The following is a 112462-nucleotide window of genomic DNA, read 5'->3' as shown; positions in this document are numbered from 1 at the left end:
GTGTCAGGATGGGGGGTCGGTGACGGAGGAGCAGGTGGGGGGTGGCCGGGGCGTGTCACGATGGGGGGTCGGTGATGGAGGAGCGGGTGGGGGGGTGGCCGGGGCGTGTCAGGATGGGGGGTCGGTGACGGAGGAGCAGGTGGGGGGTGGCCGGGGCGTGTCAGGATGGGGGGGTCGGTGACGGAGGAGCGGGTGGGGGGGTGGCCGGGGCGTGTCAGGATGGGGGGTCGGTGACGGAGGAGCGGGTGGCCGGGGCGTGTCAGGATGGGGGGTCGGTGACGGAGGAGCGGGTGGGGGGTGGCCGGGGCGTGTCAGGATGGGGGGTCGGTGACGGAGGAGCGGGTGGGGGGGTGGCCGGGGCGTGTCACGATGGGGGGTCGGTGACGGAGGAGCGGGTGGGGGGGTGGCCGGGGCGTGTCAGGATGGGGGGTCGGTGACGGAGGAGCGGGTGGGGGGTGGCCGGGGCGTGTCAGGAGCGGGGGGGTCGGTGACGGAGGAGCGGGTGGGGGGTGGCCGGGGCGTGTCAGGAGCGGGGGGGTCGGTGACGGAGGAGCGGGTGGGGGGTGGCCGGGGCGTGTCAGGAGCGGGGGGGTCGGTGACGGAGGAGCGGGTGGGGGGTGGCCGGGGCGTGTCAGGAGCGGGGGGGTCGGTGACGGAGGAGCGGGTGGGGGGGGTGGCCGGGGCGTGTCAGTGACCGTGTGGGGTCGGTGACTGAGAGCTGATGGGGGTGTCAGTGACCAGGGGGTGTCTGTGGCAGAGGGGGTGGGGTGCCGTTGACGCGGGAACGGTCTGTGACGTGGAGGTGTCGATCGCTGCGGCGACGAACGAGGCGGAGTCGAGGACAGCGCGCGCTGGCGCCCCGCGTTCCGCATGGTCCCGGCCGCGCTGGCCGCTTTGCCCCTCCCCCGGGCGGAGACAGGCGGAGGTCGCGACCATAGGCTGGGCCCGCCTGTCGGCCCTAGTGAGCGCGAGCGGGCGTGCGTTGCGCGCCTGCGCGGGGGGCAGTCGGGCTGGAGCCGGCGGCTGTGGCCATGAGCCGGAGCGGGGCTGCAGTGGCCGGAGGCGTGGCCAAGCGTGGCCGGCGCGCCAGCCCTCCCGATGGGTTCTGCACCCCCGAGAAGCGGGTCTCCGCCTGGGGGGCTATGGCCCCGGAGGGGCCCCACCCGCGGCACTGGGGCACCGAGCAGGTCTGCGACTTCCTCTGCCGCAACGGCTTTAGCGAGCCCGGCCTGCTGCGCCGCTTCCGAGGTACCGCCCGGGGCGGCTGGACCCTGCGGGGGGGGCCGCTCTGCCAGCTCTGCCCGGCCCGGGCTCGGCTGGTGTAGCGGGCGGGGGGCGCCGGGCGAGCTCAGCTCGCCGCCCGCCCGGCTGGGCAGGGTGCTGCGCTGGGCGGAGCTCGCTGCGGCTCGGTGTCTCCGCCTGAGCCCTCGATTGGAAACCAGGCAGCGTCGGCCGCGCCCCGTTCCCACCCAGGCACGGTTTGGCTCAGTGCGTTACCAGTGGGTGTCTGGCCCTCTCTGTCTTGTTACTTTTGACTGTGCTGGAGCCACAGGGAAACCCCCCAGAGAAAACAACCCATACCAGATCGTAGCTGGCGCCAGGCCTTCTTTGCATATTGCTATAACCCACCATACGTATATGTAGGGCTTGATGTTAGCCAGGGTTGGGCACGCTGATGCAGCTATTGGGCTCCGTTAGTTTCTGTGTGATTTAAACCTACGTTTAGAAGTTGTCTGGGGCAAGTCTGTAGTACAAGATTAAGTCCACCTAACTGATATCAATGTCCAGCCATCACAATAATGACAGGTTTCTGCGTGGTAGCCCTATTAGTCTGTATCAGCAAAAAGAACGAGGAGTACTTGTGGCACCTTAGAGACTAACAAATTTATTTGGGCATAAGCTTTTGTGGGTGAAAACCCACTTCATCAGATGCATGGAGTGGAAAATACAGTAGGAAGATATATACAGAGAACATGAAAAGATGGGAGTTGCTGTACCAATCCTAATGAGACAAATCAATTAAAGTGGGATATTATCAGCGGGAGGAAAAATCACTTTTGTTGTGGTAATGAGGATGGCTCATTTCAAACAGTTGACAAGAAGGTGTGAGTAATAAAATGACTTTTGCATGCCCACACTATGCTTCTTGTATTGCCAGTGTGTGTCTTCACCAGGAGTGCTTGCACCAATTTAACAGTCACCATAGGGCATTGTGGGAAGGCTTCTGAAAGGCAGCAACAGTGGATTGCAGCAACACAGTGTCTACACTGACCCTGACCTAACTACATCCACCTAAGTGCTCTCCCTCTTGCAGAGGTGGAGTTATTAAGTCAGCATAGTGGGTGAGTTAACATTGGTGAGAGCTACATTTTAGTGTAGACATAGGTGCCGAGTTCTGCTGGTGGGTGCTCGACTCCCCGCTGCCCCTGCTCCTGCCCCTTCCCGGTCCTGCCCTGCCCCCATTCCAACCCCTTCCCCAAAGTCCCCACCCCAACTCCTCCCTCTCCCTGCCCCTATTCAACACCTTTCCCAAATCCCTGCACCCGTGTTCCTGTTCCTCCCACATCCCTCCCGCAGCTTGTTACACTGCAAAACACCTGTTTTGCAGCAGCAAGCAGTGGGAGTAGAGTATCTGCATTTTCTTTCTAAATTGAGGCTCTCTTCACTAGAAATGCTGCAGCCGCAAAGCTGTAGCCCTTAAGTGTAGACACTTACTACAGCAAGAGTCACTGTAGTTAATCTCACTCCTTAAGAAGTGGTGGCTCGGTCGATGGAAGAATTCGTTACACCAGGATTTAAATCAGTTTAACTACATCACTTGGATGTGGATTTTTCTCTCTCAACGATGTAGCTGAGTTGATCTAAATTCCTAGTGTAGACCTGGTCTGAGGCAATGTCTGCACTAGGAAGTTGTACCACTTTAACTTCACTGTTATAGTTAAAGTTGTACTCCCTTCCCCCCGCTTGTCCCCCCTCCGCCCCCGGTCTTGGTACAGATATATCAATGGTAAAGTATTTTATTCCAATATAGTTGTTCCGGTACAGGAAGATGAATAAGTTATACCACTATAACAGTGTCCACACTAAGGACTTGTCTACCCTGGCAATTTTTGTCGCCAAAAACTGCCTTTGGCAACAAAACAGCAAGAGCGTACGCACTACAATGGGACTTTTGTCACAAAAGACACCCAGTTTTGGCAACAAAAAACATCCATCCCTACGAGAGACTTTTGTCTTTTCCCCTCCCTTTATCATTGACAAAGAGCCAGTGTGGACACTGCTGATTGTTTTGGGGACAGAACTGTCTTCCACCAAAAAAGAAAAAGAGTACTTGTGGCATCTTAGAGACTAACAAATTTATTAGAGCATAAGCTTTCGTGAGCTACAGCTCACTTCATCAGATCCTACAATACCTGCCCTGATTGCTCAGTGTTTTGATCTCTGCTGCCCTGCAGGCATGTGCCCCTCTCCTTTCAAAGCTAGGGGAAGTATCTGTGTGCCGCTCTGTTTGGGGAGGAAATCATAGGAATGCTCCTGTTCCGCCCTGCACTAGGAACACAGCAGCAGGACGACTGCTGCTGCAGGGGCAGGGGGACAGACTGCTGTGCTGCTTTGCCATTCCTCAGCATAGAGAGCTCACAGAGCTACTCATGCTGCTGCTCTCCGCAGCTGAGGGGGCTGTGGGAGAACTTGGAGAGAATCCCAAGATGTGCAGCGATCAGATCTTCCTTCCCACAACACTGCACTGTGGGATACATACCCGTGGTGGATTGCTTACCCTGTCGATGATGGTGTCCCCAATGTGGACATGGTCTGTTGACAGAGGGCGTAAGAGTGAACACCCTTTGGTGATTTTTGTTTTGTCGACTTTTGGGTGTCGATATAGGTTTTGTCAACAAAACTTGATAGTGTAGAAAAGCCCTAAAGGTTGTTCCAGTATTAATCGATAAAAAAATCACACACCCCCCAACTGATGTCATTATACTGGTACAAACTCAGGGTGCAGACTAGGCCTAACCCTTGATGTTTGTGCTGATTTCACCTTCACTGCTTGTTGCTCTGATCACATCAACCTCTTTGAATCCCTTACCAAAAGCTTGTCTCTTTTGCTAACAGAATTTGGTCCCATAAAAAATATTACCTCGCCCATCTTGTCTCTCTGACAGCCTGGAACCAACACAGCTATATCAACATGCAAACACAATACTCTTCCATTATGTTAAAGTCAAGCTTCTTGTCCTAACTTTCAAGGCCCTTCATAGCTTTATTCTTACTGTTCTGTTTTAGGGTTTTATATGGTGATCCTTAAACATAGTGTTGAAGAGTTTATCTAATCTTGTAATAATTAAGCCTCTCATTGTATTGATCTCCACTTTTCCCAGCCTGGACCATCTACAGTAACTCCCCACTTAACGTCCTCTCGCTTAATATTGTTTCAATCTTACGTCCCTGCTCCATTACGGAACATGCTCCTTTAAAGTTGTGCAATGCTCCGCTATAACGTAGTTTGGCCTCCTGCTTTGTCCACGGCTGGCAGCCCCCCTACGCGCTCGCCCTCCCACCTGCCAGTGGACCCCGTGGATCAGCGCCTTCCCCCTTGCTCCCTCCGCCTCCTGAATTTAGGCTTTGTCTACAGTTGAGGGCCAAATGTTTTGCTAAGTGAATTTTTAAAATAAAGTAACAAAAGGGTGAAAAGGATATTGTGTGCTGCATTATAAATGGGGAACTTTTAGAAAATCTCTAATAATGATGTTAGAAAATACTTTACAAATCTTACAATTTTGACCTTATCTGGAGTTTTGATTTGACCAAGGCTGGACACTATTATTGTCACTTAAATGCATATGAATATGATTTTTTCCCCCTCAAGAACTTAGAGCTTTAGTAAAATTGAAGTGGAGGCACTTGAGTTTCAAATGTCAAGATCTGAAATCTCATCCTACATGTAGTTCATAAATGAGATCTGGATATTTTAGGAGGATCCTATTATAAAGTGGATTATTTAACTAAATTAAAATAAATGTTAGACAGCAGTGCTTAAATACTTCCATTGTAAAGTATTCCAGAAGCTTAAATACTTACATGAAAGCCTAGAAGTAACAGTTGTTCCTTTAACTCCTCAGAAAATCAAATCACCGGGGCAGTGCTGCCTTACCTCACTAAATCTGAACTTAAAGACCTAGGAGTTGGGTAAGAACAACTTTTACTGATGTAGTAACATGAGCTAAGTGAACTTTTGAGACCATTTCCTGTCTGAGAAATTTTGGTCATTTAATAACTCTGGGATCTTTATTTCTCATCATTGGCTTTGTTTAACTGTCCTAATTTTTGTTTATGCCTTAAAAAAACCCGATGGCGGTGGTATAAAGAGATCTGTTGGTGTTGATCTTCACTGAAACTAACCAAGGTTTAATACTACATCTTGGGGAAGAAAAGTCATCAGGTGATTCATTGCAAATGTCCTTTGATTCCTGTGGTGTGATATTTCAGTATCTTGTCTTGGTTAGCTCACCTCTTATTTGCTATTGTGTAATTTCAGGTATTCATGTCAAGGCTGACAGCTTGTTAGAAATGAAACACCTTGATATGCTTGGAGTGATGTGTAAAAGTGTGTACATTTTGTAAAATACTTCTTGATTTAAAAATAGGGGTTGTAATTATTTGAAAAGAGATATATAAGCCAATTGTTAAACAGAGCTAAAAACTGATTGAGGATGTCATTTTATGTGCAGCTGGCTTTGTTCTGTGACTGTTGGGTTATTTGGGGGTAATATTGTGCCCTGTGGCAGAATGTATAACTATCACAATTATTATAAAAGAGATGTGAAAAACATTTGCAAGAAGAACAGGTTAAAGATGACAAGGAGATAACTGGAACAGAATTTGTTATTAGTTTGTAGTTGTATGTATATTATCAACTGTTATGGATGCTGGTATATTCCATGTGTATGGCTCAGTGGAGCGGGTGCAAACTTTAGGAGGCATGTTTAAATGGGGTGGCTAGTGGACAGTGTTGATTAAACAAATGAGAATTTAACACTAGATTAAATACAAAACTGACTAAAGTTGTTTGTGCATCTGAACACCTTGATATACACTGATGCTACTTTGCATTAATATAACACCTTTGTAATTCCAGGATCTCAAAGCACTTTACAACTTGAGAGTTTTAGTTATATGATCACACATTTTTTTTTCCACAGGATCCCTGCTCATTCAGTGAACAGGCAGGATCTGTTCTTGGGATGAATCAGGTTTGTACAGTAAAGGAGGCTGTTGTCTGTAAGACTCCTATTTCATTTCTCACTGAAGTTGGAAGGTGTGTAATGAATGAAGCTGAGAATTACAGCAGTGAGATGATCTCATAGTTAGTCAGTTGAATGCTTCCCTGGAGAATGGGATTCTATCTGCCTCTGCCACAGAGTTCCTGTGTGGTGCTGGGCAAGTGACTTAGACCAGACTGTTCACAGGTGCTCAGTAACTTCACACAGCACCTCATCTTCTGGTGCCTGATTTGAGACCCTTGGGTCCAATTTGTAGAAGTGCTGAGCACTCATACCTGAAACTGCATTCATTGGGAGTTAGGTGTTGAACACACTAATTCCTAGTTCTCTGAAAAATCAGGTCTTGGGTATGTCAAATTGCACACCCAAAATTAGTGGACAGTTTTGACCTTAATCTCTGTGCCCCATCTATAAAATGAGGGATAATACCAACTCTTCACCTTAGCAGAGTGTTGTGAAAATCAATGAATATTTGTGCAGGTCTCAGATACTATGGTGATTTAAGCACCGGAGAAAAGTCCATGAGGAAATTAATAATTCTATCTTCAGAGTAAGATTTGAATAGTGTGCAGTAAATATAGCCTGGAGCCATGCACTAAATAACAAGGAGAAAACCCAGGAAATGAGGAAGGTCTTCAGAAAATGAATGTACAGAGTGACCACCTGTAAAAGAGGTCTTGATTAGCATCACAAAGGAACTCTGTGGCAAAGGCAGGGATAGAATCCAGGTCTCCAGGGTAGCATGTAACTGCCTTACCAGTGAACACCCTCCATTCTTTGCATGGAATGAGGTAGGAGTCCTGTGGAAAAAGTAGTGTGTGACCATGTGATTATAATGGTACTGTAGTTCAAGAAAGGTGAATTAGGTTGCATTAGCACCCTAATTCTGGCATTTCCGAACTTGAGTGCCTGACTTGAAATTTAACACTGTGTTTCTCACAAGTTTTTTGTGTAAAAATACATGACAAAAACCTGGGTAAACTTTACTGTGTAGACAAGTCCTTTATCTCATATGGGAACGGGAATAGGCTGTACCAATATAAGCCACTTTGCACTGGTATAACTGCCTCAACAGTATGGCTTGTAATGGTATAAGTATTTCCGTGCAACAGATCACATTCTTAAACAGATAGTTATACCTGTACAAAACCTGTGTGTAGACCAGTCTCCAATTCAGTGTCGAGGAGAAATGAATCCTATATTAGGTCATTTTATAAGAAGTCCTTTCCTGCTCGGGCACATTGTTCTTATGCTTCTACTTTGTGACTCATGTTTTCTTTTGTTATCAGAAACAAGTCTTAGTAAAAGGACTTAAAAGCAGATTTAAATTCTATTTTCACCTTGGCTTTTGGTGATTAGCCACATCATCACCTTATTTATAATAATTGGTAAAAAAAAAAAAAAAAAAAAAAAAAAACTACATTACTGTAGTTAAGGTTGGCTGGTGATAGCTTGTGCCCTCCCAAAATGTCAAATTCAGCAAAAGTCAAACTTGAGAAAATCAAGAAATACGTTCCCATGCAGCCGTAACTCTGCATCCCCTTGGTTGGCAACACACAGTGGTAATTAGGTGCATGCCCTCCAGCTGCATTTACTGTTTCAGGGGTAGCTGTATTGAATGGTGGAGGAAAGCTTTTTTTCTGTTTGCTTTACGTTATAAACTCTCTGGTCTTTAGCCCCAGATACTCTACATGGCTGATGTCCGGTCTCAGATTTAGTGTGTTTCAGCTGCTATGACTAGTACAGACACGGTTCAGATGTTTCAAGATGATTCAACAAAACAAGGGAAGACTAATTTTGACATTTCTCAGGGTTTTTTTTTTTTTTTTTTCAAAGACAAAACAAGCAAATGGTGGGGTGTGTGTGTGGGGGGGGAGAAATAAACCACATTCTCCTTCCTCAGTTCACTTTGACATCCCTGATGCTATCATATTTCTTCCCTTCTGTTCCCTATCTCTCCTCTTCAGTGGCTTCCTGCAGCTGGATTAACACATTCTTTAGACTCTCTCATTGTCATAGAACCTTCTGATGCCAATATTCCATTCCCTTTCTAGGGAATCTCCTTCCCTGGAGGTTTTCCAAAAGAGGCTGGATAGCCATCTGTTTTGGATGGTTTAGACCCAACAAATCCAGCATCTTGGCTCTTGCAAGTTCCTTGTAACCCTATGATTCTAAAGGGACATGCAGCTTGTTAAATGGTGGTAAGAGTGGGAAAGCATCTTTCCATGTGTACTTCATTGCACAAGGACCAATTAATATATCAGTGTGAGGCTAAAATTGAAAACTGCCCCCATCTTCAGTTTCCACAGGCATGCAGAAGAAATGGGTAACTAAAGACACTGAGCCAATCACTTCACTGAACTCTTCTTCCAGCTCTGCTCACCCTGTTGTGCCCATGCTGTACTTTGGGAAGGGTGCAAGTTACTAGTTCTGCATGCTTTTTCTGTAGTACAGCAGAAGTACAGCTGCCTTTCATTGATATTTACAAGAAAATCAAATTCAGAAACCAGCTTTCATTTGTAGTCTTGGGCTGTCTCTGCTGACCAGGAAGTATTTCTAGGATATTTGAATGTGGGTCAGGTCAGATCAGCAGCTTGATTTGGAAGGAGGGAGCCTATAATTTTTTAAAAATGTGATTATTTTTAAATTCACTTGAGATGCAGGTTGTCCTTGCTTAGACTGCTTGCAGGAGAGGCTAGCCTATACTGCATGTATACTGTGAGAAGGGGAAATTCCTGTTCACACTGTAGCATAAAATCCAGTTACAACAGTGTAAGAACAGCCATGTCTGAACATAGTCCTCATGCTCAGCTCTGCCAGAACTTTGTTAGTGAGTTGTTGTTTTGAACATGTTTTTATCTAACACATTTTTTTTTGCGCTTACTGTGGACAGGGCTTGTGAATAGTTATATTTAACTATTGTAGGGTATAGAATGAACCCACAGAATTGCCGTGTGGTTCTCCGCCAGCTGGCTTACATGTTCAGTATTTTTGAATAAATGGAGGAAAAATGTTTGTAAAGGAATGCCAAAGGGTATCCTGCCCCACCCTTTGTCTCCTCTTCAGCACAAGGTCCTCTGAGACAGAATATTGGACCTGAAGGTTCTATAACAACTGGCAAATCTCAGTTGATAAAATAATAGGTTTTGATCATCCCTATCAAGGAGCCATTAATTTGTTGACATCGTAACTTTATCTCTGTGTCTGATTTTATGTTCCGAAGTAGATGTCTGGCACTTCTGACTTTGCTCACTGAACTAGAATATTAATTTCTGTATCAGGTGACTGAGCCTGATGGGAATCATTGGAGCTGGATGGGGATTGTTAGGTAGATATTTTAGTCCTCCCTGTGCATTGTGATGGGATCCTGAACTATCCCTGACAAGAATAAAGTCTCAGCTTTGGGTATTTCTTGTGGTAACTCCACTACTTTCCTTGGTACGCTTGGTGACATGAGACAAGCTTTCTTAAATATTATTTAACAGTTGTGGGCTTAAACCTAAAGCAAAGAAAAGTTATCTTAGGTCTCATTTACAAATCAGATTCTTTAGTTCCTGTCCTCTTTATAGCTGCCCTTTCTGTTGATAGTTAGTTATCATGTGTCTTGTCACTGCTATTTTCTGCAGATTAACTATGCCCAATTCAGCTTTTTCTCATATAGGCTTATTTTTCCAGTCAATTTTATTGTTCCCTGAATTTTCATGTCATTTTTGACATGCATCAAACTGAACATACTACACCTCGAGCCACTCCTGGATACAGCATGTTAATTGTTGCCTGTTTCACTCAGGATAGTCTGAGTTTATACAGTGCGTTTTAAAAGATAGTGTTGGATAACTCCTTTGCATTCTGTTGTCCTGTATAACCCCCGAGGTCCTTCTCAATGACACTATTGTCTAAGCAGAATTACTCTCTCTAAGATGGTGTCAGTGTACTTTTTTGCATTGTTCAAAACTCTTCTTTAATCCATTATTATAGCTTTGCTATAGTTAGATTAAGACTAACTTTCTCTTTAAAGCTTGATCCTTCTAAGGGCTTGTCTACACTTAAGACACTACAGCAGCACAGTTGCACCAGTGTAGTGCTTCAGTGTAGACACTGCCTGTGCTAACGGGAAGGGTTCTGAAGGTAGTCTCTTCACTGAAGAGCTACAGCAGTGCAGCTGCAGTGCTGAAGGGTTTTAAGTGTAGACAAGCCCGCAGATTTCCTTGCAACTTGGTGCCTCTCCTAGGGGCACGGAATTCTGTTTTAGCGGTTCAGATTTAGGGCCATTCACCACGGGGCTCCTCAGATACAGCACCTGAAAAAAAACAACCCAGCTTTTCTTAAAGTTGAGAGATTCCAGAAACCTTTCTTTGGTCACAAGTAGAGATCAGACTAGTGCTGAGATCATTATACCAGGTTTCTAGCAGTTGTAGGTTACTCATGTCATGACATTGCCCTTGTTTTTCCTTTTATCTTTACCCCAAGGCTTTCAACAGGTCTGCCTCTCACTATCTCCACCTCAGTGCAAGTGTATACATCTCTGATGTATAAGGCAACACCTCCTCCCCTTTTCCCTGCATGTCCTTCCTGAACAAGCTGTACTCTTCTATACCAATATTCCAGTCAAGTGAATTATTCCCCCCATAAGTTTCTGTGATGGCACTTATGTTATAATTTTGAGTATTCACTAATATTTCTAGTTCGTTTATTCCCCATACTTTTTGTATCAGTATACAGACATCTTAGATGTTCATTAGATTTCCCTTCTATTCCTTTTGACTCTTCTTTGCCCCTGCTATGATTGCCCATATTCCGCCGCGCCCTCCCCTCCGCCCCCCGCAGATTCCATCCTTCACCTACGTGTCCACGTTCTGGACTTCCCTGTGGGCTTTTATCTGCTATCCTATATCAAACCTACTTTAAAGCCCACCTCACTAGGTTAGCCAGTCTGTATCTGAAGATTCTCTTCCCCTTCCTTGGTAGGTGGAACCCCATGTGTTCTCAGCAATTCTTCTTCCTGGAACGGCATCCCATTGTCGAGGGAGCTGAAGCCCTGTGCAGCTCATGAGAAAGTTTGTTATAAATTTGTAGTGCCCTTTTAAATACCAGCATTATCTTAGTTAAGGTTTGGGCTAAGCAATAGAAATAAAAGAAATATGGTTAACTGGGTACCAGGTGCACTAAATAATTTATTATATAAGTTTGCTTAGAAATAAATGCTTAGTTCAGTGGCTAGGGAAAAATATAGCAAACTGAGAAAAGGAAAAAAACCTTGAAGAGAGCAGAGTGTAGCCCTAAACTGCCTCATCCGTCTTTTGGTTATTGGACCTTAGCCAATGACATCACTTGTGTGTTATAGTGTATAAAAAGCAAGGTTTTCTAGGGGTTTCTTTGTCAAAGTTTTCCTTACCCATCTGGAGTTACACAATGATGGGAATGTACTTCCCAGGCCTGACCCTGTTGTAGGTATGTTGGACAATGCTTATATTGTTGCTAGGATATAGAATAAAATAGTGTATATTCTTAAATTGATATTTTGGTTGTAACCATCACCAAGTGACCAATGAACGAATAAAGAAGTACTGGTGTGGAAACTACTGATAAACATTAATAAACTTATGAAAATTATTTCAACAGGGATAAATGGGAATTGGTGACAGGGAAAGGAAGAAGGGTTGCAGGGCTTGGGTAAGAATAAAGGAGATAGGAACTGGGGGAGAAGGAGGGAACAAGACTGAAAGGGTCAGAGAATGCGAGGGGTAGCAGAAGAAGATGGGGACTTAGGGATAGCGGGACCTGTCAGCGGTGAATTCTTCCCTTCCCTGTATTTGCTGCGGTCTTGGGAAGCCCTACACTCTGTTCAGGGGTCTGAGTCAATCTCCCTTCTTGCTGTGTGTTCTGGAATTTGGGGGACCCTGCTTCTCTTGGGGTGTCTGAGCTCCTTCCCCTGCTCCTCCATAGGAGCTGGGATCTGTGGTGGGGGAACTAAAGGTAATGCACATTTAAAAACATGAATTCCAGAAAATGAATAGTTAGGATACATCTCACCCCTGTGTGGGGAAAGAGGGGCTTGCCAGAGTGCGGGGGAAGGACCCAGTTTGGAGGAGGTGCTGGCTGTGTGGACCTGAGACATGGCTGTGGAAGCCTGGCTGAACCAGGGGAAGGAGTCCCGGCTGGAGCTAGGTAGCAGGAATGAAGGGCCCAGCTTGAGCTACATAAGTAAGGAAGAGTGCGGCCCTCCAGTAAGCTGTTGCCTGTGATGTGTATAAAGCAGCATAGGGCAGGAGACAGCAAGGAGCAGCTTCTTACAAACTAATGGTTTGATGGGAAGGGGTGGGAGAGCTTAAATGTTGGAGTGGGGGGGCCTACATCACTGGTTCTCAACCCAGGGTATGTGCACCCCTGGGGGTACTCAGAGGTGTTCCAGGGGATACATCAACTCATCTAGAGATTTGCCTAATTTTACAACAGGCTACAGAAAAAGCACTAGCAAAGTCAGTACAAACTAAAATTTCATATAGACAGTGACTTGTTTATACTGCTCTGTACACTGAAATGTAAGTACAATATTTATATTCCAGTCAATTGATTTTATAATTATATGGCAAAAATAAGTAAGCAGTTTTTCAGTAATAGTGTTCTGTGACACTTTTGTATTTTACGTCTGATTTTGTAAGCAAGTTGTTTTTAAGTGAGGTGTAGCTTGGGGGTTTGCAAGACAAATCAGACTCCTGAAAGGGGCATAGTAGTCTGGTGAGAGATTTTTGCAGGAGTGGGTGGGCGAGACTCTGTGGCCTGCGTTGTACAGGAGGTCAGACTAGATGATCATCATGGTCCCTTCTGACCTTAATATCTATGAAACAGGAAAGGTTGAGAGCCACTGGCCTACGTGTTGTGGGGCAGAGGTGGAGAGTAAGAGAAACACCAGTTATCTCTCATGTGTAAAGTTAATGTGACAACTATTGTTAGGGCCCTACCAAATTCATGGCCGCGAAAAATGAGTCACTGACTGTGAAATGTGGTTCCTCGTGAAGTCTGGTGTGTTGTGTGCTTTTACCCTATACCATACAGATTTCATAGGGGAGACCTCAAACTGGGGGCCTTGACCCAAAAGGGAGTTTCAGAGGGGTGGCAATGTTATTTTAGGGGGGTTGCAGTGTTGCCACCCTTATTTCTGTGCTGCCTTCAGAGCTGGGTGGCTAGAGAGCAGCGGCTGTTGGCCGGGCACCCAGCTCTGAAGGCAGCGCTCCGTAAACAGCAGTGCAGAAGTAAGGGTGGCAATACCATACCAGGTCATCCTTACTTCTGTGCTTCCACTGGCAGTGGCTCTGCCTTCGGAGCTGGGCTCCCAGCCAGCAGCCGCTGCTCTCCGGCTGCCCACAGAAGGCAGTGCCGCAGCCAGCAGCAACGCAGAAGTAAGGTTAGCAGTACCGCAATCCCCCCCCCTTACAATAACCTTGTGACTCCCCCTCCCCCCAACTGCTTTTTGGATCAGGACCCCTACAATTACAACACCCTGGAATTTTAGATTTAATTAGCTGAAATAATGAAATTTACGATTTTTAAAATCCTATGATCATGAAATTGACCAATATGGATGTGAATTTGGTAGGGCCCTAACTATGTTATATGGACCATGGATTAGATTTCTCTCACCAGCCCTGTGAGAAACTACACTTTGGAAACATTTCAAAGTATGACCATTATCACCATTCCTCTGCATCAAAAGCATAGAGGAGTGGGGACGAGCACTGAGGAATCACATCACAACTGTGGCCTAGTCAGACTGGAACTATTCCTAGCTCTGTCACTGGCCAGCTGGGTGACCTTGGGCAAGCCATTTTGGCTCTGTGCCTCAGTTTCCCAGGTGTAAAATGAGGATAATGATGTAAAGTTATTTGAGATCTACTGATGGAAATCACTATATAAAAGCTAGGTCTTTTGATTATTGCCTGGCCACAGTAGCATATTGGCTGCAAACCTACATGAGGCCTACAACTGTCTAAATGACCATTAACTCCTTCCAACAAACATTTTTCTTTTTTTTTTTTTAAAAAAGAAAGCCCCTAGGAAATCAAATGGCAAAAAAATTGGTTAATGCAGAGGTAAGGTTATCTGGTGAAGACTTGTGCACTTCCAAAACATAAAATTCAGCAAAACTTAGACTTCTGAAAACCAGGAAATATAGTTAATGTGTAAACACTTGGGCAACCTTAATTCTAACCTCTTTGAGTGATGCTCCAAAACAGCCATCATACATGTACTTTCACTCTGTCTTTTCACTGTAATGGACAGGCATCAACTACTCTTGCCTTATGCTCAAACACTGAGCCTCTTTCCCCAACAGAATACCACACTTCTAAAATTTAATAGCTCCTTCGTACCGTTTTAGAACCCCTTCACTCGAGCAGTATCCTGGGCGCAAAACCGATACTTTCCCTCCCCTATCGCTAAATCCACAGACTGCTCTTCTATCCCACCTCGTGACTGACAATACCCATGGCAAGAAGACCCCAGTGCCCTGCTACTGATACAATCTACACAATTCTGTATTGAAAAGAAGCAGACTGAACCCCAAGGTACATATGGAACTCTTTCCTTTGGTAAGACAAATGAGAGGGACTCAGACCCAGATCTCATATCACAATCACAGTTCTTCCAAGCTGCTGCAACTAATTCCTCCACCATTCAGTACAGCTACACCAAACACGGTGAATGCAGTTGGAACGCATGCAGATAATTGCCAGTTCCAAGGGGTCAGATTAAAGTTGCTTGGGTATTTACCTTAACACTATTTCCTGGTTTTTCAGAAATCTGAGGTTTTGCTGACCTCCATATTCTGGAGCTATTACCAGGCAACCTTAACTCTGCATTAACAGTTTTTTTTCCAATTCAAATTGTACTGTATGTGTGATGTCGATTGGATTGTCCTCCACTGGGCACATCTGTTTGTATCTGCCATAGTATAGCTGTTCATCACGTACACAGGTAAAGTTTGAATGGCAATTATTTTTTCTTCGGTTCTGGATCCTTCTCTAGGTTAGAGGTTTTTCTCTTCGGCTTCACCCACCCTGACCTTAGCTTTGTTAAAAATGTATATTTTGAGATTGAATACTGACTCATTAGAAATAAAATGAATGTAGATTGCTGCGAGAATTGTCTCCTGTACTATGTCCTGTTGCTACTCCCGCTCTGGGATGTGTTCCCTGTGGGTAGGGGCAGAAGAACTTGTTTAGGCCATGTCAATAATGCAAACTTTGGTTGATGCAACTTTCAGTGGCACAAGCCCCCACAGTTAACATGTAGCTCAGGCACGTGCGTGCTTGGCCACTTACATCAGCACTTTGCATCAACAAGCACTCCTGGTAAGTATGCAAAGTGCAGTGCATCATGGATAGATATTCCAGTGTACTATGCACCACCTGTCGGTGCAGTGCCTTTTGAGAGATTGTCACAATATGTTGTGGAGTAGAAATGAGTCACTGTGGGAGCTAGGGGTCAAGTTCTCATCATGCAACTATCTAATACATAATGCCATCCCTATTCTCATAGCTTTCATTTTTTTAAAAAAATCCCACAAACCTGTGTGGTGCTTGTCACTTGTCTGTGGCAGAAACATGGAGCTCACACAGCTCTGCACTGTTGTCACGAACATTGCAAACACAAAATGCATGATCCTCTGATGTTTTCAGAACCACAGGAAGTACCCCAACAACAGACATGACAATTTCTTAAGCACATGTTGTTAAGGGCCACAGTGAAGAACAATTCCCATTGTTTGCATTCGCAGAGGAGCTACAAATGGTGGACCACCACTTTTGGGCCTGAGAAATGAGTACTGACTGGTGGATTGCATTGTAATGCATGTTTGGGATGACGAGTGGTGGTTGCAGAACTTTCAAATATGAAAGGTCATGTTGCTGAATCTGTGTACAGAACTTGCGCCAGCCCTCCAGTCCATGGCACCAGAATGAGAGCTGCATTGCCTGCTGAGAATCAAGTGGTATAATGCTGAATTGCCATAGGTCAATGGGAAATCATTTTGGTATCGGAAAATCCACAGTGGGGGCTGTTTCATGCAAGTGTATAGTGTACTAATCATCTGCTATGCAGGACTCTGACTCTCAGCAATATGCAGGACATCGTAGATAGATCTGCCGCTATGGGGCTTCTGTACTGTGATAGGGTGATAGATGGCGCACATATCTGTATTCAGTCCCCAGCCCGTCTTGCCACAAAGTCCATCAATAGGAAAAGGGCTGCTTTTCAATGGTTATGCAAGTGCTAATGGATCACTGGGGGAGCTTCACTGTTACCAGTGGGGGCTGGTCAAGGAAGATGAATGATGCTCGGGTTTTTAAGAACAGAGGACTGTTCAGAAAGCTGCAAGCAGAGACAGACAGGTTTTTCCTGCAAATGGTAATCTGCCAATGTTGAAATGCCGATCGTGATCTGGCTCATGAAGCCATACACTGGCCACCTCAACAGTACTAAGAAAGGATTTCGCTACCAGCTCAGCAGGTTCAGAATGAGTGTTTACTCACAATTAGATTTCAGTGAGAAAAATATCCCAATGGCTATAGCTGCTTGTGTCTTGCATAATATTTGAGAGGCAAAGGGTGAAAAGTTGCTCTCATGGTGGAGGTGGAGCGGCTGTTTGGGAAAAACTTCCAACACCAGTTGTGGAAAAGAATGTCTTTTAGACATCCACCACTGTTAAATTCAACATGCAGTTCAGACTCTGCACTGGTACCAGCATGGCCCCAAAGGGATCAGACATCTACTCTGACCAGGGAAGCACCACTGGTTCATCCTGCACTCTCTAGAGCAGTCTGAGACTTACATCTTCCCAGAAGACATCTTTGCTTTCCTTTGTCTTCAATCTCATTTCAAGTCTGACTTTAGAGAGAGACATTGTTACATCAGAAAAAGATATCACCTTGAGGACATGAGTCTACTCTCCTCTTCCATCTGCAAACCTGAGTACCCATCCATTGATACCAGTGGTTCAGCTGGTTGACCAAGAACCAACCTTCTCATATGGTAAATTGGAGGACTCAGATGAGACTTCAACCCTACATTGGGAACTGAGTCTGGACGGAAGCTTGAGGTTCTGTTCTCCACCCAGATATGATTCTCTAAGGGATGAGTGTTCCCAATGTCATGGGTTACACCCCAACCAGTTGACCCATTGGACTGGCATTACTGGGGTCCTGGGACCCTTACTCTTGGCACCCCGGTTCCATCTGTGCACCTTATCTACCCTCTCCTAGCCAACACCAACCACCTCTCTTGGACTGTGAGGAAGTGGAGCTGGATCCAGTGGTTAAGACAGATCTAGCAGCTATTTTATTGTCTTCCTTGAATGAGAGGGTCACCCCATCTTTGTCTCCACCTGACTATCACGGGTAATATGAGGCGCTCTTGCAAACAGTGATGTCCAAGCTCCTGATCCAGCTCGAAGAGGTTCAAGAATCTCAACTTGAACCGTTGTAGTTCATTGCAATCCTTGGGTTCTGGTCAACAAGGCTATTATAGACCCAGTTATGGGTAATACGGAACATTCCCGCCTCCTGCAGTCCCACCCCAAAAAAGGCTGAGAAGTGCTATTTTGATCCACCTGTAGGAGTAGAGTTTTTGTTCACACCCAACACCTAACTCGGTGGTGGTGCAAGCAGCTACTGAGAGATGCAGGCTGCAACACCCCAAACAGCACCTTTGGACAAGGTGCTAAATGCCTCGACCTCATAGGGAGAAAAGTTTTCTCCATGACAAGCTCCAATTCAGAATTGCTAACCACTAGATCCTATTCACATAATTGGTGAAATAGTATTTTGCTACGTTGTTGGACTTCAAAGACCCATTCTCTCAGGAGAATAGAGCCCAATTCCGGAACTTAACTGATAAGGGTAGAATAATTTAATAAGAAGACAAAGATCCCAAGCGTTATTCTGGATAACTGTGAAAAAACTTTTGGGAAACTGGCAGATCACTACATCTCTGCTGTCACTTTAGATTTACGAACTTTGACTCACCCTTTAATGTATTTTACCTGCTTTAATCTCTCAATAACTCATTACTTTTCTTAGCTAATAAATATTTAGTTAGTTTTTACTAGAGAATTGGCTGCCAGCATTGTCTTTGGTTTGAGATCAAGAGTACCAAATGATCTGGGGTAAGTGACCCTTTGGGATTGGGAGTAACCTAATGTAATGTGATTTTTGGTTTTAATAACCATTTATCACAAAGTTCAATTTGTCTGGGTGGCAAGATAGGCTGGGGGGTCTAAGGGGACTGTCTGTGACTCCATGATAAGACTGGTACAGTGATCCAGGAGTTCACATTTGTTACTGGCATGGTGAAATCTAATGATAGAATATACCAGCTGTTTGGGATGTCTCCCCTTGTTTTCTGACAGTGTGCCCTGAGATAGGCACTCACAGTTGTGAGCCACTCCAGGCAACGTGACAGTGCATATGAACTGTTGAGGTTCTCTTGGGCTCCCAGCCCATCTCTAAGGGCTCATTCAGCTGCCCTGGACTGGATTTATAAGAATCTGACAGGCTTAGAACTGATGCCAGGATCAGAAGCTCTCATGGAATGGGCGGGTACTATACCCATCTCAGTTCTGTTGATTTTGAAATTCATGGATCTGAAGACTTCTTTGCTACATAGCCTCTGTAGGAGATATGGTGTCACAAGTTCCATCTGATGCTCCAATAAGGACCGCCTATAGTCTACAATCTCTCTAACCCTTGAATGCAAAGACAACAGGATACCTGGAATCCTTCAGAGAATTAAAAGGGTGCATTGCAGAGAAGATACAAAGTCTGTATGTCCTATTTCAGATTTAGAGCTTGATATGACAGGCTATGAGAACCACTTTGATATTCCTTGAATCAGACATCATTAACATGCTGATGGATCTGTGCCTCTGATCTCTCATAGGAGGAAATTTTGTTAGCATATTATTGGACTCTGGGTTACCCACCTTCAGTTATAATTAGTTTGTGGTTCTAAGCCAGGAAGGAGACTTTCCGGGTTTAATTCTGGCTCCACTATGAAAGACAAAGTGTCTGGGGTTGGTAGTGTCTTTGGTAGGCCCTTTTATGTGTAGTAGAAACACAGAGCGGCACTCATCCTTCGCTTTATTAAGCCTTCCTTGGAACCAAGGACCACATGAGTTCAGTGGAGCATTTGGCCCAGCATCTCATAAGGTCTCGGTACACATACTTCTGATTTCTCTCATCTTGGTAGGAACAGTTGCTCCTAATGATTGAGACAGCATCATCTACACTTAATGGTGTATGAGGTTTGCTTCCTGGCCTCAATGTGAATGAGATTTGCTACCTATCATATAATCTGGACAGTGAGGTTCATTGTATTTGGCTCTGGGTTCTAGAGATGGAACCGTTTCTAATTTTCAGAGGTGTAGGAGTCCCCTTCTGTGCCTTAGTCATGTATGTCTCTTTACACATACCTGTGGAGTCAAAGCGGCCTCTCTCAATAAAACTAAACTGTACCTTACCCCTTGGTCTTTCTATGGCAGCAGGTGTTCCATTAAATTCCTAGCTGTCATAATTATTCTCTGAATGGTTGGGTGTCTCTTCGTGTGTAGACATGAACCTCAATAGAGTGTCCACATGGTTCTTCCCTAATAATTTGCATAAATGGCTACTTTCCTACTATTTAGAAGACGTGAGGCCTCTTTGGTCTCGGTCCCTTCTCCTGGGGTTGGGTAGTAATTTTTGTTCTCGGAAGTGGGTCGCAGTGCAATGAAGTTTGAGAACCTCTGCTCTAGTCAGTTGTATCCAGGAAATTTCCTGTTCATACAGTTCAGTGTCATCATTGGATGTCTCCAATATCTCATCTACCAAGGAAAGATGATGTATTGATAGCATATTTGAAGAGAGTTTTTCACTCAATAGTATAAGTGCAAGGGATCCATTTTATATTCTCTTGTTCTACAAGTGGGGTAAATATCCTTGGGAAAAGGTTTGAGGCACTCTGCTTGTGTATGGTTCTGATCTAAAGACGAGCAAGTTGTAACATCAATATTGCACTCCTTTCCTACACCAAGAGCAGGAACTTGTTACGAGGTTTTTTGAATATTGGTCCAACTGGTACCAAGTTGATGTCATTTGCTATGATTTGAGATGGGCAATTCTGTCATCAGTATCATGGTGTTTGCTATTAATATCTATAAAGTCTTGCTTTCCAAACAGCTGGGTCTACTGCCTGTGAGATAAGGCAGGAGTCTTCACCCAGGTTCATTGTTTCTCTGGTCAACTCCTTGACTCTAGATTGCTTGGTTTCTTGATTGTTATGCTGAAGTCTAACAGAAAAACAAGAGTTTGTGATCAGTCAAACCTGCTGTGTCTTGAAAGAGATCTCTCACCTGGGCAGTGGACCTGTTAAAGTCCTCGGCTGTTGTTTTAGACTGTTTAAATGAAGATGCCATTCTTGATAGTTACTGAGATAGCTTAGCCATTAGGCATGTATCTCCTTCAAGTTGCATTTTTACTGAACAAGTGGTCCTGCTCACATCTCTGTCCCAACAGTCTAAAGTGTCTGAGATTTCCATATCTTTTAGACCTCTAGAATGTCTGTCTGTTCCTGGGCCTCCTTTACGTTCAGGAAGAACAGGTATCATACTTTTTTGCATATTCAGAGCTTCTCTACAGGTTTCCCCCATCACTTGGAGAAATGGAGCTTAACCGAGGAGCCAGTCCATCAAGGTCCAAAGGTTGTCCATTTATCACACTATGTCAATCACAGTTACTATGACCTGACAGGGTTTTATATTCCTGGAATTGTCAGTCCTCATCTAGGACAAAGGCAACATTCATGTCATGTTGTCTTCATCACATCCTGTTGTATGACTGATACTGCAGATATGTGTGTGTTTTGGCAAAAATTTTCCTTCATTAAGATTTCTTTTGGGAGAGCAAGATCAGTCACTTCTATTCACTCTTGACCTGGCATCCAGAGCTGATTTTTCTTTGATAGTTTTGCTGTGCTTTTTATCTAAAACTCTTCAGCCCACCTTCCTGTGGGTTGTACTACTTGTTAAATTCACACAAGTGGGAATATACACAGGCCACTTGGAGACATGAAGGTTGCATACTCTGTAAACACAGTTTTTTGAGATGAGCCTCTGCCTTTTCACAGTCCCTGCCCACCTTCCCTACTTCTTCAGAATTCCCGAATTAGTGGAAGGAACTGGCTGGTGGTTGGGGCCACTCCCCCTGTTGTACACTCAGAACCTTTCAGTATGTGAGGGAGCAGGAGGGGGTGAGTGGGCCCCCGATGGTGACTGCTTTTGAGAAGGTTCTGGAAGCTCATGGCATTGGCACCGTGATCCCAGAAGTGAATGTGAAGAGGCTCATCTCGAAGAACTCTGTTTATAGGTAAGTAACCTTCATTTTCCTTGCGTTTATGGTTTTGAGTTGTAGAACAAGTGGCTTTAGCAACCTTCACTGTTTGCAAACAATTTTTTTATGGGTATACATGTGATTTTTTTTTCCCCTTGCCTATCTTAACCTCAGTGAGGTGCTAGGTTTTATAAATGAATGTTTTTAAAACTGTTTAAATTCCTTTCCTGAAAGCCATAATAGAAGTGTATATTGCTATTTCGTATTACTACAGCAAATGAGGTAAAAAAACATGAATTTATAGAAACAGCTTCATAAATGGTTAAATTAGTGTTATTTTGCTTTTCACTTTATAATAATTTTCAGATCTTCTTGATATTTCCAGGCCCTTGGACTTGAGAGTGAAATTGCTTGTTTGCCTGCAAAAATTAGAAAAAAATCATGGTGATATAATGAAGGTAAGTATAATGTCATGTTGATCTGGAATCAGGATCCTAACTCTCAGGATTTTATTCCTACTTTGAAAATGAGACTCGGGTTTTTTTCCCCCTCCCTCCAGTGTCATGTAAGTAACTCTTTTAAGTGTATTTACATAAAGAATCTAAGGTAAATGTGGTGTTGGAATAATGATATTTAAGTGATATAAAAGTAGGAAAAGGAAGATAAAAATAGCAGCTCTGCCTAACGTTTCTGGGCATGTTTCTGTAGTTGCAATGGGGTTGTGCAGCTCTGTCCTTTCCAGTAGGTGAAATAGCTTCTTGCATCTGCAGGTCCCCATTTAATATTATCATAGAAGGCACATCTAGAGAAAGAGCATTAATATTGAAAAGGTGGTTGTACAGAGCTATTGAAATTAGATAGTAATAATTTTTGTTGCCTCAGTCTGCTTTACTTAAATATTCATAGTTAAGTCTTTACTGTGTGCTTTGGCAGAATGAATGCCCAGATGTATAAAGTATTTAAATTTGTATCTTTTGTAGTTCATTATCCAAATTTTTTCTAAAATGTATAATTTTACTTAAAGGTGACCTACAAGAAACTTAACAAGTTGGAGTTGCCTTTTTTTGTTGCTTTGTGTTGTAGAAAGGAAGCCTGGATAATTTTTCCCTGCTTATTGTCCTTCCTAACCCTCTGAACTCTGTGTTTCTAAAAGCGAGCAATGCCAAGTCTGCTCTTTCCTGGCGTTGCTGGTGGACTCTTGTCTCAGAAATGTATTGTGGGCTCTTACTTTAATTGACGCAGTAGGTACATTGACTCTACAATAAATACATCCTTTTTCCCATGTGTTAGGAATTCGAGTTAAATAGGAGTCAACAAGGTTGTAAGCTGGCTGGCTGGAAATCCCTTATGCTCTCAGTTATTTAGCTGTAACTCTTTTAATGTCATAACTTCACTATTCTCCAGTACTATGGCATTTTCCAGGATAGACAAGAACTGAATTTTAAAGTTTAAAAAAAAAATTGACAACTTTTCAAACTTCCTTTATCATAGAAAGTCAAGCCTTTTCCCTTTTGTAGGTCATATTTTTAAACCTTAGTTTCAATGGTGTTTGAAATTTTCCAGGTTTTTAATGATCCTATTCATGGCCATATTGAAATACATCCTCTCCTCGTTCGAATCATTGACACACCTCAGTTTCAACGCCTGCGATATATAAAACAGCTGGGAGGCACTTACTATGTTTTCCCAGGAGCATCGCACAACCGCTTTGAACATTCCTTGGGGTAAGGCAATATTCTCATGCATACAAATCTTCTCCTCCATTTTGATTTCTCTGCCAAGGTTATCTTCCTTTCCACCAGTCTGGAGTGTCTGTAGGGCTGGGCTGGTGTATTGTGTCTAGTTGAAACTTAAAACTAGCATTTTAGACAATGAGGATACCACTGTCTGAATTGTTACTTAAGGTTTGTTTCCAGAGGTGGGCAACAAAAATTACAAAAGGCTTTGAGAAACTTCTGTCTGAGAGTGAAAAGATGGTGGTACTTCTCAGTTTAGAGATGAGAGGATTTGATAGTGGTAATAATTAATAGTGTAGAGAAGGTAAATCATGCATTAATCCTTCCCTTTTTTCATAACAAGAATAAGGGGTCATTCAATGAGATTGAATGACAAATGTAAAGTTGATAAAAAGAAATATTCTTATATAATGTATAATTAACCTATGAAACCCATTGCCGCAATATATAATTAGGGCCAAGAGGCCAGAAGAATTAAAAAATGGTTAGGTATTCTTGTGGATAATGAGAACATCTACAGTTGCATAAAATAGGATTCAAAATAAGGGATATAAACTCGTGCTCCAGGGCGTAAGCCAATCAATAACTGATTATGTTAGGAAGGAACTTCCATAATCAGGTTATTGCCTAGTTGTCCACAGTGATTTTTTTTTTTTTTTTTGCATCCTCTGAGACATCTGGTTACGGGCCACCGTCATGGTGCTGCATTGGATGGACTAGTGTAGACCATTCCAATGTCTCTGGAGGTTGGAGAAGTTGAAGGAAATAAGGACAGATCCAAGCTTGTGCAGGGATGTGGAAAATGAGGATAAGGACTTTGACTATGTGATAGGTGAAGGAAGTCATTGAAAGGGTTTGTGTTGGAGTTACAAGAGGAAGATGACTTTGGTAGAGGCAATTTTGACTGACTAGAGTGGGAAGAGGGGAGAATACTGTAATCAAAGTGTATTCTTATGAGGTTGGGATGGAATTCTTGAGGAGAGGACTCCTTGGATGTGAAATCTGTTGCTTGTTTCCTTCAAATATATACTTTTTCCCGATGGTGTAGGTTTTAAAAAAGGAAGTAGCTAGCTTCCATAACTGGACTGAAGTTTAGGTTTTGAGCATCTGTTGCTGCTCTCTACTGCACTAGAGCTATGGTTTGCAATAGCCAAGGCAGAATTGAATTGGCAATTTCTCTTGTTTGTTTACTAAACCTCAAATTATTAACTTTCTCATATTTTCTGCCTGGAACAGGGTAGGCTATCTGGCAGGATGTCTGGTCCAGGCATTACACGAAAGACAGCCAGAGTTGGAAATAAACCAGCGAGATATTCTCTGTGTTCAGATTGCTGGACTTTGTCACGATTTGGGTAAGCAGCTCTTTAGAACAGTTGTTTGGTAGCTTAAAAGGTTGCTGGATGTGACGGAATGCACCCATGTATTCACCCCCCTACATGCTATTGTAATAATCTTCGTACAAGGTATGTGGGTATGATTTAAAAACTCATAATTTGCTTCTCAGTATTGTCCTGATAAAATGTGTGGCAATGCGGTATGTAAAGTTATAAGATTCACCTGTATGATGTTATTAAGACATGTTCCAAACCCCACATCCCTCCCCAAGCAGAAGTTGGCAAATAGGTCTGTCCTAAACAAAGGAATGTGTGCTTGCCTTAATTTGCATTTAAGCAGTAAACAGAGACTCCAAGTAGGAAGGGAAAACAAAGAAAGCTTAAACAGGTGAAAAAAAAGAGCAGGGAACATCATTCCACATCAACATTTTGTCTCTTGGTTCTCAGCTGGAAATGTTTTTCAAGAGTTAGTAGCCAGAACACTGCAGTTTTCCTGACACTTCTTGGAAAGTGTGCTAGGATCTTCGATTTCCACTTGGACAGAAGGGAGAGAGGATGAAGATGGACAGAAGGACCTTTAGTTTAATCTTCTCTCTGAAGAACAGTCCCTGTAAAGTTGCTGTGTCCATTTTTACTCCAATGTCTGCGTTGGTATAGTGTACTTACTGCATTTGAATCTTCTTCTCCCATTCTGTGAAGAGCAGTACAATGAAATGAGAGAATACAAATTCACACAGTTCCTACTTATGTTTTTGCTGACAAACATGTTTCAAATTAAGCCTGTACCCTCTTTATTTTTAAGGTCATGGACCATTTTCACACATGTTTGATGGAAGATTTATTCCACTTGCTCGCCCAGGGCTGAAATGGAAGGTAAGTATTTTACACCGGGAACAATATGCAAGCGAAATATGCCACTTAAATATTTTTTTAAAGGAAAAGGTAATTTACCTTTAAATATATGGGTAGCCAATACTGCCTGCTTTTGTGAGCAGACAGTGGTGTTCTAATCTGAGTGACAAGCATATTTACCATGATTAAATGTCAAAAAAGGTTTCTCTCTTCCAATCATGGTGATACCCTTGTTCTTTTTATTCTGTCTCATAATATCCAAGCTACGGAGGAGCAGAGGGAATTTTCCTTTTCTTTGCACATACTCCTGGCCATTCTTTCTTCTTGTGAGCCTGGGGCAAGAGGGACTGAGAGGAACATTGGGGGTAGACATTTGTCACCAGCTGTCTCCCTGAGCTGTGTGTAGGAAAGCTCAGAGACCCTGCTGTTCATGCACATACACCCTGACTCTTGCACAACAGGGGATGAGGAAAGTAAAATAAAACAAATCGTGAAAACTTGGTTAAATGTCTTTTTGTTTAAATTGACCAGTTCCAAGTTGGCATAGTCCCTTAATGTATATGGGTAGCTTTGCCCACAACCCAGATTTTATAGGCATAAAACATTAACTGTAGACAGAGTAATGAAAGCAGAAATTGAATTTAAAAATGCTAAAAAGGCAACAGGATGTTCAAAATTTAGGTTTCAATTTTAAAAAATGGACAGGTTTTCTAGTTATGTTTGGAATTTTTTTTAAATGTAACAAAAATGTTTCCCTATATTCTCTGCAATCCTCTTTGTGCTAATATGTGAGAAGTGGAAAGAAAACTTGTTGTGAAGAATATTTTAACCTAACAGAAAATGAAGTTGGTCAATATCAAAGTTAGCTTTCTCAGTAGTGTAACTTTCCCAGCAGTGAACCTCCTGGATATTAAAACACATGCTTAACCAGCCCAATAGTCAAAATTCTACACACATGCACTGTGGACAAGTTAACATTAGTATGAGAAGCTTAACTTTTTGCATTTCCTGAGGACTGCCTGGTCCAATGGCTAGAACAGGTCCTTGATGTTAGTCTGTTCCCAGCTCAGACATTATTTGACTTTGGCTTAGTCTGATAGCAGCTTGTGTGTTTTGATAAAGTAACATCATATACTTTCTGCAGCATGAAACTGCTTCTGTTCAGATGTTTGAACACCTGATTACTTCCAATGGGCTAGAAAAAGTCATGGAAGATTATGGTTTTGTCCTGAAAGAAGATATGGACTTCATCAAGGAACAAATAGGAGGACCACTAGATACAACCCCATGTCGAGGTTTGGTGAGTCAGTTCGCCTCTTCTTTGGAAGTTATTTTAAATAATTCGCTCTTCAATGTAAGCGAAATAAAAATATCATTTTTGGTGCTATTCTCTTTTTAAGCTCTAGCTGTGTAGTTTCTGGGACACTTTCAGGCACTTAAGTTAGGAGGTCAGTGTGAAAAGTTGTTAAACTTTACTTTGAGATGCTTGGATGGAACATGTTCAAACTGCAGAGTGCGTCGTTGTTTGTGGGTTGTTAGCACTTGGTGGATTCATTGATATGCTAAGCACTCAGACCTTCAAGAAGTACAATCCCTGCTCCAAGAAGCTCAAGAACTAAGGCCAGGTTGAAAAGTAGACAGCTACAGGGAAAGGAAATGAGGCAGTTTTTGTATACAAGTCAACTTGTTCATGGCAAACAACTTTGTTGAATTGGGTCTTTAATGGGAACTTACATGTGGACAAGGTAGGGGCCTTGATGAGCTTGGAGTTATATCACGCATAGGGAGCCACGAGGAGGTGATTCAGCAAGAGGCTGACGAACAGGTGAACAAGGCTGGAAGTACTGGAGCAGAGGACGCTTTACCAGAGCAAGGGGCAGAATTGTGTACAATCTTGAAGGGGTGACCAAATGGAAACTTGATAAAATGGTGATTGGGAAGCCAGTGGAGGGATTCAAAGAAGGGAGTGATGTGATTGAATTAGGCAAGGAAGGAGAGTTTACAATTATTAATCTTCATAAGCAAAACAGCCAAATCTTATCCTGTTATGCAGATGAAGAAACAGAAGTACAGATGTTCAGTGACCTGCCCAAAGTTATACATTCAGTCATTGGCAGAGCTGAAACTAGAAACCCTACCAGCATGCTTCTCTGACCAGACTGTTCCTTTAAAGGGAAGCTGTTCTGGTAGGGGAGATTCCAATTACTGCAGCAAATTACATAGGCTTACGCAAAAACCATACATAATAAATGGAAAGCCTCTATCTTGACAGCTTGATACAAAATAGAATTCAAAGATTCATCTTTGTTTTGACAAACATTGGTGTTTACAGATAATTATTTGTATTACAGTAATTCTTAGAGGCCATCATCAAAATCAGGATCCCCTTGGTACTAGGCAGTATACAGACACTGTTGCCTGCCCCACAGAGCTTGTGTTCTAAATAGAAAAGACAGACTGATAAATAGACAGACAACATAAAAGCAAAACATTTGTTAATTGCATTTCCTTTTTTCAGGATCTTTTTATGGAATTTTAAAGTTGCCATGAAGGCTAGTATTTGGTTAACCTCAGAAGAAACACTAATACACATGGAACATGCATTTTACAATAACTGACATTCTCTGATTTTTTTCCAGTGCTTGGTAATTGCTAACTTCTTGAGTGCATCTGGCCCTAGACTGAAAGGTGCAAATTTTCCAAAATTGTCATCCCTGGCATTTGAATAGTAGAGAGAATCTCTCTCCCCTTCTTCTTATGGTTGGCGGCTTGTGCCAGAGCTTGGAGGAGCCAGCAGGGACACAAACTGTCATCACCATAAACTTCTGTTGAGTGGCTTAAAGCTGCAGATTTTCCTTAATTCTGGTATAACTTGCAAATTAAGCACTCTTGTACCCATTTAATCATTTTAGGGGAGTTTGCTGCATAAACACCAACTCTAGATACTGATGTCACAAGCTCGGTTTCTGAAATTTAGTCTTATTTCTTTTTGTCATATTTTCTTTATTAAATCAGTAGTTTTGATGTATTTATCCATACTGTCATGTGCAAAATCAAAATGTATTCCTGACGTCTATAAACACATTCTGAAATTGCTGCTGACCATGAGTTAACCTATTCTGAATAAGCTGTTCTGGTTTTCCAGTGGCCATACCGTGGTCGACCAGAAGAGAAAAGCTTCCTTTATGAGATAGTGGCTAACAAAAGAAATGGCATCGATGTTGACAAATGGGATTACTTTGCCAGGTACAAATCTTCCTGATGTTAGTTTTATTATAATCCTAACAAAAAAATTGCCCGATGCTGCTGCTTTTACTGTAAGTAAAATTTCATTATTGAATGCTTTTAACTCATTCTCTCTGGAATACTTTTAGGGATTGCCATCACTTAGGAATCCAGAATAATTTTGATTATAAGCGCTTCCTTAAATTCGCTCGGGTCTGTGAAGTGAAAAACAAGAAGCATATCTGTACCCGTGACAAGGTAAACTGCATGGGGGAGAACAGAGGATGTTAACTTGTGAAGTATTGTACTCTTGTAGCAGCAGATTGAAAAACATAACCTGTAATGAAAATGAACGCGAGGTCAATTCTGCTCAGCTAATGGAATGCAACCCTGAAGTGGGTTGCATGCAGGAGCCTAGTGGGTTTGCTAGCATACTGGTGGAGAAAGGAAAGCAGCAAAAATCCCTGGGTTGATGGAAGCCTGAGGAAGCTGGGCAAGGAATTGAAGAAGCAGTTCATTCCCTCCCCTTGTTGCTACCAACATTTCCCTGAGAGCCTTTTGTAGTAAAGTGAGTGCACAGACCTGGAGCTGAGCACAATGCAGGGACCGCGGGAGGTGCTTCCAACATTAGCACCCCCACCCCTGGGGGGACACACAAAGTGATGCCACAGTGTGAATTTTTTGGCTGCTTTGAGTCATGGACCAGAAATGGATAAACTGCTGTCTTAAGGTGCTTAGCAGGAATGGGAGGAAGTAGTCGCTGCCCCAGGAGATGCTGTCAAAAGTAACACAAGGTGGGAGGGATAGGAGCAGCTCCTGCTGCTACTCTTCTCATGGGGGGGAAAGCCTGGATGCGTAGCAGTACTTTAGAGGTCTGACTGAGAAGCTAGAGCCCTTGGGGTGGTCTGCCCATCTCACACTGCCAGCCAGCCAGTCACCCTTATCTCTAGTACCAGGGAAAGCAGTTGGTGAGTTGGCTTTTGGATTGGATTAAAATCATAGCCAGCCAGTCTTGAAGATAGAGGGTAGTTTGGAAGCCATCCACCAGTTCCTACTTTTCTTGTCTCTTTCCCAGCATTGCTACAAGTAGCATAGTTTTGTGAACAAGAGTAGCTGGGAAACAGACATCCCCTTCCCTGCCAAATTATGCCTTGTCTGAGGGGATGGTATTTCTCCTTGACTTTCTAGGTTCAGGGATCCAGCAAGGATTCCAACCTCTCTCAGCAGTTCCTTTCAACTAGTTATTCTCAGGGCCATATGTATTCTAGCATGCTTGAGCTGTGTAACTTGCAAAATCTACTTGTGCTACAGAACTTGTTGAATCTAAGATTTCACTTCTAGAAACACAAGTTTTGATTGTTCATGGCTGAGAAGAGAACTAGTAGTTCAAGCCCTTCCCTCCCCAAATTTAGTCATCTCCACCTTTGCCCACATGATGATGAATTCCTTACCAATGCTAAAAGCCTCAGCCAGTTCCCTAGTGCCAAAACCCAGCACCCACACATTCCTGGGTGCCCAAAGCCCTAGCCATTTGATACCCAGCCGCTTAAGCCTCTGGCTTCCCAGCAATGTCTCCTGTGCAGCTATGCATTTTCAGTACCAAATTCTGCAGAGCTTTGAAAGTGTATTAATTTTCATGTTGAATTCATTGAAAACCTCTATTTTAGCTTTCCTGAAGCTGATATGGAACTTCAGTTTGCCATCTCTAAGTATTGTAGAAACCAGGGAGCCTTGCCACAGAATTCTAGGTCCAGCTTGTCACCGAGTATGTGCGATGTTGGTCATTCTCTGTACCATACTGTTGACCTTGTCTGCTTCTCACCCCATATCTTCCAAAGCAGAAGGTGTCCCTTCATCTCAGCATGGAGGCTGCCCCGTCTAGTTCTTGATGGCCCCTACAGCACAGGCCACCTGTGCAGCTGCCTGGAAACTGGAAGGGCTAGAAAGCTACTGCCACAGGACAAGTGGCAAGTAAATTTAACTTGAAAAGAAGGCTTGTCTATGAGTGCTGGTCATATACAGTATTTTGTAAGGTGTTGGCAAATGGGTGAGAGTGAGATGATACTTTTGGATACTGTTGTTTGTGTTTTACGGTGGGGAAGGCAGCTTGAGCTAGTGCATTTGAACATAGGACTGGAAGTGAGGAACTTTACAGTTTATCCGTGCTCCAATTTTGACTCCTTTTGTGACCCTGAACAACTAGTTTACCCTTGCTGCTGTTTTCCAATCTATAAAATAGAGAAAATACCCTCCTCACATGGGGAGTTCAGAATTAAGTAGTCAGTGCTACAAGGACTGTGCATGCTTTTACACTTAAAGGGCTAAATATTATTTTTATTTTTAAATACTGCAATACACAGCTTACCTTATGGTGATAACACTTGAGAGCTATTTTCCCCTATATCTGGCTATTCTTAGAAGCCCAGATAGACATGGCAATTGCAGGAGCATACTCCCTTTATGTTCAGAAGTTTGAATCCACTCTTTAGATTTATATATACAATATTTTGAAAATCAAACTGCTTTTATTACTGAATGGTGGATTAGCAGCTCATAAATAAAATAATTTTTAGTGATATCCAGGATCAGAGAAGTTTAGACACCTGCTAGCCAGAGACTGGCATAGGCAGCAGTGTGTGTTTGGCCATAGGGTGTAGAGTCCTAACAGGGCTCAGAGGAAGTAGAATCCTGATGAGAAGCCCCGTCAATACCACCGCCTCTCCCCAGTTACTGGGAGGGGCTTGTACTGGGCTTCCTGCCAAGGTGCCACACTTGGAATCTGGTTGTGGAGAGTGGAAAGCATTTTTCGTACAGTCTTAGCTAGTAAATATCAGGTAATTTGTGAGATTGCTCTACTCCCAAGTCAGCTTCTTCCCATCTATAGTAATCATTCCTCTCACCTTTTCTGCTTCTGAAGTCGCACTCACTGACTTTTGTCCTCCTGATTTTGAGGAATTGAGCCACTGGGCATAATCTTCTGTACAGCCCGCACCTTCCTGAGGTTATCAGATGGGAGATATGCTTGGTGCTAGCTCCTTTGTTGAATAGCCAGTGCTTTCCTTTGATCTAGCATGAAAACAACGTATAGATCAGTACTCCCCAACTTGGTGGACAGCCACCTCAGGGCAGCATTAGCTAGTCTATTAGTGTATATCTACACTGCAGTTGGGAGTGTGCCTCCAAGCCTGGGTAGACAGACACGTCCTCGCTTTGCTCGAGGTAGCATGCTAAAAAGACCAGTGTGAACATTGCAGCATGGGCCATGGCTTTGGCTGGACACCCAGCTTCGCACTCAGAGGGTCAGTTGGGCTTGGACTCAGGTGGATAGCCTAAGCTGCCACCTGTGCTGCAATGTCCAAACTATTATTTTTAGGTACACTCCGAGGTGCAGTGTAAACATACCCTAAATGTCGGTATAAAACCTAAGTAAAATGAATAGAGTTGGGGGGCGGGGATGTGTGTTAATGGAGTACAGAGGAGCTGTGTGCTCGCAAAGCTTCATCACACTGTGTCTCCCTGCAGATGTATAGTGGTGGGTAGATCCCTGAAAGCCGGCTCAGACTTCCCTGTGTGCTTGTATATTGGTTCCTCTTACCGCTGGCTGCATGGGCAGTTTGGATGATACACTACTGCAGACTCAAGCCACAGTCTGCTGGCCAGAGTTTTTCTTCTCTGCTCCTATGGCACTTGGATCAGCCTCAAATGCACAACCCATGCAGTCTGACCTGAGTGGATTGGGAGGGGAGCAGAAAAATAGAGCCAGAAGAGGAGAGAAAATAAAAGACACGAGGGAAAACAATGTGAAGGAGTATGTTTAGCAGAGCAGGCACAACAGAGTTAGGGAGTGGGACAAGGAGATATGAAGAAAGAGAAAACCAGAGGTTCAGCAGTGGTGGGGCAATAAAATGGGAGTACCCCCTTGGGCCAGCTAGATTAGTGCTGCTTTTCTTTGCTGCCACTTATTTGGAGTAGGCACACCAGGGCAGAGATGACCAGTTGCTTGCACTCACCAGTTGATACTGGTGAAATGGGTTGACATTCATTTTAAAGTTGACACTGGCAAGTATGTTCTCCCCCCCCCCCCCAAGTCCTCATGAAGGAGAGATTGTGCAATCCTGTTGGGTGCTTAGAGGTATTCTCCTTGTGCATCTTTGGGTGCTATGTTGTATTCCTCTGCTCCAGCTGGTTGTCATATCTTTCCATTGAAAACACTGGTGATCAATGGTGATATGAAGTAAGAGGCACTTCTTTGGTTGGCCAACTACCAGTAGTACTCCCTGCAAAGTACATCCCCATTGCGTAGTAAGGTTTGAATATTATTAAGTAAAGTCTGGAAAGATGTGTTCTGCGTTTCATGTACCAGATCCACACACTCTTGACATGTCATGTTTTTATCAGTTATAACTTGTGCTATTTTCAATTTGCTGAATATGTATCACTTCCTTATTTCTTAATTTATTTTTCTAATTTATTTAAAAACAATTATTAAATCTACTGTATGACTTTCAGAGAGATGTGAAAGCACATCTTCCAGACCTTAAACAATGAATTTCTATTGTGGCCATAATAGCATGATAGTGTCTGTATAATGACTGAATCCAGACTCCTTTTACTAAATACAGTATGTTGCTGTCTTCTGGTTCTTACTGTGTCCAGAAATTCTCAAGCATGTGTATCAGATATTGAAGGCACTGTGCTTGCCTTTCTGTGTTGTCTTCCAGGTTTTGATTTCATAAATGGGACATGACCGTTATGTACGCCAAAAAAAAAAAAAAAAAAGTTTAGCTAGTTTGTCTTTTTCTGTGTACAACTGAGCAGTATTTTGTTGAAACAATTCTGTATGCTTTCTTACCCATCTAGCCAGAGTGATGTGGATTATGCTGGACTTTGCTTATGGGTTTTAGTTATTAAGAAATTGTCCCCATAATACATACAAAGTCTCCTATCAAAAGCTTTTTGTGTTCCTGGATTGCTAGACTTCCCAGTGCTCCTATGTGCCTCATCTCCAGGAACAGTAGATGAAGAACACCTATTAAGAAAATTAGAGCAGATAAGGATAAGTCTGCTGTCGGTAGACAGGATACTGGGCTGGATGGACCTTTGGTCTGACCAAGTATGGCCATTTGTATGCAAGGATGCTCAGTTTTCCTCATCCTGTGCCAGAATGGAAGGTTACAGATACTATTGTGTAATATGGGGTGTCTCAATTTTAAACTGAGCTCACAGCAAACTTCAGGTTTCTGGCTTCTGAACTATATATGTAAATTCATGTTCTCCTTTGAGTGCTGTCCCTGGGGATGCTCCACTTTAGGTGTTGATGCACCCCTATGCTCGTAGCCAGAGATTTAAGGTAGCAGTGTCTGGCTGGGCTGCACGTGCGCAGACCCGGTCTCACGTTTCCTTAGGCGGTTAACTGATGCTTGCGGCCAACCCTTCCCCTCTTCCTTCTCTGCTGCCGTTGGCTCACGTTGGAGCATTCAGCAGCACCTCGCAGTTACTCTTAATTCTCTCTTCTTCTGTTTCCTTTTTACCTGTAGTTACAAAAAGAAAAGGAGTACTTGTGGCACCTTAGAGACTAACCAATTCATTTGAGCATGAGCTTTCGTGAGCTCATGCTCAAATAAATTGGTTAGTCTCTAAGGTGCCACAAGTACTCCTTTTCTTTTTGCGAATACAGACTAACACGGCTGTTACTCTGAAACCTACCTGTAGTTAGTCGTCTTCATTGAAATACTATCTCCTTTTTCTCTTTCCCTGCCTCAAAATAAATAGATAAATCCTCACAGGACCTTACGTGTCATTTGCCCAGCGACTGCAGCAGCTCTACAGCTGTATCTCTCTCCATACAACCGAGAGACTACGCCCCTTCTGGGGCATGCCTGCCCCCCTTGGCTTTAAACATTGCCCTACCTGCTAGCTGTCAATACCCCTTTCAGATGGCCACTCACAGCGCGTCTGGTGTCTTGGTGAGGGACACACACAACAAAAGTGCCTGCACTGCCACAACTTCAAAGCACGCACAAGAAAGGCAAGAGTTTTACACCTGAAGCTTTTCACAGCATCAGTTAACAGCCTGAGGCAGTGTGAGACAAGGTCTGTGCATGTGTGGCCCAACTGGGCACTGCTGCCTTAAATCTCCAGCTACGAGTGCAGGGGTGCATCCTCTGTATCAACACCTAAAGTGGAGCACCCATAGGGACACACATCTCAAAGAACCTCTGTTACTGCACAAAGTGAGTAATTTCCTCATGTCAGTGTGGCTCCAGAAGTATAACTTTTAGTTGAGCGGTCTGCAAGGTGAGCAAGTAATGGAGCTCTGATCTCCTGGTTGACCTAGAAACCTTATTTATGTGTAGCCTATAATATGGAGATGAAACACTCTTTCCTTCTGCCTTCAGAACCTCAGAAATCTTTTAGAGGAAGCAGCAGAGCAGAGAGGAATAAGATTCTACAGTGTTGATCCTTTTTGTTGAAAACTTTCTAGAATAGAAACAAAGTTACACCTAATAAAACCATAAAACATTTTAAAAGCACAAAACTTACTTCGCCCGCTTCTCTGGTTACTTATGCATAGGGCCCTACCAAATTCATGGCCATGAAAAATGCGTCACAGACTGTGAAATCTGGTCTTTTGTGTGCTTTTACCCTATACTATACAGATTTCACGGGGTAGACCAGCATTTCTCAAATTAGGGGTCCTGACCCAAAAGGGAGTTGCGGGGGGGGGGTCACAAGGTTATTTTAGGGGGTTGAAGTATTGCCACTCTTACTTCTGCACTGCCTTCAGAGCTGGGTGGTTGGAGACTGGCGGCTGTTGCCTGGGAGCCCAGATCTGAAGGAAGAGCCGCCGCCAGCAACAACGCATAAGTAAGGGTGGCAATACCATACCATGCCATCCTTCTGTGCTGCTAGTGGCAGCCGGCCAGCCCCTGCCGCTCGCCAGCTGCCCAATTCTGAAGGCACCACAGCTGCCAGCAGCAGTGCAGAAGTAAGGGTAGCAGTACTGCAATCCTCTCCTACAATAACCTTGCAGTCCCCTCCCCCCAACAATTCCTTTTTGGGTCAGGGCCTCTATAATTATACCACAATGAAATTTCAGATTTAAATAGCTGAAATCATGAAATTTCACGATTTTTAAAATCCTATGACCATGAAATTGACCATGAATTTGGTAGGGCCTTACTTATGCAACACAGAACCTGCAAGGCCTGGGCATCTCCTCACAGGAGCGAGTAGAATCTAGTGGGACTTCTGAGAAAACAAGTTTTTTGGAAGCGAGAAGTTGATGTTTAGTGGGAGAAAAGAGTAGCTGGGTCTTGGAATGTTGGAATAAATCCCAGAGAGATGGGTAGTGGGAAGCTGATGCACTTATAGGTATGTGATAACTTGTGCCTCTGCAAGATACCATATAGCTGTTTCCTGCATGTATGAGGTTTGTGTGTACGTATATTGTATTATAATGTGTGTACCATCAGATATTGCAGTGTGCCTCTGAATACTAGAGTGGTAGCCAAGGAATGCGGAGGTCTGTTCAGAGCTATTAAGTCAGTTTGAATAATAAATTAATCGCCTTTAGTTGAGAGGTTGTTTTCTTTACTGTTTGCATATTTCAAGAAAGGTAGTTGTAAAAAAAAATAATCACAGATAGTATTTCTGATCTTATTGCTAGCAGTAACCATCTGGCTAAAAACTAAAATAATTTGTAGGTTTAATGGTGCAGCAGCCAAATGTCCAGGACTGTAACCATTGACTACACTTTATTCTGGATCTAGCATCAGAAAAATGTATTGTCTGCTTTGTAAACATGAAACAGTTTGTTGAAAATATTAAAGACTGTTAAAAGTAGGGCTTAGACATCAAAGGAATAGTCATAGCTTATAATGGACAACTTCCAGAAGGGATATTTCACACTTATTGCATGTACATACTGTCCATTGATTATCGTGCTGATCACTTTGTAAAGCATCAGGCATAAGTCTGTCAAATACAACTTTCAGCGCCAAAGCTCTTTTCTGTTGCATTGTTTAGAATGTAGTATTTGATACCTTCAAAATTATTTTCAAAATGCATCCTCTTTGTAAGGTGACTGATCAACAATCTCTTCATTCACAACTACAGAAGCTAGAGTGGAAAAAGCACAGTAAAAATGGGACTGTACCCATATCATTACAAATCCAGGTGTAGAAGCTGCTCGTGACTTCAGAATGGTGAAAATCACCCCTTCTGTTGTACAGTGGAAACTGAACTGTGACAGTTACTGTAAGGGACTGCGGAAGACTCTGTGACGGCCTAGCTAAGGAAGAACGCTTTCTCATGCAGACGGTTACTATCGGTCAGGTTCGGACATGAGGAACTGGTCGAAACTGGTCCCCGACCGGCCTTGACTGCCTCGTGTGGCCCCTTGCCAATGAAGGAGCACAACCCCTTAGTTAAATATACATGAGCTGTTATTGTAAAGGGTTTATTAATGCCTGCTACCCGCCCCTTCGTTGGACTCTGTCCTGGGCATTGCTCCGGTGCGCTGGGCTCTCCACCTCCGTGACAGCAACACTTGGAGTCCCCGTTGCGGGTGTGTCACTTACCTTCAATAAAGCCAATAGTTCGCCGCTTTGCCGCAATTGGGCCTCGCTTTTTCGGAGCACCCCTGCCAGGTCTCCCGGGTCTAGAACAAAACAGTTACTTTATCTGAATCCTCAGTGCAGTATCCAGTCGACTTGAGTCAATGTACAAATAAAAGGTAACTTTATCTTTTGTTGCAGGAGGTTGGAAATCTGTATGACATGTTCCATACACGGAATTGTTTGCACCGCAGAGCTTACCAGCACAAGGTTGGCAACATCATTGAAACAATGTAAGTGTCCATTGTGTATTTTGATTGTTCGTGATTAAGGCTAGGATTTTCAGCCTGTGGCGGCTGGGAGCTGCAGGGTCCCTGTAGTGGCCAGCAGCTGCTGGGTACCCCAGGGGGCCCCCTGGAGCTCTGAGCCTCTGGAGGTATTGGGGGTACCCTGCAGCTCCCAGCTGCCATGGGCAGTGGGGGCCCCCGGGAGCTCTGAGCAGCCAAGGGCGACGGGGACCTTGGAACTCTGAGTGGGGGGTCCCCCGCAGCTGCCAAGCTGCCGTGGGTGGTATGGGGACTCCACAGCTCCCCTTTTTGTCATGGATATTTTTAGTAAAAGTCAGGGACAGGTCAAGGGCTTCCGTGATTTTTTTTTTTTTGTTGGTTTTTTTTTGCACATGTCCTGTCCATTGCTTTTACTAAAAATATCTGGGACAAAATCTTAGCTTTATTCATAGTGAGTTGCTGAGATGAATGAAAACCTGCTGAGTTGGGATTTCTGTGAAACCAAGCACATGTTTGTGCCTCTGTAAAAGGCACAAATTAAGTTTTCTATATGCAGTTTTACAGCACCCTGTCTGTACCCTAATCTCTGAGCATGTCTTGGTCCTTCATCACACTAAGGCAGTTTGGCTATATAGCCTTCTGCCTTTTTGGTTCTAGATTGATATTTTTTTTTTTTTTTTTTTAATTAGAGACAATCTGAACCCAATAGATTTCCAACTACTAGAAATAGCTTCACTCCTCTGAACTTTACTAGTCTTAAAATGTTATGCTAAATCCATTTTAGAATATGTAAATAATCAACAAGGTATAAAGTGGTGTAAAATTCAGCTGATTTCCATTGGGTTACACAAGACTTAATTTTTAAATAAGCGTTTAAAGTTCTGCAATATGGTGGTGATTGTGCTTTTGTTCATACATATAAACCAAAAAAATGAAGGGAATAAGAACTCTCCCCTGCCACACTGAGAACCAGTTGACAGCAGATTGATCAAGCCCAGTAATAGAGCAGATGTCCTTTTCATACTGTCTTTTTGTCCATAGACACTGGATGTCTTTAAACTGTTAAAATTTAGGAAAACTGTATTTTTAAATAATTTTTTGCCATGTGCAATGGGCGAATAGCTTACCTGGCAGCTTACCTCAAAAAATGCTTTACAAACATTCATCCAACTTAGTTATTCATTCATGGAGCTATTTAGTCACCACCAAGTGTGTTGTGCTGTGCAGTACTTCTACATTATAGTAGTCTGAGTGTCGGTCACTGACTTCCATACTCCTACAGTCAACCAAACAGTAATGTCAAACATGCAGTCAGAAGCACTGCATACTGTCAGATTTCTAGTTCATCAGAAGTATGGGGGTTTTAAGTGAAAGCACGCTATTAACTAGTCAAAAGGTCAGTTATTTACTGTTTGGTTGCTTCAGCTTCTGCATTGACACACTCAGTTACAAGCCTGGTTTAGTCAATGGGAGACATAAAATGTTATAGGATAACTCAGTGGTTCTCAAACTTTTGTACTGGTGACCCCTTTCACATAGCAAGCCTCTGAGTGCAACCCCCCCCTTATAAATTAAAAACACTTTTTATATATTTAACATCATTATAAATGCTGGAGGCAAAGCGGGGCTTGGGGTGGAGGCTGACAGCTCTCGACTCCCAGTTTGAGAACCCCTGGTATAACTGACTTCTTCTGTCTTCATGCTGGGAATGCTTATTAGCTAGTGGTCCTTTATTTGTAAACATTTTGGCTTTTCATTTTCTCTTTTTAACATGTTAAATCCATATCCTGTCTGTCAAAATAGGATTACAGATGCCTTCCTAAAAGCAGATCCCTATATTAAAATAGAGGGCACTGGTGGAAAACACTACAAGATTTCTACAGCAATGGAGGATATGGAAGCTTACACTAAGCTGACAGGTAAGCTTTCACTGATGGTGACATGTTCTTGCCAGCTTACATGGGGTATCAGTTTATAAGTAGGCTAGGCAGAATTTTGATTTTTTAAAAAATTTGGACAGATAGATATTTATCTATTTTAAATTTTCACAGTTCACAACTATGGGGGGTGGAGTGTATCAGACATTTAATGACAGTAGACTCGTAGACTTTAGGGCTGGTAGGGACCATCGTGATCATCTATCTGTCTGATATCCTGCACATTGGAGGCCACAGAACCTCGCCCACCCACTCATGAAATAGGCCTATAACCTCTGGGTGAGTTACTGCAGTCCTCAGATCTTGATTTAAAAACTTCAAGTTACAGAGAATCCACCATATGCTCTAATTCAAGCCAGCAAGTGATCTGTGCCCTGTGTTGCAAAGGAAGGTGAAAAACCTGCAGGGTTTCTTCCAGCCTGGCCTGAAGAAAAATTCCTTCCTGACTCCAGATATGGTGATCATTTAGGCCTGGAGCATGTGGGCAAGACCCACCCACTGGACACCTGAAGGAGAATTCTTTGTAGCAACTCAGGGGCCTCTCCATCTAGTGTCCCATCTCTGGCCTTTGGAGATATTTGATAGTAGTCACAGATGGGGCATATGCCATTGCAGGCAGCCTCATCATACCCATCCCCTCCATAAACTTATCAAGCTCAGCCTTGAAGCCAATTAGGTTTTTTCCCCCAATACTCCCCTTGAAAGCTGTTCTAGAACTTCACTCCACTGGTTGTTAGAAATCTTTGTCTAAATCCAAGCCTACATTTGTTGGTCAGTTTATATCCATTTGTTCTTGTGTCAGCATTGGCCCTTAACTTAAATAGCTTCTCTCTCTCCCTCCTTATTTATAGTAAGGCTGTCAATTAATCATAGTTAACACAAGCGATTAACACAAAACAAATTAACGAGATTAAAAAAGAAGTCACAACAATCACAGTTTTAATTGCACTGTTAATAATAGAATACCAATTTAAATTTATTCCAAAAATATTTTTGGATGTTCTATATTTTAAAATATTGATTTCAGTTACAACACAGAATACAAATTGTACAGTGCTCACTTTATATTTTTTTATTACAAGTATTTGCACTGTAAAAATGAGTATTTTTCACTTCGCCTCATTTAAGTACTGTAGTGCTATCTCTTTATCATGAAAGTGTAACTTCACAAATGTAGAATTTGTTTTGTTTTTGAGTGCTATGTTATAAATTTTTTTAAAAAGAATCTAAAACTTTAGAGCCTGCAGGTCCATTCAGTCCTACTTCTTATTCAGCCAATCGCTAAAACAGACAAGTTTGTTTACATTTACGGGAGATAATGCTGTCTGCCTCTTAATTACAAAGTTGCCTGAAAGTGAGAACAGGCATTTCCATGGGACTGTTGTAACCAGTGTTGCAAGGTATTTACGTGCACTGCCAGATATATTAAATGTTCATATGTCCCTTCATGCTTTGACCACAATTCGAGAGGACATGCTTCCATGCTGAATTTAAATTGGTATTTTATTATTGTTTAACAGTGTGATTAAAATTGTGATTGATTATGACTATTTTTGTAATCTCACAATTAATTGTGATTATTTTTTTTAATTGCTTGACAGCCCTAATTTATAGAGTGCAATTGTATCTCCTCTGAGCCTTCATTTTGTTAGGCTAAACAAGCCAAGCTCCTTAAAGTCTGCTCTCATGAGGTAGGTACTCCATTCCTCTCAGGATGGTGGACATAGTAGAGATTCCAGTGGAAGCTGTCCAGGGCAAGTCTTGCAAGCTCCTGGATATTTTACATACCTCCATGCCAGGGCACCTTGTAGTGCCCATCAGGGAGGGCTTTTTGGAGCCAGCCAAGCTGCTTTGGCAAATGCCTGCTTCCTTGGTGCCGACACCAAATGGGCAAATCGGTGTTGCCAGGTGCTCCTAGCAACCTTTGAGCAATTCTGTACTCTGTGTCCGGCTCACTGATTGAAGCAGCAAGTCCATAAGAGGACAAAGCATCAAGGTCTGCTGAAATCAACAACTTGGGACAACGATCCCAAAACTTTAGATTTATTCAGCTGCTAAAAATACTCATCAACCAAGCTGCAGATGAAGATTGCCAGTCATCAGTCTTCACTGATGAAATGGCTAATTACATTGGGACTCTTATCTCCCAATTTTCTGACATTAATCCTTCTTGACCTCAGAGGAATTAAAATCTTGGTGGCACAGTGATGTGCACTGATCTTCAAGCATCCCACACAGCACCCAGATCTATGGCCACCTCAGTTGCCATGAGAAGGGTCCTCTTTGTTCCAATCTGGCATCCCAAAAGAGGTGCAAACAGTAGATGATCTGCTGTGTGGTGGATGCACCTTCTTAACCCAAGGACTGATCATCCTCTAAAAGACTCTATAGTAACCCTCAGGTCTCTGGAATACTTGCTTCAAAAAGGAAGCAAATCAGGCCTCAGCCATACTCCAGGCAACCCTACTTTGCACAGCTCAGACCATCTGCATCAGCTCTTTCAAAGAAGGAAATCATCTGTTTCGACTGCATCATCTTCCCATCCTGCAGCAAGTTCATCAAGGCAGCAAATTTGTCTCCTTGGTCAAAAGCAGCATACAGCCTCTGCTGGATCTTTCTTTTATGTCCTTACAGTTAAGGAACTATTTGTTTTGTTTTCATGTGATCTGGAACACCTTCATTATGGACCGCTGGGTCCTAGAAATCATAGAGATGAGATATGCCATCTAATTCCAGACTCTCCCCATCACTCACCCACCTTCCTTATCCCTTTTCAGGGATCCCTCTCAAAGAGTATGCTGCATCAAAAAGTGCAGTCACTTCTAAATCTCTGAGCAGTAGAAGTAGTAGTTGAAGAGTACAAGGGGAAGAGTTTTTATTCCCATTACTTTAAGGAAAAAAGGGGGATGGTGCCCTATTCTGGACTTAAGACAGCTGAACACCTTCATTCAGATTCAAGCTCAGGATGGTTACCCTGGCCTCTATAATTCCTTCTCTTGATCCACAGGACTGGTACACAGATTTTGACCTCCTGAATACTGACTTTCATATAGCAGTCCACCTTACCACAGGAAATACCTAAGGTTCCAGGTGGGCAATTCATGCTACTAGTACAGAATACTGCTACGTGGTCTATCCATAGTGCCCAGGGTATTTATCAAACGCCTTGTGACAGTGGTAGCTTACCTGATGAATTGAGAAGTCCAGGTTTGACTCAACTAGACAACTGGCTTACTTGGGGAAAGTCTCTACAAGAGGTGACCAACTCCATAAAGCCGAGTCTTTGTCTTTTTGCCTCTTGAGGACAGTGTCAGCAAGAAGTCAGTGTTAATTTCTGGTCAAAAGGTAGAATTTATAGGTGTCGTTCAGACCTCTATTACAGCAATGGTCTGTCTGCCGTAGGGAAGACTCTAAGCCATAATAAATCTGGTTAACCACCTGCAAGTACCTCAGATGTCTGTAAGAATTTCTCAGACTTCTGGGGCACATGGTTTCGTTCATTTACATAACTCAGCATGCCAGACCTCAACTTTGATGCATAGAAGGGTGGTTGACAGACACATAAAGATGAAGGGTGCAGGTCCTTCCAGAAGCTCTGTCATTGAACTGGTAGGAGGACCCCCTAAAAGTATGCAAGGGAGCTTCCTTCTCTGCACCATTGCCATAGAAGACTCTGGTAACAGATGCCACCAGGCTGGATGGGCAGCCACCTATGCAATCTTCTGACACCAGGTTTATGATCTCAGGAAGCCTAGTTACATATAAACATCCTAGTGCTAAGGGCTGTTCATCAAGCTTGTACAGCATTCCTACCAGCTCTGAGAGGTTTAACCTTTCTGATCATGACTGACATTACAGCTGTGTTTTATATCAGTAGGCAAGGGGGAGCAGGATTCACCCCTCTTTGTCGAGAAGCAAATTGCCTTTGGAATTGATGCCTGTGACATGAGATTATTCCCACAGTGCTTTTAGCAGGCTGGCAGCATGTTCCGGCAGATCACCTCAGCAGACAGTTTTCAATCAACCATGAATGGTCATTGTAGCATATAATCATTCAGGACACATTCACCAGGTGAGGTCAACCTGCTATAGATTTATATGCAACAGATCAAAAAAATGTCACAGGTTCTGCTCCAGAGGAGGCCAGGCTTGGGTATCTCTTGTCGGATGCATCCTGATGCCATGGGCTCTGGATCTAACATATGCATACCCTTCAATTCCACTAATCCCAAGAGTCATTGAGAAATTGAGACAGGACTCCACCAAGATGACCATGCTGGTGTCTGGCTGAAGCAGTTCTGTTTCTCAGACTTAGTGAATCTCTTCGTTCGAGCTCCAGTCCAGTTACCTCTTCAGCCATAAGTGATATTGCAAAGGGAGGGGCAAATCCTCCATCTGGATCAAACTTCCCTGTACCTCACAGCATGGATGCTGGTTGGTTAATAGCAGTAGAGAGGAGCTGCTCATCAGAAGTACAACATATTCTTAACCACAGTAGAGAAGACTCAGTAAGGCATGCTTTCTCAGCCAAATGGAAGCTGTAGTAGAAAGAGAGCCTGGAACATGGGGCCTGGTGCAAGACCTGAGGCCTGAACCAAAATCAGCAAGAGTCAGGCCCTGTTACAAAGCAAGTGTCTGCTTAAAAGTTTGCTGTCCGGTACATGAACTTTGCAAGAATATGGCTGGCATTGCTAAAACACAGGCATTTCTAAGAAGTACTGGGCATTAGGTATTCACATAAATACATCCCAGAAGGCTAATACAAGCACATCCTGATATAAAGTTATGGTATAAACACACTCCCCGAAGATGGTACACACTGACCCCTCCTAAAGATAAAGTCAGGATGACAGGGTAATAAATGGAGATGTTTTGTTTGAACCAACAGGTACAAAGTGTAGGGTGTTAACTAACCACATCTGAAGAGTAATACATAACTTGTTTGTATCAGTGTATAAAAGAGAAATCATAGGAGGGGTGTCTTTGTCTGGCCTAGGGGGCAATGGAAAGTCCCATTGCTGACTGAGCTGAGTCCTTGCTCCTGGACACTCATGTGTTAGTGTCCCCGTAGAGTCTGCCAGGCACTAGTATTGTGTCTTGAGGGCAATAAACCTGCCTGAGCTCCTTGATCACCGAACTGAGTCTGTGGTCTTGGAAGTGCTGTTGAGATCTGCTGGGCCACCTATCTGCGCAGGGTTGGTACAGCGTATGGAGAGAGCACACACACGCAGGCCAGCTGACAACAGAAGCTAAGCTTCACTGTTGGACTCATCAACATCAGTTACCTTCATCTCAAGCTCAGATACCTGATATACTGGAATACCTCCTGTCCTTGAGAAATTCAAGGTTTGTCTAGAAGTTCCCTTAAGATCCACACAGCAGCCATTTTAGCTTTCCATTCTCTCATGCAGGGTCACTCAACATTCTCACACCCTGAAGTAGCTAGATTCCTGAAGGCACTTATGTGCATATATTCCACTATTCAGGGAGTCTCCCCCTCCTTGGGTGTCAACCTGTTGATGGCTCAAAGGATGCATTAAACCCCCGGGCTATGTTTCCTCTTCCACTTGTCACTAACCTTCCTAGTGGCAGTAACATCAGCTAGAAGGGTGGGAGATTACAAGCACTCATGGTGGGCCCTCCACACGCAATATTTCTTAGGGACAGGGGGACCTTAAGGGCTCACCCAACATTTTTACCAAAGGTTGTCTCTGATTGCCATCGGAATCAAGTAATACACCTATCTGTGTTCTTTACCCAAGCCACATTCCAACAACGGAAAAGCTAAATACTTAAGTAGGATAGGACCCACAATACATCTCGATAGGACTAAGCCATTCATGGCTTCACCTCGGTTAATTTTAGCTTTTGCACATTAGGCTATATAACCCAGAGATGACTGAATTGGATTTTTACTTGCATTAAGTTATGCTATGAAATAGCTTATTTAGACCCACCATTGAGGACTACAGTCCACTCCACCAGGGCTCAAGCAGCTTCTGCAGCTTCTTTGAGAAGTGTTCCGGTAGTGGAATTCTGTGCGTACACTTATGCAACATTACTCCATAGAATCATCAAGATCTGATGCTCACTTTGCCACAGCTGTATTATAAATAGACTCCAAGCACCCACATCCTGTGATCTGGATCACTGCTTGTGAATCAAACAGTAGAATATATATGGACAAGCACTTGAAGAAGAAATGGTTACTACCTTACAGCAACTGTGGTTTTTTGAGATGTATAGTCCATATATTCCACGACCTGCCCTCCTTTTCCTGATACTTTGCTTCCTGTCTGGTAGCACCAGGATTTTGTATTAGCAAAGGAACTGAGGGGATGGTTGGGGTCACCCACCCTTTAGGACTCTCAGGGTACAGGCAGCCCCACACAGACACTGTTACCTGAAAGAATCCAAGCACAAGTCTGTGGGGTGCATGCTCACCAAAGGGGGGGGAATACGTTCTACATATAGACAATGCATATAAAAGAACCAGTTATTCCCCTGCTGTTTGGAAAGCATGTCTCAGGTAAAAATGTATCCGGCACTGTTGCACTAGTGTCCAGTTTGAGGGATTAGAAATGGAGTTTGGTTGCCAGCATCCATAGTCTGAGACACTGTACCTGTGTACATAATGAAACTGCTTGATCTAAGTTAGTTGGCATACTTCAGTTCCCCCTAACATGCAGCATTTTCCATACCTTATTTTAGGAAATAGGCTTGTGTTAGTTCCGTAATTCTGGGGATTGGCATTTTCCGATGCATGTTGAATGGATGAATTGGGATGTGCTATGACCTGGAATGAAAGAGGGTTGTTAGCTTGAAGCTGTTAAACTTTCTGTCCTGGGGTTGGGAGGTCAGCAACCCTCTTCTTTCAATCTGATGCTAATAGTATTGTGAAAAGCCTGTGGCAGCCTACGCTATTCTGGAAGGAACTTTGAAATTGTTAGGTTAGTTCAGTGGTCTCCAAAGTGGGGTGTGCGCACCCCAGGGGGTGCTCAAGACGATCGATTGGGGGGTGCAGCAGGAGGAGCACCGCCGGAGCAAAAGGGCGGCGTGGCAGGAGGAGCACCGCCAGAGGGGGGGAAAAAAGTGGGGAGGAGCGGCCCTGAGTCCTCTGGCCCGTGGAGGAGCAGGGGCAGCCGTGCAGCCCGTGGCCAGAAAGAAGCGGCGCTTTCCCCTTCAAAGCCGGCCGGAGAGAAGCGGCTCTTTGAAGGGGAAAGCGCCGCTTCTCTCCAGCCGCTGGCTGTGCAGCTGACCCTGCTCCTCCTGAGTCCTCCTGCCCGTGCTTGCAGGGCTGCATTCCAAAAAGGGCTTTAGAGCTGCAGGCCAGGGCCCCGGGGCCCCCTTAACCCAGGGCCATGAAGCCCCTAAAGCCCCTGCATTCCGGGTGGCCCTGCCTGTGGCGTGGGGGCAGCTCCCAGAATCACAGCTCCCAGCATCGTGGCCATGGGGGCGGTGCTGCGCTGCGCAGAGCCAACTGCACGCCCCATGCACCAAACAGGAGCTGCCCCAGGTAAGTGCTCTGCACCTCCTGCCCCCGCCTTGAGCCTCCTCTCTCACCCCCGCCCTGAGCGCCCACCCAGACCCTGCACCCCACCCTGAGCGCCCACTGTATCACAAAGTGTAGAACCAAGATTTTCAAAAATAATAAAGCATATTCCATCACATTGCTCTCACTAAAAATATTAATAATATTTTTTTAGTGAGAGCAAAAAGGTTTTTTGTATTGTTAATAAATAAAATAAAATAAATTATTTAAAAAATATTGTTTATTTCATCTTTCTCATCTTTTTTAATTTCTATTTTTTCTATTTCTATGTTGTGTATGTTTTATAATTTACATAATATATTAGTACAGTCGTACATGTATATAATTGATACATAAATATACATAAATTTGGGGTGCGTGCTCAAAATTTTTTTACTGATGGGGTGCGCGATCAAAAAAATTTGGAGACCACTGAGTTAGTGTACTGGCTAACTCTTTGAAAATGGTGTTTTCATTTCTTGGCACATGGGTTAGGCTTTCTATATAGAGATATGTTCACAGATGCACATCTCTCTGCTGTAACAATGGGTACATGGCTATGTAAATGAAATGTATTTAACTTTGACAGATAACATCTTTCTGGAGATTCTGTACTCTAGTAATAAAGAGCTGACAGAGGCACGAGAAATTTTGCGTAAAATAGAGCTTCGCGATCTATACAAGTATTTAGGAGAGACTCGGACTGAACCAGGAAAAGAAATTACAGAGGTAAACAGTGTTCTCAATCCAATCTCTATTGATAGAGGGCTCCAAATTCTGCTGCCTCTTTTAAATATGCACTTCTGACTATTCTGCTGATTTGTCTCTATTCTGCTCTCATTCCTAAAACTGCCTGGGCCAATGGTAAATGGCCTGTCTTCTTCAAAACTCAGCCAGTAAGTGGGTGAAGGGCTGTTACATGGAGGAAGCTGGGGGAAGGATAAGAGATTTGGATAAAAAAGATCAACTGCTGAGCTGAGGACTGTTTCAGGATATTTTTATTTGAAATAACGTGTTCTGCAAAAATATGTGGAAAAGCATCGCTTCGGCCAAAAAACCAAATGAGAACATTTGAACACAAGGAAACGGTAAAACCGTTCAGCAGAGTAATGAGACTCTGGTGTAGTTTTGGCTCCAAGTTGTTGTCAGAGTGGCTTTAGTGGTATGGCTGAGTTTACATTCACGTGAGATATAACTTCTGAATTTCTTGACTTGCGGGGGTATAAATTCTCAACCTTAGTCACTATCTACTTCTCAGGCTCAGCATAGCTGTTTATTTCAAAAACAGTCAATATCAATTTAATATAGTACGCTGAAATATTCTAGACTGAGCTGGTACTGCTGCCAATATTTAAAGTTGCCCAGCATGTCCCATTATAAAACACTCTTTTCATTTGTTTATAACTTTGCCAAACTTTACCTGTTTGGGCTGAAATTTTGCATGCTGGGTGTCTTGCCACTGTCTGAACTGGTTTAGAAAATTTCAGCAAAAATGATGTGGTGGTTTCAGAGAATAAGAATAGAGGGAAATGTTTTGTCTTTTTTTTTTTTTTAAACCCTTCAGCTACTTTATTTATAAGCTCTGTTGCACGCGTGCTTTGGTGCAGGGATTTGAAAATTGACAAGGGAGATTCCCTGGAGAAAATCTGCCCAAATTTGGCCAACTTGAAAACCTTTTGAAAAATCTAGACTCTCACATGCTCAGTAGAGACTTGCTTACTTTGACCACAAATTTGTCCAAAGGTTTTGCCTCTTCTGAGCATACTCCAGCCCATGACTGCTGGGGTTGAGCAGGACTGCGCCTGCAATGGCTGCTGCTAGGGGCCTCTGAGCATCAGAACTGAGAGCAGGGAGACTCTCTCCTGTACTCCAGATACTCCTTTCTGTTTCCCAAGCAGCATGGAGGAGGAAACAGTCTGACCCAAATGCAGCTGGGTGACAAGAGCCAGTCCTGGGGAACAGAGAAGAGTGTAGTTTGGAACAAGGAGCCTGTGGGGATGAGGGGAGATACTGACTGAAATATTGGGGGTGGGAGAGACTGGGAGCCAGTGGGTTGGGGAGAAGAATGAAGAGGGAGCCTGAGATTAGGAGAGAGGATGGGGACAAGAATAGGTTGGAGGGGACAGAGTAGAAGGGGTCATGCTTGGAGCCAGAGGGAATGGACAATAGTTCGTGACCATTAAAGCACATTCCCACAGAACCTGGATTTGGACCCAAAATTACAGCGGTTCTTCATTCGTCTGCTGTCAGCAAATCTGTGAAACCCACTGGCAAAGTATCTCTCCCCCTAGTGCTGGTCAACATAGAGAAAGACAACCTACTACTGCTATCTCAGTTACTCCATTAGCTCAAGTGGCAGAGGTCTGTGTGGTGGATCTAAAAGTTCAAAGCCTGCTGATGAAATGTGTGGCTATCAATGTGATGCTACATGATGACATTTCTTTTACACTTTGTTTTTTTAAAAGCCTTGGAAATGACCCATGCATTACATTAAAAGATTAAGGTTGCAAAGTCAGTCAGCCATGTAAGAAATGACCCTTTGTGTGTATGTGTTATGATATAATCTTTAATTACATGGTCAAATACTATTTTTTCCATGGAATCCCTCCCTCATTCAGTGCATTGAATGGACGATGCTTACTAAATGAGACATTATTTAACATTTTTTCTCATCCATCAGTGTGTGGTTTCCAGGCCTTATTTATTGCACACTGTCATAAATATAAAGGGAAGGGTAACCACCTTTCTGTATACAGTGCTATAAAATCCCTCCTGGCTAGAGGCAAAATCGTTTCACCTGTAAAGGGTTAAGAAGCTAAGGTAACCTCGCTGGCACCTGACCCAAAATGACCAGTGAGGGGACAAGATACTTTCAAATCTGGAGGGGGGAAAAAAGGTTTTTGTCTGTCTGTGTGATACCTTTGCCGGGAACAGATCAAGGATGCAAGCCTTCCAACTCCTGTAAAGTTAGTTAATCTAGCTAGAAAATGCATTAGGTTTTCTTTGTTTTTTGGCTGGTGAAATTCGCTGTGCTGGAGGAAATGTGTATTCCTGTTTTTGTGTCTTTTTGTAACTTAAGGTTTTGCCTAGAGGGATTCTCTATGTTTTGAATCTGACTGCCTGTAAGATTATCTTCCATTCTGATCTTACAGAGTTGCTCTCTCATCTATTTTTTTTTTTTTTTTGTTCTTCTAATAAAGTTCTGATTTTTAAGAATCTGATTGGGTTTTTTGGGTCTTAAAAATCCAAGGGGTTTGTGTTTATCTTGTTTATTCTCAAGCCTTGCCAGGAAAGGGGGTGTAAGGGCTTGTGGGGATATTTTGGGGAAATAGGAACTACAAGTGGTCCTTTTCCCTGGATCTTTGTTAAAGCACTTGGTGGTGGCAGCGTTTTACCTAATCCAAGGGCAAAGACTTTTGCCTTGGGAAGTTTTAACCTAAGCTGGTAGAAATAAGCTTAGGGGGGTCTTTCATGCAGGTCCCCACATCTGTATCCTAGAGTTCAGAGTGGGGAAGGAACCTTGACACACACAATTTAAACCTTGGCATGAAGACAGAATTACTAATTTCCACCCCTCAGCTGCTTGTCCCAGTTTTCTTGCCCAGCCAGTCCCAGTCTCCTTGTCTGCCCCTGCAACTTTACCAGCTCCCAGTACCAGTATACCCCCTCCATTGCCATGCCCAGGTCAGTGCTTTGTCTTTTCTGCATTCCAATCAGGCAGTTTCTACCTCCTCACTGCCTGGGTGCCCGCAGTGGAAGTATTGAGAGCACAGGAGAGAGAATCTCAGCTCTTAGTTCTGATGCCTGGCCCCACAACAGTCCCCTGCAACTGGCAGTAGCAACTGCAAACAAGTCTTGCTTAGCCTCTGCAACCCTGAGCTGGAGCATGCTCAGTACAGACAGAATCTTCATATAATTTAGGTGCCAAACTCTAACTAGTCTCTACTAAGCACATGCAAAGAGATTTTTTTCAGAGGTTTATAACTTGGTCAAATTGTGGTCAGTTTTTCACAGGAACAGCAAAAGGCCTATCCCTGACACCAGAGTGCTCCTTCCACCCCCAACACACACACACCCCAATTTCACGCTCTTCCTCCAAAGGCTGGAGGTGCAAGAGCTTCTCAACAAAATGATTATACAATTTTTAACTGGGCATGGGGAGGGCATAGGGGGAATGACATTTTTCCGTAGTCTCATTCTTAGTAACAGCTGAACCCTTTTTGCTGAAACCTTCCAAACAAATTCAGTCTGAGGCAGACACCTGGCAGGGAGAATTTCAGTCCAAATGGTTAGTTTGCCAAAGTTTTATAAACTCCTGAAAACAATGTCTTATAATGGGATGTGTTGGGCAGCCTTAATCATAGGCATTCCTATCAACTCCACTTATTAATGGTTCATAAGTCAGAATTTATCTGGTTGGAAAGTAATTCAAATTCCAAACCATTGTCTTTTACTTTCAAAGGATGGCTTTCATCCTTGAGACACTTGTTTAGATGCTTCTTCAGATGCATCTGAAGAAGTGGCTTTTTACCCACGAAAGCTTATGCCCAAATAAATCTGTTAGTCTTTAAGGTACCACCAGACTCCTCGTTGTTTTTGTGGATACAGACTAACATGGCTACCCCCCTGATACTTGTTTAAAAAGTGTTATAGGTAGCTACCTCTAACAGTTCTGGTATTAAATTAAGTTTGTTTGGGGAGTAAGAGCTCTCTCTTCAACAGCCCTTTCCTTCATTGTGTGATGACACCCTGATAGCAGCAGAAACAGGCAGATTCCCAGCAGTTTTGGAATACATACTTGTATCCATTGTCAATATTGCAAACAGACTCTGTAAGAAATATTGAGTGTGTCTGTTTTCCTGTTTAGAATGAGGAGTTGAGGAAGTTGACCTGTTTAATAGGAACATAGATTATGTGCTTAAAGGTACATGTTCAGGGCACTGTAGTCCCCTCGAGGTCAACTTTTTTTTGTTTGAGGGCTAGTAGATTGCCCTAGGCACTAAAGATGTTTGTGACTCTCTAAGGGACCATCTAAAATCACCAACATAATAGCTTGTATCTCTGGCTAAAAGTCACACAATTATCATGGAAAACGTACATACTTCAAAGTTAGTCTTTCATGCAGGTTTTATTCCCTCTGCTGAAGCACTTTCTGTATAGCTTCACCTGGTCATGTGAACAATCTTCAGCTGTAGTCATGGTCTATTAATGCAGGTGAAAATCTTCACTTGAACTTTTCTTTTGAAAAGTGAATTATTTACATTAAAAATGCTGGTATTTTAAGTAATAAAGTAATCTAGCCTTATCTCAACCAGCCTTGTTGTTGCATGGCAGCGTTCTCTCCAGATATATATGGGTTCAATTGCACAGGTCTGGAACTGATAGTGCTTGAATAGAATTAAAAGTGTTCTCTCTTTCTCAGGAGCAGTATGATAGGCTGCCAGCTGACATTGTTGCTTCCAGACCAAAGAATGCACCTCAGGATATTGAATTGAATGCTGAAGACTTTATAGTTGATGTAAGTATGTCCTTTCAGAGCAAACTTAGTGTAAAACATACTCTGTCTTCATTTCTGTATCACAAAGGGCCAAGTGTACCATGTAAAAGTTTGCAAATAAAGCTGAGTATACTTTATATTCAAAATAAGAAAGCAGTTTGTCCCATTCACACTAATTACACAATTCAGGGACAATATAAGGCATAAGGTAACCCTCGGTGCATTCCCATCCCTGTGTGGAGTACGCAGTTGGTATCTGGTGCCTAGCAGTTTCCCTGTATGTATTACTCCTGAAGCCTATAGATCAAGGGTTCTCAAACTTTTTCATAATGTGGCTCGTGTTAAGATTGGAGAAGAAAATGGGCTATGCAATCCCTGGGAAGAGAGGTGTCCACAATACAATTTGTTGTCATGTAATATCCCTTTGGCAATGGAAAAGAAGTGTTAGGAAAGCATTTAGTTACTTTTTTAGCTGTTCCATTGCTGGCTCTGCTCCCTGAAAGCACTTCCTATTTCCTCTTCTGTAACATTTGCTACTAGTTTTTGTAAAGAAGAGCCTTGAATGCTTGTAGAAGCAATGAGTGGTGGTCACAGCACCATGTGCCCTGCCAGTTTTCTGCAGACTGCTAGCAAGTATTGAGTGACCACAACTTAAAAACAACTGCAGTAGACTTTTTTGTGAAATATAATAGTTTCTGTAGTGTCCTTCACAAAAACTGAATTTCAAAAGTCACAATGGATTTAAATTATACAGTTAGAAATTATGGGTATGATAAATTCACCTCTTCTGGACCTGGCAGAAAACAATACCTGCTGCTTTCACCTATCAGTTGGTGTGTGTGGATTTGGATTGTCAGTCTTGTTTCCTAGGAATAGTTGGTGCTAACACAATGCTTCACTCAGGACAAGTTTTTCTCCCAGTAGGGGAGGGAGACCAAAACACAGAAGGCAGTTTGACTGCCTTACAAATCTAACTTAACAGCTCAAAGCCTTTCTAAACTAATATTGCTGAAAAAGATAATGGGAAAATGCCATCCAGTCCCAGCAGTGGGGCTGCTGGTGTGTTCTCTAAAGTATGTTAAAGATGACCTCTAAAGTTTTTTTGCATTTATTCCATTTTTCATCTAATGAGGCTTGTGGTCCATGAAGGTTCACCTCTATTTTCCTTAGTTCTGGCAAAACCCCTGTTATCAAAAAGAAAAAGAAAAATAATGGCTGAGTCTCCTCACATGAAAACCCAAGGGAGAGGGATATAGGCTCCTCCCCCTACTGACATCACAGCTCTTGGCATGCTCTCTGAGCCAGCTCTACCACTTTTATAAATTGCTACCTTTTGAGCATAGTGGTTACATTGCTGTCTCACAGCACAGCGTGGGATGAGAAAACCCTCTGACTTGGAATAGTCGGTGATTAACACGTTCCATTGGTTTGCAGTGTGGACTGTTTCACAGAAAACAGAATTACGGGAGCTGCTGAGCACACAGGAATGTATCCAAGAGACAATTTTCAAGGAGGAATAAAAGAAGGAATTTTAAAAATAAAATATAATAATAATACATATTTAACCATATAAATGATTACTCAATTTAGTATTTAATTGTAGTTGACTGTTTATGCTAGTGATGAAATACATACACCATATATACTTAGAGAAATAAAATTAGGAGGACTTGAAGACATACTTGCTAATCATTAAATGTAAAAACCTTTGCAGGGTTACTTTTAAGGGCTTGTCTTCACTACTGGGGTAAGTTGACCTAAATTACGCTACTCCAGCTAATTGAATAACGTAGCTGGAGTCACCGTAGCTTAGGTCGACATAACCCAGTGTCTTCACTGCACTACGTTAATGGGAGACGCTCTCCAGTGGACTTACCTTACTCTTCTCAGGGAGCTGGAGTCGACCAGAGAGCGCTCTGCTATCAATTTAGCAGGTCTTCACTAGACCAGCTAAATCGACACCCGCTGCATCGATTGCAGCAGTGTGGATAGTGAAGACAAGCCCTAAGTATTGAGAATCAGCCTGCTCTGACAGCAATCTCATTATTACTCGTGTGCTTGTGGTACATTAAGGCCCACATGGTGGAAGACTTGCACTTGGGAAGGGGGTTGTGACCTTGAAAATGGATAGCTACCTAAGACCAGCATAAAAAAAACATAACGGAAGTATTACATCTGCAAGTAGAAAGAGACTGAAGCATTCCTTCTCCCTTGGGTTGTGCAATGTCCAGCTACACCTTTGTGACTGGAATATGTCTTCCTATAAGCCATTATTCCTGCAGATAGGCAGTGTGACCTTGGTCAAGACCCTTTCAGAGCAGTTCTACTTGGAAAAGTTAACTTTGCTTAAAAAAAAATCATTAGGGTTTAACATTTGTTTTTCCATTTACTGCATCTGCACTTAATGTGTCATGTCGTGGCCAGTCCTGCAACCAGAGGTCTTCCTGGTCTATGCATTCCCACCAATACTAAAGGTTCTGCAAGTCAGTTGCTGCCCTCAGGCACACTGATGTAATCCCATTGTTCTCAAACTATGCCTTCATTTACATCTGAGTCATTGGAAAAAGGGAAATGCTTCTCTGCAAGTGTTTCACTGCTGAAATTGATTTGATCTCTCCTCTCGCCTTCTGTGCCCCATTCCTCTCCACCCTAAAAATTCTGTTTTCTTAATTCAGATATTCTGGAAAACAAATAGAAAAATTATATGTATTGGGTGGAGGCAGCACTGGTGTGTTAAAATTGTCTTGGTTCAACTGCCAAAAATATTCTAGTGGCAGCACTGTCAAGTTACCGAGGCAAAATTAAAATTTAAGGGCTACCACTACATATAGACAGATCTGAAGCATATCTGAAAGGTAATCTGTAAATCACTTTAGATTTCCCTCAACTCTGTTTGCTGGACGCCTCTCTGTCTGATTGTAGGTCACTTTTAAGGTGATACTTTACAACTTTCTTGAAGCTCATCACATCAGTGAAACTAATTTCATGAAACAATTGAGACAAATTTTAGTTTTTTCATAAAGATTAACTATTAGTTAGTGCCAAATATTTTAGAATAATCCTTGCTATTTTCTAACTACTAATAATTATAGTGTCTCTTTTGTTAGAATCTTAGTAATCTCAAGTCTAAAAAACTACCCAAAAATATGTATTCTTCTGTGAGTGCTTGCTTGCTTGTGTTGATTCCATTCTAGGTGTCCGTGCGCCCATGTGCACGGTCGTTGGAGATTTTTGCTTTAGCAGTGTCCGTATGGTCGGCTCTGGCACCCCCTTGAGTGCCGCGTTCATGCATCGGTCTATCAGGTGCCGCCAGCCCTACGCCCTCTCAGTTCCTTTTTGCCACCCACTATGGTTAGTCGGAGTGCATTTCCTTGCATAGCAAGGGCTAGCGGTTTCATCTCTTCTGACTTTAAGCTGTAGGACCTTGTAAACAGTTTGCTTAGTAGTTACTGATAAGTAGCTTTTAAGTGTAGTTAGAAGTTAGAGTCCCAGCAGGGACTTCGCCTCCAGCGGGGCATGCCCCAGTCTCTGGAGCTTAAGCCCTGCATGGGCTGTAATAGGCCTATCCCTGTAAGTGATCCCCACAGAAGCTGCTTCAAGTGCTTGGGGGAATCCCATTTGAAGGACAGGTGTCGTTTTCGTAAAAAATTTTCTACCCAGGACTCAGCGCGGGATATTCATTTGTGGGCTCTCTTCATGGAGGCTGCTCTCCATCTGGCTTCTGAGCCTTCCTGCAGACTCACCTAATACCTCAGCCTCAGTGCGCAGCGCACCCCTGGAACCGGGCTCTGCCTGGCGCCAATTCCTGGTGCTGGTGCCCAAAAAGAAAAAAAGAAGCACGGCTCCCTGGCACTGGGCAAGAAGAGCCATGGGACATCGGGCAAAGGACCCAGTTCTGGCCACCCACCTACTCTGGAGCCACGTGTCCATATCTCCCCATTTGGCGCCCTTAGCCCCTTAAAGGATCTACCACCAACTCCCAGGAGCAGTAGGGGACCCAAACTCCTGACAGCATTGATGCATTCCCAAGCTCCCCCGGCACCAAGAGAGCAGAGGCCTCCGCCCATGCCGCTGACACCACACGTGCCGCAGGAAACAGCAAAGGCTCCCTATGAGGACAAGCCAGCTGCTAAGACCCCTCAAGGGGCAGTGGAGCGCTGCCAATCCCCCGAGGCGAGGCAGCGCTCTCCTACTCTTGTCCCAGATCTCCAGAGTCGCAGCCCACATCCTCCAGGGCTCTCCCTCAGGCGCCGCAATTGCGCTCTCCACTGTCTCAATGCAGATTTTGACTAAGGGGAGGGGCCAGTCCCCATACTACTGGCACCATTCGGCCTCCCGCTGATCGTCCTCTTGGTGCAGGTCTTGGTTGCCTGCCCTATGGGAGTGCTCCCTGTCACGACACCAGTACCCTCGATACCGGCACTGATCCTCTCACTCCGGGCACCGGTCTCCAGGGACAACGGTCGGCAGGCAGACACAGGCATCGACGGCCCCACCATGGTCACAGGAAGGGGATTCCTCCGGCACGGAAGAGCAGTTCAGCCCCTCACCCAGACTCCGCCGGCGCAATTGGGCACGAGAGGCCACGCCGTCATCGGTGCCCCATTGGCAGCACAGCCAGTGGCCTTACTGGAGCACGTGGGGCCGTGCCGGTCGTGACGATGCCCCTTTCGCACCACTCACCTTGCAGCAACAGTTTGCAGCACCGACCAATGTATGATGGGGTCCTCAAAATTGCCATGGCCTCTGGCAAACCCTGTCTTCCATCCTTCCCACCTCCAAAAGGGCTGAAAAGAAGTACTTTGTCCCAGCCAAAGGGTTTGAGTATCTTTATACCCACCCACCTCTGGGTTCGCTGGTTGTCTCTGCGGCCAACAAAAAAGATAAGCAGGGGCACACTAGCTTAACTCCCAGAAATAGAGGCCAAAAGACTGGACCTTTTTGGGAGAAAAATTTATTCCACTGCCAGCCTGCAATTCCGGGTGGCAAACCATCAGGCCCTCTTGGGCAGATACAGTTTTAACTTATGGGACTCCCTCTGTAAGCTCAAAGAGTCAGTCCCTCCTGCAGGGTTTGGCCCAAGAATCAGCACCCTGGTAGAGGAGGGCACTGCGGCGGCTATGTGCTCCCTCCAAATAGTGTGGGACACTGTGGACTCAGCAGCAAGGGTGGTTGCGGTGGCAGTGGTTATGAGGTGCAGCTCCTGGCTTCAAACCACTGGTCTTTCCCTAGAGATGCAGCCCTTGATTTAGATCCTCCCGTTCCATGGGAATGGTCTCTTCTCCGAACAGACGGATGTGAGGCTGTATGGGTTAAAGGACACTCGGGCCATCCTTCGCTTTCTGGTCATGCGTACGCTGCAGTCTTCACAGAAGCAGTTCCAGCCACCCCCGCCACCAAGGTCTTGGCAGCCTCAATGGGTCTGCAAGGAGAAGGGATAGACACGCAAGTTTTAGTCCTCACCACCCTTCCTCCTCCTCCCACGCAGCCTGGCCCGGTAAAGCAGCCAGGGGGCCAGAAGCATTTGTTTTGAAGGTGCTCTCGAGAGTGATGTCCAAGTCAATTTCCCAGATCCACCTTGTTCTTTCCTCAACCATCTTCGTCCCTATGGTTCAGCCTGGTCGCGAGTCACCTCGGACCGCAGGGTGCTGGACATAGTATCTCGGAGCTATATCCTGCAGTTTTTGGCCATCCCTCCCTCCCACCCCCAGTCTTGCCCCATCCCTCTTCAGGGACCCTTCTCACGAGCAGCTCCTTACTCAAGAGGTTGAGAACATCTTGCGCCTGAGGGCGGTGGAGGAGGTCCCTTGGGACACGAAAGGAAAAGGGTTCTACTCCCACTACTTCCTAATCTTGAAGGCAAAAGGGGGCCTCAGACCCACCCTGGACCTGCGTCGCCTCAACAAGTCTCTCAAAAAGCTGAAGTTTCACATGGTGTCCCTGACCTCCATCATCCCCTCCGTGGTTCTGGGAGACTAGTACACTGCCCTCAGTTTAAAGGACGCTTATTTCCATATTCCCAGGTCACAGGCGCTTCCTCAGTTTCATAGTGGGCAGATGCCATTTTTAATTCACAGTACTAGCCTTTGGCCTCTGATCGGCCCCAAGGGTGTTCACAAAATGTGTGGCGCCAGTGGCTGCTTACCTGAGACATCAAGGGGTCCAGGTCTTCCCGTATCATGACGACTGGTTCGTCAAGGGCCCATCTCGGGAGCAAGTGCAGAGGAGCCTTAATCTGGTGCGTTCCACCTGCCGCAACCTGGGCCTGTTAATAAACGAGAAAAAATCCACCTTAACGCCCGTCCAGCGAATAGAGTTCATTGGGGTGGTTCTCAACTCCATGCGAGCCAGAGCCTTCCTTCCAGGAGCTCGTTTTCAGGCCATGTCGGATGGACCTGATCTCCCATGTAAAGAACCACCTGCCCACCACAGTTCACACCTTCCTGTGGCTGTTGGGCCATATGGCCGCATGTACGTACATGGTCGATTTCATCTTCGGCCCCTGCAAATGTGGCTGGCGTCAGTCTACATTCCCAACAGGCACGACCTGAACCGGATAGTCTGGGTGCTGGACCACCTCAGGTCATCCTTGAATTGGTGGTTGGACCTCAGGTAAGCGTTGGAGGGAGTCCCCTTCGCAACCCCGTTCCCGTTGCTGACCCTGGTCTCCGATGCTTCGGACCAGGGCTGGGGAGCCCACCTGGGCGAGCTGAGCTCCCAGGGCCACTGGTTGTGGGACGATCTAGCCTTCCATATCCACATTAGGGAGCTCAGAGCGGTTCGCCTGGCCTGCCAGGCTTTCTTGCCCCACCTGAGGAACAAGGTGGTGCAGGTCCTGACGGACAATACCGCCGTGATCTATTACATCAACAGGCAGGGCAGTGCCAGGTCTTCGGCCCTTTGTCCAGAAGCTCTCTGCCCTTTGGACTTTTGTGTGTGGCATGCCATTCATCTGGTAGCCACGCACCGGCCTGGAACCAGTAATGTCCTGGTGGATCACCTCAGCAGGACTTTCTCATCTCTCCACAAGTGGTCGTTCCATCCGGAGATGGTCAGCATAAACTTCTAGAGGTTGGGGACTCCCCAGGTGGACCTATTTACATCCAGGCAGAACAGAAAATGCCACGTGTTCTGTTTGATCCGGGGAATGGACAGGGGCTCCCTTTCAGATGCCTTTCTCATTCCATGGTTGGGGGCGCTGATGTATGCCTTCCCGCCAGTGCCATTGATTCCTTGTGAAGATCAAGCAAGACAGGGTGAGAATTATCCTAATAGCCCCTGTGTGGCCTCATGAGCACTGGTTCGGCATGTTGCTGACCCTTTCGGTAGCTGCCCCGCTGCAGCTGCCCCTCTGGCTGGATCTGCTGTCCCAGAACCACAGCAGCCTTTTGCATCCTAACCTGGAGGTGCTGCACTTGACGGCTTGGCTGCTGCATCGCTAAGCATGGATGAATGGCCGTGCTTGGCCCGTGTCCAGGAGGTCTTGCTGGGTAGCAGGAAACCCTCCACCAGAGCGACTTATCTGGCCAAATGGAAAAGACTCACGTGCTGGGCCTCAGAATGGCATAGTCGGGCCGAGCAGGCCCTGAGGCAGGAGATACTGGATTATCTGCTGCACCTCAAACTCCAAGGTTTGTCCCGGTTATCGATCAAGGTCCACCTGGCCACTATCTTGGCTTCCATCCTCTGTTCCAAGGCAGGTCAATCTTCGCTCACAACATGATGGCGTGGTTTTTGAAAGGTCTGGAGTGTGTCTACCTGCACGTCTGGGATCCCGTTCCCCGCCCAGGACCCAAATCTCATGCTGTCGAGGCTCATGGGGTCTCTCTTTCAGCCTCTGGCTTCCTGCTCTCTCCTGCTTCTCTCATGGAAGGACTTGTTCCTGGTCGCGATAACGTCGGCCTGCAGGGTGTCCGAGATCAGGGTGCTTACTTTGGAGCCGCCCTATATGGTCTTCTACAAGGACAAGGTCCAGCTGTGACTGCACCCAGCGTTTCTGCCCAAGGTCGTTTCCCAGTTTCATACTGGCCAGGACATATACTTACCTCTTCTTTCCAAAGCCTCATACATCAGATGAGGAGCACAGACTACACACCCTGGACATCAGGAGAGCGCTGGCCTTCCACATAGACAGGACAAAGCTGTTCTGTAAGTCAGCACAGCTGTTCGTTGTGGTGGCAGACAGAATGAAGGGTCGCTCAGTGTCTGCTCAGAGGATTTTGTCCTGGATCACGGCCTGCATCCGCTACTGTTATGAACTGGCGAAAGTGCCTGCGATCGTGGGACCACACTCGACTAGGGCACAAGCGTCATCAGTGGCCTTCCTGGCGCAGGTACCAATCCAAGAGATCGGTAGAGCCACTACCTGGTTGTCTGTTCACGTGTTCGCATCTCATCATGCGCTTACCCAGCAAGTTCGAGACAGCCCTGGCTTTGCCAGAGCAGTGCTGCAACCTGCAAGATGGTGAACTCCGAGCCGACTTCCGTTGATACTGCTTGGGAGCCACTTAGAATGGAATCGACATGAGCAAGCACTTGAAGAGGAAAAAGCAGTTACCCACCTCTTTTGTAACTGTTGCTCTTTGAGCTGTGTTGCTCATGTCCATTCCTCCTGCCCCTCTGTCAGAGTTGTTGGCAAGGAGGAACTGAGAGGGCGTAAGGCCAGCGGCTCCTGATGTACCGACGCAGGAGCGCAGCACTCAAGGGGGCACCACAGCTGGCGCTACGGATACCGCTGCAGCAAAAGTTTTCAACCGCGCGTCTGGGTGCAGCACACCTAGAATGGAATGGAGCAACATCTCGAAGATCAACAGTTATGTAAAAGGTGGGTAACCGTGTTTTGTTCATCTGTATCCGTTTCTGAATTGTCTCCATCAAGGTTATCAATATGGACTATGGAATGAAAGAACAGAACCCTATTGATAAAGTTCGCTTCTATTGCAAGTCTGATCCGAGCCAGGCAGTCAAGATTTCGAAAGAACAGGTAGCTATCGCTTTACCAAGGGCCCTTATCAAACATGCCCGGCCTGCTTCTGAAGGAAATTTTCATATAACAGGTTGTGGAAATACTTCTGTGCAATAGTGTGGTGGTGGGGTGCAGTTTTACCACAATGTGGAATCTTAGTATTTAACACAGTCCATCCAAAATCCATTCCTCATTATCTTCAGATTGACTGACTAATTTTTCCAGTCAAACTCCCTAATTTTGTGGTACACATTATGCTTTATAATGAGAACTTACATTTTTCTACCTACATTTGGAAACATTTTGAAGTTCATTGATCAGTTGGCTCTAGATTCCAAGAAACAGTATAATTTCTTTTCCTCTATTCAAAAGGTTTCAAGGCTTCTGCCAGAGACATTTGCAGAGCAGCTGATCCGGGTTTATTGCAAGAAAAAGGATGAGAAGAGTTTAGATGCTGCAACAAAGTGTTTTATTCAGTGGTGTATGAACATGGATTTTACTAAACCACAGGTAACGTACTACTTTATAAATACCCCTACACACAGATTCATCCATTCCCAGGCCAAAAGGGACCATTGTGATAATCTAGTCAGACCTCCTGTACAACACAGGCCAGAGAGCTTGCCCAAAATAATCCCTACTCCTTCAGCGTCTCACCTTGGCACATGGACTTGGGACCTTCAAAATCTGTGCATTGTTAGGGATTTTTTACCTGTAAGGCCTTGTCTACACAGGAATGCTGAATGTTCTAACCAAAGCAGTGAACTTAAACCAATGCAAACCCATGTGGACACTCTTATTTCTGTTTAAGGGTAGCTTTTATCAGGTTAACATAAACTGATTGGGAACAGGTGTAAATTGAACTGAAGTGAGACACTTTTATCCTGAAATAAGAGCATCCACCCAAGGGTTTACATCGGTTTCGTTAACTGGTGCAAGTTTTGTTTGTAGACCAGCCCTAAACCACCACGGTGGGGCTCAATGGCATCTCTTTAAGGAATCATTCAGACCAGTTCCCAGGCCTGTAAAGCTTCCTGTTTCCCCAGGAGAATTTAATTTGTTTTTTTTGTTGATCTTTTATGGGCTCCTGTTCAGGAGCCCCAATCTCCTGGGGAAACAAGGCATCTTGAACAGGAAGAGGGTAGAGACTGCCCAAACATTCCTGGTTTTGAAGGTCCCTGCTGCTGTGTGTGGGTAGAGCCTATTGCCCCTGCTGCTTGTCAGACTCCAGAGCATAGATACCACAGGACGTGATGGGGATGGAGCACACTGTAGGCCCTTTATGCAGTTGTGGCTTTTGCAATAGGGGCAGGGCCAGAGCCACCTCTGTGGTCCCAGCTCTTGGGGATGTTGAGTCAGTGGGTCAAAAACAGTCTCTGAGAGAGACAGAAACTGATCCTGAAGGAAATAGGAACCTCAGTCGCCTGCCGGGGTGGCACCTGTAATATCAATAGAGCTAACTTGGCATTTCTGAGACAGCATCCCCTCCCCTGTGCTGCCCCTTGCCTCCTCTATCTTTTCTCCCAGTAAACTTGTTTTTCAGCTGATAAAATTATTTATGTCCATCACTGTAGCAGAGTAGTTAATATGATGGAAACAAATGACATTTTTGCCATTATAAATAAAATGAGAATGTAAATTAGGTATTTCACATGTATTAAATATGCAAATCATAGCATTGCATAAGGTGCACTGAACCTCTAGTTTTCTGGACAGTAAGCCTTAGTAGGTGTGACTTGTACATCAAGTTCGGTACGGACAGTGTGATAAGGTGTCTTTTTCCAGCAATTAAAGGTTTTCTCTTAGCAGTTGGTTTTGAATGCTGCTAATTAATCTGTATCTCATATTAAGCTGCCCCTCTTTCTGTATCTGCTCTTTCAGGTCTAGATGTTTTCTCAAATACCTTTCCCTGCATGAAATGTAGTCTGGAGGAGCTCTGAGAGAAACGTACTCACATCACAAATTAGTTTCATGTCCTTTAATAAAAAATGTAGAGCTTTAAATCCCTTCAGTGTGACGAAGCATAATACCTTGTATTGAGCATTTCTAAAACCAGTGTGTTAGGCCTCAGGGCTTGTTTTCCAGGGGTGCTGAGCACCCACAGCTAATCTTGGGGGTCGCTCAGTACCTCCAGAAATCCAGCCACTGGAATATGGTTTCCACAGGCATGATCTTGGGCATGTGAGTCTCCTTAGGGCTCATCCTTTTGTAACAGTTCTGGGTTCTGAGAGCAAATCAGAGTTAATTTCTACAATGTGCTTTGCATGTGAGATTCGTAAAAAGCTTTCCGTGCTTCTAACAATATCAATTTTATCATGCAACCAGCTTTACACCACACCAGTTCATTGCACCATAGTAATGTGTCTTAACAGGTGAAACGTGGCCAAGTCTGTAAAACTGAATGTGGGTAATCCATGCCGCAGGATCTCAGCACTTTGTTGTGGCAGTATTGGACAGCTGAATTTGAGATGGACAATGGGATGGTTACTGGGCTCACTTTGTGTGATAATACACTAAGTATTTTCTGGCTCACCAACTTCCTGGATTTATTGGTGACTAAGCTTTGGGAACCAGCTGAACAACTCGGATACATTTGTACAGAGTTCTCACCTACAAAGTGCTCAGTCATTGATAATGACCCGTTTATGGCTCATTTCTCATCCTTTCTATTCATAAGCCTAAAATTGTGCTTCTTGTTTTGTTCTGTTTGTACAGCACCTAGCACAATGAGGTCCTGGTAAGACAAATAATAAAGTAAGAATGTGCTTGTAAAACTTGGTAACTTTTTCTCGACTTCCTTTCAATTACTTTCTAGGATGGTGATGTGGTCGCCCCTGAACTAACTCCAATGAAACCAAGCTGGAATGACCCTGACGAGGATGAATTGCAAAGTGCAAATGACTGCAGGGAAGCTTCAAAATCCAGAACCAGACTCTTTCAATAACTGATTTGTTAAATGGAGTTTATTTGCAATATTTAAAGCCTTTCCAGTAACAGTTTTGCGCTGTTCCTTCTATCCCTTTAAAAGATACTTGAAAGGGAACAGCACATTGTATAAAACCTACTTGAAAAGCTTTACAGAACAAGTTTACAATAATGCAGTTTTTTAAGTTGCTATATGTTTCCTGTATGTAACATAGTGATTTAAAAGCCCTGCGAGCATTGACATTGAAAGGGGAATTTTATATGTGATCAGTGAGTACTTGCAGCAGAACGAACAAACTGCTGTTCTAGTGTTTGACTTGAATGTATGGGGGCTGTGTGGCAAGAGTACCTTTAAAAATGAAGGCTTTTGAAATACCCCAAACTGCCATAAAATTCCAAAAGGAAATTAATATTTTACCACTGCTGTAGTGTAACTAGCATTGCACTTCAACATGATTTTGACTTCCCTAAAATCAGAGAAATGTGAGCAGCAAGTGCCCAGCTTCCTTTACTGGGGCAAATGTCATAGACAGTATAGATCTTCCCAATTTTTTTTCTCTTTTATGTCCCCTACTTCAGATCCCTTTCTTTTAAGATAATTGTGTTGTCACATGTTCTGACAGAGCCAAGCCTATAGCTCAGATTTCTTAAGCCTTACTGAAGTGAAAAGTGCGTCAGTGAGGGGTGGCGCTTTTTTTTAACCCTGTTTTTTAGATTGTGTTTTTGTGGCTTTACAATCACTTTTTCCTGCCATTTAAATGTTCTTTCCCCTGGGTCTTGTCATACAGCACAAATGGGGTGGGGACCCGATTTGACTACTGATAAATGGCTGTCCAGTATACAGGGCAAACAAACTAGGCAGATTTTTCCTCCAGTCTTTCATTTAGAGATTCCTCGAAACATAGTAAGTAAAAAAATATATTCATACAGAAATGGGATTTTTAAGTTGCCTGTGTCCGTTTTTTAAAGTAGTACCTGAAACACGAAGAAAACAACCTTAACCTCTTTTTCTGAACCTTTGACTTTGGAAGTCAGGTGTTAGTCACCAGTGGGTCTGAATACAAAATCAGTGTAATAAGTCTTCAGTGAGAGACCAGCTCTGTTACATGAAATTAATTAAACTGTCCCTTCTAGAGATGGCATCTGATAATTACCAGATGGAGGCAGGCCATAATTCTGGTATGCTGTTCTCTTAATATGCAGAAGCCCATATGTTCACCAGAGGGGGGTGTTGTACAAACCCCCTTTTCAGTGCACTACCAGTGATTCTGATCTACAGGTGGATGAAATGGTGGTTGTCAGAAATCTTCACGGACTTGGGAAGCACCTCTCTAACAGTGCTGGAATGTACTTGACTTCATCAAACTGAAAGTGAAGCAGTTGTGCTAAAACCCTGTCATTCAAGGCAACTTGAAACATTACATACAGAATAATGTATTCATTTCACAGCTGTCACTTCAAGGTATTTGCTTATTTGAAACTATTTTAATGAGTGTTCTATAGAAAATCTTTTGCTTGAGAGAGCCATGCTCTTTGCTTCTGAAAGGTGAAACTTTACCTCTGAGCTGGATCTTTTTTTTTTTTTATAGTTCAAACTAACTGAGCCTGAGTTGACTGAAAACGAATGTATACAAATATTTTAATACAACTTTTTTCATAGAATTGCAGTGTGGATTGTTTGTATTAAAATCAATAGTACAGTTAATGCACAGTTAAAATGAAAATTGCCCAATGCATTCTTAAAGGACAGACATTCATAGCTAAAGCAAGTCTGAGCCCAATTTAGAATGACTTTTTCCATCAGTTTGCTGTGATGTCCCTTGTGCTTTGGAAGCTCTTCATGCTGGAAGAGAGAGATTGGCTCTATTCCCAGTCCCCTGGAGCAGGAATAATTTTGGATTGGAGTCAAATTCAGGTTTAAGGCACCATGAAAGGTAATAAGGATTCAGGCCAATTAGAAGGCCAAGGAAGCAATGTCCTGTGTTGAGACATGTGGCAGGTTCCCAGAGCAGCCAGATGGGAGACCTGTGCCTAGCATGATGTTACTGAGATGCTGCCACAATGGTCATGATGGCTCAAAGTGACCTCAAATTCTCAGCTATTGTAAGTGAGTAATAAATAAAGAGAGAACCAGCAACGTTTTACCATCATATGCTACTGGAAGAGAATGTGACGTTTGGTCTATAGACATGATTGCATTTGAAGACGAGGGGAGGGATGCTAATAGGCAGATAAGATAGTGACCAGTAAAAAGGGACTGTGAATCTGCCAGAGGGGATTACATAAGTACCAAAGCTCCTTTTGAGAGTGTTGAATGTATCCAGTAATGGGGCCTCATCACATTCCCTAGGTGTTGCATTCCATTGCCCAGTAAACCTCTCTATGCTTTCCTTGCCAGGGGGTTTGATTTGGATTCATCTGCCTATTTCTTCAAGTTTTACAAGTAACTCTAGCGTTCAATATGTGGAGCCACACAGTCCTTGATAGACTAGAGCCACCTCTTCCTAACTCCTCACCTCTTGGGCTTCAGCTTGCTGTGAGGGAATCCAAATGCTGAATCCCATGTGCTTTAAGCCTCCAAAGTCTGAACAGAGTTCACAGCTAGCTCCTAGTCACCCCAGCTGTGGTGAGAAGTCTGATGCCATATTAAGCCAACAGCTCATCAGTGCTGCAGGCTCTCTAGGTCCACCGTGGCAGTCTCTGGGCTGGGTTTTAACCACCATGCTCTGCTCAGGCCCTGCACTGCCCCATGACCTCATGGGAGGATGAATCAGGAGGGATTTTGCTGTGGGATTTGTTTTGGCCTGTTACAGGGACACGAGGCAGTGGGAGAGTTTGGACTTCTCCTGCAACTTGGGCTGCTGGGATTGGGGCTTTGATTCAGGCCCATCTCGTGACAAGCAACAGAAGAATGTGTAAAAAGAAAAGGAGTACTTGTGGCACCTTAGAGACGAACCAATTTATTTGAGCATGAGCTTTCGTGAGCTACAGCTCACTTCATCAGATGCATACTGTGGAAACTGCAGAAGACATTATATACACAGAGACCATGTTTCCACAGTATGCGTCCGATGAAGTGAGCTGTAGCTCACGAAAGCTCATGCTCAAATAAATTGGTTAGTCTCTAAGGTGCCACAAGTACTCCTTTTCTTTTTGCGAATACAGACTAACATGGCTCCTACTCAGAAAAATGTGTGCCCCTTTCGTGTGTAGCTTTTCAGGCACCACCGATACTGGTCTTGGCCTGACTTCAACAAGCTTCTCTGAGAGTGGAGGGGGGCCTGGCTATCACATCTCATGGTGCCCCTGCTCTCTCTGCCTTGAAGGGGGGGTTGCCTCACTCACTGCAGACAACAGCTGAGCTCACTTCCCAAACTCACGGCACTGCCTGGCAGCACTCAGTCACTTCCTGTGGGAATTTTATTTTTAAATCACCCAGTTGCTTGTGAGATTCCATTTTTATCGAGATCCAGTGCTTGTGGGAGCCAGCCCCTGGGGCTGCTCTGATTCCCCACAGCGTGAGCGCACTGATGGGAAAATGGGTCGGAACGCCCCTGCTGCCCTCTCTGGAGCGTGAGTGCTGGCGGGGGAGGAGAAAGGAGCACAGGCTGGCAAAGGGGAGGAGAGGCTGAGCACTGCCCTCCGAAGGGTTCCAGACACTGCTGGGAACAACTGCCAAGCACAGCCAGGGTCCATTCGAAAGCAGTCAGTTCCCATGACCCCCGGTGGGGTGGGCTTTGAGGGCTCAGGTCAAGGCCCAAACCTCCAGGTCCTGAATGAAGAATTGCTCCTGGGGCGACAGGATTTCATTGTCAAACGTCTCACATCGGTGGCTTCCCCCGCGGTACATGTCCCCATCCAGCCACAGGCCGAATTTGCCACTGAAAATAAAGGGAAGATCAAGCTGAGTATCGGACAAGGGCTCCAGTCCCGGGGCCAAGACAGGCAGAGCAGGGGCCTCTCTGACATTACCTAACAAGGGTTCCCTGCCTCTGTCCCCATGTGTAAGGACAGCTAATGGGCCTGATCCTGCCAAGCACAACGCACCCCTGCTCTCAGTGACTGCAGCGTACTCAGCACTGCCCAGGATTGAGCGCAGCATGAAGGCTGCCTTTCTACCACACTTTGCACTAGGCTCTTGATGAGCACTAGAGACGCCTTATTTAGCCCCCAGCCCAGCTGCTCCTGCTGGTGCAGCCCCATGCAGGGTAAGGAGATGCACTGAGGCAGCCTCTGGAGGCTAATGGGCTGGACAGGAGCCCTGTGCTCCTGACTCGCCCTGCAGCACCTGTTTTACCGGCGAGGCTGCAGAAGGGGGAAGAGCCCTGCCTGGCTCTCAGATCCACGGGCAGGATGCAGGGCTGGTGGAAGAAATAGCTTCCTCCTTCTAGCCGAGCACACACGATAGTGAATCATTCAGAGCCCCACAACACCCCTTGCTACAGCCGCTTCTCAGGGCAACGGGGCATTTTAATGTGCTTGTTTCACAGCTAGGTGAATAGCGCAGAGAGGCTGTGTAACCTGCAAGGAGCCGGAGCCATGCTCTAGCCAAGGCTTCCTGCAGCCATTGCTATGCTCCTTGAGCAGGACCAGGAAAGATGAACAGAGCAGGAGGGGCAGTGCCATGCACACAGGGAACTCTGGAGGGAGCAGGGCATGGGGCTGCTGAGCAGTTTTGCTTTGCGTTCACTTTCAAGGGTTTTTCTAGGCTAGGGAAGGTGGGTGGGGTGTCCGCATGGCTAGCCCCCGTCCTCTTCCTGGTGCACATGCAGGTTCTACCTTGATTTAGCTGGTCAAGGTCAACTCCAGGGGAGTCCTGGTGCAAACTGGTTCTGTCAGGTACATCCCTGTGTTGTTACTGGCTGGAATATGGCAGCAGGTAGGGGATGCAGTCAGTCACAAAGCGCTGGGTGGTGGCAGAAGGGAAGGGCTCAGTGCTTCCCAAAGCGCTGGGGCCATGACCAGGCTGAGCATGTGTTACCCACACAGGGGTTCAGTGCTGGCAGAGGGGTTCGCAGTCGGTCTGCCAGGGGACACACAGCTTCATGTTCTATGCTACCTGTCCCCCCACTCTTGGACTGGGGGGGGGCTGTCCAGCCTCCCCAAGACCCCCCTTCCTGTTAGTACTGAGTGTCTCTGCTCCCAGGGGAATGGCCTTGTCTCCCCTACGCTTCTAGTGTTAGTGCACCAGCTGCATCACAGCTAGCCCAGGGATGTCACCGCAAGCTGGAAATTACTCCTCCTGCTCCAAGTGTGGACGTACCCTGAGAACAGAGCAACCAGTGCAAACACGTCTGCAACCCTTCACTCACCTCTGAGCATGGACGTTGCAGAGGGGAAATCAGCCAGATCCATTCATTGGTAGGAATCATGTACTCGACTCCCCTGGAGCCTCCTTCCCTAGACTGGGCTGGGCTGAAGGCGCACTAGATGAGCAAAGTCATTTCCACTTCCCAAGGCTACCCAGCGCAGCAGATCTCAGGACAGCAGCCAGGTCTGTCTCCAGCCTCCAGGAGGGCAGCGTGTGTGAGTGGATACATCCACACAGACCCCTGTGACTGGATGGAGGACTCCGCTTGCCTGCTCTGGCTGCTGGCTCAGGATGGGCTGTGCTGTGCTTGGCTTGGAGTACTGCAGCCCCAGCCTTCCCCTATGCTGTGAGGGCAGAAGGGCCCCTAGGAGCATCTAGGCAGAACAGGCCCCAGAACTCTAGCCAGTGAAAGGCAGGTCCATCCAGTCAGCTACATACCTGCCCCCGCCAATCACTAGCAAATCTGCATCTCCTTTCATGAAGAAGGTGTTGCTGCCAGTCCACTTAAACACCTGTAAGGAGAAGCAACCATTAGCAATCAGAGCAGGGGTGTAGGAACAGCTAATTACACCCCCTGGGCAGCACCTGGCACAGGAATGTAGAGCTGTGCTGCAGTGTGGAGGGAGCTGGTCAGCGGTGGCTTGCCATGACTGCTGGGGTCACCGGTGCAACCCCACTCACCAGGAGCTACTTGGCCCAAAGTACTGACCAAGACTCAGCCTAGAGCGTCACTGATCCTCTCTGCACTATGCATTCACCAGCTCCCCAACCCTGACCAGCTCACTGTGAAACCTGGTGTGATGCTCTGTACCCCAATGCAACACCCTGGCACCCCCCACATCTACCATGGTGATATAATTATGATGTATCTTGTACAAAACATGTTATGTGAGGTGTCTATGGAAAAGTTATGGTTTGCTGAGTATGATTATCCTATTTGCATGACTGTTTCATTTTTGTATCTGAAGTTATGAATACTGACTACGTATCTGTATTTCAAATGTGTTTGCTCCTGAGTAGCTCCCACAAAATAGTTTACATCGTCTAGCCAGCACACTGTGAATGAACCAGTCAGGTTGATGGCTCATCAGTGAACACAATGGGCCATGGAAGAAGCTTAGCCCCACCTGCTGGACCTGTGACCGTTCTAGCCAGAATATGGGTAATCAAAGCATGCAAGGACAGGTGACCAACTCATATGACTCTGGACTCCATCTTGTGCCTGTACTCTTCCACTAACTGTGCTGGGGGCTTTGTTTGGGAAAATGAAGTTCCCTCCACATGGGAGAAGCTATAAAAGGGGGAAGTGACATTATCACTTGGCCTCACTTCCCCCCCCCACAACTCAACACCTGGAGACACCTCAGGGACAGAGACTGGACTGCAGAGGTGGTCCCAAGTGGGAAAGGAGGAATCCCAGACTGTATATGGCAGATCGGTGAACTCTTTGTACCATCAGGATGAGACACTACTTGATTCAAATCCTGTCTAGTTTAATAGAACTTAGATTGCAATTTTGTTTTATTTCTTAGCTAATCTATGTTGATCTGTAGACTTACTACTTGTAATCACTTAAAATCTATCTTTTTTATATTTTAACCTGAAAACAGTGTGTTATTTGACGTGCAAAGGGAAATCTGCTCAGGAACAGAGGTTGGTACATTGTCCTCTCCACATTGAGGGAGTAGGCGGACTGGGTAATAACATACACTGGTCAGGCTTCTGACCAGGGCAAGATGGCACAGCTCTAGGGTCCTAGGCTGGGGAGCTGGGAGGAACTGGCTGAAGCCTCCCTAGTGTTGGTTCATTGGTGGCTGGTGAAAGCATTCATGTAACTCAGCTGGGAGTGTCCCAGACTATGAACGTTTGTGGAAGGGCAGGACCGGGAGCGGGTCTGCAGCTTGTCACAGCATCACAGAGAGAGAGGGAGCCCAGGCTGGTGAGACAGAAGGCTCAGCAGTTCCTCAATTCCAGGCTGTGCCCCAGGGAAGTATGTCTTCTTGGGCAGAATCTTTTCTAGCTCTTCCAGAGTCCTGGTTAGCAAAATGTAGGCACAGGCTATAGTAAGGGGAGCATGGCTCCCCCTCCGCTCCATGTGGCTGGGGTAAGCAGCACCCCACAGTGCCCCTCTTCCCGGGCTGGAGTGGTGCGAGCTCCTTTACTCTGCCTGCAGGGGCGCTCTCCGGGGCAGTGCAGTCACCGATGGGGCTGTGCATAGCCACTACTGCAGCGGCAAACACAGGCAGCGGGTTGGGGGAGCTGTGCCAGCTGACAGCCCTGTTCCCGATGAGTCCCACTGCCTGTGAGTCAGCATTGGCCGTGCTGCCCTCGCGCATGCTTTTATAGCGACTATTGGGATGGTTGATTTCTTCAAGCCCCAGCTCCCGGAGTCACTTCAGCAGCACATCAGCCTCTTGGCTCTCCTTAAAAATATGTCAGCTTTTGGCCCTTGTGGTAGCAGAGGAAAGCTGATGACTCTGACCCGAATGCACCTCCAGGTTCAGAAACCAGGGGGCAAAGAATAAGAACTGACCTTTGTTATTTTTCAGCCTCTCGTGATTCCCTGGGGTCTAACTCATGGCTTTGGGGCCCTGTGGCTGGCGATGTGGCAGGATGATGAATGCTACCGCTGGTGAGGAAGGGGGAGAGTCCCACTAGACTGCACCTTTGGCCAGTCACAGGTGTACCAGCAGTGCTGGCCAGAGAGCAGGTTCTCACACGATCAGCTCGTGTTCCAGTCCTGGTGGCACTTTGTGCCAGGAGCCAACATTTCCTGTGCCTTGCTTAGCAGAGGGTGCACCAGGCCTATAAGGGGTTAAATGAGTAACTGCCCAGGGCTCTTCCTAGTGTGGACAATTCCCCTAAATGTTGGGGTGGCTCTGAACTCCACAGACAGGGAGAGGGGGGAGGAAATGAGGCTGATAAGGTACAGGGTTTGAATTAGCTGAGTTGGAGGCTGATAAATCAGTTCAGAGCTGCGGGTCAGAATGGCTTGTGGGAGGTGTTGTGCACGGAGCTCCCCAGCCCCAGAAAAGGAGAAAGATGGAGCGAACTGGGAGGAGGAGTGTAAGGAGAGGCTTCACCTGAAACTTCGCCTGCGTTGCCCACACCATCCAGCACTCAGCCCACAATACAGCAGCCTCCCCACCCCGACACAACACAGCCATGGCTGCCGTACAGGATCACAAACGAAAACTGTCTTTGTGTTTGGGTTTCCCAGCGTGCGGCCTTAGGAAACGGAGCTGATTTTGAAGTCAGAGGCAGAGCCAGCCCCCACATGCAGGCAAGACTGGACTCCAAGGAGGAATTCACCCCTGTGCCAGAGCTGCATGCCGGAGCGTTCCCCACGGGGGCCTTGCTGCGGCTTATGGCACCTTCACGCTGGCTCTGCTGGCATAAAGCTGCTATAACGCAATGGGAATCTCACCAACAGACCTGTCTGTGCCACAGTCGAGATGGGACTCGGTTTGACAGCCCTGTTCCCGGCTGCTTCCGGGTGAGGCAGCAAGTGGGATTGGCCGTTCCCGTGTGTTATGACCCCCACGAGCCCAGCAAGCGGCTGCGTCCGACAGGCTGAAGGCCAAGGGCCTGAGCAGGTTGCAGAGCTGGGAGGTACCTGAACTCTCCATCATCCTACTGCATTTTGTCTAAGCTGCCTTGTTAGATCATTATGAAAACTAAGGACTTCCCAGTCACTATTTCCCCCGTCCCAGCAACAGTTGACTTAGCCAGGTGTTTGGGCAGATTCCCCCAAACAAAACACTTGGTTTGCTGAGAATGAGGGTTGCTCCAGTACAGATCCCAGCAGCACACTCACTAAAACACTAGGAAACACCCAGGTACGTTCTTCCTGCTCCTGCCCAGAACACACTGCTCCTTTTTCACCCATCTCTCCAGCCCCCGTAGCGTACAGCCCCCATGCCCCACACCAACAAATGTGCAGCCTGGAGGCCAAGCCCAGCAAGCCAACATGGCAGCCCCCTGGAACATGATTGCCTAACACAACACAAAACCTGTGTCACAGATGTTTTTGCTCGGGCTGCTCGAAAAGGTCCCATCAAAACTGTTTTTGATAGACATTTGGATTTTCAAGCAAATGAAGTGTCTGTTGCTGTGGAAAATCTCAATATTTTGTTAGCAAAAAGAGGTGAAAACCCAAAACATTCTGGTTCAACATACCACCACAGTGTCTCATGGGATTAATAGTTCAGGTGCCTCATGCTGCCACCTTCCTCCATGGATAGGGCTCTCTGGCTAGACTATATCACCCATGATGCATCACTGCCAGGGACTTCTGTGCACCTCCTCCCATCACCAAGCAGGGAGAAAATAGTGCATCATGGGCGATGTAGTCCAGCCAGAAAACCCTGCTCAGAGCATTAGGTAACAGAACTGCAATGCCCGTGAGGCACTGCAGCTCCAGTCAGAGTAGAAATTTTCAGTTTTCAGCCAACATTTTTCACCACGAAGTTGAACTTTTCAGTGTGGGGGGAAAAAGGCTATTTTTCTAAGCAGCTCTAACTCTCACCTTCATGCACCAAACAGTTCCTAAAAATCTTTCCAGAGCCACATTGGTATGTAACCTGCTCCTAATCTCCCACCACAAAGCCAGAGTCCAACACAGTGTGACAACAACAATCCAGCCCAAACTACTGTCCGCCTGCCCCAGAGCTACCACCCATGCCAGGCAATGCCAGCAGCTTGCGCAGCATGGCGCAGGCTAAGGTGTGTGTATGCTGGATGGTGAGGTGCTAGGGACAGGGTAGACGGCATGTACAGCGGGAAAGGGCAAGGAGGGTTTCCTAGTATTTTAGCGGGTACTCCAGTAGATTTAGTTGGGGATTGGTCCTGCTTTGAGCAGGGGGTTGGACTAGATGACCTCCTGAGGTCCCTTCCAACCCTGAGATTCTATGATTCTATGATTTGCACCTGGGCAACCTTAGCTCTAAAGCACCAAAGGCGTCTTATTTGTGGGAGTGGCTTTCCCAGTTCTTAGCATGTACGTAACAAGAAGAATTCCCATCCCCCCGACCCACAGCACGCATTGTCTATTGCTGTGTCCGGCCACCCTATGACTGGAAAGGAGAAATATTCACCAAACCCCAGGTTACAGGCAAGCAAGGAGCAAACCTCAGCTCTGATGTTGGTGAGTGCAGCTTATGCCAGGGCTGGAGCTGGCTGCACAAAGGGGTCTTAATGCTTCAGATTTGATCAGTCACCAAACTGGATCCCAGGCTGGGGCTCTGCTGCAGTATCTCCCGGGGCTGGGCAGCGAGTGTTGCGGGGGGAGCGGGGCGTGCCTGTCTGGGGGACACCTACCCGGGTGGATTTGTCAGGCCCTGAGAAAAGCATTATGGACTATTGGGATTTCTTAGGGCCTGACCCTGCCCTTCCAGAAGTCAGGCGGAAACACCTCTGAAGCCAGCCAGGTCGCAAGCTCTAGGGTGTTGTAGGGGTCCAAGGAGGAGGCTTCTGCCCAGTCCTTCGGAGACTCAGCTTCCAGAGGAGCTGTGCCTCGCAAGCAACGCTTGATTGTGCCCTCAGGAGCATGGGTTAGTCTGACTCTGCCAGTCATTAGCAGGAACATCAAGTGATTTTCCATAATCAGATGCTGAATTAGTCAGTTACTTAGTTCTGTTGTTACAATTAATTCACTATTTAATGACTAAGGAGAGGAATTACTTACTGGTAATTATTCCTACTAATTAAATGCTCCTGCCGGTTAAAGGAGCCCTGAGGCGGGGCTGGCTTGGGAACCGGGTTACGCAGCCATTTCTAGAGGCAGTGAGGAAGGAACTGGCCGTGCCCTGCTGAGTTCAGGCGGTGCCTGCAGGTTGGGAAGGAAGCTGTCTCGGTGATGCTGTGCAAGGTGTGACTCATGCTGCTTCAATCAGCCACATGCCACGGACTTTGGGCCCTCCAGGCCTCTTCTCACCTAGGCTCCCAGGAGCAGCCTGCTTGGTTGCAGCGGTGGGCACTGATGGGCGTAGCAGGGCGGCCTAGGGCTTGCAGGTTTGTGTGGTGTGCAGCAGGTTGCACAAAGCAGCTGTGCGCATTGCAGGGGGCTCAGCTCAGCCCTGTGCACTAAGCCAAGCCCAAAGCCCCTGCATGAGGCCAGAGTGCAGGGTGTGAAGGGGTGGGTGGAGCATGGCTGTCAGAGGAGACATACAGCTAATGGTGGGCAATGCCCATCATGCTAAAGAGGGGCTTAGTGACATGCTCCCTTCCTCAGAGCAGCAGCCTCTCAATCCCCCCCTGCACCCGTCCTGCTCAGCACTGAGCAAGAGAAGCACTAAGGACTTGTTTGGATGCCAGGCGGGTGCTCCAGGAGGCATAGGGCCAGCACAGGCCTGGTGCTCCCAGAAGTGCAGCATGCTCTCCCCAGCGCTGGCTCGGCTCCCAGCGTGGTTCCCGGTGACACTCTGGGGAAGGAATGTGGGAGCAGCTGACCAGCAGCATGGGGCCTTTAGGGTGGAAGTGGAGGAGCCCCCCACCACCACACACACACAGAGTGGCTGAGTGACCCAGAGCTCCTGCTGTAGGGTTGGGGGCAGAGCCACAAGGGCACACTGCTGGCGGAGAAGGGGAAGCAGAAATGCTGTGGACTTGCCCTCCCCCGCATGATTGCACCCCCACATGCCCCTGGGCCTGCGCTGAACTTGGGCCTTGGCCAGCAGAAGCCCCTGTCTCTGCTCCTGGGAGAGAGAGTCACAAGCTGATTCCAAAGCCCCCGCACCGAGAACGTGAGCATCACTGTTACCTTTAGCTCTGGGGAGAAAGAGAAGAGAAAAGTCTCCCCTGTGCCATAAAAGCAGCTGCTGAGTCGGATGGTGGTGGAGGAGAAGGCCCCAAACATCTGGAATGGAAGCAGAGGAGAGAAGGTCAGAGCACTGCCGGCTCTCATGGTTTTAACAAAAGTTTTGCTGTAATTGGGGTTTCCTTAAAACCCCAGCTCCCGGAGTCCTGGGATTCCAGGGGAATCTCAGCTTGCATTCGATACAAAATGAAGCCGGAAGGCAAAGAACCCAAAATGTATTATTTTTAAAAATCTCCTGATTTGTAAACCAATCACGTGAGTGATTTCTGGAGGCCTCACTTGTGATGTGTGACTGCTGGGGCTGTCAATTCTGCAGTTACCAGCAGCAGCAAGTGACCTGGGCAAGGTCTGTTACTGGCTTTACCTCTCCAAGCCATTGCAGCTCTCAGGGCAGGCTGTGTGTGCCCTGGCTCCCCTCCCAAACGCAGGGTATCAAGGGCCCTAAGGCTGCTGGAATCTGCACCCAGGCTTTTAGGCACCATTATGAACAGTTACCCACAGTCACTACCCAGGCCAATCCATGGCACCGCTGTCCCCTCCACGGTCTCCACATCCCATGCTGGAGGCCCTATGGGGAGGACCAGTGGCTCCAGGTTGTATCACTCAGTCAGGAGGTTCTGCGGCTTGTAACCGGGGCTCCAGCCAAGCTGGAAAGGGGTCGATCAGACAGGACAAAGCCATCACCATCACATCTGAAAGGTGCCTCACCCCTTGGATCCTCCCTCCAGCCAGTGCTAGGCTAATCCCTGACACTGGCAGATGCTCCCTGAGGACAGGTGTCCATGTGCTAGTCAGCTAGGGTCATGCAGGGCTGTGGCTACAGGTACTCGCATGCTCTGCCCATAGACCATTGCTGCTGGCAGGTCCAGCGCGTGGGACCTTGATCACCAGCAGCCCAGGCCGTGACCATGTGAGAAGGAGTCGCTCTGTTGGCTGTGACCAGCAGGCTGTACGGTTACCAGAGCCATCCACTGCAGGGAGACACAATCACACCCCAATGCCTACCGTGGGCAGAGGACCTGGGGATGGGCTCCAGAACAGTCCCAGCCCCTTCCAAGGAGCATCTGGGGGGGCCAGACACAGGATGCAAAAGCCTTGGGGAATTGCGGGTGGATTATTTGATCCCCTCCAACAGCTCAGCCTGGCCCAGTTGCACTGCATGAGTTACTGGCAGTAGGTGAACTACAGAGAGCCGACGTTACCTTAGCTCTCCCCCACTCCTGTACCCCACAGGCCCTCAGCCTCAGCACTGCCCCTAGGACCTCTGGCCTCCTACCCCCCATACTCCCAGCACAGCATTTGTGCTACCCCACCACTGCCGGCAGGGGGGCAAGTGTGCTGCGGTGAGGGGCGAGGAGCCCGCAGGGTGCGTGTGCTGTAGCTGTGGGTGTGATACGGTGAGTGGGAGCACACAGGGGGTGAGCTCTCGGGAGTTAACTCCATTTTCTTGCTGGGTTGGGGCTGAGCCAGGTGTGCAGAGTCCAGAGCTGCCCATGCCACTGGACAGTGGCGGGTTGGTATATTAACCAGCATGTGCTCCAGCTCTGCATGGCTGGACTGTGTGAGCCCCTCACTCCCTGCCTGGGTGGCACTGATCTCTGATCTTGCGGGTGCCAAGGTATAGGGAAGAGTTATGCCAGGTTTGGCTATCTAGGGCTAGATGAGTGGCGTGTGCGGTCATCCCAGCACTACCATCTGTGCGCGCTGGAGATGCTGGGCTAATTCCTCTGCTTGTTTAACTCTCCGGTCACCTCTGCTCTCCCTGGTTCAGCTGGGACAAGAAGTGGAAGTGCTGAAAAGGCTGGCAGCTGGGGGGAGGTCTCTCTAGTCTGGACCAGTCAGGGAGGGGCTGGAAGGCCTGGCTGAGCCCTGCGCCAGCCTGGGGCATGTGTCCCCTTCACTGATTGGCTAAGTTCACTCTGTGCAATGGGCAGACCCACGGAAACGAGCATCTGGGGACTGGGGACATGCCCGGGGGCAGGGCAGGGCTGGGCTCCCTGCAGCAAGGTGTGGGACTAGCCTAGGAGAAGACCGGGAAGAGAGGTGGGTCAGGGATTAGCACATGCCTAGGGGGCCTGGGAGGGGGCGTAGACGGGTCAGGTGGCGAGGGGAGACCAGGGAGGGTAGAGATAGGCCAGACCAGCAGGGATGCACTCTAAGGTCACAATGAATGTGGAAAGGGATGCTGGGGGAACTAGCAGGTGGACATGTGGGGCTGCAGGAGGTGCACAGGCACCAGGATGCTATTGCTGGTAGATAAGAGGCCCCCCCTGCAATCCCTGAGACTATGGGAACTGCTTGCCTCCCACCTCTTCCTGGTCTGGCACTAGCTCCCCGGTGCCCGGAGCTGGCTGCAGGATCCCGCTGCAGCGTCTCTCTGAGTGGGACTGGTGCCCATGGCTGTGCAGCCTGGCAGCTAGCCTGGGTCCCTGGGGCAGGACGCTGCTGCTCATTCACCGGCCGGCTTCTTTGTCCTTTTTCTTCTAATAAAAATCCAGGGGAGGAGGTCCTGGTCTGAGATGGACCAGAGGGCAGCTGGGTGCTCACTAGTTCCTGGCAGGAGAGCCCTGCTGGGAATGCCCGGTTGCAAACAGCCCACGTGTTCCCCAGCAGCCGGCCAGCGCCTCCCACGCCCCAGGACTCCGAATGCATCCCACAGGCCCCTTGGGCTGGCAGGCTGGGGCCCTGGGGCTGCCATGGACCATACAGAATGGGGAGAGCCTGGGGCGTGAGCATGCAAGAGAAGTTTAGTGGCCCAGAAGTTCAGGAGGTTTCACTCGCACCTTGGGCCAAGGCCAGAGCTTACAGAGAGACAGCAAAGGCAACAACAAACCCTGGCAGAGCTCAGCTACACCACCTCACTCGCCTCAGCAGTGCCCTGCCTACCCCTGGCCTGCCTTCAGCAGCCCAGCCCCTGCCCCCTGCTCTGCAGGCCCTAGCCCAGCACCCTCCACCCCCTACTGAAAGGCCCCTCTGTTCCTACCAATGTATTGGCATGGCTGGGTTTCTCCCCCCAGACCAAGGAGAGTGCTACCCAGGGTGCCCTGCCAACCAGCCCCTCCTGCTCTCGTCTCCACTCCTGAGGGAGCTTTCTCAGCTTTTACCTGTTTATGGAGAGTTTCCTACCAACTCTCTTCCTCACTGACTCAGCACCACGCCTTTCATTGCAGCCTTTGCCGTGGCCCATGTGCAGTACTGGGAAATTAATATGTTTGTGCAGATGGGTGGCCAGTGCTTCGTACTGGCAGAGACACCAAAAAGCTCTCCAGATCGCCCAGTGTGTTTGAATAGCACAGTTCTGCCTGCCACAGTCAGCAGCATCTGCCCTCCCGCTGGTGTTTACTCAGCAGCATGCTGACATAGTCAAATCCCCATGTGAGTCTACAGATGCTGGGTTACTCTCTGAGGCCAGCACAGAGCACATAGCCAGTTCAAAACAATGGCAAGCACCACTGTAAGGTCGGGGGTTGTGTGCCAGGCTGCACTGAGCATACTCTGCATTTCGGATCTCCAGTCTGGGTACTGGAATTCCTTAACAAATCCTTCTCTTTCCAGACCTGCCGCTGCTCTGCTTAGAAGGGACAGCCCAGAACTGTAACAGATCACACATTCCTTTCGTTTCAGATCCCGAGGGGCTCCGTGGGCTACAGGAGCGGCTCTCAGGCTTTTCAGATTGGCGACCCCTTATTCATAGTCAAAAATCTTCACAACCCACCCCTTTACATTAACTATAAAAGTAGGAGTAAAAAGTGGACCAATGAGAACATGTTAAGAATTTCCTGGGCAGGGGCACGTTGTTTCCAGGGGTTGGCAGAGGATATTTCAACTGGAAGGGTCAGGGTGTGTGGGGAGTGAAATGTTGTTGCTTTACCTTACAGTAACAATTTCAGCAACTTGTGACTCGATTGCCTTGTGGCCCTGACTCGCATGTAATCACTTTTTCCCCCCCACAATTTCTCATGAAAAGTAATTGCCCCAGTCCACGCCCCCCGCCTCCTCCCTGGAACCAGGGCCAGGAGCGGGGCCGCTGGAGGGGTACGCAGACAGGGTAAGGGGGCCAAGGCAGGGCCACAGCTGAGGGTGGGTCTGGGGCCAGGGGCCGAGGCTCGAGGCAGGGGTGGGAGCAGAGCCGCAGCTGGGCCATGGTGGGGGCTGGCAGCCATGCCTATGGCTGGGTGCAGCTCCTTCCCCGACCCCCAGCCTTTGCCCCAGGCTGAGGGCTGGCAGCTGGGTCCCCAGCCAGGTGTGGAGCCACAACAGGGCTGGGGACAGGGTCAGGCACAGGGCCAGGAGCCGGGGCCAAAGCTGGGGGCGGGGCCAGAGCAGACCTGGGGCCAGGGCTGGGTGGCGCTCTCTCCCCACCCCACTGGGGCCCACGCCCCACAGTTTGGAGACATTTGTTTTAGGGGTTTCTTTAACTCTACTCCTGGGGAAATCTTTTTTGTTGTCCATATTGTTGACATAGTGGCTGACAGGTATTTTGAAATAAATTACCAAAATAATTGAAAGTGCCATGATTCTATTGCGGTATTTTGACCAATAAAATATGCAGAATTTCGCAGAATTTTATAATATTGTGTGCAGAATTTTTAATTTTTTGGTGCAGAATCCCCCAGGAGTCCATCTCCCTGGCTCTCTTCTCCTCAGTCCCCAGCTCATTCACTGAGGTCAGGTAAACACATTTGAAGCAGTGTCTCTGCCTGCTTCTTCCGGGAGTCCCAGGGCAAATGCACTGAGAGCTCAGCACCATCCCCTTTAGTGCAGCTTGCTCAGGATAAACCACACAGACCCCAACTCCAGGCCACAAACCCTCTGCCTAGCCAACTTGTCAGGTCACAGAGCAGAACCGGGCTGCAGGTCTTCCACCCAACCTAGGGACCAGGGCAGTAGCTTCCCTGCCTTGTGTTTCTGACATGCCCTGGATGGAATGGGAGCCAGCACAGAGTGTGTGGGGCTGCAGGGTATGCTTGGACCCAGAAAGGGGCTTACAGCCAGAAAGGGGAGCCAGGCTCCTGGGCCACACCCTGCAGGATGACCCTAGTGTGCAGGGTCCAGAGCTGTGCTGGCCTGTAGCAGCTGGATGTTTCTCTCGCATGGGAAGCCCAGCCCAGTGCAATATACAATTCCATTTCCCTCCTCTCACCTGCCTGTCGGTGTCTCGGATGACCAGCAGCACAGGAGAGCTCAGCTTGTTCATACTCCTGTACATGCTCTTCAGGCTAAACCCATCCCTGGCGGTGCAGTAGAGCAGGTTCCAAGGGTACCCGGTCACTCTCGGTGGGAGGTGGGGCACCAGCTGGGAACAGAGCCACAGGAGTCAGTTCCCACCAGGGTCCCTCGCTGCTCCCCGACCTCTGGCAGGAGCCTTTCCCATCAGTCACTTCCACACCCTCCCTCACCCAACTGCTCCCCGCTGTCCTCTTCCGGGTGTCTGGCTTTGGGCTGGATGGCACCGTGGGGGCTGCATGCACAGAGCCCATCCCCTGTCCCGATTTTTCACACTTGCTATCTGCTATCACCTATTTCAGGGTGAAGAATCCACACAGCTCCAGGGCAGCAGAGATGTTCGGGATAACATTTGCCAGAGCGTTTGCAGTGTAGGGGTGTGGAACAATCCCAGTGTCCCAGTCCCAGAAGGGGGAACCCCCAGAACGAGGTTTGCCAGGGACATCACCCCTCTTGGTGAACACGCACTGTGGTCCAGGCCTACCCTGGAGCTGGTGGAAGGCTATTCACTGAAGGGAGGAATGAGGGGTAATGGTCAGTTCGGGCAAATGATTTATTAGATGCATTTATTGCTCATTATTTTTGTCATTTGGCAACGGGGCTCAGCTCTGCGGGGTGACTGGATACGTGGCTCTGTGGACTCCACATTTGCTGTCTTTCAGTGTGTCTGTATCAGGTTTTGCCTCCTTTCACAAGTACCAGGACATTCTCCCCAGCTGCCAGCCCGGCAAACCCCTGGGCCCTGAGCCAGACGGGGCTGGTCCCTGCTCACGCACCCTCACCAGTGACACACTGTCTCTGGAGCGAATGGTCCTCTGAGTCCCACAGGCCAGAGCTTTGGAGCCAGTTGCACTGAGATCCCCGAGGTCCGAGCTGGCCCAGTGCTGGTGCACGAACTGCCCCTGCAGGCCCTGTGCGGTGAGCCGATCCAAGGCTACGAATCAGAGAAACGACAGCAGGAGCCTACAGCAGCACTGCCCTGCCTGAACCAAGCCGGGAGGGCCGGGCCGGCCAGGGGAACGAGTTCCATGCCCTGGGGTGCCCACAGAATGGCTCCATCCCAGTGAGGAGCTGTCCAGAGGACAGGGTGGAGGGGCCAGCTCCAGGCCAGAGGAGGCTCTAGAACTGCCAAGCACGTGGCCACAGCCTGACCCCGTGAGGTTACCTAGCCCTGCAATGGGGTGAGCCCCCAGGCTGCACTGAGCTCACCTGCTGGACCTGCCCTGCACACAGGATGTTGCTCTCTCCATTCAGCACCGGCTGGTAGGGCTCCTCTGGGGGCGATGCTGTTACCCCCACGCCTGCCAGGCCTGGCTCCTCCTGCTCAGCAGTCTCCACACACTGCAGGGGCTGGGCTTCCTCCAGGCAGTCAGTCTCGGGGGAGATGCCCACGCCATGTGGGGAAGAGATAAGGGACCCCAGCACAAAGAGCAGCACTTCCCCCTCGGACCCAGCCACAGTGCTCCTGGACATCCCATCCAGAGGGCTGGTGCACAGAGATGGGGCTGGCACCACCCACGCCCTGCCCGGTGAGCCCTTCAGTAGAAGAGGGCATTTTAAGCCCACTGGGCAGGGTCCAGTCTGAGCCTCTCAAGGGCCCAATGCGTGGGTCAGGCCCTAGGCAGCGGGGGGAAAAGGTGGCTTTTAGCTTCCCCAAGTCTGGGGAGCTCCAGGACACAGCACTGCCTTTGGAGTGAGAGAGAGCAACCCCAGGGCTGCTCCACAGCCCAGAACAGCTGAAACACACGTGCCCGCCTCCCAGCCCAGCCCCACCCTCTGTCACTGCCTACACTGGGAGCTGTGGGAGTCAGGGGCATATCGGTCTGCGTGTTGGGCCAGTGCTGCCCCTTCCTGGGGTAATTCACCTTCTGTATGGTCCCTTTCTGTTACTGGCACAGAATAAAGAGGCTGCCAGAACCGCCCCTCAGTCTGGGCCTGGCTGCCATGTACCAACTCCTGGGCTTGCCCCACGAACCACGATCTGGTTCACTGTGTGCATGGATCCCGAGGGCTCCACACCAACTCTGTCCAGTGCAACAGCTTCGACAGGAGAGAGAGAGGGAGCCCCACATGAGAATACCCCATAGCCCTTCTACCCCTCAGGCAGTGGGGGGACTTGAACCAGGAATCTCCCACATTCCAGGTGAGGGCCCTAATCACGGGGCTCAAAGATGTGCTGGAGGCATCTTGCTAACAGCACAGGCACCTACTGCCAAGCGAGGGTTCAGACCTGCAAGCAGAGAGGGGGCGGTTCTAACTGGCCTCTCCCATTGGCTAGCTTAGGTGGCTTCTCACCTCCCCTGATGGCTTTTGTGAATTGCATTGTGAGGCACCTTTGTCTCCCCATTCGTCACATAGGGAGCCAGGCACATAATTCCCGCTCTGGGAATCTCAGCATTGTTGCTGTGATTTTGTTTTGCTCACTGGCACCCTGCACCACAACGCCTAGCTGACTCCTGAGAACGTGACACCTGCCCTGCCGCCCCACCCCCAGGCTTCGATAAGGGGCGGGCTGCCAGTATTCACCAGGCTTTGTATTGCCACTGGGCAAACTGCCCGCTGCTGCTCAGGTGCTACTGAGTGCAACTCAAATGCAGGATGCGGCCCCCCGGGGGACCTGGATAAGGGTTGCATGGGCGATCTTGATCCTGGCATTTCCTGGCTTTTGAGTGCCTGACTTGGCAACTTTAACAGTCTTTTAATGTGGTTTTGGGGACATACTTTCCTAATTTTTTGAAGAAAAACCCCCCCCTGAAAAATGAAAATTCCCTCATATTGACCCTCAGTTTGGGTCCACAGCAGGGCTTCAGTCTTTTGCTCCACAGCACAGACCTCTGCTACTTGAGCTACCAGAGGAGCCGGTAGCAGCAGCAGTAGGCTTTAACCTCTATGGGGCCCAGAGGAGGAGACGTGAGTTTCACAGCTATTTGATGACAGCAAAGGAATTCTGGGTTCTATTCTAGGATCTGTAGGGGAGTGTGATCTAGTGGTTGTAGATCCCTCTACTCCTGTTTCCCTAGCCTGTCTCTGCTCCTCCCTCCTCCTCCTCCTCCTATCCACCAATCTAACCCCTGGCTCCTTCCCCTCCCTTCTCCTATCCTCTCCCCCTCTGCTCCTGTCCACCCCACCCTTTCCGACTCCTGTCCCCGAGCCACCTGCTCCCATCCCCTGGCTTCTGCTCTCTCTGCACCTATAGAGCCCTTAGCCCCATGCCTTTCCCCTACACTCCACTCTGCTCCTATCCGATCTTCCCCACCCTAGTTCCCACCCTCTTCACCCTCAGCATCTACATACTCCCCTTTTCCCTCTCACTCTGCTCCTCCCATGTCCCTGGCTCCTGCTCCTGGCCTCCCCTCACCCCGTTCCAATGTGGCTGGTTCCTCCTGCCCACCATGCTGCGGGGGCACTGGCAGAGGGAGCATTGAGAGCGCAGGAGACACTGGCTCCCGGCTCAAAGTTCCAGCACGCAGCACCATGGTGGCCTTAACAGCTGTAGGGGAACAAATGCAGGGATAGCCCACCTCAGCCTCTGCAGCCCTGGGAAGGCGCCTGTGCAGTGAGCACTTAGGCACTTTAAGGGAGTGGAACATGCTCAGTGTGGGCAGAATCTTCAGAGAATTTAGCTGCCAAACTCTAACAAGGGTCTACTGAGCATCTGCAAACTGAGATTTTTTTTCATAGTTTTATAACTTGACCTAATTTGGGCAAATACTCAGGGGAAGAACAAAAGGTAACCCCCTCTCCCGCACACCACACTCTGGATTTCAAGGCTATGCTCTAACTCATGGAGGCCCTAGAGAGTCTCAGTTAAACAACTGCAAAAATATTGTTTCCCCCAATCTCATTCTTGGACATTTTAGCTGAAAGGTTTTTGTTTGTTTGTTTGTTTGTTTCAAGCAGAGACCTGAGAACAGTGAAAGTGTTGAGCAACCTTTACTACAGGTGGCTCTATCCGCTCCGCCTATTAAACATTTCTGCGGCTACGTGACCGGCTGTGACAAGTACTTGGACATTGCATAATGTCAAACATCTGCAGAGTCTAGAAGGGCAAATTATGAAGGCAGAATTTGCTCTTTGGTGTAGTTTTCCTGCTCGATATTGTACAAGAGATTTCAGCCCTGACAGATCTAAAGCCTTGTCACAGCACTCGTGCCCCATGAGTCAGGCAGAAATCACTGCCCAGCCCTGCTTTCCCCTTGCTGGGATAGTTGGTCAGAAACTCATCTTCGCTCCCTGACTCAGGGGAGTTCCCATCCCCAAAGAAAATGCAAACAAATAAACAAGGGGAAAATAGCAGGAAGCATGTCAGATCTCCTAGAAAGTCCACTAATATCTGCTCAAGTCAAGACTCAGGGCCCAGTTGGACTATGCTAAGCCTGAAAGCAGAGTCAGTTGCTTTCCCGACTCATCTTTTCTCCTTGCCTCAGCATTTCTTTCTTGGGCTACTTGCAAAGCAACTCTCTTTCTGCATTAAATTAATGAGAACCTGCCTCCACAAGGCACAGCTCTCTCTCCCCTTGCCTTTGCACGCATGCTAGGAGGAAACACAGTGAAGGATGCACAGAAAGTCCCACCGGCACCAGAAACAGAAAACAATTAGCAAGCAGCAGCATTTTGCACCCCACCTCGGGTGCTGAAATCACATTCCTTTCCAGGCAGAGGCCTGAGCCCTGGAACAGTCAGGCCCTGGACCTGTTACTGTGGGAAGCCAGCACCTCTGGCTCTGGGACCCCGTTGATCCACATGCAGGTCAGAACCAGTGCTGATGTTTGGTAAACAGAGCTGGAGCTTGTCAGAGCCACATTGCCCCTGTTTGTTTTGATTGGTCTTGCCCGGCACTGAAGAATCACAATTTAAAAAGAAAACAGATCAGATTACATTGGGCAGCCAGCTGTGACTGAAAAGGCAGGTGGATGCTGCAGGCTGGGCCCTTGGCCAGGGGAGCTGGGCCATGTCCGCATTAAAGACACTGCACAGCTGAGGTGATACTGATAGTGCAAACCCCTAATATAGACACACGACATGGATGTGAAGTGCGGTTCAGCCCAGTGCAGGTGAATCTGGTAAATTACCAGGGTCTATTGCACCATCAGCCCCCTTTCCATTGAGGCTGCATCTACACTGAGGCTTGCACCAGATGCAGTGAGAGCAGGACAGACCTCTGTAACTAACAAGCACCCTTCATTTTCCATATTAAAGGAAGGGAAGAACAACTCAAACATTTACACCCTGTGTTGGCTGTCAGCCAGGGCACTTTGCCTGTATGCTGTATTGCTTTCGCCCCTTTGTCTGTTCTTTTCCATCTGCAGTCTCTGCGAGACAGCGAGTGTGTCTCTCACATATTTGTACAACACCCAGCCTGCCGCCCGTGCTGCTGTCATATCCGTGATAGAGAGTTGCAGGTTTGCAGGTGCACAGTTCAAAGCCAGCACCGGGATTTAGAAATGGGCCCAACCCTCTAACTCAAGCTCTGGATCTCAGCTCCTGGAGTCCAGGAGTGTTTGGAGCTGGATTGAGATGACTGGATCTGGTTCCCCCAAATCTGGGGACACTTGGATCTAGGGTTTTGGGTCAGGACTTTCTCCAGTAGGAATAGTACCAATCTGAAGGGTAACAGCCTATGCATTCTGGACAAGGTCCCCTTGTTAAAATCAATGAAATCTAGCTGGTAACTGATGCCCCAGTAGCAGTAAATCCGAGCTAGCGTCATTGCACCATCTTACAGCTGAACCTGATCAGCCTGTTTCAGAAAGGAAAGAAGCAAGTTACAGAGCACAGCTGCCTGCGGTTTGTTCTGAGTTTCAACCCCCATCCATCTCCCCTGGGCACACGCGATGCGGTGCGGTACATACCAGGAGAGTGTAGCGGCCCCGGAGAGCTTTCATGGTGTGTGGGCGAGTGCTGCAGCAGGTGCATGGAGCTGTGCTCACTGCTGAGAGCTGCCTAGGGGAGGGGAAAGCAGGTGCCTGCCAATGGCCTGTTGAGAACACTCCCATCTAAAGAACGCAGATTTTACTGCTTCCCTCTAGCTGGGCTCTCCCACCTCCTGGTATAGCAGTCAGGTCATCAACCGTGGGTGGCCTCTACTGCTCAGGGCCCCATTAGATAGCAAGTGTCTGTGGAGGGCTTACAAGACAGATCAAACCCCTCCTCTCCAATTGGAAAAAGGAGTTTAAAGGGCTTTGAACTCTTTGTAATTGCACATGAATGTCTTCCTGATGGCGGTCTCAAAGAGCTCTTCGCAAGACTGCAGCAAAATTGGGGTCCTAACCATAGTGCTTATTCCCTCTATTGCATGCAGCTGGCTTTGTTATTGTAGGGTCTCACCCGGGTACTGAGCTGAGCACCCTGCTTTGGTATTGGAGGACCGGTTACATGTACTTTCTTACTCAGGTTGCTCATGAATGGTGAAGGTGGGTTTATTTTTTTAAGGAGAAAGAAGCGGTTGAAACACTGGGGTTTGGTTTAGTTCTGCTTTTTAAAGGCATAAGAAATACAGCAAGTCTACAAACAGAAATTAGAAAGTGAACCTGGGCAAACAAACACTAAGGTGATTAGGAGCAAAGTCCCCACACCTGGAGGGCTGTTCTGACAGCAGAATAAATACTGTAAACATCAGCAAGAGATGCTGACAACTTCAGAGAAAGCTTCAACCCAGAGACTATTTGAGACAACAGAAACACACACTAGTACTCACGGAACACAGTCAGTCCCACAAAGAGACCCAGGAAACTGCAGAGCTTCCCAGATTTGTCTGTATAGTGCCCCGCTGCTCTGTAGAGAGATGATCTCACATACGGCTCCTCTTCCTCTCCACACTCACTGGACCTGTCTCCCCTACCAGTCCCCAGCAACTGGCCCCCCTTTCATTCCTGATCCCTCTCAACCAGACCCCCTGCCTTTCCACCTGGCCCAGCCCACCCCTCATTTCGCATTCCCCACCAACTGGCACACTTTCCCATGGCCCCATTCCCCCTGTCTGGCCCCCACCTCTCACCCTGTTCCCCACTGCCCATCCTAACCCCCCTCCTATTCTTAATCACACAGTATCCCTATAGCGACTGCCTCACTGGAACCCCTAGGACAGGAATGCTAGGGCTGTGTGAGTGCAGACTAGAAGAGCTCTCTATCTCCTATTCCTCTTCCTTTCGCCGCCCCATCCCTGTGATAAATGAAGCGGGGGGAGGGGGAGAGGAGCTCCCTTTTATAGACACCGAGCCAGCCAGTAGCTATAAAATCCCTCTTAGTAGTTGTTCTCTAATTGCTCTACCTGTAAAGGGTTAAAAACTCTCACTGTGATGCACAGGTAAAAGGAAGGAAGGAAGGAAGGGAGTGGGCATCTGGCCAAAAGAGCCGATGGGAAGGCTAGAACTTTTTGAAATTGAAAAAAGACTCCCCTTTTGTCGGTCTGTTGTTGTTCTCCTGGGGCGAGGCGGACAGGGCAGCAGCTGTGCTGTGAGAAGCCTGGGCCAGATATGAAAAAATCATCAGTATCATACCTAGAAACTACTCATTTAAAACCCCAGATATGCAAGTAGATTAGGAAATGTCTAGGAAGACACGATTGTGGATTCCTAAGGGCTAATCCCAGGTGCTTTTGTTTAGCTTGTAACCTGTAAGCTGGACCTCAAGAAAGCGATCCTTGGTGCTTAATCCTTGTCGTTGCTCTTTTAAAATCTAGCAATAGCCTGAGTTCCCAGTTGTATTCTCTTTCTTTTTTTTATTAATAAAATTGACTTTTTTTAAGAACAGAATTGGATTTTTGTGTCTTAAGAGGTTTGTGCACATGTTAATTAGCTGGTGGCAACAGCTGATTTCCTTTTTTTTATTTTCTCAGCTCTTCCCCGGAGAGGCCTTTTTTTTATTTTCTCAGCTCTTCCCCGGAGAAGGGGTGAAAGGGCTTGAGAGTACTCCACAGGAAGGAATTCCCAAGTGCACCTTCCTGGGCTCTCAAAGGGGTGCTGCACTTGGGTGGTGGCAGCATCTACCAATCCAAGGTCAGAGAAAAGCTGTAACCTTGGGAGTTTAATACAAGCCTAGAGAGGCCAGTATTAATTTTTAGAATCCTTGCGGGCCGCCACCTTCTGCACTCAAAGTGCCTGAGTGGGGAATTAGCCTTGACAGTCCCTGTCGCTTCCTTTCCAGCTCAAGCCACAAAAGAAAGGCAGTACCGTAGACCTGCCAGCTCTGCTGACCACCAGCAGGTACGCCGCAGGTCCGTGGTGTGGGGAGCTCGGCTTAGAGCACTGCCCCTGCCCAGGTGTACAAGGGAGATCCTGAAGGGACAGCTCCTCTCTCCCGTCCCAGGAAGCAGTTCTTGGAACCTGCAGTTCTTCAGCTTCCAGGATTTGTTTCTTCACCTGAGTGAATTCCGTGCTGGTCTGTCTGAGCTCCCCGGAGCCCTCAGAGCACACCAGCTCCCCACACACCACCCCGCCAATGGGCTTCACACATCTCCTGGAGGGGCCCCGGCTCCTTTGCCCAGCAGATGCCCAGCTGCTCTCACGAGGCAGACAGCAAGGGGACAAATTATTCTGCTGCTAGTGCTGTGACACAGTTGGCTGGTCACTGGATGGAGACCCCCCGACTCATTTCCCACAGGGACCGATGAGCCTCTATCCGATGCCACTGGCTTTGGTCATTACGGGTCTGATTTCTAGAGATGCTGACCATCCCCAGCTCTCCCTGAGTCCGTGGGAGCTTAGCACCTCCAGAACCCTGAATACGTTGACTTAGACGGGAGTCCTACGTGCTCCGCAGCAACAGAGGGCTCTATAGTCAGTCACTAGTGCCGTGAGCTATCCAGGCCTCTGAGCTGCTGTCTTTGGTAGCCAACTAAATCTGTTCATGGAGCAAGCTCATGTCTTGTCAGAGTGGGGCTCCTGCTAGTTCAAGGCCCTTTAAGGTCTAGGGGACTTGGCTTCCAGAGCTAAAGGTATGTTCATGTGATGCTCGGCTGTAGCAGGAGTATGCTTGTTGCTGATCACAATTCCAGTATTTTCTGCTAATATTCAATATCCAATATTCCAATTCCACAAATCCAGTATTTGCTGCCATCTCTGATCTATGTGGGAAGGAGAGTTGTTATTACAATATGATAGCATCCACAGGAGTGCACTTGCCAGAGAGCATACAGCTGGCAGGACCTGCCCTCCAGAGAGTACAGTTGAAGGCCTCCATCCTGCAAAGGCTTATGTCTGGCTTTACACATGCATACCATTAAACACATGCACAAATGATGGCCCTGACAGACCAGTGAGGCAGGAATGTGTGCAAATTGTTCTCTCTTGCCACAGAGGACAGGACAAGAGGCAATGAGTTCAATCTATAGAATAGCAGATTTAGATTAAATCTCAGGGAAAACTTCCTGCCTGTAATAACAGTAGGACAATGGAACAGATGCCTAGGGAGGTTGTAGAAGCTTCTTCCCTGGAGGTTTTCCAAAGGAGGCTGGAGAGCATCTGTCTTGGATGGTTTAGACACAAGTCCTGCATCTTGGCAGGGGGTTAGACTAGATGACCCTTGTGGTCCCTTCTATCCTCTGGTTCTATGATTTTAAGCAAGGGAGGGGCAGGAAAGACACAGGGACAGCAGGACACTTCAGGCATCTGACGTCTCAGGGCACCACTCCTCTGCAGGGTCTGTATTATTGTTACTTCATAGTAACATTTGTAAATTACCACTGGATAGTTCGGAGTTAATCCATTGCTAAGGATACGATTCAGTTACGGCGGTCACGGCAATCATGGATTCTGTGACTTTACCGGACCTCTGTGACTTCTTCGGCTTCAGCTGCCAACAGCTGCCGCTGGAGCCAGGGCCAGGGCCATCTGCACCCTGCCCTCCCCACCTGGGCTGGAGCTGTGTCCCCCGCCCCCAGTCCCTTCCAGGGCCAGGGCTGGAGCCGGGACTGTGTGCCCCTGCCCCATAACTGTGGCTGGAGTACTGAGTCCTGCGAGGGAAGGCCAGGTCTGATGGAGCAGCTGGGCTGCTAGAAGTGCACAGATCCACGGGGATAGCATAGGACTCCCCGTGGGATCTGACAGGAGGGATCAGCTCTTCAGCAGCAAACAGCAACCCCAACGGCACATTAACCCTCCCCACCATGGGGGTCCCAAATGTTAGGATCCAGCTGCCATTTCCCCTCTTGTCTGTCCTCCCTGTGTCCCTGATGCCAAGGGCTGTCCTTGGTGACTGCAGGGGGTTGTCTACGGTGGGGTCTGTGCGAGGGGAGAATGAGAGGGGGCTGTGAGGTCTGTGTGAGGGGGGGAACGGGAGGGGGCTGTGGGGCCTGTGCGAGGGGGGGATGGAAGGGGGCTGTGGGGTGTGTGCGGGGGTGTGTGTGTGTGTGTAGAATAGGAGGGGTCTGTGGGATCCGTGTGAGCTCGAACTCTGCCTGTTATTGGCAGGCTGTGGGGAGAATCAGTTGAGTTTCCCCCTTCTCAGGGAAGTGTTTCATTTCATATGTTAACATTTCTCTACCCAGGCTTCCCCGGGGCCTCTTCTTCAGAGCTGGCCAGGGTGGGTCCATACAGCGCAGCAGAGCTCAAATCCCCCGGCTGCTCCAGGAGTTGGGAGAGCACCACTACTCGTGTCCCTAGGCTGTGAGGAGGGGAAGGTCCCTGGGTGGTTCCAGAGCCCAGACAGGATGAGCTCATGTGGAGCCTTCCCTGAGGATCCAGCCCCAGCCTGCCTGCACTGAGTACCCCTCGGGCGACGGGCTGGCCGGGGTGGGGTGGCCCAGGGGTGCAGTAGAGGAGCCTTGCTGCAGGCTGTTGTTTTGGGATCAGCAGGAAGGTCTGTGTAAGTGTTGCTGTTTGTAACCCGGCTGTAGCAATGCTTGTATTCGCTGTAAACCTTTCTGCAGCCCCAGCCAACCCCAGTGCCAGTGCGGAGGTGGCTGCAGCCAGTTGCTGTGTCTCCTGCTTGCTGAACCCCGCGGTGAGTGTCAGCCTTATGCAGAGCTCTGCTGCCTCCCTGCAATGGAATCACAGGCCACGAGCAGCCCGGGGCCGGGGCAGGGGGGTGTAAAGAATAAAACCTGCCAGACCAACTGTATCTTTGGCGAGAGGGGGAATGATGGCATGAAAATATTTATAAACATCACAGATTAAAAGCCCCAGCCCCTTTTCAGCTGACCCTGAGCTGCCTTTGCATCCTAGTGGAGCTGTCAGTCTGTGTTGTCCCCCATTCAGCCCCTCTCCAGGCGCATATTGTCTCTGCTGCCCTCAGAGGCTCACTCTCTCCCAAGGGCCTGGCAGCTCCTTCACTGGAGGTTTTCGAAAGGCGGCTGGGGAGCCATCTGCCTTGGATGGTTTAGACACAACATCTTGGCGGGGGATGAGACTAGATGACCCTTGCAGTCCCTTCTGACCCAATGGTTGCAAGATTCTCTCACATGCACATAGAATCAGCGGCGAGACATTCCTAGGGTGACACATGGTGACGCACCAAGAGGCATTTCTGATTAGCCAAGGAACCAGCAGCAACACTCCCCATCTCCTTGCAGCCAGAATTATATAAATATATGTTACACCCCAAATGACATTAGAGGACCATTGTCCAGGTTGTAAAGGCAAGCCCCCACTAGTTAGGGAAATGCCAGAATTAAGGTTCCCTGTGAAATTTTAGTTTGCCCCCCTTGTCCATATGTATTATGATACACTTTTAAATCACATGAACACATTCAGTTTCCACAGAGGACCCTGCTTCATTCCGCGCACAGGTTGGACAATGCCCACTGAATGCATAGCGCCGGGGCGGCCAACCTGTGGCTCCAGAACCACATGCGGCTCTTCAGAGGTTAATATGCGGCTCCTTACCTAGGCACGGACTCTGGGACTGGAGCGACAGGTGCCAACTTTCCAGTGTGCCAGGGGGTGCTCTCTGCTCAACTCCCTGCTCTGCCCCAAGCCCTGCCCCACTCCACCCCTTCCCCCAAGGCCCCTGCCCCTTCCCCTGAGCCTTGCATGCCCTCGTGCCTCCCCCCCATAGCCTCCTGTGAATGTGAAACAACTGATTGTGGTGCGTGGGGGGAGGGGGGGAGTAGGTGCTGATTGTTGGGGGCTGCCGGCAGGCTGGAGGTGCTGGGAGCGGGGGAGCTGATGGGGCGGCTGCTGACGTGTTACTGTGGCTCTTTGGCAATGTACATTGGTAAATTCTGGCTCCTTCTCAGGCTCAGGTTGGCCACCCCTGGCATAGCTAGTCAATATTTTGTTTTATGCTCATTGTTCAGTGTGTGTGGTCTGCTCTACTGGTGCTTCGACCAAACCTGTCCCCTGCAGTTGAGGGGAGGTCAGGGCTGCCCACTGTGCAGCCAGCTCGATATCATTGCTATTGAGCCCTTCTTCTGTCTCTTCAGCAGGAGGAGGATGGGTTTGTGCTGTGGGAGCTGGACTGGTGGGTGGTCCTCATGAGGTATTCCTCCTGGCCCAGGACCCAGGAGATCTGGCATGGGTGGAGACTTCCCAAGCCATCTATTCAGTGGCCTCCTCCACCTGGCTCAAGATCTCAGGCCTGATGGTCAGGGTTGAGTGGCAGGTGGGCTCCCTCCCACCCATGCCTCATGCCATCTGGCGGGGCATGGATCCACAGCTCTATCTGGGCATGTACCTTTCTGCCACGAATCCCTCGCTGCTGGAGAACTGGATTGATCTAGAGGCCAGGATGTCTGACCGGCTGTGGAGGTGGATGGGGCCGCTCTGGTGTCTTTCCCTTTGTGGGAGGGCACTGGTGATCAACCAGCTGGTCCTGTTCATGCTCGGGCACTGGTTCAACATCCTGAGCCTACTCCCGGGAACCCTGTTCTGCCTCCAGAAGAAGATCCCGGAGTTTTTCTGGCCAGGGCTGCACTGGGTCTCTGCGGGTGTCCTTAGCCTCCCCGTTGGGGAGGACAAATAGGGCTTGTTTTGCATTCACAGCCAGGTCCATACTTCTGCCTTCAGGCCCTGCAGAGGCTCCTTTAGGGTGCAGGTAGTCTGGCATGGAGTTTGCTGGCATACATCTTCCTCCGCTACCTTCAAGGGGTCCAATATGACAGGCAGCTCTTTTATCTCCACCTGAAAGGCTTCCCCTGAGACCTTTGCGAACTGCCAGTCTTTTACCAGGACCTCCTCAGGACCTGGAAGCTGATCTCAATGACGAGGTCCATAGCAGCAGCCAAAAGGGAGGATCTCCTTGCAGAACCCCTGCTACACATCCCTCCTCTTCATGTGCAGGTTGTGGAGTCCCCCTTGGTGCACCAGAGGCTGGTCATGCATCTTGGCAGAGGGTTGGACTAGCTGACCCATCTAACCCTATGGTTCTATGATTCTATGCCTGGTGCCACCAGATTAGGAGACGTCCTGCACAACAATCAAAGGGACCGAACGATCCCCGTGGTGCTCACACACCGCATGGGACTGTCCATCCTCTGTGTCCCCCATCCTGTGCACCAGGAGGTGAGGGCAGCCTCATCTCCTACTTCTCTTGTTTTCCTCAAGTGGGTCCCTGCCCACCCCTCACCCTGGCCCTCCAGAACTCATCTTCAGACCCCCTGCCATGGGAGCCTCCCTGGCCGTCCCTGACATGTCACCTTAGCCTGCTGCACCATATCCAGCCAGTCTGCCTCTGAACCACACCCAGAGAACATCTGTGTGTGCTGGTACTTCACATCATCCACTTCCTTCCCCCTCGTGTTCCGTCCTGACACCAAGTGGTGAGACCTGCTGCCCCCTGAGGAGGGCAAGAAACCCCGGAGGGCCAGCCTGAACTTCACTCTGGTCCCACGGCCCAGCAGGGATATTAGTCGTCAGCTCCTCTGTGGAACCTTGAGCACATTTTGCATTTAATTGCCCTGCTTTGAGAAAAGGAGAAGAGAAGAAAGGGAAGGGCTAGAGGCCTTTGCTAAGATGCTCACAGGGCATAAAGTAGCACAAGCGCTTAGGCCAACTTTTGTCGCCAAAACTGCCATTTGTCGACCCAAACAGTGAGTGTGTACACACTGCGAGGTGACTTTTGTTGGGGAAAATGCCTGCTTTTGGTGACAAAATACATCCACCCTCACGAGAGATTTATGTCTTTTTCCTCTACTTTGTTGTTGACAAAGTGCAAGTGTGGACACTACGCTTCATTTCATTGCTTTAATTGGCTTCCAGGAGGTGTCCCACAATGCCCATCCTGACTGCTCTGGTCAGCAGTTTGAACTCCATTGCCATGCAGCCAGGTAAACAGCCACCCACCCCTCCCCCTTAGAAGCCCTGGGAATATTTGAAATTCCATTGCCTGTTTGCGCGGCATGGAGAGCTCTCATCTCATCTTCCCAGGTGACCATGACGGGTTATCGCAACAAACGCTCTCCCTCTTGGACTGCTGCGGAGCTGTTGGATCTGCTCAGTATATGGGGAGAGGAGGCTGTGCAGTCCCAGCTGCGCTTCAGCCATAGGAATTGGAATACCTATGGGCAGATTTCTTGAGGCTTGTGTGAAAAGGGCTGTGATCGATACACACTGCAGTGCAGAGCAAAGATAAAGGAGCTGAGGCAGGTGTACCAAAAGGCGAGGGAGGCAAACCATCACTCAGATGCTTTACCTAAAACCTGCCGGTTCTATAAGGAGCTGGATGCTATCCTCGGTGGTGACCCCACCTCCATCGCCAAGAGCCCCGTGGATACTTGGGAGGGCACGGAGGCGGTGGAATGAGGACCTAACCCGGAGGACGAAGTTATTGATGAAGAGGTGGAGTTACATGAAGATGTGCAGCTCCCAGCTGGGTTGCCCAGTGGGGCAGGCAGCCAGGAATTGTTCTCCACTCCAGGGCTGTCTAGCCAGTCTCAGCAGTTGCTCTCCAGCGAGCAAAAGCAGGAGATAAGACTCCTGTTAATTGTGGCTTGTGCAATGCGGAGGGTGGATTCAGGTCATGGAAATGTGGGACACTGAATGTGTTTCTGTGAGCTGGACATTTCCCTGTGTAGATAATCAGTTCGGCAGAACAGGCTGCTGATGCATGCCAAGATCTCACGGGAATCCTCCAGCGAGATCTCCAGGAAAGTTTCCTGGGGGTACTCAGTAATCCTCTGTCTAAGGTTCTGTGACAGAGCAGCTTTGTTCCTTCCCTCACTGTAGGAAACTTTCCTGCGCCGTTCAGCAATCACTTGTGCAGGGACCAAGGCGGCACATAGGCGAGCAGCACAGGGAGCAGGGCGGAAGCCACAAGCATGGAATAGATGTACCCTCATTTCCCTGCTTACCCTTAGCAGTGAGATGCCTGCTAGAATTACCCCTGCCTGTGGAAAAGTGTGGGAGAATTTTAGAATTTGTTCCCTAGAATACTGTATCACAACCCTTGCAAATAGTGTGTGCTCTTTTCCCCATGTGGAGCCCACACACCCTGCTAACACTCACCATGCTTTGGGTGTTCGCAAAGGTGTGTGCCTGGCTAGGGTCAGTGAGAAAGTGATGGCAATGTTGCAAAAGGTGTATTTAACAGAAATGTCTCAATGTTCTGCGTGAATTTAACAATCCCACTTCTGTGCATTGTCTCCTGTGCTTCACCAGATGTGGCCTTCAGGAACACCCCACACACCCCGGCCGAGCGTCTCCGCCAGGTAAGAAACGCCCAAGACGCAGCAAAGAAGACATGTACCGGGAGGTCCTGCAGTGGTCTAATGCAGAAAAAAGGGAACGAAAGGAGTGCTGGGAAGCCGAATGGCAGGACAGAAAAGAGAATCAGGCGTTTGTTAAGGATGCTACTGAGCGGATGATTAAAATAATGGAGGAGCAAACGCAGACGCTGAAGTCCTTGATAATGATGCAGACAGAGCATATTGGTGCTCGACCGCCACTGCTTGAAGGGTCAGTCATGTCCCCTTTACTCATGTGGTAAGTGCCCCTGAAGTCAGTGGGTTGTCTTGTTTTAGGTGTGGATTCCCCTTGTGTGCACTGAATGCAAGAACTGGAAACTTGTACATTTTTTGTGAAATTTGTTTTTTCCATTTCTCAACCAGCTCTGCCAGCGGGTGTCAATGGCAGTTTGCTCAGAGATCAAGGAGATCCAGCATTTATGGAGTATGTACATAGGTGCCAACTCCTCTGCTTTCCCCTGAGTGCTTGGCGCCCCCCCTGCCGCACCCCTTCCATGAGGCCTTGCCCCTTCCCTGCCCCCTTCCCCGCCCCCATTCCAACCCCTTCCCCAAAGTCCCTGCCCCAACTCTGCTCCCTCCCTGCCCCTATTCCAACTCGTTCCCCAAATCCCCGCCCCGGCCCTGCCTCTTCTCTGCCTCCTCCCCTGAGAGCACCACGTTCCTGCGCCTTCCCCCCCACCCCCTCCTGGAGCGTGCTAACCCCGCGGCAGCCGGGGGAAGCGCTGGGAGGTAGGCAGAGAAGCGGGGACATGGTGTGCTCAGGGTGGGAGGAGGAGGTGGGGCAGGAGGTGAGGGGAGCTCGGCTGCCAGTGGGTGCAGAGCACCCACTAATTTTTCCCCCTGGGTGCTCCAGCCCTGAAGCACCCACGGAGTCGGTGCCTATGAGTACATAAACGCTTGGGTATTTATTGTTTGTTCAATGCCTCATTGTTACATTCATCACCCAGTGGGCTCTCTCTGTGGGCCACCGCTAATCCTTCCCCTCTCACTTCCTCTGTCTCCCTCCCACTGCTCTGTCTGTGTGAGTCTTCTCTAGTCTTCCCTCTGCATTTTCTTTGCTGTAGCAACTCCCAGTTCTCATCTCCCCAAATCCCTGCCCCTTCATCAGCCAGAAATGATCAGCAATGAAGCAGTTAATGATGACACTGAAGTGTCATAGAATCATAGAATCATAGAATCATAGAATATCAGGGTTGGAAGGGACCCCAGAAGGTCATCTAGTCCAACCCCCTGCTCAAAGCAGGACCAATTCCCAGTTAAATCATCAATTCCCAGTTAAATCATCCCCCTGCACACTGATCAAGTTTGAAGATGATACAAAGCTGGGGGGGTTGCCAACACTTTGGAGGATGGAGCTAAGAGTCAGAGGGATCTTGATAAATTGGAGAACTGGGCTACTGACAACGAAATGAAATTCAACAAGTTCAGATGTCAGGTGCTACACGTAGGGAAGACAAACCAAATGCACAAATACAGACTGGGGGGTAACTGGCTTGGCAGCAGCACTGCTTAGAAGGAGCTGGGCGTTGTGGTGGATCACAGCCTCAGCGTGAGTCAGCAATGTGCTGCTGTTGCAAAAAAATGCAATTTAATGTTGCAGTAAGAGAGGCATAGCATGCCAGTCATGGGAGGTGATAGTACCACTTTACTGGTTAGGCCTCAGCTGGAGTCCTGGGTCCAGTTTTGCTCACCACTGTATAGAAAGGATGTAGCGAAACTGGAAAGGATCCAGAGGCGATCAAAGGGATGGAACGCAAGGCATGTGAACAAAGGCTGAAGGAACTGGGTCTGTTTAGTTTGGAAACGAGGAGATTAAGGGGGGACATGCTAGCGGTCTTCAGATACTTGAAAGGCTGCGATTAAACGGATGGAGAAAAGTTGTTCTGTCTTGCCACAGAGGGCAGGACAAGAGGCAACGGGCTCAAACCACAGCAGAGCCGATTTCGATTAAATCTCAGGGAAAATTTCCTGCCTGGAAGAGCGGTGGAACAACAGAACAAACTGTCTAGGGAGGTTGTGGAAGCTCCTTCACTGGAGATTTTCAAAAGGGAGGCTGGAGAGCACAGGCACTGACTTTCATTTTTCTGGGTTGGTGCCAAACCCCGCACTTTGCCCTGAGACGCCACCCCCACTCTGCCCCTTCCCCCAAGGCCCCACCCTTGCTCCGCCTCTTCCTACCCTGCTCCGCCCCTTCCCCGAGGCCCCGCCTTTATTCCACCTCTTCCCACCCTCGCTCCAACGCCTTTCCCTGCCTCCCTCCAGCCGCCGAACCGCTCATCAGCAGGGCCAGCTGCACAGCTGATTGGCAGGGCTGGCCCAACAGCTGTGGCTGGTGGGTGCTGAGCACCCACTATTTTTTTTCCATGGGTGCTCCAGCCCAGTAGCCCCCACGGAGTCAGTGCCTATGCCGCATACTCATCTGTCTCGGATGGTTTAGACACAATAAATCCTGCACCGTGGCAGGGTTAGACAAGGTGACCTTTACAGTCCCTTTTAACCCTACGGCTCTATGATTCTAGGGTTACACTCACTCCACTTTTGGAAAGATGTCTGCAGCCATGAGGGTCAGAAACTTTTATTTAAATCAATCAATAAATAGCAAGCTGAGATTGTGCACAGCCAGGATATGTCACGTGGGCCACATGAATACACCTTGTGGGCTGGCTCTGGCCTGCGGGCTGTTTGCTTGACTCCCCAGCTCTACAGCGATATTCAGTGGATCCCAGGGCAATTGGAAATCCATCAGCATCAGAAATAATGAGGCTGCTACAGAACTGGAAAGAGCATTAGGAAACAGCTTTGACTCAAACAGGGCCCCGCTCACAGAAATATTCTCAGTCACTTGGTTCAAGTCCAATCTGAGGGGCCCCAGAACAGCTGGGGTCCCTGATGGGCTTAAGGCCCCACATCGCTTCCCACACTGCTGAGGTAAAAGCTGAAAGCAAAGAAACAGGACCAGGCAGTCACTGCAGCACACATGCTCAGATAAGTGGGGAGAGATGCGAATTCAGACAAAGCCATCATGTGCGCTGTGATATGAGGCCAAGCAGAGCCGGCTGGCTGCACTGCAGACACACAAGCAGGCAGGCCTTTGGCTCCGAAATGGAGAAGGCTGCTTCTGAAGCAGGTGTTTGCAAACAAACCCACATTGGTCTCTCAGCTTCCCACAGTGAGGCTGGCAAAAGAGAACAAGGGAGACATGGCGAGTATCCGTCCCTGCGGACTTGGCACCTGGGGCTGTCTGCACTGGGAAAATGCATCATGTTAGGAAATAAATTCACTAATGTGTCTAATTAACACAGATTAGCACTCAGTGCAGACAAGGACTGATCATGTTTTAAAAGGTAGGTAAATGGGTCACTCCAGGGTCAGTCCCCACCAGCTACCATGTTTTTTTAAATACAATCTGCCCTGTCTACGTAAAATGCCAAGTCGTGTTCAACATGTTAACCCATCTTCTAACATTATCATTTCCCCAGGACAGACTGTAGGGGAAGTGAACTCCACTGGACTTAGGTTCCTGGGGGCCCAGACACAAATCTGTAAGACCTCCTTCAGGGACACTGCCTGGGAGTTCCCTGCCTTTTAGGTGGGTGCATCCAGGGGTCTGAGCAGATGGCAGTGTCCCATGACCCAGATATCCCTCCTCACTCCCATATCAATCCCAAACAAATCAACATCAGCATCAAACACACCCTGTCTACTGAGGGCCGTTGCACCAGCCAGAGTAACCACATGGATGGCGTCGCACCAGGCATCATACAGTGAAGTTCCCAGATCTGGCTCAATCCTACGAATCCATGAATCTCTGGGATGTCCCTACAGGTGGCACCAGGTAGGATGAGGACTGAGAGGTCTGCTATGGAGTGATAGTTTTGTGAAAACTGTTCGCCCCTGGGTGATAGGGTGTTTTTGTCTTTTATCATTTTCCTGCATGAGATCACTTGAGAGTGTTGTGATTGTCTGGTTTCACCCGCACAGTTGTTGCTGGGGCATTTAGTGCACTGGATGCGGTATACCTCATGTTGTGGTAGGCATGTGTAGGACCATGGATCTTGAAAGGTGAATTGTGGAGGTATTGATCATCATACCAGTGGAGAATGTCATGTAGAGAGTACCTGCTTCAATAGTAGGGTGACCAGACAGCAAGTGTGAAAAATCTGGACAGGGTGGGGGGTAATAGGAGCCTGTATAAGAAAAAGACCCCAAAATTGGGACTGTCCCTATGTAATTGGAACATCTGGTCACCCTATTCAATAGGGACAAAAAAACCCTCGATCACAAACCCCTAGTTGTCACCTACCACCCCACACTGGAACCCATACAGGCTATCAAATAATTACAACACATATTTGACAGGGACCACATCCAGAAAGAAATCTTTCCTGAACCCCTCTTCTTGCCTTCAAACAACCCTCCAGCCTCTCCAAGCTTGTCAGAAGCAAGATACCCACAGAACAGGACACAACTCAAAGCAGCTATCATAGACCAGACCCTATCATAACATCAGGTGCAAAACCTGTAGACATATTTCCACTGCTACAATGATCAACATCCCCACAACACACCTTTCAAGATCCATGGTCCTACACATGCCTATTACAACATATGGTGTACCTCATCCAGGGCACTAAATGCCCAAATAACAGCTATGTAAGTTAACCCAGATAATCACTACGCTCTGGAATGAACTCACAGTTCTGGAATGAACTCACACACAGGAGTAACAAAAGACAAAATCACCCATCAGTGAACACTTTTCACAAAATGATCACTCCATATCTGACCTCTCCGTCCTCATTCTCAAAAGACAACTGCACAACACCTTCAGAAGACAAGCCTGGGAGCTTAAATTCATAACTCTGCTAGACACTAATAATCATGGACTTAATAAAGACACTGTATTTATGGCGTATTACAACCATCTTTAACCCACTAACCTCCCTTTTTTGGCCTATGATTGTTGCAAGGGCGTTAACTGACCACTTCACTGAATCATTGAATCTCAGGGTTGGAAGGGACTTCAGGAGGTCATCTAGTCCAACCCCCTGCTCAAAGCAGGACCAATCCCCAATTTTTGCCCCAGATCCGTAAATGGCCCCCTCAAGGATTGAACTCACAACCCACTGGGTTTAGCAGGCCATTGCTCAAACCACTGATCTCTCCCTCCCTCCCCTTGAATGGTCTCTCACAATATGTGTGAACTACTGATGCTAAACCATCTGTTCCACCTTATATTTAGCTGTGCTACCTTTCCCAGACCTGAAGAAGAAAGCTCTGTGTAATCTTGAAAGCTTGTCTCTCTCCCCAACAGAAGTTGCTCCAATAAAAGACATTACCTCACCCATCTTCTCTCTCTAGTACCTTAAACTGTCACTAGATGGTGGTGTAGCTAGTCATTTTATACCATTGCATTCTTACAGAATAGGAATGTCTCCAGCCAAAAGGTTACTCTCAAAAAGGGAAACAATACATACACAGAGATGCTATTTGTGTGTTAAATTGCAGAGCAGTGTGATCAGTAATTGTACCCTTCACCTTTGACCATTTCCTCTGCCATCTACTCACTAACTGTCCACTTGGGACTTAATCTAACCAGACCCCAAGAGCTGTAAACCAGCCATCTAGGAAAATACTCCCCTGCCTCCAAATCACGCCTGCCCAAGTCAAGAGTCAGTCCTGGAGCAGGGTTTGCTCTTCTGTATAAACGTGTCCTGATCTCTCATGGACCTACAGAGCTAGAAACAGGAGTTTTATCTCATTGGAATGGGAAGCTTCCCAAATTCCCAGCACTCCCTTCTAGCCCCGGAAGTGACAGAGATAACACTCTGGAAAATCTCATGTGTAGAAAAGCTCTTATAGGATCGTTTCTGAAGTTGTGCAGGGCTCCCTGGCTGTTTACAGACATTGGGATGTGAGGAATAGTTCCAAGGCATTTTTCTTAAACTTTCTAAAACTTTCATAAACCATTTCTCTGTAACACAAGCGGAGCCCGCAGAGTACATAATGGTGGCCGTGTGCCCTATGGATCCCTAGGACACCGTTTTATCTGCACTCAGGTGAGAAGAGATGGCTTAGAATGGTGGATCCGCCACCCAGCAGTAATGGAGGTATGCTAAAACCTCTATACCACAACCACCATATATATGTGCTCTCGGTACTGTAGTGATGAGATCCCAATGTGAATATCTGGCTAGATGGACAGCTGTGTTCTGGATTTTGCGTAACTGAAACAAACTTCAGTTAAGGCTTAAATCCAGGCCAACTCTTTCACCAGACACTGTTGTTCAATAACTGAAGCCCAGCGCATGAGCCGTGGCCAGAGCATATAAATGTGCATCCTCTTTGTGATGTTTAACAGCCTTCAGGAGCCAGGATGGTCAGGAGGGAATGCACAATGGCATTTTTATGAACTGCATGAACAGCCAGCTCAGACTGAGACTTCTGGAGTGCATCACGTTCACACTGACTGTGCTGAGGGACCTAACGGTGATCTGCAAGGGGAAAGAGGCATTGAGCCTCAGAATGAGTCTGTGCTCTTGTGGCTTCTTTCTAATGCCCAATGAAGAGACTGTTTTTTTATTTCTTTGTTTGTTAAAAAGGTTTTTATTTTTTTCGGCTCATTTTTCACATTTAAAATGTAGGTTTCAATAATTCAGTAAGAATCCCTGGCATTTCTAGAGCATCTAGATCCAAATACATATGGAGTCTCCAGGTAGTATATTTTCTATACAGAAAGAACAATCATTGTTAATCAGTCAAAAGATACTTTTATTTTAGATTCAGAAAAACAGCAAAAAGAATAAACAAGAATCCAGTCTGCAGGAGAGAACACAGTGTGTAAGTCTCCACTGCAACAGGCTGCAGCCATTCTGAGAACAAAATGGCTGCTGTCAGTGCAGAGACAGAATTCTTAGACGTGTATAAAGAGTTTTAGGATACAGGAAATCAAAGTGTAACAGCTTCAAGCTACATACCCCACATGCAATTCCTTTATATGTGTGAAATGAATAATCATTTCTCCACCACTGAGATGAGGAGGGAATGCAGCCAATCAGAATGTAATTATTTGAATAGGAATTTAGCTAGGACTGCAGGGTTAACATCCCAACAAATTCTTGCACATCGTGCCCTGGGATTTATCATGATCACAGGTGCTTAAAACTTCAATATTCTTTGTCTGCCTGCAACTCAAAAAATCAGTTTCTCAAACTAGTGAGCAAAGACACTCATGTCAGCAGGCGGCCTTGAATGTGCAGCTTTCACTCAGAGGAGGATATTTATTGCTGATGATGTGTAATCCCTGAAAATTGGGGTTCCTGTGGGGAGCCCTGACAGACTCTTCTCCACAGCGATGGGTACAGGGCTGCTAAGGTAGCACAGCAACATGGAAATGAGCGTCACTGAAGTACTGTGTTGGCTGAAATACACAGCTGGATTTAAAAAATGAAAGCTTGCAACTGCTCTTGGCTAAAAGCCCCGAATTTGAAAATAATGTTTTGCATATAAATAAATGACAGTAAAAAGTGACCGGATTCCTAATTGTTCGTCATGACAGAGCTACAAAGAGGGGAGGATGGTTGGCAGGCAAGGAAATTATAGAGACAGTAGAAATCAAGCCTTGATTGGAAAGCACACAGACTGCTCAGGGCCGGAGGGCAGCCACAGCTGGTGACTCACGGTGGCAGACTCCAGCTGGTGCACAACACAGGCAATACCCATCTTGCCAAGGGAAGAAGTGAGAACAGGGTCAGACAAGGGTTGCGCGTGAAGGGTAAAAACAAACTGAGGTTTGCAAAGCAGCCTAGGGGATTCAGACACCTTAAAATCAAAGGCAGATATATGTTTAAACCCCTCAAAGTGCTTTGAGAAGCTCCACCACAGTGTCATATTCGGAGGGATTCTGGTTGTTGGGTCTCTAGCTGGTTCATTCTACGTCTAGGCACTACGGTAACATAAATAATAACAACAGGACTCAGTGTTGGGCACTATATAAATCATACTGTCGCCATAGACTTCCTATGTGACCTTGGGCAAGGCAAGTGACCTCTGCTTTTGGGTTCCCAATTTAGGGCATACAAGGCCTGGTTTTCAGAGGTGTTATGTACCCACAACTCCAGCAGAAATCACTGGGATCTGCAGGTTCTCAGCACTTCTGAAATATCAGGCTCATGGTATGTCAAGTTGGGCATCAAAAACTAGAGGTTTTGAATTAGGTGGCTTGTCCAAACTCCAACCTCAGGGGTGTGTCCTACTCCAGATCTTTCACAGAGTTCCCCAGAATCCTCAAGGGCGTGGGACAAATCCAGTGTTTTGATCTGTCAGATACCAACTATCTATCATCAGGTTTTACATGTCATTGGCTGTGTGATCTGCCTGTTGCATGGATTGTTCGTGCAAATGCATCACCACTAGGGGAGTGTGCTGAGCAGCTTACACTGCTGCATGCAGAGAACATCTAATGCACACTGCTAGCATTAATGATTTTATTTATTTTTAATTTGCAGGATGAACCAGGTGCACTGGTCTTATGGGCTGCCATTTCCAGGGGCATCACCTCAGAACTGAGCTAGGACCAGGTGTATGGGGGGAGGAATAGCTCAGTGGTTTGAGCATTGGCCTGCTAAACCCAGGGTTGTGAGTTCAATCCTTGAGGGGGCCATTTAGGGATCTGGGGCAAAAATTGGGGATTGGTCCTGCTTTGAGCAGGGGGTTGGACTAGATGACCTCCCGAGGTCCCTTCTAATCCTGATATTCTATGACTCTGTGTGTGTGTTTGTTTTCCATAACCGATCTGCGATAAATTATTATTTATTATAACAGGATTAGGCACCTGGACAACTTAGCTCTTTCCTGCTACCTATGACTCCCAGGGTGAGAAATTGAGACTTTCACCTAAACGCAAAACTAAGCTATAGCTTTCAGCAATGGGAGAAGATAGATCTTAAGAGACTCTACCAACTTCTTGATAAAAAACACATGCTGTGATGAGTTACATGGGGATTAAAAATAAACTGAACAATCCTCTGCCAGCCTTTCCCCAGTATTTGCAGATCAGACATAACCTAACTCCCAGTTCTAAAAAGGAGCACACAAAAGCTGAGCTCTAACAAACAGCAATGACAGGAAACAGAAAGCTGATTTCAAATGTATCTCCAGTTTAGTATACAATAGGCCCTGCACACACACGTTCTTTCATGAAAAAATGGCCAAGTGATGCACAAAGTGAGAGAACACATGAGGACTGGCAGACAACACAGCTACAAGCCTTGACACTTCCATTTGTCTTGTACAAGAAAATGACATGGGAATCAGGGGGCGGGGCCTCTTGCACCAGAAGATCTATGTAGTACACTGCTCTATCCTGCAGAGGGGTGGCAGAGAGGCAGCTTGCTTTGTATTTGGTTTAGTGATATTAGCTTAACACTAGGGAAGAGATTCTGCAGATAACAGAATGCATGCAACTCGGTGTTCTGGTATTGCACAGCTGGGTTCACCCAGCACCCTTGGTGCAGCCAGAATGCTGGGAACAAACAACCAGCAAAAAATACTTCTCCCCACTTGTTTCAGAGTAGCAGCCGTATTAGTCTGTATCCACAAAAAGAACAGGAGGACTTGTGGCACCTTAAAGACTAACAAATTTATTTGAGCATAGGCTTTCATGAGCTACAGCTCGCTTCATCGGATGCATTGGATTCCACTTGGGGAATAGTGGAAAACCTGAATCACCTAATATAAAGTGGACAAGAGGGGCTGATGGCAAACACCCCCCTACCCCGCACCGCCAGACCCTTTCCCCACCCACCATGAGACCCCCACCACCACCTGCTCTGCAGCTGGCTTGCCACTCACCTCCTCACATAAGAACATAAGAGTGGCCATACTGGGTCAGACCAAAGGTCCATCTAGCCCAGTATCCTGTTTTCCGACAGTGGCCAATGCCAGGTGCCCCAGAGGGAATGAACACAATAGGTAATCATCTAGTGATCCATCCCCTGTCACCCAATCCCAGCTTCTGGCAAACAGAGGCTAGGGACACCATTCCTGCCCATCCTGCTAATAGCCGTTGATGGACCTGTCCTCCGTGAATTTATCTAGTTCTTTTTTGAACGCTGTTAGAGTCACTCACCCTGCTGCTGCCTCCCCCCTCCCCCATGACACCCTCTCCCCTTTTCACCTTAAAACACTAATAACATTCCCCAAGGAAACTAAACAGGCAACAGGAGTAGCTAAATTGCCAGATAGATTCTCCTTTGCGTGGCAGGGAGTTCGGCGTCTGCTGTACAGAGAGAGGCGAAAAGCCAGGCTACCTGCACCAACCTGAAGCCTCATCTCTGCTTTTGCAAAAGTGCTTGTCATTGACAGACTGCATTAAGGCAGTAGTTTAATCACCTTTCTTACACAGAATTCCCTGCCAGACTGGTTTACTGAAACTGGGTTTGAATAAAACGACTTGACCAACAAATAAAATCACTGGCTATGTCAGCTCCTCCTTGAGCCAGGTCAGCAGTTACTTCTTCTGGGTACAGAGACTAACTGAAGGGTCATTGTTTTTAACCCCAATAACACATTTTCCTACAATAGAAAAGTCAGCAAAGGTTTCCTGGGCGTTGGCAAATGCCTGTTAAATGGCTTTGTTACCACTTTAATGGCTATTTAACACAGTTCCAGTGATCTCTGCTACTAGGTCTCTGGAAGGCTTTTTCATTGTGTGAAAAGTACAGGAGTCCTTGTGGCACCTTAGAGTCTCTAAGGTGCCACAAGGACTCCGGTTCTTTTTTGCGGATTCAGACTAACACAGCTGCTACTCTGAAACCTGTCATTGTGTGAAGTTACTCAGGGATCCCCTCCTTTTGCCTCCTCACTGCCCCCCCCACACCCATCTGACACTGACTCCCCACTCGCTCGCATTCTCACACACACACCCCACACCCCGTGGGGGGCGGGGGTGAGGAGAGATGTGGCCAGCAGTTGCAGGGACCTCTGAGGGGAGAAGACGGTGGAGGAGAGGAGAGGAGAGGAGAGGAGGAAGACTCCAGGCAGCAGCAGCAGGCCATGGGAGCCTCGGGGGAGGGTCAGAGCAGGGAGGGGAAGAGGTGAGGCGGGGAGGCACCATGGCCTAGGTGTTGTGTGGCAGGGATGGCTGTGCTAGGGGAGACAACGCCTCCCCTTGCCTATTATACCCGCTGTCCATGTGTGGGATCCTTTTGGGTACAGAAATGAGGGGTTCAGGGTATGGGAGAGGGCTCCGGGCTGGGGCAGAGGGTTGGGGTGTGGGAGGGAGGTGAGGACTCTGGCTGGGGGCGCAGGTTCTGGGGTGGGGCCAGGGATGAGGGGCTTGGGGTACAATATGGGGCTCAGGGCTGGGATAGGATGTTGCAGTGGTGGTGGGGGGTGCGGGCTCCGTGAGGGAGTTTGGGTGCCGGAGGGGACTCCGGGCTGGGGTAGGGGGTTGGGGTGTTGCAGGGGCAGGGTCCCATCAGCACTTACTGTGGCTCCCAGGTAGTGGCCACTAGGTCTCTGCAGCCCTTAGGTGCATGGATGGCCAGGGGGGCTCTGGCGCACTGCCCTCGTGTCTGCAGGCTCCGCCCCATAGCTCCCATTGGTCGCGGTTCCTGGCCAATGGGAGCTGCGGAGCTGGCACTCAGGTCTGGGGCAGCGCACGGAGCCTCCCTGGCCGCCCATACGTCTAGGGGCTTCAGGGACCTGGCGGCTGCTTTCAGGAGCCACATGGAGCTAGGATAGTCAGGGAGCCTGCCTTAGCCCTGGGCCCCAGCTGCACCACCGATCGGACTTTTAACAGTCAAAAACGGGACACCTGGCAACTCTAGCGCTAAACAGAGATTAATATCCTCAGAGCAATATCCCAATTAGATTTGGACTTTCTAGCGAACAGATGGAGACATCCTTGGACTGAATGTGACCAACCCACGCTGCAAACACAACCCCTAGGATGCGTCACCAGCAGGAGTGGACACTTTCTGTACCTCTCCTTGGTTGTGGTTGTTCAGCTATATCGAAGGCCAGTCAATAAGCAAGGGAGTCTCTTCTCCCTCTGATACAGCCAGTGGAAGCATCTCACTATGCACTGAGTGATACACAGCCCCACCCATCCCCTGCCACCACCCTCAGCACCTGCCAACGTGGGGATTGTTTCCACGGCACAGCAAATGCAGAGGGCCATCTGTGGCTGCCCAGCCTGTGCCTCCACCCCGAGGGCCTTGTGCTGTCACCACTGGGGGCGGGTGCAGGGGAGCATGACAATGGCTGAGCCACCCCAGGACATGTCTACTGGGGCTCTTTCATGGCGGTGAGAAAGCTCAGCACCCCAGACAAGCTGGGAAGCAGCTGCTCCGTTAGGAGAGGCCCCACGAGCAAACCCGGAACCTGCAATCAAGGGCGGATTTTAAAAGGGAAAAGGAAAAGGATGTCACAGCCCTTCTGGACTGGCGCTTCAGCCCTTGCACGCAGTCACTGTCACACCCCTGTTGGAAAAGCAGGCGGCTTCGTACCCCGACACTGATTAGCATCTCTGGCCTGGGTCCTCTGTGCAAGCAGCAGGCTCTGGGCCAGGGGAAGGATATTTGCACTGCCCTGCTTAATTATTGAGCACAGTCATCCTCTGGGAGAGGCCTGCTCTCTGGAGTGTTTCATGGAGCTAATATCTCAGGGGACTATGAGGCTGGACTCTGGAGCAACCTTTAATCATCACTGTTTGGAATGAGGGCTCTTAATTTACCCTCTGCTGAATACGAGCTGACCTGGTACAGGATTTCCCAACAGCCTGGAGGACAAAGATTGGCATGGCCCCCAAGAACTCAAAGGGGAGGGACAGGAGCCAAGGCAATTGGTCTCCTCTAGCTTTCCTCTCCCCTGCCCTCTCTGAATGAGAGCTCCCCTCCCTCACTGGATCCCTTCCACCAGAGTTCAACACTCAGACCTGGTGCGATGTGACACCAGAAATCAAAATGTGTGACAAATGGCTGTCATGTGACATACTTCAACTTTGCTGCGTGTCACACCATAACTGGCAAATTAGAACAGATTTTAACTGTTAAACCTCATTTGAAGGCTGTTCTCTCCCTGGGTGAATGAAATAAACCTATTTAGTAATAATAATTAAAAAATCTGGACAAATTCCGGTACATACAGCCATAATGTCACACCCCTCCCCCACTTGTTAGATTAGGAACTTGGATTCTGTTCCCAACTCTGCCTGAAGTGCCCTTTCCTAATCTCTCTAACTAATGGAGGTGGGGGGCTAATGCTGGATGGCCTTTTAGGGTGGGGTTTGAGGACTTGGTGAAGTGTACAGAAATATTAACATAAATGAAAAAAGAGGTGGCTGTCTGGGCATTCTCTGTGGGGGCTCCCGGGCTCTGGACCTTGCTCCCACCCTTGGTCTGAAATAGCCAGCATGGGGTGACCTTTGCAGGTACACAGTCTGAGGGGGAGGGGATGGAGAGGGATGGAGGTGTGCTCCCTGTAATGGTAAGGGGCAGAAATGAGTCTCTAGGTGCATGGCTGGCCAAGTTCCAGCTGAACTGATACTTTATTGCTGCTGAAGTCAGTGCCTTCTTGGTTACTACTGAAATAGAAATAAATCAATACATGGCAGGCAGGCGAGGTGAGGCTGGAACTCCTGGGTCTCAGCTCAGCCCAGGTGACAGAGGATTGGATGGTGCGCTCACCTGCCATGGAATATGCCCCGACCTGGCAATGCAGCAGAATGGGCTGATTCAGCTCCAGTGCAGACCGTTACCCTGGAGTATTTGTACAAAGTATGCCTCGTGAGGTATCATTAGAAAACTCATAATGTGCTCATCATCATTGTCCTGATGTAAAATATGTGTGGCAACACTCTATGTAGAGTTATGGGATTCCACTGTGTGGAGTTACTAACACATGTTCCAAGTCTGGCGAGTGGCCAGAGCAGTTCCTCAGAGACAAAGGGTAAGCTGATGCCACAACCAGGTGTTAACAAGGTCAATAGGCCATCACCTGCTAAATGGCTATTCATTGGCAGGAAAAGGAGTGTGGGCAGAAATAATAATTTTATTAAGATAATGTTGAAATAAAAAGAAAACGGTACAGAGTTTAGGCATAGAAGTTTCTAGTTATCAGGGAATAAGTTACAGATTATCAAGGGGTGCGAAATTCGGTTTAGGAACAGGTGGCGTAAGGAATACATAATCTGCAGCCTCCCCGATTGGGGGTAAAAGTTTAACCGGTCAAAGTACAGACATTGAGATATGGGGGTATGTTGTCCATATAATGGCTATGTTCAGGTGTGGAGTATAATAAGTGGATACGATGATGGGGATGGATCTGCCCTCATTTGGTGGGATTTAATGTTCTGTGAGTTTATGGTTCCAGTTCATATGGTCCAATGGAAAAAGTCTCTCAGTCCCTTTCCCATAGTAGATGCACGATGTCGTACCGGCTCACACCTCCTGGTACTGTCGGTGGCCGGTGATGTGTTCGATATAGATGTCCCTGGACCATCGGATGGTGTCCGAGACCATGAGGCGCTGCATGAGCCACGCGTAGCGTCGACCGATCCCACAGGTCCGCAGCACACGCTCGTTGCAGGGGTCCCAAGCACCCAGGGCTCCGACGATCAGGGCATCCATCTGCACCTCATAGCCCTTCACTCTCAGGTTGTCGGCCAGGGGGCATATTTTTCCAGCTTTCGAGCTCAGGCTTTGCGGAAGGCCAGGGTCCTGTTCTCGAAGGAGACCGTGATGTTGACGAGGATGATCTTTTTCTGGGCCTTGTCAGTGACTACCACGTCAGGTCGCAACTGGCTCTCAGTACCGGGGATGGCGCAGTTCACGGCGACCTCTCCCAGGTGCGGTGCGATGGCTTTCACTAGGTGTTTCTGGGTGGCATTGTGGCGCAGCTGCCAGGCTCTGGAGTCGGGCTTGCAGCTGCACAGGACATGCATGGGGGAGGGTCTCGTTGGAGCAGCCGCACTTCCTGCAACGCTTGTCTCGGTT

General features: G+C 47.5%; 2 protein-coding genes across 2 annotated transcripts; one reads left to right on the top strand and one right to left on the bottom strand.

Moving 5' to 3' along the window:
• Positions 1-952: 952 nt before the first annotated feature.
• On the top strand, positions 953-66152 carry SAMHD1 (SAM and HD domain containing deoxynucleoside triphosphate triphosphohydrolase 1). Its single transcript, XM_073309943.2, has 16 exons — positions 953-1248; positions 5124-5190; positions 22029-22101; positions 23207-23367; positions 24616-24731; positions 25516-25586; positions 26710-26865; positions 28711-28811; positions 28940-29048; positions 37550-37641; positions 39439-39554; positions 47693-47832; positions 52526-52621; positions 61479-61583; positions 61938-62075; positions 64381-66152. Exons 1-16 carry the CDS (start codon positions 1032-1034, stop codon positions 64507-64509), a joined length of 1887 nt encoding a protein of 628 aa, XP_073166044.1. The 5' UTR covers positions 953-1031; the 3' UTR covers positions 64510-66152.
• A 1474-nt stretch (positions 66153-67626) lies between these two features.
• TLDC2 (TBC/LysM-associated domain containing 2) lies at positions 67627-87840 on the bottom strand. Its single transcript, XM_073309941.2, has 6 exons — positions 87697-87840; positions 83054-83218; positions 81762-81914; positions 76562-76657; positions 70240-70313; positions 67627-68371 (listed from the first exon to the last, which is right to left on the bottom strand). Exons 1-6 carry the CDS (start codon positions 87838-87840, stop codon positions 68236-68238), a joined length of 768 nt encoding a protein of 255 aa, XP_073166042.1. The 3' UTR covers positions 67627-68235.
• Between the last annotated feature and the right edge of the window lie 24622 nt (positions 87841-112462).

This window comes from Lepidochelys kempii, chromosome 13, assembly GCF_965140285.1.
Source record: "Lepidochelys kempii isolate rLepKem1 chromosome 13, rLepKem1.hap1, whole genome shotgun sequence".
In the NCBI taxonomy this organism is placed as follows: domain Eukaryota; kingdom Metazoa; phylum Chordata; order Testudines; family Cheloniidae; genus Lepidochelys; species Lepidochelys kempii.
This window is presented reverse-complemented; position numbering and strand designations above follow the sequence as displayed.

Coding starts and splice junctions, on each gene's coding strand:
- TLDC2 (XM_073309941.2), bottom strand. CDS start 87,840: ATGGGAGTGTTCTCAACAGGCCATTGGCAGGCACCTGCTTTCCCCTCC. Junction 83,219..87,696: donor GGGGCCGCTACACTCTCCTG/GTATGTACCGCA, acceptor ATCTCCCCCGAG/ACTGACTGCCTGGAGGAAGC. Junction 68,372..70,239: donor CTAGTGATTGGCGGGGGCAG/GTATGTAGCTGA, acceptor CTTTATTTTCAG/TGGCAAATTCGGCCTGTGGC.
- SAMHD1 (XM_073309943.2), top strand. CDS start 1,032: ATGAGCCGGAGCGGGGCTGCAGTGGCCGGAGGCGTGGCCAAGCGTGGC. Junction 37,642..39,438: donor GGCAACATCATTGAAACAAT/GTAAGTGTCCAT, acceptor CTGTCAAAATAG/GATTACAGATGCCTTCCTAA. Junction 61,584..61,937: donor TCAAGATTTCGAAAGAACAG/GTAGCTATCGCT, acceptor TCTATTCAAAAG/GTTTCAAGGCTTCTGCCAGA.